This window comes from Lutra lutra, chromosome 8 (assembly GCF_902655055.1).
Source record: "Lutra lutra chromosome 8, mLutLut1.2, whole genome shotgun sequence".
Taxonomy (NCBI): domain Eukaryota; kingdom Metazoa; phylum Chordata; class Mammalia; order Carnivora; family Mustelidae; genus Lutra; species Lutra lutra.
In genome coordinates, this window is record NC_062285.1 from 59,134,293 (window position 1) to 59,261,648 (window position 127,356).

Consider the following 127,356-nt stretch of genomic DNA (forward strand, 5'->3'; position numbering starts at 1 on the left):
ATGCAGAAGGGATCTGGGGAGTGGGGGTTGCCCATGAGGACTGTCCGGTATGAGGATTGGCCCTAGATGTAGGGTCAGAGGACGGAGCAATTTGGCGCAATAAGAGGGAGATGCCCTTCCCTATCTCCTGAATCCAGCTGTCTCTGGTTTCCCCAGCCCATGCCAGCCCATGTCTCCTTCCTTCGCCTGGTGTTGATCCTGCCCCTCACGTGTTGCCTCCTCCTATAGGGTGTCCTGGGCCGGGTCTACGAGACGGTGGTGATGTTGATGCTCCTCACCCTACTCGTGCTGGGCATGGTATGGGTGGCATCGGCCATTGTGGACAACAACACGGCCAGCAGGGAGTCACTCTATGGTGAGAGGGCCGGCTTCCTCCCCTCCCTCCAGGCTGAGTGGCTCTGCACTTGGCTGATGCACTCCCCTGCCTGGAACAACTGTATCCCTCTCAGGTGGGGAAGGTTGGGACCGTGTTCCTTCGACTGAAGTTTCAAACTGATGGACATCAGGACAAGTCCAACCTGCTGAAATGATCCCTCAGGCCCACACAATGATTAAAAATATAAATGAGTCAGTTGCTGACATGTAAAAGTTGAGAGATTTTACATTAATATCCAGATTTGTGGCTTTGCCTGACAAGGTTGAGGATCCAGCCTCACTAGACCCTAGGGACTGGGCCTAATAGCAGTTATGTTCCTCCCCCGCCATCTTTTTTTTTTTTTTTTTAATTTATTTGACAGACAGAGATCACAAATAGAGAGGCAGGCAGAGAGAGAAGAAGGGAAGCAGGCTGCCTGCTGAGCAGAGAGCCTGATGCGGGGCTCTATCCCAGGACCCTGAGATCATGACCTGAGCCGAAGGCAGAGGCTTTAACCCACTGAGCCACCCAGGCACCCCTCCCATCTTATTTTTAAAAGATTTTATTTATTTATGTGAGAGAGAGAGAGAGCGAGCATGAATGGAAGGGGAAGGGCCTGAGGGAGAGGGAGAAGTAGTTTCCCCACTGAGCAGGGAGGCCGATACAGTCTTTGATCTCAGGACCCTGGGATCATGACCTGAGTCAAAGGCAAACACTTAACCGGCTGAGCCACCTGGCGCCCTTGTAGCTGTGTTCTTTAGATACGACTTAGGGCCTCCAGTTTGCTGCAGCCCCACTGCTCCCTCTTCTGCTGACACTAGGCCAGCTTTCCTCATTCACCATTACTTGCCTAACCCTTGTAGGCTTATGTGTGGTGTCCTTGCTAGTCGCTAAGGCCCAGCAGCCCCCCAGGAAGAAAAACTGACGTACTTCTTTTTTACCTTTAGACTTCTGGGAGTACTACCTCCCCTACCTCTACTCCTGTATCTCCTTTCTTGGGGTCCTGCTGCTCCTGGGTGAGTGTTGAGGGTCTTGGAGGGAATGGGCAAGGTCCGTGGATCAAAGTAACCAGGGTGGAAGGAGAGGGAATGGAAGGGTGGGTAGGGGAAGTGGTAGCGAGAAGGGTCTGGGAGGTAACTGGCTTCTGTCCCCACAGTGTGTACTCCACTAGGTCTCGCTCGCATGTTCTCGGTCACTGGGAAGCTACTGGTCAAGCCTCGGGTATGTAGTGCTCTTTGCCCTTTGATTCCTGCAAAGCTGGAGCCAGATAGTGAAGCTACCCTACAGTTGTGTAGTACACACCTTGTGGAAGGCCACAGCCTTTGCTGGCTCCTGTATCCTTCACCCCTTCCCGCCATCTGGGGCTGGTCACCAGACATGCAAGGCAGAGCAAAAGGCAGTTGGGAGGGCCTGGATCAAGCTTCTGGCCACAGGGTGGTGAATGAGACTGTGGAGCCTGGGATGAGCAGGGGTCTCCTTGGTGCCCTCAGGATTGGAGGCCTCTGACAGTTAGTCCCTCCCTTTCCCCTGTCCCCAGCTGCTAGAAGACCTAGAGGAGCAGCTGTACTGCTCAGCCTTTGAGGAGGCAGCTTTAACCCGCAGGATTTGCAGTGAGTCATGGTTCCCCCTGGCTGGGATAGGGGCTGTGGCTTGGGTGGAGGCTACAGGACTGGGAGGCCACCCCATCTTCTCTGTCCTCAGATCCCACCTCTTGCTGGCTGCATTTGGATATGGAGCTGCTGCACAGACAGGTCCTGGCTCTGCAGACACAGAGGGTCCTGCTGGGTATGTAGATTGGTAGGGATGAGGATACCTGTGTTTCCCCAGGGAGAGTAGCCCGTCAGTCTAGGCCCTCGCTAACAGCTTTCCATCCCCGTGCAGAGAAACGGCGGAAGGCCTCAGCCTGGCAGCGGAATCTGGGCTACCCTCTGGCCATGCTGTGCTTGCTGGTGCTGACGGTAGGTATTCCATTCCTGGTGGGGGTGAGGAATGGCAGGCTCTTGACTACTGTAGGTCTTCTCAGGGAGGAGGGAGGAGATGCAGGGACCCAGTTATCATCAGTAATAGTAGTTGCCTCTCCCTTATTGCCTCCTTTGTGTCCTGCCCTGTACTGAGCCCACTGATACCCATTTTGTAGATGAAGAAACAGGACTGAAGGAGTTTGCCTAAGGTCATAGATGGCCACTGAGTAGTTACACAGGTTTTCTATGGGGTGAAAATAAGGGTTGAAATCAGTCCATCCCTCCACTTGCCATGTTCTGGACTTGGAAATAAGTTTCATCGATCTGGGGGAGGAGGTACGTTTTTCTAGTCAAACTTCTTGCCACCCTCCCACCCGGAAAGGGTGTGTCTTACACTACCCTCCAAGGTGCTCTGCTGCTAACAATAACCTTGAAGAGGTCCCACACAGCTAGTGGGAAAGAAAATGTTGGACTAGAGTGTCTGTTCTTTATTTATTTATTTATTTATTTATTTATTTATTTATTTGACAGACAGAGATCACAAGTAGGCAGAGAGGCAGGCAGAGAGAGAGGAAGAGAGGCAGGCTCCCCGCTGAACAGAGAGCCCAATGTGGGGCTCAGTCCCAGGGTCCTAGGATCATGACCTGAGCCGAAGGCAGAGGCTTTAACCCACTGAGCCACCCAAGTGCCCCTAGAGTGTCTGTTCTTAACATTCAGCTCTCAGTATAGCTGTGGGCTGGGGCAGGAATGAGAGTCTGTGACCTTGCTTCCCACAGGGCCTCTCTGTGCTCATTGTGGCCATCCACATCCTGGAGCTGCTCATTGATGAGGCTGCCATGCCCCGGGGCATGCAGGTACTGGGGAGGGCTTAAGAAAGGCTGGGGTGGGAGACAAGCTGAGACTGGAGAGAAGGCTGGGTGCTGGGTGGTGCTCCTGGCAGGGAGTACTCCATAGTGGCGCCACTCTCTCTCAGGATGCCTCCCTGGGCCAGGTCTCCTTCTCCAAGCTGGGCTCCTTTGGTGCCGTCATTCAGGTTATACTCATCTTGTATCCTTCTGGAAACCCACCATTGCCTCTGTTCACTGAACCTGTCTCCTGGGATTGTGGTGGGGAGGTGTGGTGGGAATGATGGGGAAGGGGGCAAGTCTTTACCCACCTTACAGTTCAGGAAGAAGGAAAAAAAGACTTTATTTGAAAGGAAGGTTAGGGGAGAGGTCCATTCCCTTTGAGATGAGGCATTCATCCTTAGGGCCTGGCCAGTTCTTCCTTAACCTCGTGGCAGTTACCTGATGGTATCCTCAGTTGTGGGATTCTACAGCTCTCCATTCTTCCGGAGCCTGCGGCCCAGATGGCACGACACAGCCATGACACAGGTAGCTAGGCGGGAATAAAGGAAGCCTCTTGAGGGCGGGCATGGGTGCGAGTTACTGACAGCTCTGCTACCCTCACCTCCCCTTTCCTTACTCCCAACTAGATAATTGGGAACTGTGTCTGTCTCCTGGTCCTAAGCTCAGCGCTTCCTGTCTTTTCTCGAACCCTGGGTAAGTAGCAAGAGGAGGTAAGGGAATTGGCTTTTCTTGAGTACCTACTGGTGCTAAGCATACATTTTATATATATGCTCTCTCTAATTCCCACAACAACCTATGAGGAGATATTACCCCCATTATAGAGATGGAGAAATTGAGGCTCTGTAAAATGCCTGTGTTGAGCTTCAGAATAGTGTTGCTATAAAGCTCATATCTTCCCATTAGCTATATCCCACAGCTTCCCCTGTTTATTTCCATTTTTTTGGTGGAGAAGCACCATTTTCCCCCAAATCTTCCTGTGAACTGGATCCTCGATCAACATTCTCATCTTCTAAAGACAAAAAACAGGGAAGCTGATCAATTTACCTAGTTATACAGCTCAAGTCAGGCTAGAACCCTTGTCTCTTAAACACCAATCCAGTGCTTTTTCTACACACTGGGACATGAACAACACACTCAGTCCTTCTCCCACGTTCAGAGCTATCATCTAGAATTTCCTGGTAAAAATGTTCAAAAGTTCAAAAGTAATAGTTCCCCCTGGGGTAGTATGGGAGTTCTCCCTTCACCACATCATGAACCACATTTCCTAAATGATTTAGTATTTACATCAGTTTTGTTTGGTTCTTTTCTGTTCATACTGTCTCCACTGTACCATTGTATTTATGCCCTGGGTTTTCAGTAGGAAACTAGGCTTATGGGTCCACTTTAGATTGGATGCAGGTAAGAATATTTTTTAAGTGGGGGATGGCCCCAAAATTTGGACTTGTGATAACATTATTATGATGATTAAGGACTCAAGTGTTAGAATAGTGCCTGGCACATACTGTGCTTTGTATGTGTTGTTTCATTTAATTCTCACAGTCCCATTATTTTCCCTACTTTATAGTCAAAGAAACTGAGGCACAGAAATTTATGGAATCTGCTGCAGATCACACAATCAGTTAGGGGTGGAGTTTTATCTGAACCAAACCAGCCTGATCTGAGTCGAAACTCTTTAGCCTCTACACAGGGTGACCAGCTTTTAGGTTTCTGGCCCAGGAACAAGTGGCGGGCCCTGGTTGCTCTTCAGGACACATGGTGCCAGAGAGGGTCCCACTGGAGAAGATGCCGAACTCTGGAAGGGAAGTTGGAGCAAGCCTAGCTGCTGACACTTTCTTCAACAGCCATAACACCCTCTGAGAACAAGTTGGGAAGGAGGAATGAATTAATACATAGGAGAGGCCAGCCTGTCAATTGCAGTGTTGAGATGTGGCCACTAGGAGGCAGCAGAAAACGGGGCTCTGAGCCAAGTTGGAGCTGGGGAGCCCATTCCCATACAGGCCTTTGTACTTCAGGGCTCACTCGCTTTGACCTGCTGGGTGACTTTGGACGCTTCAACTGGCTGGGCAATTTCTACATCGTGTTCCTCTACAACGCAGGCTTCGCAGGCCTCACCACTCTCTGTCTGGTGAAGACCTTTACCGCAGCTGTGCGGGCAGAGCTGATCCGGGCCTTTGGTGAGAGAGAGTGGGGGCGCCGGCTAATGGGGTGGTTGTGAGGTGGGGCCCTCTGGAACTGGGGTCATCCAAGCAGGAGAGATGGCATGCTGTCTGCTTTGTTTGTTACATACCTCCTCATATACCCCTTCTGTGGCTTGGTTGTCTTATTCCCTGAGACTGGGCCTATGCCCTGCTTTTGACTGCCCACCCTCCCTCCTCTCCAGGGCTGGACAGATTGCCGTTGCCTGTCTCCGGTTTTCCCCGGGCATCTCGGAAGAGCCAGCACCAATGACTTCCAGCTGGGGGTGGGAGGGAGAAAACTGGACACTGCCATCTGCTGCCCAGGCCTGGAGGGGTGCCCAAGGGTGGGTGGACCTCAGAACCTGGAATCTGAGAGGGTGGTAGAGGGGAGCTGAGCTGTCTGCACTGTTGCATAATCTGAGCCAGAGTTTGGGACCAGGCCCCCCTGCTTTTCCAAATGTAACTGAGGGCCTCAGCATGGGGTGGGGCTGGGTGACTGAGTCTGGCTCCTGGTCCCAAATCTGTTTACACATCAATCTGCCTCACTGCTGTTCAGGGCCATGCCCGTAGCCATGTTTACATTATTTGATGTGCAATAGGGTGGGGTGGGGACAGGGGAGAAACTGAGCTGGGGGCAGACTTGGGAGGCAGCTTGTCTCCCTTGCCTCTGGCCCAGCAGAGCCTAAGCACTGTGCTATCCTTTAGGGGCTTTGGACCATCAGAGAGACAAGGGTGTAGGGAAGAAGAGACCACAACCATCAGCAATAAAGTTGATCCCAAGGTTTGCTTTGGTTTTTTAAAGGGCCTGTCTCTGTGTCTGTTGAACAACCTTATTCCCACCAATTCTGAGTCTACCAGCTGAGAAGAACAGAGAGATCCTGCCTACCATCCTTTCCCCTTTCTTCCATCTGCATTCTTAGTACCTTTTAGGGACTTGGGTCTAGTATTAGGTCATACAATTAGGCAGTGAGAACCTCCTCCTCCTTTAGCATTGCTTAAAGCTGGCTGGTCCCCTGACTCTTGTACTCACAGCTTGTTTCTGTGCTTTGGTTATTGGCAGTAAGTGGGCATGGCTGTAGGAATGGGATAACTTCTTCCCGTATGCACACAGCATCCTCAGCCCTTTCCTCCCTGACTTGGGTTGGACACAAGGTAAAAGAAGGCTGGCTGACATGGGTTTGTAGTTCCCAGAAAAGAACATAACTCCGTCTTTCCAGAGGCTGTCAGTGCCTAGAAGATTGTGTGAGCCCCCCTGCTGTGCTGGGGGGGGCAAGGACAAAGTTTCTGCTCAAGAGGATACAGATTTGTGTATTGTGCAACTTCTGGAGCGGTATCGTTCACCTTGTAGTCTTATAAACAGTTGCTATGACTATTTTCTTGGAAATGGCAGTTAGGTGTCTTGAGGAAGGAACACTTTTTTCTAATATACACAAAGTTGCTGTAAGTGCTAGCCATGGAGCTGGGGGGTGGGTATTGAACAGCAAAAAAGTGCAGATGCTACAGATACTTAGCTGAGCACCTACTATAGGCCAGGCACTTAGCTGTGGGGATTCATGATAAACAGTTTCATATTTAAGAATTGCTTTGTCTAGTAAGGGTGACATAATTCTGACACCACGATGGTTGGCAGTTCATTCCTGGTTCTCAGGGAAACAGCTGGGCAGTGTCAGGACATCAGGGAAGCCTTCTTAGAGAAAGTGATTTCTTTTTTTTAAGATTTTATTTATTTACTTGACAGCACAAGCCGGAGGAGCAGCAGGCAGAGAGAGGGAGAAGCAGGCCCGACTTGGAGTAGGGAGCCTAATCTATGGCTCGATCCCAGGACCCTGGGATCATGACCTGAGCCGAAGGCAGACATTTAACTGACTGAGCCCACCCAGGCCCCCTGAGAAAGTGATTTTTTTTTTCTAAAGATAGATAGATAGATTGATTGATTGATTTGACACAGAGAGAGAGACTGCAAGAGAGGGAACACAAGCAGGGGGAGTGGGAGAGGGAGAAGCAGGCCTCCCACTGAGCAGGGAGCCCGATGTGGGGCTCCATCCCAGGACCTGGGACTGTGACCCAAGCCAAAGGCAGAAGCCTCTGAACAATAGTGAATTGGTGGGTGAAGTATTGCAGGCTCCAGGCCTCTGAGAGGAGACCTGAGTGGTTGGAAGCAGAGCCCCAGGAGGTCCAGAGGGAGAAAGCTAGAGAGGTGCTTAGATGGAAGGTGAAGGGAAGAGCCCCTTAGCCTGTTAAGACTATGACCTTAAGGGGCGCCTGAGTGGCTCAGTGGGTTAAGCCTCTGCCTTCGGCTCAGATCATGATCTCAGGGTCCTGGGATCGAGCCCCGCATCGGGCTTTCTCCTGGGCAGGGAGCCTGCTTCCGCCTCTCTCTCTCTCTGCCTGCCTCTCTGCCTACTTCTGATCTCTCTGTCAAATAAATAATAAATCTTTAAAAAAAAAAAAAAAGACTATGACCTTAAGTATCCACTGCCCTCCAGAATCTTCCAGTTGACAGGTTATACATTTGAAAGGAAGTGGCCATTGGATGTCTAGCAAGGACAAGACGGGGGGCAGACGTTTGAAGTCCAGAACCAAATTATAACTACAGAGAGCTGTCCCTGATTCTGGGGGAAGCTCTCAGCAGAAGGCTGCAAAGTTACCAGAGAAAATGGTCCACTGGTACCCACCCCTTCCAGTTCTGGTTACTACTGCCAAAGAGAGTTGAAAGTGGGGGAGGCTTTGGGAGGACCACAGAGAAGAAAGTTTCTGGTTGTATGCCCAAAGGGATTGGCTATCCTTGGGTGGAAACTGGAACCCATACTTCCTGAAGGAGAGCAGAGGACAATGGCCTGCCAGGATAGGCTTTGGGAGAGTAAAGATCCAATTCAAGTATCAGAGGAGGGTGGTTTGTTGCCAAGCTTAGGCTTGGAAGTAGAAGGATGCTTATCCAGGCAGCTAAGGACTGAAAAGCTACTAGGATTTCTTAGACAGGTGCCTGCCTGGTTTCCATGATGGAACACGCTTCAGTCGTGAAATGGACCAGCGGTCACCGGCTAGAGCCCCCGCCCCGGTGGGAGGGGGCGGGACGGTCCTGGGAGAAGGGCGGGGGGCGGGGCCAGGGGCCACTTAAGGCGGAGCCGGGTTCTGGCAGCGCAGGAGCCGGGCAGCAGAGCCAGGCTGGGCTGGCACTCACCCACGACCCCCCTTCCCTGCTATGATGGCCCGTCAGTAGCAGGTTCCAGACCCTCTGGGAGCATGTAGGCTGAGCTAGCGGCAGCCAGGTGTGCAGAGCCACAATAGCTCCAGGGCACTCTGGGGGCAGCTCTGCCTGCTGCACTCTCTGGTGCCTGGGGAAATGCCCAACTGACCGGCGAGCTGGTGAGGACAAGAACGTCCCCTTTGGCCCGAGTCCTCTGCATCCATGGCGCTGCCGGCCAGGCTGGTGCCCCTGTGCTGCTTGGCACTTTTGGCGCTGCCCGCCCAGAGCTGCGGGCCCGGCCGGGGGCCGGTTGGCCGGCGCCGCTACGTGCGCAAGCAGCTGGTGCCATTGCTCTACAAGCAATTTGTGCCCAGCGTGCCCGAGCGGACCCTGGGCGCCAGTGGGCCTGCCGAGGGGAGAGTGGCAAGGGGCTCTGAGCGCTTCCGGGATCTGGTGCCCAACTACAACCCCGACATCATCTTCAAGGATGAGGAGAATAGTGGTGCAGACCGCCTGATGACCGAGGTAAGGAGGACCTCCCCACCTGCGCCAGGGCATTGCCAACTCCTGTGGCAGCCTGGGAGGGTAAGCTGGGCTTCATCTATAGACACCTTAATTCCAAAGATCTCCTCTCCCTACCTTTCCACCATCCCTCTCCCCCCCACCAAAAACAAAAAAATAAAAATAAAAACCCTAAACCTGTGCTCACTGGGCTCAGTGATAGGAGAGATTCCAACGGGGAGAAGCTGGAATGGGGAGGGGAGGAGGGACTAGTGAGAGTGAAGCTGGGAGAGACAGCGAGGGCGGGGAAAAGAGGATGGCGGCAGGCGAGACGGGAAATGGCTGAGGCGTGGACCGGGGGTCAGCTACCGAGCCAGGCAGGAAGGGCTGGGGTGAGCTGGGGGCCAGGAGCTGGCGAGGTAGCAGACAGAAAGCTCTACCCTTAGCCTGGCTCCTGACCTGATTGTGGAAAAGATCTGTGGGCTAAAGAGATTGAAGGAGGCTGGGAAAGAGGTGGCCAAGGGTTAGGTCACCAGGCCATGTACCTGAGAAGGGGCCGGGCAGGAATTGTCTTCAGCATGGGGGTGGGGGGGATCCTAGAACCAAGGCAAGACTATTCTAGAGTCTAAATGACTGTTTTGGGTGAAAAGTAGTTCTCAGTGGGAAAAACAGATGGGCCCACCTGAGAATCAAAGTGTTCCCACATCCCTCAAGTTCAGCTTAGCTCAGAGGTGTTCCTTGGAATTAAATTCAACTAGCATGTATTGAGCATCTACGGCAACTAGAACCCTGCTGACCTAGGATGAGGTGAGCAATGCCTTGGGAGTGAAGGACCACCTCTGGCCAGTGATCTCAAATGTCAGACCTGGAAGGAAACTTGGAAATCACATTCTTCCACCTCCTTGCTTCTATTTTGCGGCTGAGAGCTGGGCCCCAAGAGGAAAAGCGATTTAATCAAAGTCTTAAAACTAATTAGTGGCATGGCTGGGACTAGAATTCAGGACTCCTGATTCTAAGTCTATACACTTTCCATTACACCACCTAATTGTGTATGGAGTGGAGAGGTGGGGGGAGAGGGAGGGGTACGGATTTCCTCTGATTAATTGCCATAGTTTTCCAGGTTACTTTGTTAGGAAAACCTGTCCAGGGGAGAAAGAATTCCTTCTACTACTACTCAGAGATTGGGAAGGGGACACTCCTTCCCTCCTTGGCCATGGAATATTGTGGCCCTTTTCCCTGGCTGCCACCTGCAGCAGAGGGGCCAGAACAAGGGACAGGCCTTGGAGGGGCTCTGACAAGGCCTGGGAACCCCTCCGTCCTGCTTATCTCCCACACCCTGGCTGCAAAAGGCCTCCATTGAGTTGGCTCTGCACTGGGCTGCTGCCCCCGCAGGTCAAGGCCTCAGGGCCTCCTTAGGGGACAAAACGACAAAAAGTTGGATGAAGTTACCACTTTTCCTGTCTTCCCCTCCCCTGCTCTCCAACCCTGCGGAGGTGTAGAAAACGCGGGAAGGAGGGAAATGCCCCTCTGGCACTTAGAAAACCAAGTCTGAGGTGAGAGGTCGGAGCGGGTAGAAGAAAAGGAAACTGTCCTCTCTGCGCCTCCTCCCGCCGCGTCCGTGGTATGGTGCGCGCCAAGGTCTCCGGCTCCCAGACTAGAGCTGCCCAGATAACCGCGGTCTCACTCCCCCGGGTTCAGGCTACCAGCCCGCTGCTTTTCCTCCTCTCCACTCCCACCCTGCAGGGGGCCCCCCAGTTCCGCGCTAGGGCAGCTCCCATTAATCTCAGGTGCTACTACCACGCCTTTCTGGGCTGCATCTGGAACAGAGATGGAGAGACGGGGACTCAGGGCTGGTAGAGCCTGAGCTGGAATTGGGAGGGCTGGTAGCACTGGGGGAGGGGGCCCTGGCGGGCGGGAGCAGGCATGGGGGGCGCGGCTTTCTGCCCTTTCCTCTCCCGGAGCCGGGGCGGCTGAAAAGCGCCTTTGTGGATGGAGCTGCTGAGTCCGCTTCTCCCGGCGCGTCCCCGGCCTCGGCCCGGGATTCTCGCTCGGTTAAGTCATCCCGGAGAATGGCCATTGTACTTCGCGCAGCCCCCGCCATCCAAACCCTTTTTCCAGTAGCCTTGATCCCGCACGGCTACGCTTTGGGCACCTCTGTGGGGGGTACTCGCACCAAGAAGGGGTTAATGCTAGGGGCCGAAAGGAGGAGGAGGAGGAAGGAAGGAAGGAAGCGATGCCCGGTGCCAGGGAAGGCAACGAAACAAAAGATGAATCAGGCGGAGGGAGGGCAGCCGGGGCTTGGGGCGGGGGCCAGGCCCAAACAGGGGATCCTCTCGGGGAGCCAGGCATCTCAACCCTCCCTGACAGAGCTTCCACCCGCCCTCTCAACTCCTGCCCTCTCCCAGGTTGAGCCGAGATCCCATAACGAGTGAGGGGCAGGGGTTCAAAGTAGGGAAAGAGTTAGGTACCGGAGCCCTCTCAATCTCTGAGGTGACCCCACAGTTCTCCCACAATGCTCTGAAACGGGAGTGGGTATTGACGACGCCACCTCTTCAGGTTCTCACTTCTCCAGGACACTAAAAAGCTGGGAGGAAGTGGTGTGGGGCCAGGAAAACAAAGAAGAATCGACCCTCCCTTTCAGGTCCCTTTTGCCCCTGCGGTGGTCTTGGTAGTGAGGAGACTGACTCTTTGATTCCCCGCCAGCGCTGTAAGGAGCGGGTGAACGCGCTGGCCATTGCCGTGATGAATATGTGGCCCGGAGTGCGCCTGCGGGTGACCGAGGGCTGGGACGAGGACGGCCACCATGCTCAGGACTCTCTCCACTACGAAGGTCGTGCCTTGGACATCACCACGTCTGACCGCGACCGCAATAAGTATGGGTTGCTGGCGCGCCTGGCAGTGGAAGCCGGCTTCGACTGGGTCTACTACGAGTCCCGCAACCACGTCCACGTGTCGGTCAAAGCCGGTACAGTAGGGGGTGGGTGGTGAAGTCCGCCCCAAGGGGGCTCTTTCCGGGAAACTGAGGCTGCGTAGCTCTGGTGCGACCCTAGGGGAGACTAAGTGGCCGTTAGTGTTGTAAACCATCCTTGTATCTCTGCCCATGTTGGGGCCAGATCCGTGAGAAATTACATATCCCAGGACTGGCGAGGTCTGCTCTGGGCTTGACCCACATCTTTGAGAATCCGTACCAACATCCCGGAACCTCCGGTCTTGATTCAATCATCGCTGTGCTTGTTCCTTGCAGATAACTCCCTGGCCGTCAGGGCAGGCGGCTGCTTTCCGGGAAATGCCACCGTGCGCCTGCGGAGCGGCGAGCGGAAGGGGCTTCGAGAACTGCACCGCGGTGACTGGGTGTTGGCGGCAGATGCGGCAGGCCGGGTGGTGCCCACGCCTGTTCTGCTCTTCCTCGACCGGGACTTGCAGCGCCGGGCCTCCTTCGTGGCTGTGGAGACCGAGCGGCCCCCGCGCAAGCTGTTGCTCACGCCCTGGCACCTGGTGTTCGCTGCTCGAGGGCCCGCGCCCGCGCCGGGCGACTTTGCGCCGGTGTTCGCACGCCGGCTGCGCGCGGGGGACTCGGTGCTGGCGCCTGGCGGGGACGCGCTTCGGCCGGCGCGCGTGGCCCGCGTGGCGCGCGAGGAAGCCGTGGGCGTGTTCGCGCCACTCACAGCACACGGGACACTGCTGGTCAACGACGTCCTGGCCTCGTGCTACGCGGTTCTAGAGAGTCACCAGTGGGCACACCGCGCCTTCGCTCCTTTGCGCCTGCTGCACGCGCTGGGGGCGCTGCTTCCGGGCGGGGCAGTCCAGCCCACGGGCATGCACTGGTACTCTCGGTTCCTCTATCGCTTGGCGGAGGAGCTACTGGGCTGAATGCATCCGACGTAGAAACCTCGAGGCGCCTGCGGAAACCCGGCCGTGTGGGCTGAGATCTGGCGGTGTGGGCAGCAGAGGATGCTGACTCGGGAAGGCAGGGAGGAGGGGATAGGGAGAAAAATGGACGCGAGACCGGACTGCTTGGTTTAGGGGCAACCTCCATCGGAGCGGAGAGGAGATCCCCGGTCATAGGTAGCTGGGGTCGATGGTGGATACTCCTTGAAGAGGACTATTTCACCTCTTCTTCCCGAGTGCCTCAGCCCCAACCAATTATTTTATTTTATTTTCTATTTATAAATTGTAATATAATGATCTGCTTGCCCCGCCTGGCAAGGTGAGGGTCCAGGGCACGGCGTTAACACTGTTTGACACAGCCTGCCAATCTGATGTCTGACATTTTCCTACAGGTGGCCTAATAAAGGGAAGGCTTGCAGGAGCTTATTGGAAAATATCTCTGTTCAGAGGGGGATTCACCTCGAGAGGAGGGGAGAAGGGGACTAACTCTGAGTCAATACCTTACTTCCGACTCCTCCCTCCTTGCCCAGCAAGTCTTCCTGCCTGCTTCCTCCCATCGGAGGGGGCGTCCCAAGTGATCAGCAAAGAGAGCCCAGAGTCGTGTGCTTTTCTAGGCTGCTGGTCCCTTCTCCCACCCAGAGAGGACCAGCATTCTGTCCGCATGCTTGCATACCGAATGTTGGAGGGGCCAGGGTTGTTGAAGGAGCAAGAGGGTCTGCACATGTCCTTTCTCATTTACAGAGGCTCCAGTGAGGTCACAGGCTATTGCATTACTGATACTCAGAGAATTCTGGCCCATGATTGGTAGCCTGCAGTCTTGGTCCCTCCCTGAAGGCCCTGAATCAGGTGCCAGGGTCTGAATGGGGGTGATGTTTTATTCTGGGATGTCACTGGATCAACTGGTGATCCGTGGGAATCCCCAGTTAATTTATAACTGATAGTCCCCACACACTCTTGGTCAAGAGAAATAACGGGATCAGGGGGCTGGAACCTATCTCTCCTATCTCTGCTGGGGGCAGAGAACAGATTCAAGCCCTGGTGTGTGTGTTTAGGGGAAGATAGGGAGGCTCTCCAAGCAAGGAGCATATATGCATTACAATTGGAACCCTCTTTTTTAAAAAAAATTATCTTATTTATTTATTTGATAGACAGAGATCACAAGTAGGCAGAGAGGCAGGCAGAGAGAGAGGAGGAAGCAGGCTCCCCGCGGAGCAGAGAACCCGATGTGGGGCTCGATCCCAGGACCCTGGGATCACGACCCGAGCGGAAGGCAGAGGCTTTAACCCACTGAGCCACCCAGGCACCCCTGGAACCTTCTTCTTGATCGCCTGTCCTAGTTGTTGTTTCTACTGGCTTCCTCCACCTCACACCCCATCCCTCCTCTTTCCTCTCCTCTTCTCCTGGCTCTGCTTCCCCGGGCTGGGTATTCCGAGAACCTTCAGGTTCCAATGCAGCAGATAGGCAGGAACTCAGACAGTCAGGTGCTCCTGAGCCAGAATGGAAGCTCCGAGGGGGGTGCCTGGGTGGCTTAAGCCTCTGCCTTCCGCTCATGTCATGATCTCAGGGTCCTGGGATCGAGTACCGCATTGGGCTCTCTGCTCGGCGGGGAGCCTGCTTCCCCCCCTTCTCTCTCTGCCTGCCTCTCTGCCTACTTGTGATCTCTGTCTGTCAAATAAATAAATAAAATCTTAGGAAAAAAAAAAAGAGTGGAAGCTCAGAGGAAGTTGGACTTCAGTAGACGGGGAATGTCTGGGTTCAGGGAAGAGAAGTTTGGTGGTGAAACCAAGGAGCCAGTCCTGGTCTGTAGCAGCTGTGCGGTTTCAGTCCACAGGGTCCCTGCTATACACCGCCCTCTGGTGGCCGTCAAGATTAGTTCTTTTCCAGACCAAAGAAGAGAGAACTACAGACTGCAGGGATGAGTGGACTGGACCTGCGCAGAGGAGCCTTGTCTCAGGAGGCCTGAGATGGTGGGTGGGGCTTGGTAAGCTGCCAGGGCTGAACCACAGGTGTCAAGAGCTGGTAAGGAGCCCACACGCCTCTCCTTGTGAAAACCCGTCCGAGCCTGGCATTTTTGCATCCCTCCTACCTGGTTTAGCTTTATGGCTCCCAGAAACGGGAGGTATACTTGTAGCCAGATTCTGTGCATGTCCAAGTTGCCACCTCATCTCCCTCACCTTGTGACCCTTGAGTTCAGTGTCTAGAGACAAAACCATACTTAGGCTTCCAGGAAGTGCTTGATAAAGGCAACAGGAAGCGGAGTAAGTTTACCTTACCTTTAGTGTCCTCCCACCCACCATTTCCTTCTATCCCTACCAGGTACCTGCTGCCACCTCCCACCCCTCTTCTGATCTCACGGTCCAAGCTGTGGATCTTTCCCAGAGCATGGCCTGAAAGTCAGGCAGACCTGCAGATCTGATGCCACCCCAGAAGGACTGTTGACAAGATCAGTGTCTGTGCCTAGTGTGGACAAGGCGCTCGGTCAAGGTTTTCTACACTCTGCTCCCATTTCTCACTGCCTTTGCTGTTTTCCACTGCTCGTGTGCTTCTCTCCTCACCACTCCACTAGAAGCAGGATTTATCCATGGTTCCCAAATATTTGGGGGGGTGTTGCCCCCATAATTGTTTGATTTCATAACACTCCTTCAGAAGGTGCTGTGTGAAAGAGTTGGGCTTGCTTTAGAACTAAAGAATAATTAAAAGTGATCTTGTTTTGAGAATTTACAGAGTATTTTGTGATAATCTCAGCAAGACCTCTCTGTGTACTGGGAAACCAGACTTGAGAACCACTGGTTCAAGGTTCAGTTGACCTTTTTAACCCCTCAAAATCCAGACTCCACACCCCCCCACCCAGCCTCTCTTCAAGTCGGATTTACTGGACATCTACAGTGTAGCGCTGCATTAGGCATGAAAAACATACAAAATATTAAGAAAGAGCTCCCTCTGGGAGGAAAGGTATAAGATGTTTAACTACCAAAACAACATTGTTACTTAATCAGGGTGAACTGAATGAATGGAAAAATGTCATATTAGTACAGAGAAAGCCTTGTGGAAAAAGTAGGGCCTGGGGGCGCCTGGGTGGCTCAGTGGGTTAAGCCGCTGCCTTCGGCTCAGGTCATGATCCCAGGTCCTGGGTTCGAGCCCCACATCGGGCTTTCTGCTGAGCGGGGAGCCTGCTTCCTCCTCTTTCTGCCTGCCTCTCTGCTTACTTGTGATTTCTCTCTGTCAAATAAATAAATAAAATCTTAAAAAAAAAAAAAAAAAAGTAGGGCCTGGCTAGGACGTTGAGGCATGTAGGTGGAGGAGACCAGAGAGGGCATTCCAGGCAGAAGTAACGACATGAACAGGCATTTGGAATCTGGAATCTAGCAAGCTGGCTAAAGTGGGAGATCTGGGAGTGTAACTATATGTAGCTCATGTTTCTTGAGAATTTACTACATGTCAGACCCTGTGCTAGCTCTTTCCATGCATTCTCATTTCCTCCTTATGATAACCCTGTGGGACTGTATTACAGAAGAGGATACCGAGGCAAAGACAGGTTTAAGTCACTGGCTCAAGTGACCGCAGCTAGTAAGTGGGAGACCTGGAGCAGGAATAACAAGAAATAAGACTGCCTTGATGGAAAAGACCACATCTGAGAGGGAGGGCCTTAAGAAGTTTTTGACTCGGTGCATCTGGATGGCTCGGTCGGTTAAGCGTCTGATTCTTGGTTTTGGGGCTCAGGTCATGATCTCAGGGTTGTGGGATTGGGCCTCGTGTCAGGCTCTGAGCTCAGCAGGGAGTTTGCTGAAGATTCTCTCCCTCTCCCTCTGCCTCTCACTTGCTCTAAAATAAATAAACAAATAAAAAGTTTTGGACTCTCCTTCCCTTCACTGAGTCACTAGTAAGTCCTAGCTTTTTGACAGCTATTTCTCATTTTCATTGGCTCTTCTTTCTCCTGCCTGGATCACTGCCTTCCTTAACTAAAGTTATCTAGCCAATAAAGGAAATCCTGCAGATTAGAGGAGAGGGGAGACCACGTTTTGTTATGGATTAAATAGATGCCTCCCCCTCCAAATTCACACGGGCAAACCCTAATGCCTGTGTGACTTTTTTTTTTTTTAAAGATTTTATTTATTTGCAGAGATCACAAGTAGGCAGAGAGGCAGGCAGAGAGAGAAGGGGGGAAGCAGGCTCCCCGCTGAGCAGGGAACCTGATGTGGGGCTTGATATCAGGACCCTGAGACCATGACCCGAGCTGAAGCAGAGGCTTAACCCACTGAGCCACTCAGGTGCCCCTGTGTGACTGTTTTGGGAGGTGAGGCCTCTAAGGAAGTAATTAAGGTCAAATGAAGTCCTAAGAGTAGGGCCCTGATTTGTTAGGACTAGTGTCTTCCTAAGAAGAGACATCAGAAAGGTGCTTTCTCTCTTTGCATGCACCAAGGCAAGGCCATGCAAACGCGTTGTGAGAAGGCAGCCATGGGAAGGCCAGGAAGAGAGTTTTCACCAGAAACCAAATTGGCCAGAACTTTGATCTTGGACTTTTCCAGCCTCCAAAATAGTGAGAAAATAAATGCTTGATGTCTAAGCCACCCAGTTGATGGTATTGTGTTAAGACAGCCCTAGCGGACTAATCCAATCTTCCAGAGCTGTGTGAAGTAAAAAAAAAAAAATCCAGTGCCAAGATGGGGTCTTTACTTAGTGAATATAATGAACTCTGAAAAGTGAGCATTTCGGACCTAGAGCCTTTATCCCTGATGGTACCTGTGTGGTCTCTACTATTAGAGGAAGCCTTCTTTTCTGGCTGGAAGACTGAAGCAGCTGTCTATGGGAAGAAGGCTATGGCTGGTCAGGGTATTTCTCTGTGGGATTGTGTGGGTAGTTAGCACATTCTCCCTCTTACTGTCTCTGTATGTGAATTGGTTGATGTATGCACATGAACATCTCCCATTAGATGGGGGGGATATCTTCAGGCAGATCTTACTGAGTGCCTACCTTGGGGAGAGGATGGTAAGGCAGGCATGGCTCTCACAGTTCACCTGGCAAGACACAGTGGTCAGATGGTTATTGAATGTGGTGGAAGGTGAAGAGTGATGTTGAAGCTGAGACCTGAAAGATGGGTAAGAGTTGTTCAAGCAGAGGGAACGGCATCTTCAAAGGCCTGGAGTTGGGGAGCAAGAGTAAATTGAACATCAATTCAAGAGTATAGGAGCATCAGTAAGCTCAGTTTAGTGAAAGGGAGGCGTGATATACTTTAAAGATTTTCAGTTTTGTCCTGAAGGTGAAAAGCAACTGTAGGATTTGAAAGAGTTGGGAGTGGGAGTTGGGAATCAAACTTGCATTTTAAAAGAGAAACTGGCAATTGGATGGCCTTTTGGGGTCATCTTTAATCCCTAAGTCAGTTGTCCTCCTCTGTGCGTGTGAGCGTTGCAAGTTCTGACTGCAAGTAGAAAATGCTTCCATCCCCACATGGTATGTTATGGGAGCAGACGGTGGGGGACAGCGTAGGGATATTGGAGCAGGGCAGGATAAGATGGGGACAAGATTTGAAGGCGATACCTCCAGCCCTGGCTTTGCTTCTCTCCGAAACCTAAACCCAAATTGTCTTTTCAGCTTCTCTCCTGGGGACCACATCACCTAAGAACATAGTTATTTGACTTCACACCACGTGGTGTCCAAACAGAAGAAGTCCTTGGAACTGGGAACTCTTATTCTGCTCTTCTCTTTTGCTTTCCAGCCATTCTCTCGGCAGAGTTTGGCTTAGTTTGGAGCTGATGGCCCTAAGCTGAGACAGAGCTGCCACCCCGAGAGCCAGGCCTGGGCTGGACATTGCAGCTGCCCAGGAAACAGCTGGTTAAGCCCTCAGCAGCTGCAGCAGCTGGGATTCCACCCAACATTTGAGCTGGGATTAATCCCATTTCCTCCACACACATCCCTTCCCTGTTCTAGTCCCTGGCTAGTCTATAGTGTATCTTGGAGGTTTTGAGGCTAAATGTCACAAGTCTGTCCATGAACTAAGCTAGAGCCAAAGTCATCCATCTTCCTCTTAGAGGAAGCTGACCCAAAGCACCTTCGGACCAGCCCAGGAAGGAGGATGTGGGTCTCTGCCACATCCACCCTCCTTTCCCTCATTCTCTCTATTCTCTGATAAGTGGGTAGGATGGATTATTCTTTGACTTGTCTGCTTTTCAATAACCGTTAGAATTGTCTAAAGAAGAAGGGACTGCTTTGGTGGGATGAGGAGGTAGATTTCCTTTATCTTGGAAAAACTCTATACCAAGACCTAGAAACTTGGTGGGAGTGTTACAGGAGGATCAGACCTCATAAGGGTGGTTGTCACTTTTCACCGCACTTGCTTCTCCCTTAACTGTGATTCTACAGTTGCGAACAATAGGGCTGTATATTCTACTAGGTACTTTTGCACCAGCTGTGTGACCTTGAGGAAATCACTTTGTAAGAGAGGCCAGAGACCACAATGAGGTACTTCCAAGAAGTTGGAAAGAAGGAGGTGCCCTGAGATTTGAACAAGGTGAATTAACACACAAAAGAACAAGGCATTTCCTCCCAGGCTCAGACATTTGACTCCCTCCCATCAACAAATATTTATTAGGCCTCTGCAAGTACTAATAGACATTTTACTATGCTAAATATTTTAAAAATATTTTTCTAGAGAAACAGACAGTCATTTGAATAGATTAAATTAATTTAATTAGGTTTTAGCTTTGTGGAATGGCCTGATCAAGTTTGGATTTTAGAAAGATCGTTCTAGTTCCTGAGTGGAGAATAGACTAGAAGGGAGTTAGTGAGCCCAGGAAGGAAAGCAAAAGCAGGAAGGGTAGTGCAGTGGTGCAGATGAGAGATGATGCTGGTGAGATAAAGAGATGGCAGTGGAGATGGAGAGAAGAGACAGTTGTAGGCAATATTTATATTTGTGGAATTGGTAGGACCTAGTAGTTCATAGGATGAAGTAGGGAGCGAAGAGTAAGGTGGAGGAGAAAAAGACTGCGTGATATTACTGTATCTAAAATGAAAGAGAGGGACGCCTGGGTGGCTCAGTTGGTTAAGCAGCTGCCTTAGGCTCAGGTCATGGTCCCAGTGTCCTGGGATCGAGTCCCACATCAGCCACCTTGCTCAGCGGGAGCCTGCTTCTCCATCTGCCTCTGCCTGCCACTCTGTCTGCCTGTGCTCACTCTGACAAATAAATAAATAAAATCTTTAAAAAAATAAAATAAAATAAAATAAAATGAAAGAGAAGGGGACACCTGGGTGGCTCAGTCAGTTGAGTGTCTGACTCTTGATTTCGGCTCAGGTCATGATCTCAGAGTAATGACATGGAGCCTCTAGTCTGACTCCATGCTCAGCATGGAATCTGCTTAAGGTCCTCTCCTTCTGTCCCTCCCTTCCCCTGCTCACTCTCTCTCAAAATAAATAAATAAATCTTAAAAAAAATGAAATAGATGAGAAAGAATAATTGATCAGCTAATATCACTCTATTAATCCAAAATGGAATGTGTCAAAATGAGTAACTCAGTCAATAAGAATTATTACTATGTGCCCAGAATGATCTTGATGAGAGAGGTACCCAACATAGTCATTGGTGGGGTAGGAATGGTTTTTCAGGCCTCCAGACGACTTTCTGAAATACCCCACTGAGAGAGTCCTAATTTTCTATTCATCAGGCAGCAATCTGGTACCTCCCTAGAAAAGAGAGTACCCAGGGTGCCTGGGTGGCTCAGTGGGTTAAGCCTCTGCCTTCGACTTGGGTCATGATCTCAGGGTCCTGGAATCGAGTCCTACATGGGGCTCTCTGCTCGGCAGGGAACCTGCTTCTCCCTCTCTCTCTGCCTATTTGTGATCTGTCTCTCTCTGTGTCAAATAAATAAATAAAATCTTTAAAAAAAAGAAAGAAAGAAAGAAAGAAAGAAAAGAGAGTACCCTAGATAGAGGACACAGGCATTCTGGGCAGTGGATAGAGAATGCGATGGATACACTGGCATGGGAGGACCCAGATCAGGAACTTGGGAATTACTGCAAGGCTTCCCTGGAGTCAAATATTTGGAGGTGTCCTGAGCAAGTCCAGTTTGCAAATTGGCTAGACTGAGTGTTCTTCCCAGGATCATCTTTCTCGATGGTGTCGGGGAGGGAGCCAGCCCATCTGCCTTCCTCTGGGTATACCTCTCTAGCCAAACTGTGAATTCACTTTTAGATTAATAATGACAGTTATTATGATGGTGTTAATTCAGGGAGTACCAACTCTTTCTTAATAGAATACTTCGTAATACTCTGTTAAGAAATGTATATCACATATAGGATCGCATCTACTTCTCACAACCATTGTGCAAAGATAAGTATTTGATTCCAGAAGGACTTAAGCAGGTCACAGGGACCACTGGAGACCTGCGTTTTTGAGGCTATGCAGCCAGAAACAATGCCTCAAATCACTGAACCCAGCCAGTGGGGGCACTGTGGCAACCGCCACTGAACACTGGACACTGTAGCTTACAGCCCAATGCTGACACTGCCACGGATGCTGGAGGGTGTTGCTGACACCACTGCCATGGGCCATCCTGGACCTCTATCTTTCTGCCAGCAGCCAGAAAGAATGGCAGACATCTGCTACCGTGAGAAACTGAGGCTCAGAGTAGCGAAGTAAATCGCTTAAGATCTCATAGGGAATAAGCTAGGATTTGACACCAGGTTTGGTCGACTGCAAGATCCATGTTCTTTCCACTATGTTCTGCTTCTGTGAACTACTTTACTTCTCCAGGCTGTTGCTTCTCAGCCTATAGTCTGGAGAAAATTGTGATAACAGCTGATCACCAAGATCCTCTAGCTCTAATAGGTGTTAATTCAATTATTTTGCATATTGCTATTTATGGTCCCTGGATTGAGAAAGTTCCCCTAAGAGGATCTAAGTACTTCCCATTTTCCTGAAAGGGACTGGTATTTATCATCTCCATACTAGCAGAAGTCAAGTGTAGGTGCAGGAGTGAGAGGAGAACCAGACCTAGGGAACATGTAAGGAAGAGGCCTGCATGTATATCCTGGTTATTTTTCTGTGGAGTGCTAGAGACACATATCCTTCATTGGCCCATCAGCATGTGAATATCTGGGAGGAGCCCCAAAATCCACATGTCAAAAATAAATGCATTAATTCAGTACTCTCTCTCCTTACCCCTGCTAAAACATTCCTGTTCTTCCCATGTCTTCTGATCCTGTTCATAGAATTGCCATCTTCCTTCTCTTTGTCTGCTTTAATCAGATCTTTAATGTCACAACTTCTATCTGGAGTGCCCTCTCTATGAGTCTTTACTTTTGTTCTGATTGTTACCTGGTCCAGGCCATCATCTCCTTTCTGGGTATTGGACTCCTAATAGAACTTCCACCTCCAGCCCCAACCTCTCTTGGTCCTACATCCTCTACGTCATAAAGCCCAGCTTTCCTTGTGGTACTGCCTCTCCCCATCAGCCCACCAAGGTAATGGCAAAGATCCCATCGCTCACTGCAGTGCTACCGAAGCCTTGTACTGTATTCATGATGATGTCCATAGTGTCTGTCCACCCCTATAAATGTTACTATTCTTCTCAAATTCTGTTGGCTTTTCTTACTATCAGCTTTAGCTTCTGTGCAAGAATATTTGGGAAGTCACAGTTTTGACATTATAACTATTGTTTTTTCCACCACACATTAAAAATTACGTAACAGCGTTGCCTGGGTGGTTCAGTGGGTTAAAGCCTGTGCCCTCGGCTCAGGTCGTGATCCTGGGGTCCTGAGATGGAGCCCCGCATCAGGCTCTCTGCTCCTCTGGGAGCCTGCTTCCTCCTCTCTCTCTCTCTGCCTGCCTCTCTGCCTACTTGTGATCTCCGTCAAGTAAATGAATAAAACTTTTTTAAAAAAATTACATAACAAGACAAAATTTTAAAGTGTGTATGTTACATGAATCATCTTACATACACTAGTGGTGTATTTCAAGAATGCTGGATACTGAATAAAGGTCAAATTCTGGGGTGCCTGGGTGACTCAGTCTTTAAGCGTCTGCTTTCAGCTTGGGTCCTGATCCCAGGGTCCTGGGATCAAGCCCCACATCAGGCTCTCTGCTCAGCAGGAAGCCTGCTTCTCCCTCTCTTACTCCTCCTGCTTGTGTTCCCTCTCTCGGTGTCTTTCTCTTTGTCAGACAAATAAATAAAATATTTTAAAAATACAAAATAAACATAAAATTCTTTTTAAAAAATATTTTATTTACTTATTTGACAGAGACAGAATCACAAGTAGGCAGAGAGAGAGAGGGAAGCAGGCTCTCTGCTCAGCAGAGAGCCTGATGCGGGGCTCTATCCCAGGACCCTGAGATCATGACTTGAGCTGAAGGCAGAGGCTTAACCCACTGACCCACCCAGGCGCCCCAAAGATCAAATTCTTTTTAGTAAAGTCTACCCACAACGTGGGGCTTAAGCTCATGACCTCTGAGATCAGGAGCTGTATGCTCTACACACTGAGCCAGGCAGGCACCCCAAAACAAAAATTTTTTTTTTTTTTTTGGAGAAAGAGAAAGTGTGTGCAGGTAGGTGAGGGATGGGCAGAGGGAGAGAGAGAATCTTAAGCAGACTCCATGCCCAGCATGGAGTCGCATGTGGGGCTCCATCCCACAACCCTGAGATCATGACTTGAGCTGAAATCAAGAGTCAGATGCTTAACCAACTGAGCCACTGGGCACTCTCCCAAATCAAATTTTTAAACCTGGCATTCAAAGGCCTCCCTGATTTGATCCCAAGTCTAATTTCCAGGTTTAATTTCTACATAGCCCATACACAAAGAGCTGCAGGATCCACTCTGTATTTCCAGATACAGTATTCCCTTAACTTTTTGTTTTTTTCTCTAGGGCTTTCTCAAGCTTTAAGGCCTGGCTTAATTGTCAAGTACCATGTGAAATCTCTGATCTTTCCAGACAGAATCAAACCCCTTACTTCTGTGTTCCTTTCCTTTCCCTCCCTCCCTCCCTCCCTCCCTTCCTTTCTTCTCTTCCTCCTTCCTTTTCTTCCTTCTTTCCTTTCCTCCCTCTTCTCTTCCTTATTTTCTCTCTTTTTCTTGAGAACAGTTTCTTCCTCTATACTTTTCGCTATTCATACTGTGATGTGAGACTTAATATAATTTTGTGTCTAGTCTTTTACTTGATCATTTTCCCTCTATAACATTCAGAGGTACATCATTCAGAGTCTTGGGGAAAACAGACTGCACACTCAAATGCGGGAACTGAGAAAAATAAAACAGAAGAGCTGTTCACACTGTTCATAAAGTTGTGGGTAGGGTTAAAGAATATCTTCCAGAGTGGTGAAACGTTGAGTCTGGGATCATTGAGGAACACAATAAGTGGTAACCCCTAAACCTGAAGGGGCCAGGGAAGAAGGGTTACAAGAACCCAGAGAGAGAGCTGTAAGTAGCTGTAGTTGAAGGAAAGGGTCTGTGGCCTCTGGTAACCACAGAAGTGAGTCCAAGAGACATAACAGAAGAGTTGCCGGTTCAACCCACAGAGTCAGGAGAAATAATACATTGGTTTTTTTTTTTTTGTTTTGTTTTAATATTTATCTTTTATGGTGGGTTTCTTTTCTTTTTTTTTTTTAAGGATTTTATTTATTTGGCAGAGAGAGATCACAAGTAGGCAGAGAGGCAAGCAGAGAGAGAGAGAGAGAGAGAGAGGAGGAAGCAGGCTCCCCGCTGAGCAGAGAGCCCGATGCGGGACTCAATCCCAGGACCCTGAGATCATGACCTGAGTGGAAGGCAGAGGCTTAACCCACTGTGCCACCCAGGTGCCCCAATACATTGTTTTTTAAAACCACCAAGTTTTTGTCATCATTGCTGTTGTTTTTAAGTAATCTCTATGCCCAGCGTGGGGCTCAAACTCATGATCTTGATACCCAAAGTTGCATGCTCTGCAGACTGAGCCAGCCAGGTATCCCTGGAACCCATATATTTAATAAAGTTATTTATTTATTTTAGAGAGTGAGAGCACGAGAAGGGGGAGGGGTGGAAGGAGATAGAAAGGAAGAGAGAATCTCCAGCACACTCCCCACTAAGCGAAGAGCCTGACACAGGGCTCAATCCCAGGACCCCAAGATCTCGACCTGAGGTGAAACCAAGAGTTGGTCACTTAACCAATTGAGCCACCCAGCTGCCCCCAAACCCATACTTTTGATACAAACAGAGTAAAAATGTTTTCACTTTTCATAGAGATACTTAAAACAATTTTCTGGGAGTATTTAATCTTTATTTTATTTCAGTTGTTTGAGACATAGCAAGGTATATGACGTTGTCACTAGAAATTTTATTCCAAGCCCATTTACCTGCCATTAGGTTAGTTTACCTTCGGGATGCTGGGCTCAGTCGGTTGAGCATCTGCCTCTGGCTTAGGTCATGATCCCAGAGTTCTGGGATCGAGTCCCACGTCAGGCTTGGTGGGGAGCCTGCTTATCCCTCTGCCTGCCTCTTTCCCCTACTTGTGTGCATATGTACTCTCTCTCTCTCTCTGACAAAAAAAAAAAAAGTGGTTTACTTTCTTGAGTTGATCCTGTATTGGTGATCTTTGTATACCTATGGTCTCTACAAAGTAACCATTTATGCATTGATCTTTAAGGGGATTGATATTTAATAAACAAATATCTTGTTCCTGAGGTGTGCAGGTCTTATAGATTTGGCTCACTGAACATTTATTCCTAATCACCTCTCTTTTGCCTTCCTTTACTATAGAGGGTAGAAAAGAAAATGCTAAAATTACCAGGCTCCCTTGCAGCTAGAGATAGCCATTTAATAGTTTGGTTTAAGGAGATGGAGGTGAAAATCTGCTGTGAGATCTTCTCCTCTTGTATAAAAAGAAGAAGACACAAGAGGAGAAAACCCTTTGTTTTAGGCCTTTTGTTTTCCTCCTGATTGAAAACAAGAGAATTTGAGAATGATTTAATAAAGAGATTATTTACAAAGGTATAGGGAAACCACAGGGGTACAGTAGTATTGTTAGGGTGAGTATCAGAGAAGCTGTTACCAAAGCAGCCTGAAGGGGAGGAAGCAACTAGAAACAGCACAAGAGAAGTGTATGCGTTGGGGGTGTGTGTGTAGAGGGAGTGACTTGAGAGGTTCTAGGACCTTCAGTGGGGGTCACAGATACTCTCCCCACTCCATATGACCTTCTGTGAGGGCTTCCCTTAGGCTGAATTCTGCTGAGATCCAGGGGGCAAGGTGTGTCTCCTGGAAACAAATCTGGGTGAGAAAGAATAGAGACTTTTTTTAAAAAAAGATTTTATTTATTTGACAGAGAGAAACAGCCAGGAGGGAACACAAGCAAGGGGGAGGGAGAAGCAGGCTTCCCACCAAGCAGGGAGCCCGTTGCAGGGCCCGATCCCAAGACTCTGGGATCATGACCTGAGCCTCAGGCAGACGCTTAATACCTGAGCCACCCAGGTGCCTCAAGAATAGAGAGTTAATCTAGAAAGACAAACAGCATAAAAGGCATCTCACTTATCTTTATATGCACGCTGTATCACACATGGTGAGACTATCTGGTACAAAATAGGAGGTGAACAAATTTTTACTGAATTTCACTGAATCTAGTTCTTTGTTCTACCCTGCAGTGCCTTTAAGACCCAATCTGGAATCTCCACCAACCTCCACTCAGGCCAAATAATTCAACATAAAATTGCTGGTCTGCAAGGAACTTCCTTTACACAGTCAAGAAACTATTTAGGTCCCTTTCTAAGGCCAGAGTAAGTGGCTCTTAGAAACAACTCTTGTAGATCTGGACTTCCTAAAGCATTAGATAGTTCCACAAAGTGTGTCCTCCAGTACAATCTTTTTTTTAATTACTTTTTTTAAAGACTTTATTTATTTATTTGGCAGACAGAGATCACAAGTAGGCAGAGAGAGAGGAAGGGAAGCAGGTTCCTTGCTGAGCAGAGAGCCTGCTGCGGCTCTCGATCCCAGGACCCTGGGATCATGACCTGAGCTGAAGGCAGAAGCTTTAACCCACTGAGCCACCCAGGCGCCCCCCTCCAGTACAATCTAACTACTGCAAACACACTTCATCAGGCCCTTCCAGAAGAACTACCTTCTGTGTGCTATCTATATGGCCAAATCTCAGTTTCCACATCTGTAAGATAAGGGTGATAATAGCTACCCATCATTCAAGCCTCAGGTACAAATGTCACCTCCTCAGGATTTCTAGGATATCATATAAAATAAGAGGAATACTACACCCCATTACTTCCTAGCCCATTAACACCTTGTTTTCCCTCCCACTGCAGTTATTATTTTTCTATCGCAGCTTATTTATTGTTTATTTGTAGATTGTTGGTCTTGTCCAAAAGAATACTTGCTCCTTATGAGCAAATGACCCTGTCTGTGTTGTTTGCTGTTCTATTCCCAGCATCTAGAAAGGTGCATGGGATATGATGGCTGTTTGATAAATATTTGTTAATGAATGGATAAATAACACCAATTACCAACTTTAGGGCTGTTGTGAATATTAAATGAGATAACAATAAAATGCACCTGGCACCAAGTAGAGGTCCATAAACCTAGATGTTTTCTTTCTTCTTTTTCCCTCCCTCACCTCCTATATCCAATCCTTTAGCAAGTCAGATTGACCTCAGCCTCAAAATGCATCCAGAATTCTCCACTTAATTAATCTCTACCACTCTTGTCAAGCCTGCTTTAATTCTCACCTGGACTACAAGTAAGTCTCCCAACTGATCTTCTTCCCCTCTTGCTCCTGTTCGCCTCATTTCTTCACAGAGAGATTTATTTATTTATTTAAACCAGGGAAATCTTTTTTTTTTTTTTAGATTTTATTTATTATTTGTCAGAGAGAGAGAGAGAGCGCACAAGCAGGCAGAATGGCAGGCAGAGGCAGAAGCAGGCTCGCCGCTAAGCAAGAAGCCTGATGTGGGACTGGATCCCAGGACTCTGGGATCATGATCCGAGCGGAAGGCAGCGGCTTAACCGGCTGAGCCACCCAGGCCTCCCTCAACCAGGGAAATCTTTTTGAAACACAATTCAGATATTCAGATCATCATCTGCTTTCTGGGTACCCAAACTTCTTTACATGGCCGGGACCTTGCCATCCTCTTAGATTTCACCTGCTTTAGGTTGATGCACACACTCTCTCTCCCTCCCTTCTCCTGGAATTTAACAAATTTATTTTCATCGTAGCACCCATAGCACTAATGGTTTCTTCCGTCAGAATTTTGTTATCGCTGGCTCCTTATTGTCTTTCAGACCTCAGTTTAAATAGGGATTCCTTTGAGAGGAAGTATTACTAATCTAATGTGTCCATTTCTTATTATACTACCTTTTATAGCACTTAATACTATCTAATATTTCCTTGCTTATATGTTTGTTTCTTCAGACTAGGCTTTACGCATTGTGAGCAGAGAGACGTCTGTCATGTTCTTCGCTCTATCCCCAAAGCTAGAACAATGCCTGAAACATATAGTATATGCATAATAAATATTTGTCGAATAAATGAATGCATTGATTATTAGGATGACTACAAAACTTCAGACGACCTGACCACAAATCCTAACAATTTTCTCAAGAATAAGAATCGCATTTCCGAAGATCCTGGTAGACTATGGAAATTGACGATAAAAGATCTGGGGCCAAAGTCTAGGGGAAGCAGAGGTAATATATTGGAATTTGGGGCCCTTTTTTTCTCCTATCCAAGCACCTCAGAGACCTTGCAAAAGGGAAGCCTAGAATCTTCTGAGAAGAAATTCCAACCGAGCCACAACGGGTATTTTTCCATTTTTCGATTCTTAGCGGCCACTTCTGCTAGGTTGAAAATGCGCAAACACCTCTAGGACCCCGGGTTCCTTTCTGTTTCTTTATGAATGAACCGGCTCTAGTCTGCGCAGGCGCAGCTCCTGGTTCTCCGGCTCCACGTGAGGCCCACCCTTCCCTCCCGCTGGCGGCCCCGCCCTTATCCTTTCTAATGAACCAATGGCAAGCGGCCTGGGAGGCGGAGCCCCGAGCGGCGCGGCACTGTAGATCCCCCAGCGCCCGGCTCCCTCGCGTTAGTCTTGCTGTGTTGTGATCACGTGGCCAGCTCCGGGCGCGGCGCTTGTTTTGGTTTCCCTCTAGCTTGTCCCTGGCAGCTTCAGGGTGAGCGACTTTACTGTGCTGGTTGCTGCGCCTGCCTTACACTCAGATCTCCTCTTCTTAGGGCTCTTTCAGCCCGCGGTTCGGCAAGCCCCTCGGGGCCGGTTACTGCCATGCCGCTAGTTCGCTACAGGAAGGTGGTCATCCTCGGGTACCGCTCTGTAGGTGAGTCTCCGCCTTGGGGAGAGCACGAACGCACCGCGGCTTTGTGGCCAGAGGAGGCGCGCTGTCGCGGGAACACGACCCGGAGAGGAATGGTGGCATCGTTAGAACGGGGTTGTAGGACGAGGATTTGAAAGGATGGAGGAGGAAAGCCTGGGGTGGTGGTAGTGTGTGGAGGGCTGCAGGAAGTAGGAGCATGTAAGGGTTAATGTGGGCTTGGTTGCAGGAACACCAGAGTGGCCCCCAGTGTTACCCTGGAAGGGGTGGGGATGGGGTCAGGCTTTGATGGAGGAGGCGCGGTCTGTGTGGATGGCAAGTTTCAGGTGTCCGGGTGCGGGGCAGACCTGATCCTAGGGGAATCCCGGATCTTCCTAGGGGTGGGTGGGGAAAGGCAGCGGGAAAGGCTTCCTGCGGCGCTACTGAATGCATCCGGTGGCCAGGGTGCAGAGACCCAAGGCGAAAAGAGGGTGAGGGTAGGCTAAGGAAAAATATTGCATGTCACCCACAGGCTAGGGTGCTAATTTGGGGTCCTCTTTAGTCCTGGGCCACAGCCCGAAAGGACAGAGGATGTAAATGTGGACGGATGATTTGGATACAACTACCACTGCTTCCCACAGGGAAGACATCTTTGGCACATCAGTTTGTGGAGGGCGAGTTCCTGGAAGGCTATGATCCTACAGTGGAGAACAGTGAGTAGATTTCTCCCCTAGGGGTGGGGCAGGGAGGTCTTTGTTGCCCCAATTCCATAATTTGGGATTTTCCTGGTGCCAAGGGGCTGATTTAATTAGCCATTAAATCTAATCTCTTCTCCAGCAATCCTGTTCTATTAGTTGAGCTAGAGTGTGGATTTTGCAGGATACTGCATCCAGGATGGTGTAGACCAGACAATAAGAACCTTAACATTGTCTCTCCAGCTGCCTGGAGAGCTCCCTGGACCTCGTCCATCTCTATATCACCTCTAGGTTTAAGAACGGATTGGGGCACACATTGCTAGCCCTACAAGGCACCTCACAGTCAAGTTTTCTTTTCTTTTCAGCTTACAGCAAGATAGTGACTCTTGGCAAAGATGAGTTTCACCTACACCTGGTGGACACAGCAGGGCAGGTACCAGTTTGGGGCAGGGTAATTTAAATGCGGCAGTTCAATCTTGGGAGATGAGGTCTGCTTGCCTCTGTGGCTCATCTGTAAAGTGGTATTAAAAGAAAAGTGTTTTAGCAGCTGGTAGTGTTCAGTCCACATTGGAGCTACTCTGTAAATACTTGTTGAATAGAAATGACTGGAGTAGGGAGCGTCCCAGGGAGGGTCCCCAGGATGCAACCCACCGACCTTTGCTATCTGAGTGTTGTGTATCTAGGTGTTGATGTTTCTGTTTCTTGTCAGGATGAGTACAGCATTCTGCCCTATTCATTCATCATTGGGGTCCATGGTTATGTGCTTGTGTATTCTGTCACCTCTCTGCATAGGTAAGTGACCAAGGTTATGAGAGGGGGACTTGGGAGGGTCTGAGGGCTGTCCCAGAATAAGTTTATAGCTCCATTTCTTGTGTTTAAAGCTTCCAAGTCATTGAGAGTCTGTACCAAAAGCTACATGAAGGCCATGGCAAAACTCGGTAAGCGGCCCTGGGAGATAGAAACCTAGTATGGACATGAGGGGATGGAAGAGAGTGGAGGGTCCAAGTGAGGGAGGAGGCCAGGACAGATCCTGTCTGATCTTCTGGGGGAGTTGTCCAGCCACGATGTGAAGGAAGTTGGGTTCCATGGGGAGTGGGAGGGGATCCACTAGTAACTGTTATTTCTTCACAGGCTGCCGGTGGTGCTAGTGGGGAACAAGGCAGATCTCTCTCCAGACAGGTACAGAGATCTCTATAGCTCAAGGCAAAGGAAAGTGAGATGGTCTAGCAATCAGTCAGGCTGTAGTCCTGGCTCTGCCACGGACTTGAACAAATCATTTCACCTCTTTTCATTTCTAACTCGAAGGTTAAGATGAGATACCCCCTCTATTGCAAAAGCTATAATTTCATATTTCCAGTCTCAGTCCTAGGTTTCTGAGGTCTCCTTTATTTTTCTCCTTCCCCAACCCATCTCCCAGACCTTAGAAGACGGAGGGGTCAGAAGTCTAGATTCTATAATGATTTTGCAGAGAACCTGGGGACATTGCTATCTTCCATCTTCATGTTCCAAATTTGCTTCTAGGGAGGTCCAGGCAGTTGAAGGGAAGAAGCTGGCAGAGTCCTGGGGTGCGACGTTTATGGAGTCATCTGCTCGAGAGAACCAGGTGCTTGGCCTGAAGATTATGGGCAAAATCAGGGTAGCAGTGTTTTTCTTATGGCACTGCTTGGTGGTGAGGATGATGAGGGAGTGGGGTATACACCTCAGAGCTGGGTTGTATTGGCAATGAACTGATTTTTTTTTTTTTTGCCCTGAATCTCTGTCCCTTGCAGCTGACTCGAGGCATCTTCACCAAAGTCATCCAGGAGATTGCCCGGGTGGAGAATTCCTATGGGCAAGAGCGCCGCTGCCAGCTCATGTGAGCCCTCAACCATTGGGTTGCTGCCTTGATTCTGCCCCTGGCACTTGCCAGGCTCCAATGGGTGTAGGCCCTTAGGACTTCACGGGTATGGTTGCCAGCTGTGTCCCCAGTCCTCTGAGGTCACACAGTGTGGTACCCTCATGTTTGCACACTTTTCCAGGCTCCAGTGGCCTGGTTGTCAATGTTTACAATGGGCCAAGGATGTCTCATAGGCTCTGGCCTCTAGTCCTCTGTTTTTGCTAAATGAATTGTTACAACCTGCGGGGTTGCACTGTGAGTCCTAAGCATTGTTTATTTAGGACCCACTCTTCTGTGCAGGTTTTGGGTGTTGGCTGGTGAAGGGAGCTGGGGATTCCTGAAGTGGAGCAGGCTCCCTAGGGTGACCATGTATATATGCAAATAAACTGAGAAATCTTTTTGTCGTTGGCTTCTCTGTATGTGGGGAGAGCTCAGGGCCAATATCTCCTTTTCCAAGGAGTGGGGACTGTGACTTCTGGTGGGGAGTCAGGGCTAACACTTTCCTCCTACTTCATTCCTATTCCTTACTCCTCACTCATTCGGGAGGACCATTACCCTAAGACTTACTACTTAGCTTTTTTCACCTTTCTTTTCTGCTGGGTTCTGCTCTACAGGTACCAGTTGGCAGCCACTCCCATCCAAGATTGCAGACTCTTAGAATCCCCTTAACTACAGAAACACCACCCTCTAGTGGCCAGCTGCCACATGCTGACCTAGCTTCCCTCCTGGGGCCTTGGCATTGGCTGGCCCTCAGAGAGAGGCTAAGGTTTGGGGAGGAAGGAAGCCCCTCATCCTAGTGATGTAATAGAAAAGGAGCGTAGAGGCAGGGACTGAAGTGTTGGTGAAGATTTTAGCTTTCTAAGAGTTGAGTAAAGTAAGAAATAATGCTCCTGGTGTATATCCATCCTTCTGCTTCCCATATCCCCAGAGCCATTCTTTCTATCAATGTCCTTTGGTCTTTTCATACCTTGGGTGACCTTTTCACACCCTTCACACCTTTGGAATCATGCTACCTTTTTAGTTGTCAAAGGATATTGCTTCTAATTTTTTTTTAAAGATTATTTATTTGAGAGAGAGAGAGTGTGTGTGTATACAAGCCAGCATGCATGTGCCTGAGCCTGGGGAAGGAGGGGCAGAGGGAGAGAGAGAGAGACTCTCAAGGAGATTCCAGGGGCTCAATCTCACGACCCTGAGATTATGACCTGAGCCAAAATCAAGAGCCGATTGCTCAACTGAGCCCAGTCGCCCCTACTTCTACTCTTTCTTATTGACCTGCCATCTCAGTGGGAGGATGGACATCTCAGCTAGGAAGAATTGGTCCTCTCTGCCTCTACCCTTTCTGCTTATCCCCCACCCCCACCAGACATAGGGCCTAACTGGCCCAATACCTCCTCCAAGGACTTATTAGGGTTACTGGAATGGCATCCTTCACAGGGAGAACACAGACTTCTCTTGCCACCTGAGGGAAGTCTGAGGTACTCTGTTAATGCACTTAGCTGTGGAGAATGGGCAAAATCTTAGCTGTGATCTTGCTAGTGCCCAATTCTAGGCTAGTTGGGCTTACAGTTGGGGTGATTATCATGCTAGTTTTCAGAAGTTCTGCCAGCTGCTTTTGCATCTCTAATCTAGAATCTAAAAAAATAAGGGCTGCTGGAAGAAGCATTCTCCAAAGAGCAATCTCAGTAGTTTAGGATTCTCTATAAGGTTGTCACCACACTCTTTCCTTATGTTAAAATTAGGTCCTTTTGCACGTCTGACCTGGAATATTCATTATAGGTTATCTATTGCCCTGCTGCCATTTCTATGAGGTCCTGGATAGACTTAAAAATGTTTAAAGTTTTCTAAAAGTGTGTCAAGCAATCTCAAAGCCCTGATAAAAGTAATGAATAGTAGTTAATGGCTAGGTTGGAATGCTTTTCCACTTAGCTGTGTGACCCTGAGAGTCACTTAGCCTGGCTGAGCCTCAGTTTCTCATTTATGAAGTATAGTTACACCTTCATAGGGTTGAGAGAATTAGAGTGAGATGATATATGAAATGCTTAGCACAGTCTCTCATACATAATAAACCCTTAAGAAACGGTGGCTACGGGGCACCTGGGTGGCTCAGTGGGTTAAGCCGCTGCCTTCGGCTCAGGTCATGATCTCAGGGTCCTGGGATCGAGTCCCGCATCGGGCTCTCTGCTCAGCGAGAAGCCTGCTTCCCTCTCTCTCTCTCTCTGCCTTCCTCTCCGTCTACTTGTGATCTCTCTCTGTCAAATAAATAAATAAAATCTTTAAAAAAAACACAACAAAACGGTGGCTATAGTGTTACTGGAGGTCTTTTTGGTGAAGGTCAGCCTCCCTGCCTCCAGGTATAGAGAGGGACCTTACATTTCCCAGCTTTTTAGAAAAAGTGTTTGTTTAAAGATTTTAGTTTTTTAAAAGTTTTTTTAAAAAATAAATTTATTTGACAGAGCACAAGCAGGGTGAGAGGCAGGGGGAGAGAGAAGCAGACTCCCCAATGGGCAGGGAGCCCCCTGCAGGGCTCCATCCCAGAACCCTGGGATCACGACTTGAGCCAAAGGCAGACACCCAATTGACTGAGCCACCCAGGTGCCCCTAAAGATTTTATGTTATTTTTTTTAAAGATTTTATTTATTTAGTTGACAGAGAGGGACACAGTGAGAGAGGGAACACAAGCAGGAGGAGTGGGAGAGGGAGAAGCAGGCTTCCCACTGAGCAGGGAGCTGGATGCTATGCGAAGCTTCATCCCAGGACCCCGGGACCATGACCTGAGCCCAAGGCAGATACTTAACGCCTGAGCCACCCAGTCACCTCTAAAGATTTTATTTTTAAGTAATCTCTACACCCAATGTAGGACTTGAACTTATAACCCCGAGATAGGTCGTGTGCTCTACCGACTATGCCAGCCAGGTGCTCCCATTTCCCAACTAATATCTCCGTTAATTTATTCAATATAGCTGGGACATGTGTGGGGTCACTGTTGGGACTTTTTTGCTGAACTAGACCTGCATGGTCAGAGCAGGTTATATGATGCCACTGTGTGGCTAGCACAGGATATGCTTAGTTCTGATCCCTCCTATGAACCTGGCTGGTCTGTAGGGATTTAGGTTTTCTGCACTGTCCAATTTGGAAGCTACAATTCGCATAGTTTAATTTAGTATTAAAATTAAACAAAAAGTTCCTCAGTTGCACCACCTACATTTCAAAGTGCTCAACAGCTACATGTGGCTGAGCCAAATTAGTGTAGCTATACTGCATTTCCATCATTGCAGAAAATTCTGCTGGACAACACTGTAAACCCTTTCCCACAAAACCAGCCCTGTACATGATTTGCCTCTTTCTCCACATCCTTAAAAATTTTTTTTCTGATATATAAATATATACAATCTTAGGAAAAACATGGCCATTGGTTTGAATCATGGATGTCACCCGATGTGGTTCACTGGGAAATTTTACCTATTTAGCCTCAATCTCATCATCATAGACTTAATTCCACGTAGTTCATAACAAGGGTGAGAAATAACTAAGAATATATAAAGTATCTAGCATATAGTTAATTTGTCTCCTTCTGGTCATCCGTGGTTACAGCTAATGCAGAAAAGGCATTCCAATCCCTTCTCACCCAGACATATGGGGGTGTGTGTGTGGGGGGGGGGAAATGCGTGCAAGTAGTGTTTTGGGATCTTGTCTAGAGTAATAGCACTCTGGCCAGGTAGCAGCAAGGCTCCAAGGCTGCAAGGTACATCCCCTCTGTTTACTAAAAAAGGGGACACAGGGCCTGAAGGTCCCGAGAGAAAGACTGGGGTTGGGAATGGGAGCACCCAGGAAAGGAAGGAAACTCCACATTTATGTTTTGATGGGGGAGGTGTGTGTAGTGATTCTGGGGGCACTGGCTCTTCTTTCCTCACGAGGGGGTCTGAAAGGTAAAAAGAACGAACAGGGACTTGTCCCGCTTTCCTTCGGGCCCCCGGACGTGGCAAGAACCCACCCATTGCAGCGCCAGGCGCCGTGCCTCACTTTCTCCATTTGCGGACTCCAGTTCCCAGGATGCAGAGCAGCGGCCAATCTCCTGGCTCTTCTTCCATCCCCCTCCCGCGAAAGATTGCCCCAGGCCAAGGCAAGGGGGCAGGTGCTTTCAGGGACCGAGAACTGCAAGGGAACGGAACTAGAAAGTGTCCGGAGTCCTAGTTTCACCAGCCGGGCAGTGAAGGAGGCAGGTCCAGGGCCGGGGTGCAGAGGAGGGGGGCTTCTTTCCCACGTGTCTGCACGGTGGCCGGCCCGGCGCAGTCGGGGTTAACCCGAGGCGGAGGGATCCCACAGCGTGTGCGTAGAACTGCAGAGTCACAACCTTTCCTCCGAGAGGGCCGTATCCCTCCGCCGCTCCGCTCCAACACAAAATAGGGCCGCGTCTTCTCCTTTCTCCGCTTCTCGAGTGGGGTTCCCCAGGCAAAAGGCCCCCCCGGATCTCGCGCCGGAGGCTTCCTGAATCTCCACGACCGCTGCCGAGATCTTGGGCCAGGAAATAGCCCCTTCGCAGGAACCACCCTACCGGCCGAACAGGAGGCGGAGGGGGGGGAGGCGGAGCGGCGCCGCGCTGCACTACTTTCCTCTCCGGTTGCAAATGGCTGCCTCGTTCCCCACTTTCCGCTCAGTTTCCTGACCCCCGGGTGCCGGGAGCCGGGGTTGGGCCATGCACCTCTAGGCCCCCCGCGATCACAGCCAGCCGGGGGTCGAGGGGGTGCCGCCGATCAGAGCCGGCCAGGCCGGGGGCGGGGCAGCTCCCGAGGCCAGAGGGGAAGGGAGGCGAGCGCAGGGCCTGGAGCGGCCGGAGGGGAGCGGGCAGAGGGCTCGCACCGCCCGCCCCTTCCTCTTCCTCGCCCACCTACCCTCCTCCCTTCCCCGGGGGGGAGCAGAAGGTGGGGGGCTCGAAGCCTCAGAGGGCGAACGCTCGGGGTCGAGGAGCCCGGCGTTGGGTGTGTGTCAGGTTCAGTCCCGCGGCCCCGCCGGCTCCGCGTCGCCGTAGCTCGCGCGGCCCCGGGGCGCCGGCCCGGGCGGGGAGAGGGACTCGGCGCTCCAGCGAGGGTCTCACGTTCCATCCGGGCCCGGCGCGGGGCGGCGCGGCATTCCTTCCGGGCTGCTGGGGAGGCGCCTCGACGTTCCATCTGGAGAGCCTCGACGTTCCGCCCGAGCCCGGCGCGGGCGGCCGGGGCGCTGGCCCGGCCCTAGGACTGAGAGGCCGCCCGGCGACGCGGATGCGGAGCCTTCTCGCCCAAGATCAAAGCCACCGGTGCTCTCTTTGTGTCCGCTCGGGATTCGCCGCCCTGGGGCTGTCCATGGAAACCTAAACTGCTGGAACCCGAGGCAGAGAACCCCTCTTTGGCGTCTTGCTTTTTTGGGCGGGGGAGGAGGGTGGCCACTCCGACCTGGATTTACCGTTCTTGGCCCCCCTAAGCCCCCCCGTGCGGGGGGCGGCTGTGATCGCTCTGGCGGTTGGAGGTCGGGGAGCGGCCCGGGCTCTGGCCATGTTCTCGGATGAAGATTTCTGGATCGCCCTGTGAAGAGGTGAGTGAAGTCTGCCCGGCCAGGGCCCAGAAAGGGTTGGACTGGGGGCATAGCCAGATGGACTGTCTTGGCCTGAGCTGGCCTTTAGGTTGGAGAAAGGGGTGCCAGAGCTGAGGAGGGTTCCTTTGGCAAGGTCTGTCAAGGGAACCTGAGCCAGTCGCTGGGGCAGAACTGAGGCAGAACTGAGGCCTGGTGTCTGGGGTGTGCCTCTTTAAAGACTGGGGGTTCAGGGAACCACGGGAGTTTGGGAACCTGGCCAGATCGCCTTTCTGCCTGTTTATTTTTGTGTTGGGGGGAAGCTCTGCTAAACTAGGACCCAGGCCCTGATGCCAGCACCAATCCCAGTTGGCTGCTTCTCCCTCAGGGTTCCTTGTGGGCCTTGGGAACAGAACAACTTTAAGAGGGAGGATAGAGTGCCACTGCCAGGTTAGACTTACTGCCAGGTTGGACTTTAAGGTGGTTCTTGCCCATCCGGGCACCCAGAAGCAGGGTCTGAGAGACTCCAGGAACCCTAGATCTTTCACCAGGCCTTATTTCACTCTGCAGAGGGGAGAGTGTGTGGAAATTGACTAGTGTGAGGAAGGGGGTGGCTGGGGCAAGAAGGAGGCGGGGCTGGGGTCAGCTCTGGCCTTGCTGTTCAACTTTAAACTGCCCCTGCCTGGCAAAGTGACCCCAGCGAGGCCTAGTACTGTCTTAGCCTGCTTTGCCTCCCCTCCTCTGGGGATGGACATAATCTCTAGGGGATTATAGAGGAGGCCGTTGAGATTTGCTCCCTGCGAATGTGGGCTGCAAAAAATGGCTTTTGTCTCCCGCTTTCTCTGGGCCTGGTGTAGAGAGCTGTTGCCCGTAAGTCCCTGGCCAGTCCCACAGGCCCCTCCCAGATCTCTCCAACCCTTTTCAATCAGGGAATGTGAACTGGTCCTCTGATCCTGTCCCAAGCCTGCAGAATAGGGTGGCTTGTCCCTCTTTGGAGGAGAAATGACCTGATCAGAGCTGTTTCTGCTGAAGGCTGTGTTTCCAACCCTGGCAGGAGGTGTTGGGGAGAAGGGGTGTGTATGTGAGTGTATGAAGGGTGCAGCATGAGCCTCATGCCTCCGGGCCCTGGGCTGGGACAGCCCCTCTCACAGCTGTCATGCTGCCCAGCAGGGATTTGCCTGGTGTGTTTTGCTCCCCTCACTCCACTGCCTCTAACATACATATGCTAGATCCCTTCCAGCCTGGTCTTGGAAAGGAGAAAATAGGGATTTTGCTCTTGAAAGACTTCTGGGTGATAACCCTGAGGTGAGAGGTACTGTAGAGGTGATGGAATGAGGCTAGCTTTCACCCATGCTCTCTGCCCCTGCCTCCTCAGGAGCGTCCCTTCTGTTGTCTGTCCCCAGAGAACTTCCTTAGGAGGGACCTCTCCTTGTTAGCTGTGGCTAACCCCAGGATGACCCAAGACAGTCCAGAGGGTCCACAGGGCCAGTGTTGCCATTTGGATTCTTCCTGGAGGGCTGGCCCAAAATGGGGGTGGGGAGAGGTGTGGTTTGATTCTCAGGCTGGGAACCAGGAAGTCCTGAGTCCTACAGAAGAGCTGTTCACTCAAGGGCCTGTTTCAGCCTTTCACCTCTCCCAAGTCTCCATTTCCCCTTTGGCTGGGAAAATGGAGTTAAAGCTATGAGTCTGGGATGGAGGCGGGGGAAGAGTGGGTTGAGATGAACCCATTTCTCCTTCCTTACTGTTTTGGGCCTCTTAGGCCCAGGACTAAGGGAAGCCAGCACAGTTTTACTCCCTAGATCTGTGCTTGTCTGGGATCTCTAGTTCCCCAGAGGAAGGCTAGGTAGGCATTAACCCAATTTAGATCCAGGGGAAAAAACCTTTGGAGGGTGTGTGTGTGTGTGTGTGTGTGTGTGTTATGTGGTGGTTTCTGGCTGTGAAGGATGGGACAGGGGAACCTGTGGTCTTTATTTGTTTTGATCCATTCAGGGACCTGAGACTCAGCATTGGGGTGCAGGTGCTAGACTGCTGGGGTAGGTAAATGGAGCCCAGGCTTCTTGGAGGGACCTCTAGATTCTTTTTGGTACAGCTTGGAGGACATTCTACTCTTTGCTTCTTGGTCTGTCTTCCATGGCCCCATGAATGAGGCTCTGGCTTTGGAGGATATTGGTACTCTATCTTCCAAGGTTGGACTAAGGTGGTTTCTGTACCTCCCCGAGCAGTGCCAGCCTTACCAGCTTGAGAGGGCTGCGCTTGGGGGAGGGCAGAGGAATTTGTCCCTCTGGCCTTGTGTGAGGCAGTCCTCCTCCCACCTCCTATATTATCACTGTTGCTTTTTATTTCTTACTGTTTGTGACTCCTTTGGCCTTAATTTTGAGAGCAGAGCTGGTAGAGGATCTTTGGGGCATGTAGTGGTAAGGTACAGTAAGATGCACACATTTAGGCAACTTTGAAGTCTCTGGGTGTGGTCAGGCCTTGAAGGACTGAATAGCAAGAGGGGCCTGGCTGGTGCCCTGTCTTCCAACCCCTGCTTCCCAACAGTGGCTTCTAAGGGCTCCTTGAAATTCCAGAGCAACTTTTCTGTGGGCTGGCCAGATGACCACCCTCCTTTCCTTTCAGGGGTGGTTGTGTGGCAGGTTTGGGAAAGAGATGACCTGGGAATGGAGGTAACATTGTATCTTTCCCAATCTAGTAGATTCTGATAGTGGGGGGGGGGGGGTAAAATAAAATTTCTTTTCCTGTGATATGTCAAAGAAGGTGTGTTTCCAGTTTCTGGAAATGGAGTGTGAGCTCCGGGAAAGAGGATTGATAATTGTGGTTCTTGGGAAATTGATTTACCAATCCTGGCCACCTGTGAGGGTTTCCCATCTCATCTGTCCCCGTCACTCAACCCCAGTGACAAACCACTGGGGTGTTTGGTTTGGGAAGAGACACTTGTCCTTACTCAGGTTTGTGTGATCCTTCTAGTTAAATAAGAGGAGTGGAAAAGACGGGAGAGATAAATTTCTCAAACTTTTATTTAGAGTTATTTTAGGGATTTCCCCCTTCCTGTGCACTCCCCCCGCCCATCCTTTGGAACACTATGCTTTCTTTCTCTGCTTAAACCGTTACTCTTCCCATTAAGAGCTACAGGCACCTATCCCTTTCTTCCTTCTTCTGTAAGATGTCTTTTTTCCTCACCTCTGTAACTCTTCACTTCTCTCTTTTTTGTACTGTGCTTAGTTCCCTCTGCAGTTTAGGAAAATATGCCCAAAAAGTGGGTCTCAACCTTCTTAGGTATAACTTTAGTGTGTTAATTTGGATTGATATAGGCAGGCATATTGTAGAAGAGGGGACCGTTACCCCTCACCCCCATAGTGTGTGTGGAAACCCTGCTTGACGGAAGAGGAAGGAAGCTAGTCTGCTCTGCTGTGTCCTCCCTGGTTTAGAACTCCTCCAAGTGTCGGTGTGCTTCCTGAGACTACAACTCCCAGCATGCCTTAGCCTCAGGCCTGGCTACACATGCTCAGTAACTCTTAAGGCCCACTTCTGTTAACTACTAGGGACTTCTGAGGAGGAAGGGCAGTTGGCGTTGCTAAGGGCAACGACCTGAGGCCTTCAGGCTGGGTGAGATCCTGAGCTCAGTCACAGCAGGGGTCTGAGCTGGATTTGGATAGGCAGTCCAGGGGAAATTGGGGAGTTTCTTCTGTTGTGATTGGGATCTCCTGGTTGAAACCAGTGGAAGTGGGAGAGATCCATCCCTAGCTGGGCTTTAGTTTCAGAATGTATTCTCCATTACAAAGCCTCAGACTCTATCTCTGGGAGAGGGATTTTGACTGGACTAAGACTTTTCGGGTTATGGCTACCCTTGGATTGGCACTGACATACCTCTAGGATGGTAGCTGACTTGAGATCCGAGGAAAAACTCCAGGGAATAGGGCCCACCAGGAGCCAAGAACTCAGACATGAGGCAAAGGGTGGTACTAGATATAGATTGGATGTGCTTCTAGTTGGATGCTCTTACCCTGGGAATTCTTATGCAGGAGGTAGGAAGGGGGAGAGGGGAGTGGATCCCCTGAGAATCCAGAGTGGGAGACTAGGGTATGAGTTTATCCGGGAAGGAAGGAAGGCAGTGGGATAAGGATTAGGGAGAAAGACCTTCCTTGTCCTTAGAACAGGAATTTGTAGGTATGGCTTTTCTCGGCTTTCTGTAAAGTCCAGTTAGCAATAGCTGTTTTCCTTCTAGGATTCTGGGGAAAGTGTTTAGTTGGGAAGACTTACTAGACATGTAGATCTTTTATTTTTGGCTCTGACAGGTCTCCCCGAGAGGGCCCTGCCCAGTCGGAGAGAGGGATGGACAGCCAGAAGCCGCCTGGTGAGGATAAAGATTCAGAACCGGCAGGTGAGTAGGGCAAATTCTGCATTTGCTGGTAGCCTTCTGCCCTCCCCAGGCAACCTTAGGTTTCAGGAGCTAAGTCTGTGTAATAGATGGGTAATTGAAGGACTTTGTTCTTTGGAACAAAAGGCAAATTGCCATTACTATGATCCACCAAGGGTTTTGGTTACTCTCATGGGTCTGATGGGTGGACTAACATCACACAGAGGATGAGGCCGGATGTATGCTTATGCTTTTCTGTCTGTTCATTCAGCTGATGGACCTGCGGCCTCTGAGGAGTCAGGCACCACTGAGCCAGACCTTCCCAACCCGCATGTGGGGGAGGTCTCTGTGCCCAATTCTGGCGGTCCTAGGCTTCAGGATCCTCCCCAGGACTGCAGGTAACTAGTTTGGGGAAATGAGGATATAAGGGCACACAAAGATTTGATTTGAGGGTCTCAGCTTTTAAGGAGGAAGATTGAGGAAGATGAGTATTTGGGAATCAGGCATGCCAATTCACGGGGCTGTTAGGGTCACCTTTGGGCAGGGGCCTGCCATGGTGCTGACGCTTGTGTGTCCACAGTGGGGGTCCAGCGCGGCGTTGTGCTCTCTGTAACTGTGGGGAGCCCAGTCTACATGGGCAGCGGGAACTACGGCGCTTTGAGTTGCCATTTGACTGGCCCCAGTGTCCAGTGGTGTCCCCTGGGGGGAACCCAGGGCCCAACGAGGCAGCGCTGCCTAGTGAGGACCTGTCACAGATCGGTTTCCCTGAGGGCCTGACACCTGCCCACCTAGGAGAACCTGGAGGTAAGTGAGGGAAAGTGGGGTAGCTGACTTGGGTGGTAAATGGGGTAAGGGCTGGCTGGTCCTGAGCCAGTGATTACCTTTTTGCTAACTCTGTCGTTTCTTTTTACCCCTTTCCATTATAAAGGGTCCTGCTGGGCTCACCATTGGTGTGCTTCATGGTCGGCAGGCGTATGGGGGCAGGAGGGCCCAGAACTATGTGGTGTGGACAAGGCCATCTTCTCAGGGATCTCACAGGTGGGGCTGGGGCCAAGAGATTGCATAGGCAAAGGGCGGAGCGAGCAGGGCCAGTGGGCTTGTGAGAGGGTAGGGTGAGAAGGGCAGTGGGTAGATGGTGGCGGAGCTGGTGCCTGATCTGTTGCTCTGGAGAGAGCGGGGGGGGCCCTGACACTCTGTCTCCAACCTGGCAGCGCTGCTCCCACTGCGCCAGGTTCGGAGCCTCCATCCCTTGCCGCTCACCTGGGTGTCCACGGCTTTACCACTTCCCCTGTGCGACTGCCAGCGGTTCCTTCTTGTCCATGAAAACACTGCAGCTGCTATGCCCAGAGCACAGTGAGGGGGCTGCACATCTGGGTAAGAAGCCCTGCCCTCTGGCCATAGGGCGCATGAGGGGGCCATGTGTGTCCCCGGGGCTTTGTGCTCTGCAGAGCACCGTCTGTATGCCCCACTAGAATAGAGGGGGGGCTCTGTGAGCACAGGGACTTCTTGCCTGTCTTCCTTACGGTGGTGTTCCTGGTTCATTCTGTGTCTCCGGAATGCCTGATGGAGAGAGCGCTCTGCTGAGTCCTGCAAGGAACCGATAGCTGACCCATATCCTCTGTCTTCCCGCTCCAGAGGAGGCTCGCTGTGCAGTATGTGAGGGGCCCGGGGAATTGTGTGATCTGTTCTTCTGTACCAGTTGCGGGCATCACTATCACGGGGCCTGCCTGGACACTGCTCTTACTGCCCGCAAGCGTGCTGGCTGGCAGTGCCCTGAGTGCAAAGTGTGCCAAGCCTGCAGGTAAGACAAGGGGGCCGGGAGAGAACCCTCAGGTGAAGCAGGCGTTAGGGTTGAAAATAAGGGGAGGTGGGATCCTGTTGTGTGCCCCATGTTCCTGTAGGAAACCTGGGAATGACTCTAAGATGTTGGTCTGTGAGACATGCGACAAAGGATACCACACTTTCTGCCTAAAACCACCAATGGAGGAACTGCCTGCTCACTCTTGGAAGTGCAAGGTGACTGTTCCCCAAGTCGGCTGTCCTCCCCTAACTCTGCCTTCTACAACCTCCTTTTTCTGTGTTGTGCAGAGTCCTGCACTCTCTTCTGGGCTGCTCTCTGACCAGTGCCTGTTTCACCTGCTTGCTCCCCCTAGGCATGCCGGGTATGCCGGGCCTGTGGGGCTGGCTCAGCTGAGCTGAATCCCAACTCTGAGTGGTTTGAAAACTACTCACTGTGTCACCGCTGTCACAAAGCCCAGGGAGGACAGCTTGTTGGTTCTGTTGCTGAGCAGCATCGCCCCACCTGTAGCAGGTAAATGGACCGGAAGAGAGAGGGTTGGGGGGTTTAGAAGTACTGAGATCTGCAGGGGACATGTGACTTTGAGAGGAGAGCCCCAAGGTGGGCAGTAGGATCCACAGGATTCACACCTCGCTCCAGGGTGCTCTCTAGGGACTGAGAGTTGACAAGAGCTGTGGTGTCTGCTCCCCTGTACCCTCTGCAGGTTCTCACCCCCAGAGCCTGGCGATACCCCCACTGATGAGCCTGAAGCTCTGTACATCGCATGCCAAGGGCAGCCAAAGGGTGGGCACATGACTTCCATGCAACCCAAGGAACCGGGGCCCCTGCATTGTGAAGCCAAACCACTAGGTGAGTGGTGTTTGCAGGTCCCTGGAAGTGATTCCTGTCTGTTCTGTGGCAAGGGGTGGTGTCTGCTTTGCCTACTCTGTGCAGTGGAGCTGGGCTAGGTGGGAACATAGTGTGTTATGTCTGCAGGGAGAGCAGGGGCCCAACTTGAGCCCCAGTTGGAGGGCCCCCTAAACGAGGAGATGCCACTGCTGCCCCCACCTGAGGAGTCACCCCTGTCCCCTCCACCTGAGGAATCGCCCACATCCCCACCACCGGAGGCATCGCGCCTGTCCCCGCCACCGGAGGAATCACCCCTCTCTCCACCACCTGAGGAGTCTCCTCTGTCTCCTCCACCTGAATCATCACCTTTTTCTCCTCTGGAGGAGTCACCGTTCTCTCCACCAGAGGAGTCACCCCCGTCTCCTCCACTTGAGACACCCCTGTCTCCACCGCCTGAAGCGTCACCCCTGTCCCCACCATTTGAAGAGTCTCCCCTTTCTCCCCCACCTGAGGAGTTGCCCACTTCCCCACCACCTGAAGCATCTCGCCTCTCTCCACCTCCTGAGGAGTCACCCATGTCTCCTCCACCTGAAGAGTCACCTATGTCTCCACCGCCTGAGGCATCGCGTCTGTTCCCACCATTTGAAGAATCACCCCTGTCCCCGCCGCCGGAGGAGTCTCCCCTCTCCCCACCACCTGAGGCATCACGTCTGTCCCCACCACCCGAGGACTCGCCCATGTCCCCACCACCTGAAGACTCACCTATGTCCCCCCCGCCTGAGGTATCATGCCTGTCCTCCCTGCCTGAGGTGTCACGCCTGTCCCCACCGCCTGAGGAATCTCCCCTGTCCCCACCACCTGAGGAGTCTCCTACGTCCCCTCCACCCGAGGCTTCACGCCTATTCCCACCACCTGAGGACTCACCCACTTCCCCGCCTCCTAACGACTCGCCTGCTTCTCCACCCCCGGAGGACTTACTTGTGACCCTACCGCTAGAGGAGTCATCCCTGTTGCCACTGCCTGAGGAGCCACGACTCTGCCCCCGGCCTGAGGAGCCCCGCCTCTCCCCTCTGCCTGAGGAGCCCCACCTCTCCCCTCTGCCTGAGGAGCCGCACCTGTCCCCTCAGCCTGAGGAGCCGCACCTGTCCCCTGTACTTGAGGAACCATGCCTGTCCCCCGCGCCTGAGGAGCTGTGTCTATCCCCTTGGCTTGAGGAGCCGCGTCTGTCCCCCCGGCCTGAGAAGCCATGCCTGTCCCCTGCCCCTGAGGAGCTGCACCTGTCCCCCGGGCCTGAGGAGCCCTGTCTGTCCCCCCGGCCTGAGGAGCCATGCCTGTCCCCCCGGCCTGAGGAGCCACGCCTGTCCCCCCGGCCTGAGGAGCCACGCCTGTCCCCCCGGCCTGAGGAGCCACGCCTGTCCCCCCGGCCTGAGGAGCCATGCTTGTCCCCTGTGCCTGAGGAGCTGCGCCTGTCCCTTGGGTCTGAGGAGCCGTGCCTGTCCCCCAGGCCTGAGGAGCTGCGCCTGTCCCCCCGGCCTGAGGAGTTGCGCCTGTCCCCCCGGTGCAAGGAGTTGGGCCTGTCCCCTCAGACAAAGGAACCACGCCTGTCCCCTCGACCTGAGGAACCGCACCTGTCCCCTCGACCTGAAGAGCCCCCTGAGGAGCCAGGCCTATGTCCTGCACCTGAGGAATCGCCCTTGTTCCTCCCACCTGGGGAGCCACCTTTATCCCCCTTGCTTCAAGAGCCAACCCTGTCTGAGCCTGGGGAACCACCTCTGTCCCCCCTACCGGAGGAGTTGCAGGTGTCCGGGGAGCCATCCTTGTCACCTCAGCTGATGCCACCAGGTAAGGGGATGTTAGTAACCCCTTATCTGGGACAGTCTTAATTCTTTATGGCACATCTAATCTAAGAGCCTCTCTTTTTCTCTTTCTTTCCAGATCCTCTTCCTCCTCCGCTCTCACCCATTATCACAGCTGTGGCCCCGCCGGCTCTGTCTCCTTTGGGGGAGTTAGAGTACCCCTTTGGTGCCAAAGGGGACAGTGACCCTGAGTCGCCGTTGGCTGCCCCCATCCTTGAGACGCCCATCAGCCCCCCACCAGAAGCTAACTGCACTGACCCTGAGCCTGTACCCCCTATGATCCTCCCCCCATCTCCAGGCTCCCCAATGGGACCAGCCTCTCCCATCCTGATGGAGCCACTTCCCTCTCGGTGTTCTCCACTCCTGCAGCATTCCCCCCCTCCCCCAAATTCCCCTCCTTCCCAGTGCTCTCTTCCTGCTCTGCCACTGTCCATTCCCTCCCCACTGAGTCCCATGGAGAAGGCAGTGGAGGTCTCAGAGGAGGCTGAGCCACATGAGATGGAGACTGAGAAAGTCCCAGAGCCTGAGTGTCCAGCCTTGGAACCCAGCCCTACTAGTCCTCTCCCCTCCCCCATGGGGAACCTGTCCTGCCCTGCACCCAGCCCTGCCCCACCTCTGGATGACTTCTCTGGTCTGGGGGAAGACACAGTCCCCCTGGATGGGACTGGTTCACAGCCAGAGGCTGGACAGACCCCTGGCAGCTTGGCTAGTGAACTTAAGGGTTCCCCTGTGCTCCTGGACCCCGAGGAGCTGGCCCCTGTGACCCCTATGGAGGTCTATGGCCCAGAAGGCAAGCAGGCAGGGCAGGGTTCACCCTGTGAAGAGCAAGAGGAGCCACGTGTCCCAGTGGCCCCTACCCCACCCACTCTCATCAAATCCGACATTGTTAATGAGATTTCTAATCTGAGCCAGGGTGATGCCAGTGCCAGTTTTCCTGGCTCAGAGCCCCTACTAGGCTCTCCCGACCCCGAGGGGGGCGGCTCCTTGTCCATGGAGCTGGGGGTATCTACAGATGTTAGTCCAGCCCGAGATGAGGGCTCCCTGCGGCTCTGTACTGACTCGCTGCCAGAGACTGATGACTCGCTACTGTGTGATGCCGGGACAGCTATTGGCGGAGGCAAAGCCGAGGGGGACAAGGGGAGGCGGCGCAGCTCCCCAGCTCGTTCCCGCATCAAACAGGTGAGAGGCCGCTGGTTGTGGTCAGTGTGATGCCACTCTCGGGTGTGGTCCTGCGTCACTGTTAGCTTCCCACCTGGTTTATTGAATCGTAGACTCTCAGAGATCCTTTGGTTCATTCTCTAACTTCTATAAGAGGAATACTGATAGAGGGGGAGGTGAATTGTCCAGGTTTGTGGTTACCCAGTAGGAGAGTAAGGACTAGAAATTCAGGTCTCTCTAGCTACTGTTTTTCTCATTGTGCCATGTTGGCCACTCTTTCTCCTTGGGACAGGGGAATGGTTTGAGCCGGACCTACCTCCCTGTTGCTGACTGAGAGCTTGGCTTTTCCCCTGCCCAGACCGGGACTCCTGGGCCTTATCACCTATCATGCTCTGTCCATTCCTTTCCTCTCTCCCCGCCCCCCAAGCCCATGGAACCAACACCCTGTGGGATGACAAGCTCCTGACTTGCTGCTGTAATCATCCTCTTCCGTCACTCAGGGTCGCAGCAGTAGTTTCCCAGGTAGACGCCGGCCTCGTGGAGGAGCACACGGAGGACGTGGGAGAGGACGGGCCCGGCTAAAATCAACTACTTCTTCCATTGAGACTCTGGTAGTAAGGAGAGGTTTCCCATTTCCCAAACATGCTTCAGATGGCCCCTTCAGGATTAAACACCCTTTAAACACCCTGCCAGTCCCCTGCACGCTCACCTACCTACCTGCTAGCCTAGGGCCTGGCCAGCTCTGCCTGTGCTCCTTCTGTCCACCCGGCCCCCAGGCTTCTCTGAAATCTCTGCTGTCAGGCTGAGGCCCGGTTTGGGAGCTAGGGTGTTCTGCTTCTTAGTCCTGGCTCCTGGCCTTCATCTTAGCCAGAGGTTCACACCTCCTTCCCCCAACACCAAAGGGGAAAGCAGCTTAGCGGGGCCAGACCCAGCTGCCTTACTTGCCACAACTCTCTGCCTGTAAGGTTGCTGATATCGATAGCTCTCCCAGCAAAGAGGAGGAAGACGACGATGACGACACCATGCAAAATACTGTGGTTCTCTTCTCCAACACAGACAAGTTTGTCCTCATGCAGGTACCGTACCTGTCTGGTGTCCTGTCCTCAGCACTGAGACCTGGCCGACCCAGCAGTGGGTGTGCGTATTGCGGTGTGAGGATAAATGAGGAAAACCAAACCAAGGACCTGCTTCTCTGGGGATAGTGAACTAATGAGAAAACAGTGAATCAGGATCATGGTGCTCATTTGTTTGTCCATCCATCAAATTTCTCTTTAGTTTCTTCTCTGAGCTTGGCACTGAGCTAGGATAGCAAGGGGTATAGCAGTGAAAAAGGCAAGAAATGGTACCTGCCTTATTGAAGCTTATGGTTAAGGGAGGTTCACGTACATTCTCACCTGAGTTATCTCAGAGCTCATAGACTTTTGTCAGATATGCTACTCTCTCATCTTGACTAGTCTTTACCTTTCTTATCTTCCTTTTACTTCTCCTTCCTTCTACCCATGTCAGGATGTACCAATTCAAATGGTACATGGTCATGGGCAGATGAGCAAGGCATGCTAGGAAGGAATAGGTTGGTGATGGCTAAGTGTCTGATGATGGGGTGTGGGACTCCCTCCTTTCAGATTAATGTTGTAGTTGGTCTCTGGGACTGATTGAGATGAGGAGACTAGGTCATTGGGTTTTTTTGTGTGTTTCTCTAGGACATGTGCGTGGTATGTGGCAGCTTTGGCCGTGGGGCAGAGGGCCACCTTCTTGCCTGTTCCCAGTGTTCTCAGTGCTATCACCCTTACTGTGTCAACAGCAAGGTGAGTTCAAGGCCCAAGAGGCCTGGGCTAGGGAATGGAGTCAGTTACTTCTCGTCTTAGGCCACGGTTCTTATCACACTATCTTTTTTCTTTTTTTTTAAATTTGAGCAGAGTTGACACTTGGTCACACTATTTATTTTTATTTTATTTTATTTTACTTTATTAAGATTGTATTTATTTATTTTGACAGAGATCATAAGTAGGCAGAGAGACAGGCAGAGAGAGAGGAGGAAGCAGGCTCCCTGCTGAGCAGAGAGCCAGATGCAGGGCTCAATCCCAGGACCCTGAGATCATGACCTGAGCTGAATGTTGAGGCTTTAACCCACTGAGCCACCCAGGCGTCCTTTGGTCACACTTTTTTTTTTAAGATTTTATTTATTTATTTGACAGATCACAAGTAGGCAGAGGCAGGCGGTTGGGGGTGGGGGGGGAGCAGGCTCCCTGCTAAGCAGAGAGCCCGATGCGGGGCTTGATCCCAGAACCCTGGGATCATGACCTGAGCCGAAGGCAGAGGCTTTAAGCCGCTGAGCCACCCAGGTGCCCCGTGGTCACACTATTTAAGGTGGCTTTTGGTCATAGAAGTTACTTACCAGTTACTAGTGGTTATCAGACTCATCATGGGGCAAAGTACTCTGGAAATCATGGTGGTCTTTATTAAGTTTCTCAGTGGTAGACCATGATTTACTGGAATAATTTAATCTATTGTATAAGCTGTGAGAGCTTTACTAATAGGAAACGTGATATGGCCTGGAGATAAAGTATAAAATCAAAATCAGAAGCACGTGTGTACAAGGAGAAAGCACTGCTTTTGACCCAAGTGGGATCACTTGTTTTGGGGTTTTCATTGTTGTTAATTTAGAACTTGTTCACTGCTAACATTCATTAACTTTTAACAGTGGTAGGTTCTAAATGTTTAAGAAAAATTGGGGGAAATACAACCTGATTCTACCCACAGTCTTTCTGTCTTTCTGGAGAGTTGGCTAGTGAGAGATGGTCATGAGGCAATGGCTGGGTGAGGCTATTCTCTGATCAGTGGCGATCCCCAGGAGCCTAAGTTTAGAACCATTGCTTTTGGGGACGAGTGTGCTTGGCATGGCCTTCCTGTGCTGAGATGAGCCCTGAGGTCCTTCAGCCCTCCCATGGCAAGTCCCACCCGCCCCGAGCGGTCTGTCCTGTCTTGTGTGTCCTACTCTGAGGAGTTGCTATATCGTATACCAGATCACCAAGGTGATGCTGCTGAAGGGCTGGCGTTGTGTGGAGTGCATCGTGTGTGAGGTGTGTGGCCAAGCTTCGGACCCCTCACGCCTGCTGCTCTGTGATGACTGTGACATTAGCTACCACACATACTGCTTGGACCCGCCACTGCTCACCGTACCCAAGGGTGGCTGGAAGTGCAAGTGGTAAGGAGGCCTGGGCTCTTGAGGGGCCGGGGCTGGAGATGCTGGAGGGCTGGGATGTTGCTAACATGACAGAGCCTGGGTGTAGAAAGCCGGGGGCTGGTTGCTTCAGTGCCTTTGGTTGCCTTGGGCAGCTTAGGCGCTGAAGGTCTGTGTATCTGCTATCGCCAGGTGTGTGTCCTGTATGCAGTGTGGGGCCGCCTCCCCTGGCTTCCACTGTGAATGGCAGAACAGTTACACACATTGTGGGCCCTGCGCCAGCCTGGTGACCTGCCCTATCTGTCACGCCCCATATGTGGAAGAGGATCTGCTCATCCAGTGCCGCCACTGTGAACGGTGAGGGTGCCCCCTTGCCTCATAGAGGCCTTCTCCCTGTTCTCCTCCTTGCGCGGTCTACGTTTATTGCTTCCTGTCTCCTTTCCTACAGGTGGATGCATGCTGGCTGCGAGAGCCTCTTCACAGAAGACGATGTGGAGCAAGCCGCTGATGAGGGCTTTGACTGTGTCTCCTGCCAGCCCTATGTGGTAAAGCCTGCTGGTGAGTGCCAGGTGCTGGGGAGAGGGGCAAAGAGGTCAGGGCAGGGCTGCCTTGCTTTGGGGCAGGGCTTCAAGCGGCCTTGGTTTGCCTGTCTCTTCCACAGTGCCTGTTGCCCCCCCAGAGTTGGTGCCTATGAAGGTGAAAGAGCCAGGTGAGTCCCAGAAATCCTAAGTGCCAAGGCCAGAGGAGACCCAGACACTGTCTGGTCTGGCTCTCACCACCCCCAGCTTCATCTCCTCATTTTCAGAGGAGGAAACTAAGATCCTCAGAGGTTGAATGGCCTGCCCAGGATCAACCCAGTAGGTTAGTGGTTAACTTAGGACGAGAACCAAGGCTTCCATTTTCCTAGGCAGAGTTCATTCCACTAGGCAACATGGCCTTTGCACTGCCAGAATCTCTTTTCCAGAGAGCACAGAACACGACTTGTTTTTCTCCAGGAAGGAGGCTGGGGCCGTCTCCTCCTCCGTCATGATGTGGGCACTGCTCCTGGCATCCAGGGCCCCATGTGCTGCATTCTGCAGGCCCAGGCTTCTAGAGAATATACTGGTGAACTAGTGTTAGTCATGAGCAAAGTCAGGCTTCTGTAGTAGCCTGTGAACCCTTCTGGGTCACTGATGGGAGAACTTGGGCCACAGCTGGCACGCGTTGGTGGCCTGTCTCTCCAGCCCTCACACCCCAGTGTTGGTTTTGATTTGTCTTTAGCTGCTTTTGTCCCAGCTGGGGACTTAGGCTGGAACTGGGAGTTCTGGTTTCTCTGGGGCCTCCATCCAGGGGTGATGCGGTCTTCCCCTTTGTGCAGAGCCTCAGTACTTCCGCTTCGAGGGTGTGTGGCTGACAGAAACAGGCATGGCCGTGCTGCGTAACCTGACCATGTCCCCTCTGCACAAGCGGCGCCAACGGCGAGGACGGCTTGGCCTTCCAGGCGAGGCAGGGCTGGAGGGCTCTGAGCCCTCGGATGCCCTCGGCCCTGATGACAAGAAGGATGGGGACCTGGACACTGATGAGCTGCTGAAGGGTGAAGGTCAGGCTGGGGGATCCCAGGGAGTGGCTAAGGATCAGGAACATGCCTGGGAGAGTGGGATGTTGGGTGGGGCATCATTGCTACTTCTAGTCCCCCTCAAGCGACTGTTGGTCTTGCCAGGTGGCTCTGTGGCAAGGCCCGGGTTCTGTATTCTTGGATGACAGGATGACAAAGTTAAAAGGGTCCATTCCTCTGATCTTCCTCTCTCTCTCTCTCCCCCTCCGTGTCTCTTTCTCGTCCCCAACCATAGGTGGCGTGGAGCACATGGAATGCGAAATGAAGCTGGAAGGCCCCATCAGCCCTGATGTGGAGCCTGGCAGAGAGGAGACCGAGGAAAGCAAGAAACGCAAACGCAAACCCTATCGGCCTGGTGAGGCCCTGGGATGGGGAAGGTGCATGGGGAGAGAGAGCTTACCAGGTCTCCCGCAGCTTCTCAGTCTCTGCTCTGCCTCCTCACAGGCATCGGTGGTTTCATGGTGCGACAGCGGAAATCTCACACACGTGTGAAAAAGGGGCCTGCTGCACAGGCGGAGGTGTTGAGTGGGGATGGGCAGCCCGACGAGGGTGAGACGGGTGAGGGCTCCAGTGGGGTCTGGGAGAAGGTGGGGATCACAGGGACTAGGGAGCGCTGCCAGGGAAGCCCAGGGGGTGAGGGCTTACGAAGGGCCGAGAGGTTGGTGGGCTCAACTCCACTGGGGAGAGAGTAGGCAGAGAGCATCCCTCACCCAAGTGAGGAGCAACATGCCTCATAGCCCCTGAGAGGGATGACACCGCCCTTCTATTCCCAGTGATGCCTGTAGACTTGCCTGTTGAGGGCCCCGTGGACCAGAACTTAGCTGACGGGGATGAGAAGAAGAAGCAGCAGCGGCGAGGGCGCAAGAAGAGCAAACTGGAAGACATGTTTCCCGCTTATCTGCAGGTGGGTCTGAGGCTCCGTGGGGGGAGGGGAGCACCCGCCCTATAGACCGTGAAGAAGCTTATTTCCCTTACTTCTCCTGCAGGAAGCTTTCTTTGGGAAGGAGCTGCTGGACCTGAGCCGAAAGGCCCTTTTTGCAGTTGGGGTGGGCCGGCCAAGTTTTGGACTAGGAACCCCCAAAGCCAAGGGGGATGGAGGCTCAGATAGGAAGGAGCTCCCTACCTCACAGAAAGGTCAGTCATGTGGAGGCGAGGTGGTCTGAAGGGATCCCACTTCCCTGTGCTTGGGAGCTGGGAGGGAATCTGGTAGGGCACAGGCTTATCTCCTGAAATTGAGGGTGGGCCTAGGCCCTGGCATGTGGAGCTGGAGGCCCATTCTGGGCACCAGGTGTGGGGCATCTCTGACTGGAGTGGGGTCTGTTGCTCATAGGAGATGATGGCCCAGATGTTGCAGATGAAGAATCCCGAGGCCCTGAGGGCAAGGCTGATACACCAGGTGAGAGCTGTTAGGAGGACTGTGTCCTGTCTTGGTTTTGCCACTGAGCACCACCTGGGTTGGAGGCTGGCAGCTGTGTCCTGCCCTCTGTGGTTCAGGGTGGCCAGGCTGGGGCCTCTGCACTGTCCTTGGCTGATGGGTTCGTCCTGGCAATTGCAGGACCTGAGGATGGAGGCGTCAAGGCATCCCCAGTACCCAGTGACCCCGAGAAGCCAGGCACTCCGGGTGAAGGGATGCTCAGCTCTGACTTAGATAGAATTCCCACGGAAGGTGAGGCTATGTCCTACTCTGTTCATGGGTAAGGGTCTTCTGTAGGAGAAGGACAAGGTCCTACCTGTGGGACTGCCATCTGCACAACTTCTTTGGTGGGAGTCTTGGGCGCCTTCCCTGACCATGGCCTTTTGTAGCCCTGTGGTGTTCCCTCAAATTTTTAGTCTTCTTCAGTGGCATCCTTTATCAATCCCCCCACAGAATTGCCCAAGATGGAATCCAAGGACCTGCAGCAGCTCTTCAAGGATGTTCTGGGTTCTGAACGAGAGCAGCATTTGGGTTGTGGGACCCCTGGCCCAGACGGCAGCCGGACACCGCTGCAGAGACCCTTCCTTCAAGGTGATGTGGATGGGAGTGGTGTGAAGACTGGGTGGCCAGGTTTGGGCAAGCTTGCCCCAGGATGGGCCTCTTCCTCCCTTTCTCTGATCCTGTGCCTCTTGTAGGTGGACTCCCTTTGGGCAGTCTCCCCTCCAGCAGCCCAATGGACTCCTACCCGGGCCTCTGCCAGTCCCCATTCCTGGATTCTAGGTTGGTATCTGTGCTTAACCTCGGTAGGCAGTCCCTGTTGTCCCTTCCGTCCCACTGGGGCCATGCCTAGGGAGGAGACCTTGGACTCCTTCGTGCTACTGTAGCAACATTTCCCTCTGCTCCTTAGTTAGTGACCCTTCTGGGTGGGGGAGGGGCAGGGCAGTGGCCTGGGGGCTCTAGGCAGTTTGTCTGGGTGTGGGGCTTGGCATCCCTGCCCTCTGTGACTCTCTGCCCCTGCGCCCCAGGGAGCGCGGGGGCTTCTTTAGCCCGGAACCCGGTGAGCCAGACAGCCCCTGGACAGGCTCGGGGGGCACCACGCCCTCCACCCCCACCACCCCCACCACGGAGGGTGAGGGCGACGGGCTCTCCTATAACCAGCGGAGCCTTCAGCGCTGGGAGAAGGATGAGGAGTTGGGCCAGCTCTCCACCATCTCGCCTGTTCTCTATGCCAACATTAACTTTCCCAACCTCAAGCAGGATTACCCAGGTACACATGGGATAGGGGCAGGGGAAACCACCTGGTAATGTGGGCACAGGGGTCACCTGCCAGGTCTCATCTAATGAGATACTTCTGCCCTTCAGACTGGTCTAGCCGTTGCAAACAAATCATGAAGCTCTGGAGGAAAGTTCCAGCTGCTGACAAAGCCCCCTACCTGGTTAGACGGAAGGGAGCCTGGGTCAGGGTGGGAACTGGGGCTCGGGGGTGTCTTGGGGAAATTCACCTCAATTCTTGCAATTCCCCACTCCCAAAGTGACTGGGCCAGAAGGGATCCCCTTCTGGGTAGGGAGTGAGGGACATGAGGAATGGGTGCTGGGCATGAAACTGAGCCCTGGTAGGCCTAAGATTGTGTCCTATCTCCCTCAGCAAAAGGCCAAAGATAACCGGGCAGCTCACCGCATCAACAAGGTGCAAAAGGTGAGTGGGGGCTGGGCTGGGCCAGGCAGTGCCATGCACGTCCTGTAGCTGGGGACCTCTCAGAGGGTATGGGGGACATAGCACCTGCCCCAGCAGCCTGACTGCTCTGTGCCTGGTCTCCCCCTGTAGCAGGCTGAGAGCCAGATCAACAAGCAGACCAAGGTGGGCGACATGGCCCGTAAGACTGACCGACCGGCCCTACATCTCCGCATTCCCCCCCAGCCAGGGGCACTGGGCAGTCCGCCCCCTGCTGCTGCCCCCACCATTTTCATTGGCAGCCCCACAACCCCCGCCGGCTTGTCTACCTCTGCGGATGGGTTCCTGAAGCCGCCAGCGGGCACAGTGCCCGGCCCCGACTCGCCCGGTGAGCTCTTCCTCAAGCTCCCACCCCAGGTGCCCGCCCAAGTGCCTTCGCAGGACCCCTTTGGACTGGCCCCCGCCTACGCTCTGGATCCCCGCTTCCCCACGGCACCACCTACCTATCCTCCTTATCCTAGTCCGACTGGGGCCCCCGCGCAGCCCCTGACGCTGGGCGCCTCGTCTCGTCCTGGGACTGGCCAGCCAGGGGAATTCCACACTACCCCACCTGGCACCCCCCGACACCAGCCCTCCACACCTGACCCCTTTCTCAAGCCCCGCTGCCCCTCACTGGACAACCTGGCTGTGTCTGAGAGCCCAGGGATAGGGGGAGGCAAGGCTACTGAGCCCCTGCTGTCGCCCCCGCCTTTTGGGGAGTCTCGGAAGGCCCTAGAGGTGAAGAAGGAAGAGCTCGGGGCATCTTCTCCTAGCTATGGGCCCCCAAACCTAGGCTTTGTTGACTCACCTTCCTCAGGCCCCCACCTGGGCAGCCTGGAGTTAAAGGCACCTGATGTCTTCAAAGCCCCCCTAACCCCTCGGGCATCTCAGGTAGAGCCCCAGAGCCCGGGCTTGGGCCTAAGGCCCCAGGAGCCACCCCCTGCCCAGGCTTTGGCCCCTTCTTCCCCCAGCCACTCGGACATCTTTCGCCCTGGCCCCTACCCTGACCCTTATGCCCAGCCCCCATTGACCCCTCGGCCCCAACCCCCACCCTCTGAGAGCTGCTGTGGCCTGCCCCCTCGCTCATTGCCCTCAGACCCTTTCTCCCGAGTGCCCGCCAGTCCCCAGTCCCAGTCCAGCTCCCAGTCTCCATTAACACCCCGTCCTTTGTCTGCTGAGGCTTTTTGCCCATCCCCCGTTACCCCTCGCTTCCAGTCCCCTGATCCCTATTCCCGTCCACCCTCACGCCCTCAGTCCCGTGACCCATTTGCCCCCTTGCATAAGCCACCCCGACCCCAGCCCCCTGAAGTTGCCTTCAAGGCTGGTCCTCTAGCCCACACTCCTCTGGGGGCTGGGGGCTTCCCAGCAGCCCTGCCCTCAGGGCCGGCAGGTGAGCTTCATGCTAAGGTCCCAAGTGGGCAGCCGCCTAATTTCGCCCGGTCCCCTGGGACGGGTGCTTTTGTGGGCACTCCCTCTCCCATGCGTTTCACTTTCCCTCAGGCAGTAGGGGAGCCTTCCCTAAAGCCCCCTGTCCCTCAGCCTGGTCTCCCTCCACCCCATGGGATCAACAGCCATTTTGGGCCTGGCCCTACATTGGGCAAGCCTCAAAGCACAAACTACGCAGTAGCCACAGGGAACTTCCACCCATCGGGCAGCCCCCTGGGATCCAGCAGCGGGTCCACAGGAGAGGGCTTCGGGCTGTCCCCACTACGCCCCCCATCAGTCCTACCGCCACCTGCACCCGATGGATCCCTCCCCTACCTGTCCCATGGAGCCTCACAGCGGGCAGGCATCACCTCGCCAGTCGATAAGCGAGAAGACCCAGGGGCTGGAATGGGCAGCTCTTTGGCGGCACCCGAACTTCCAGGTACCCAGGACCCGGGCATGTCCAGCCTCAGCCAAACAGAACTGGAGAAGCAGCGGCAGGTGGGTGGATATCTGGGAGTGAACCCCCCACACCCCCATCCCTCTGCTGTCCCTATGGCAGCCCTGTGATTGGAGTAGAACGGACTGACCCCGCTTGTCTGTCCTCCGCACAGCGCCAGCGACTCCGGGAGCTGCTGATTCGGCAGCAGATCCAGCGCAACACCCTGCGGCAGGAGAAGGAGACAGCTGCGGCAGCTGCAGGAGTGGTAGGGCCCCCGGGCAGCTGGGGTGCTGAGCCCAGCAGCCCTGCCTTTGAGCAGCTGAGTCGCGGCCAGACCCCTTTCACCGGGACCCAGGTAGGTAGAGTGGCAAAGGGTTGGTGGAGGTTCCCAGATACTGAAGGTGGCCATCCTCATCTACCTTTGTCTCTCCTAGGACAAGAGTAACCTTGTGGGGCTCCCCCCAAGCAAATTGGGTGGCCCCATCCTGGGGCCAGGGGCTTTCCCCAGCGATGACCGACTTTCCCGGCCCCCTCCACCAGCCACCCCTTCTATGGATGTGAACAACCGGTGAGGCTCCAAGGGGGTTCCCTCGGGGTAAAGCAAGGGAACAGACTTCACCGCTGCAGTGTGCTGCCCCTGGTTTTCCCGTGGCTGACCCTCGTCCGGTGTCACTTACTCTTCTTCCCCGTTCCCTCTGACTGCGGCGACTCCATCCTTCCCCGCTGCCCGCAGCCCGTGTTCTAGCTCATCGTCCTGATTTCGTCGTACTGACTACTGCATGTTCTTCCAGGCAACTGGTGGGAGGCTCCCAAGCCTTCTATCAGCGAGCACCCTACCCTGGGTCCCTGCCCTTACAGCAGCAGCAGCAGCAGCAGCAACTGTGGCAGCAGCAGCAGCAGCAGCAGCAGCAGGCAACAGCAGCCACCTCCATGCGACTTGCCATGTCTACTCGCTTTCCATCAACTCCTGGGCCTGAACTTGGCCGCCAAGCCCTAGGTTCCTCCCTGGCAGGGATTCCCACCCGCCTGCCTGGCCCTGGGGAGCCAGTACCTGGTCCAGCCGGCCCGGCCCAGTTCATTGAGTTGCGGCACAATGTACAGAAAGGACTAGGACCCGGTGGGGCTCCGTTTCCTGGTCAGGGGCCCCCTCAGAGACCCCGTTTTTACCCAGTAAATGAGGACTCCCACCGAGTGGCTCCTGAAGGGCTTCGAGGCCTAGCGGTATCTGGCCTTCCCCCACAGAAACCCTCAGTTCCTCCGGTTCCTGAACTGAGCAACAGTCTCCACCCAATGCCCCACACCAAAGGTCCTTCCCTGCCCACTGGCTTGGAGCTGGTTAGCCGCCCCCCCTCAAGCACTGAGCTTGGCCGCCCTCCTCCTCTGGCCCTGGAAGCTGGGAAGTTACCCTGCGAGGATCCCGAGCTGGACGATGACTTTGATGCCCACAAGGCCCTAGAGGATGACGAGGAGCTTGCTCACCTGGGCCTGGGTGTGGACGTGGCCAAGGGAGATGATGAGCTGGGCACCCTGGAAAACCTAGAGACCAATGACCCCCACCTGGATGACCTGCTCAACGGGGATGAGTTTGATCTGCTGGCCTATACTGATCCTGAGCTGGACACGGGGGACAAGAAGGACATTTTCAATGAGCACCTAAGACTGGTGGAGTCAGCTAATGAGAAGGCTGAGCGGGAGGCCCTGCTACGAGGGGTGGAGCCCGTACCCTTGGGTCCTGAGGAGCGCCCTCCCCCTGCTACTGATGCCTGTGAGCCCCGTCTGGCATCAGGGCTTCCTGAGGTGAAGCCCAAGGTGGAGGAAGGTGGGCGCCACCCTTCCCCTTGCCAGTTCACCATTACCACCCCCAAGGTAGAGCCAGCACCTGCCACCACCTCCCTGGGCCTGGGGCTGAAGCCAGCACAGAGCGTGATGGGCATCCGGGACACCCGGATGAGCACAGGACCCTTTTCCAGCAGTGGGCACACAACTGAGAAGGGTCCCTTTGGGGCCACAGGAGGACCACCAGCTCACCTGCTGACCCCCAGCCCTCTGAGTGGCCCAGGAGGGTCCTCCCTGCTGGAAAAGTTTGAGCTAGAAAGTGAGGCTTTGACATTGCCCAGTGGCCCTGCAGCATCTGGGGATGAGCTGGACAAGATGGAGAGCTCACTCGTAGCCAGTGAGTTACCCCTGCTCATCGAGGACCTGCTGGAGCATGAGAAGAAGGAGCTGCAGAAGAAGCAGCAGCTTTCAGCGCAGCTGCAGCCTGCCCAGCAACAGCAGCAACAGCACTCCTTGCTGTCCACGCCAGGCCCTGCCCAGGCCATGTCTTTGCCACACGAGGGCTCTTCTCCCAGTTTGGCTGGGCCCCAGCAGCAGCTCGCCCTAGGACTTGGAGGTTCCCGACAGCCAGGCTTGGCCCAACCCTTGATGCCCAGCCAGCCACCAGCACATGCCCTACAGCAGCGCCTTGCCCCATCCATGGCCATGGTGTCTAGTCAAGGGCATGTGCTAAGTGGGCAGCATGGGGGGCAGGCAGGCTTGGTGCCCCAGCAGAGTTCCCAGCCAGTGCTGGCACAGAAGCCCATGGGTACCATGCCACCTTCCATGTGCATGAAACCTCAACAGCTGGCCATGCAGCAGCAGCTGGCTAACAGCTTCTTCCCGGATACAGGTAACTTCAACCAGGGCCACTGGCTTAGCTCCTCAGGGCTGATCACTGTTACCACCAAGTGGACACCGAAGCTGGAGACCTAAGATAATCCCCAGTTAAGGGAAGCGGGACACACAGAGCACGGGCTAAATGCCATGCTAACAGTGCAGGCAGAGGTGGTGTAGCTTTTGCGAAGGGAGGGACAGTGCTTGGCGTATAGCAGGCATTCAGATGTTGGAGTGAATGGAATGAGTGTGTGGAGCTTGATTAGTGAAGGCTTCGTAGCTGTGGCGAGACCAGGAGGTGAGGAGCTGGAGAGACATGGTGCAGGGCAGAGCAGTCTGGATAGGTACGAGCGCTTGCGTGAGGCTGATGGTGGGGAGCCAGTGGGTACGTTTGGAGACAGCAGTGGAGTGGCTAGGCTGGAGTGGACTCTATGTGGCGGGAGGTGAGTGGTCACTACCCTGATTTTGAGGATGTGAGAGGAGGCCCAGATTGTGGGAAATCTCAAATTACAATAGCATTTATTGAATTCCTGTTTGCTAAACAGTGTGCCAAGTACTTTGTGCCCATTATCTGACTGAGTCACAGCAAATTCATTAGATAGGTACTGCTGTTGTCTTCAGTTATAGAAAGGGATGCAGGCATGGAGGCTAAGTGTCTTGCCCAGATCGTACAGCTGACAGAGTGAGAGTTCTGAGTCCTCGCTTTCTGATCCTCTTAACTTTTTTATTGCCTCAAAATACGAGGAGGGGGAGTTTGGTTGATCCTTTAAAAAATGGAGAGGTGGTTTTGTGAGTAGTGGAGAAATACACATGTGCAGGATTTTAGGAAGATTTTGTTTTGGGAGGTTGCTTATTCCTCCTTTTTTACCCAGCGTCCTGAACAGGCACGAAAGTGGGCCGGAGGTGATGCATGTTGTGCCCAAAACAGCTCTGGCATCTAGGACTTTGGCACAGTGCCCATATCTTGGGTTTTGGGGCTGCAGTAGTTGCCTTTGAAGAATGTTTTCTAGGGCGTAGGGTGCATTCACAGTCTTGGTCATGTTTGATTCAGTAGTTCCATGAGGAAGGCAGAGTAGGGAATCATGAGCTCTGTCAGAGGAGGAAACTGAGGGTCAGAGAAATCAAGTGACATTGATGTGTTGACCCTACAGATATTTGCTGAGTATCTCTTCTTAGCACCGTGCAAGTGAAAACAGGGCTATGTGTCTTGTGAATAGTAAAGCTGAGTCACCCATGCTGCCTGGCACCTTAGTTGTCTTTCCATCACTTTTTTGCCATTCCTTTGTTCTGCTTGGTTCGGTGGAGGTCAAGGTGTTGGAAGGCATAGCAGACGTAGAGTGGAGTATTGAGTCCAGTGTCTAGCTTACTTGGCTCTCCTCTTCCCAGATCTGGACAAATTTGCAGCAGAAGATATAATTGATCCCATTGCAAAGGCCAAGATGGTGGCTTTGAAGGGCATCAAGAAGGTGATGGCTCAGGGCAGCATTGGAGTGGCACCTGGTATGAACAGGTAAGACTTGGGAGGTGGGGGGTGGTTGGCACTTTTCCTTTCAACAGTCCTTCCCCTTTCCTTCCTGGTCCCCCTCCCTACTTGTCCCATCTCTTTGTCTTTCAACTTTCCCCATGACCTACACATCCCCTCTGTTTTGGCGGACTCCAGGCAACAAGTGTCCCTACTAGCCCAGAGGCTCTCAGGGGGCCCTGGCAGTGATCTGCAGAACCATGTGGCAGCTGGGAGTGGCCAGGTAAGTGATCAGGGTGGGAGTAGGAACATGTATCTTCCACAATTGGGCCACTCTTCTTAGGGCGTGATTTGTGACAATGACCCTTCAGCGGTTTCTCTCACCACAGGAGCGGAGTGCTGGTGACCCCTCCCAGCCTCGTCCCAACCCACCCACTTTTGCCCAGGGAGTGATCAGTGAGTATGGGGATGGGGAGGAGTGTGCATGGGAGTGGCTTGGGGCAGATGTTGGAGGAGGAGGGACTCTGATCTCCCTTTTGTGGGTCCTGACATCCTGTTTCCCTTCCCAGATGAAGCTGACCAGCGGCAGTATGAGGAATGGCTGTTTCATACCCAGCAGCTCCTACAGATGCAGCTGAAGGTGCTAGAGGAGCAGATTGGTGTGCACCGCAAGTCCCGGAAGGCTCTGTGCGCCAAGCAGCGCACTGCCAAAAAGGCTGGCCGTGAGTTCCCGGAGGCTGATGCTGAGAAGCTCAAGCTGGTTACAGAGCAACAGAGCAAGATCCAGAAACAACTGGATCAGGTAGGGAAAGCAGACTTCAGCCTGGTAACCAGGAGCCCAGGAGAGGGAGGTCACGGGTGGGCAGGCTCCAGGCTGATCCCCGACTCTCCTGTGTTAGGTCCGGAAGCAGCAGAAGGAGCACACCAACCTCATGGCAGAATACCGGAGTAAACAGCAGCAGCAGCAGCAGCAGCAGCAGCAGCAGCAGCAGCACTCAGCCGTGCTGGCCCTGAGCCCTTCCCAGAGTCCCCGACTCCTCACCAAGCTCCCCAGCCAGCTGCTCCCGGGCCACGGGCTGCAGCCGCCACAGGGGCCTCCGGGAGGGCAAGCTGCAGGTCTTCGCCTGCCCCCAGGGGGCATGACACTCTCCGGACAGCCTGGTGGCCCTTTCCTCAACACCTCTCTGGCCCAGCAGCAGCAACAGCAACATTCTGGTGGGGCTGGGCCCCTGGCTGGCCCCTCAGGGGGCTTCTTCCCTGGCAACCTGGCTCTTCGAGGCCTAGGACCCGATTCGAGACTTCTCCAGGAAAGGCAGCTGCAGCTGCAGCAGCAACGCATGCAGCTAGCCCAGAAACTACAGCAGCAGCAGCAGCAGCACCTCCTAGGACAGGTGGCGGTCCAGCAGCAACAGCAGCAGAGCCTGGGCATACAAGCAAACCAAGCTCTGGGTCCCAAGCCCCAGGGGCTTCTGCCTCCCAGCAGCCATCCGGGCCTCTTGGTCCAGCAACTGTCCCCACAACCACCCCAGGGGCCCCAGGGCATGCTGGGCTCTGCCCAGGTGGCAGTGTTGCAGCAGCAACAGCAGCACCCTGGAGCCTTGGGCCCCCAGGGTCCTCACAGACAGGTGCTTCTGACCCAGTCCCGGGTGCTGAGTTCCCCCCAGCTGGCACAGCAGGGTCAGGGCCTTATGGGACACCGGCTGGTCACAGCCCAGCAGCAGCAACAACAGCACCAACAGCAGGGATCCATGGCGGGCCTTTCCCATCTGCAGCAGGGCCTGATGCCACATGGTGGGCAACCCAAACTCAGCACTCAGCCCATGGCCACCTTGCAGCAGCAGCAGCAGCAGCTCCAACAGCAGCAGCAGCAGCAGCTCCAACAGCAGCAGCAGCAGCAGCAACAGCTCCAACAGCAGCAGCAGCAGCAGCAACAGCTCCAACAGCAGCAGCAGCAGCAGCAGCAGCTCCAACAGCAGCAGCAGCAGCAGCTCCAACAGCAGCAGCAGCAGCAGCAACAGCTCCAACAGCAGCAGCAGCAGCAGCAGCAGCTCCAACAGCAGCAGCAGCAGCAGCTCCAACAGCAGCAGCAGCAGCTCCAACAGCAGCAGCAGCTCCAACAGCAGCAGCAGCAGCTCCAACAGCAGCAGCAGCTCCAACAGCAGCAGCAGCAGCAGCAGCAGCACCAGCAGCAGCTTCAACAGCAGCAGCACCAACAGCAGCAGCTCCAACAGCAGCAGCACCAACAGCAGCAGCAGCAGCAGCTCCAACAATTTCAGCAGCAGCAGCAGCAGCAGCAGCAGCAGCAGCAGCAGCAGATGGGCCTCTTGAACCAGAGTCGAACTTTACTGTCTCCGCCGCAGCCACCGCCACCGCAGCAGCAGGTGCCCCTCGGCCCCGGCATGCCCACCAAGCCTGCACAACACTTTTCTAGCCCCGGAGCCCTGGGCACTGCCGTCCTGATGGGCAAGGAGCAGAGCATGGTAGACACGGCTGTTCCTCCAGAGGCCACGGAGGGGCCGTCCACACATCCGGGGGCACCGCTAACCCTAGGGGCTGTTCCCGAGTCGGTGGCCACCGAACCTGGGGAGGTGAAGCCCTCGCTGTCCGGGGACTCGCAGCTCCTGCTTATCCCACCGCAGGCCCAGCCACAGCCTGGCCCTGCACAGTTGCAGCCACCCCTGAGGCTCCCGGGTCCACAGCAGCAGCAAGTTAACTTGCTCCATTCAGCAGGTGTGGGAAGCCATGGGCCAGCGGGCAGCGGCTCATCCTCGGAGGCCTCATCCATGCCCCATCTGCTGGCCCAGTCCTCTGTTCCTTTAGGGGAGCAGCCTGGGACCATGACCCAGAACCTTCTGGGCTCCCAACAGCCCCTTGGACTAGAGCGGCCCGTGCAAAATAACACAGGGCCACAGCCTGCCAAAGCAGGATCTGGCCTCCCGCTGGGGCCGGGCCTGCCCGGGCCTGGAGTTATGCCAACAATGGGGCAGCTTCGAGCGCAGCTCCAAGGGGTCCTGGCCAAAAACCCCCAGCTGCGGCACTTGAGCCCGCAGCAGCAGCAGCAGCTACAGGCACTCCTCGTGCAGCGGCAGCTGCAGCAGAGTCAGGCGGTGCGCCAGGCCCCACCCTACCAGGAGCCTGGGGCCCAGCCCTCTCCCCTCCAGGGCCTCCTGGGTCGCCAGCCTCAAATTGGGGGCTTCTCTGGATCCCAGACAGGCCCTCTCCAGGAGTTAGGGGCGGGGCTTCGACCTCAGGGCCCACCCCGGCTCCCTGCCCCACAAGGAGCCTTAGCCGCAGGACCGGTCCTCGGCCCTGTCCATCCCACACCTCCACCATCCAGCCCCCAAGAGCCAAAGAGACCTTCCTCACAGCCCCCCGGAGCCAGCCCTCTGGTCCCATCCCAGCTCCCCTCTGAGGCCCAGCTCCCCCCCACCCAGCCAGGGACCCCAAAACCCCAGGGGCCATCCTTGGAGCTGCCTCCTGGGAGGGTCTCACCTGCTGCTGCCCAGCTTGCGGATGCCTTCTTTGGCAAGGGGCTGGGACCTTGGGACCCCCCAGACAACCTAGTGGAAGCCCGGAAGCCAGATCAGAGCAGCCTGGTACCTGGGCATCTGGAGCAGGTGAATGGACAGGCAGTGACTGAGCCACCCCATCTCAGCATCAAGCAGGAGCCTCGGGAGGAGCCATGTGCCCTGGGAGCCCAGGCGGTGAAGAGGGAGGCCAACGGGGAGCCAGTAGGGGCACCAGGTACCAGCAACCACCTCCTGCTGGCAGGCCCCCGCTCAGAGGCTGGGCATCTGCTCTTGCAGAAGCTTCTACGCGCAAAGAATGTGCAACTCAGCACTGGGCGGGGGCCCGAGGGGCTGCGAGCTGAGATCAACGGGCACATTGACAGCAAGCTGGCTGGGCTGGAGCAGAAACTGCAGGGTACCCCCAGCAACAAAGAGGTGAGTGCTCTAGAGAGATTGGAGAAGATAGATTGGGGACTGCAACCCAGGGCACTGTGAGCAGATGTGGTTCACCCAGAAGAGGTGGGGGCTTGGAGGAAGACCGCAGCCTTCACTGTGGGTTTTTCTGGCCTAGGACACAGTAGCAAGGAAGCCTGTGACACCAAAGCCCAAGCGGGTGCAGAAGGCAAGCGACAGGTTGGTGAGCTCCCGAAAGAAGCTGCGGAAGGAGGACGGGGTCAGGGCCAGCGAGGCCTTGCTGAAACAGCTGAAACAGGTGACCCCCAGGAGCCAGCCCCCTGGTCCCATCCCAGGATGGGGGCACCCTGGCCCCCAGCTGTGCGGTGGCAGAGATGTACACACTGCGGGTTTCCAACCTTGTCATCTTGCCCCTCCTAGGAGCTGTCCCTGCTGCCCCTAACGGAGCCTACCATCACCGCCAATTTTAGCCTCTTTGCTCCCTTCGGCAGTGGCTGCCCGGTCAATGGGCAGTGCCAGCTGAGGGGGGCCTTTGGAAGTGGGGCACTGCCCACTGGCCCCGACTACTATTCCCAGCTGCTTACCAAGGTCAGAAAAACGGCAATACCTTTTGGGGCTGACGAGGTTCTTGGGGAGGTGGAGGTGGGAGTGGAAGATGAGGAAATTGCTGATGTCGTGTGGGGCCAGGAGATTACGTCATTCTCCCTCTGCCATCTTGCACACAACACCCCACCCCACCCCCAGAATAACCTGAGTAACCCGCCGACACCACCCTCGTCGCTGCCCCCCACCCCACCCCCATCGGTGCAGCAGAAGATGGTGAATGGCGTCACCCCATCTGAAGAGCTGGGGGAGCACCCCAAGGATGCTGCCTCTGCCCGGGATACTGAAGGGACGCTGAGGGGTAAGTCAGGAGCAGAGCAGGCCTCTCCTCCTCCTGTAGGATTTGGTGGCTGGGATCCAAGTTGGTCGGTTTGAGACGGGAAGGATTGTGTGTGTCCCTATGTGTGCACATGACAGGGTACCTGATCTAAGGAAGGGCCTGCCCTCTTCGGGGCAGATTCGTTGGAAGCCAGGGCTCCAGAGCACGAGCAACAGAGGAGGCGGGTGGCGGGAAGGCTTTTGTTCACGAGGCACAGCCTACAGTGCCTTAGTGGGTATAGAACTACAGTCAGCTGTGGATTTGAATTCTCTGGTGCCTGTATTCATCTAGCTGTATTAGCACCGCTAAGTAACATGACCGACTTGTGTGGGCCCCAGTTTCCTCACTGTAAATAGGTGTTAGAATATTCTTATGCAGGAGTTGTTAAAGTTGATAAACAAAACCCAGTGCCTGGCACATGGGAAAGTCTCGATAAATACAGCTCATCCACCCAGGGTTGTAGGTAGGTGGGTGGGTAGACAGCAGCGGTTATGAGAGCTAAGCTAGGTCTTGCAGTAGTTAGGCCTGAAACATGGGGCAGATTGTCCCGTCAGCTCTGGCCACCAGCCTGACTTTTCTTCTCCCCTCCTACCCTTCAGATGCTTCAGAGGTGAAGAGTCTAGACCTGCTGGCCGCCTTGCCTACACCTCCTCACAATCAGACTGAGGATGTCAGGTACAGGGGTGGGCCTGGAAATGGGGATAAGGAATGGGGGTGGGGGGCAGGTTGCCTATTTTTTCCTTTGGCCAGTGGCAGATTTCACATAAGGCTATGACATCTACTAATTTCTAAATCTGGGAGGGAATGTCTACAAGGCTATACCAACAAATGTCTACTTTTGGCCCATAGGATGGAAAGCGATGAGGACAGCGATTCTCCTGATAGCATTGTGCCGGCTTCGTCCCCTGAAAGCATCTTGGGGGAGGAGGCCCCCCGTTTCCCTCAGCTGGGCTCGGGCCGGTGGGAGCAGGAGGACCGGGCTCTCTCCCCTGTCATCCCCATCATTCCTCGGGCCAGTATCCCAGGTAGAGACTGCTCTGGGCATGGGCCAGGCAGGGCTGGGTTGTCTGAGGCTGGGAGAGAGAGGCAGCTGGAGTTTACATGGGTCCCTCTCACATTCCAGTCTTCCCAGATACCAAACCTTATGGGGCCCTGGACCTGGAGGCCCCTGGAAAGCTGCCTGCCACAACTTGGGAAAAGGGCAAAGGAAGTGAGGTGTCTGTCATGCTGACGGTCTCTGCTGCTGCGGCCAAGGTGTGTCCTGGGGGTTCCTTTGAGGCCAAAGGGATCCTGGTCAGAAGACAGTCCCTGGAGCTTGTGTGGATAAATTCAATTGCTCAGAACTATGTACTAGGACCTACTGTGTGTGAACGCCTGGGCTGAAGGCTGCAGGATTAGGGTAAATAAAGCATGAGAGGTCCCTGCCGTCCGAGAGCTCACAGTCCAGTGATAGATGCAAGTCAGCCAATCGGGGAGCACACAGAATGCGACGAATGCTGCAAGACAGCATGTCCCCAGTTACATTTGGTGGAACTCTTTGTTATTTTTTAATGTTGACAGGGTTTTGTGGTCAAAGAAAATTGGAAATCCCAGTTGAAACCACAAAACAAGTTTCTTTACTATAGGACTTCTCAGATTCTTTAGTTTGCTAATGTGTATTGTGAGTCTCCCAAGTGGTGAACATAGGGTGTGTTGTTCCTACACTTGGTGGGCATGGGGCCCTTGTCATGGAGTGCCCATTACTGACCGCAGCAGTCTGGGAGAGGTGCTGTGAAGGAAGCACGGGAGAAGGGCAGTACTGACGAGCCACTCGGGGAGCGGGGTTCTGGGTGTTGTGTTCCCCACCAGAGTGGTGGCAGTGCACGCCCCGTGCTGCTGACACGGTCCTCCTGGCCCCTTCCCTGCCCTGGCAGAACCTGAATGGTGTGATGGTGGCAGTGGCAGAGCTGCTGAGCATGAAGATCCCCAACTCCTATGAGGTGCTGTTCCCAGAGAGCCCTGCCCGGCCGGGCACTGAGCCGAAGAAGGGGGAAGCCGAGGGCCCTGGTGAGTGTGGCAGGAAGTCTCAGGACCTGCAGGGAGGGATGCTGCTGGGAGGTTTTGACCCCTTCCTTTCTGCAGGAGGGAAAGAAAAGGGTCTGGGAGGCAAGAGCCTGGAAGCTGGCCCTGACTGGCTAAAGCAGTTTGATGCAGTGCTGCCCGGCTATACCCTCAAAAGCCAGCTGGACATCTTGAGCCTCCTGAAACAGGTGGGTGTGGGGGAGAAAAGAGGGTGGGTGTGCGGCTAGGGCACAGAAGGCGGAGGGCTTTGGGGAGAGTGGACCCTAGGTGAGAGGAGCGAGGGGACTCGCAACGCAAGGGGCTGGCGCTGATGATACCGGGCATGTCCCCTCCCATAGGAGAGCCCTGCCCCGGAGCCAGCCGCCCAGCACAGCTACACCTGTAATGTCTCCAACCTGGATGTGCGACAGCTCTCTGCCCCACCTCCTGAAGAGCCCTCCCCGCCCCCATCCCCCTTGGCACCCTCTCCGGCCAGCCCCCCTGCGGAACCCCTGGTAGAACTCCCCGCTGAACCCTTGGCTGAGCCACCGGTCCCGTCGCCTCTGCCACTGGCCTCATCACCTGAATCGGCCCGACCCAAGCCCCGAGCCCGGCCCCCTGAAGAAGGGGAGGATTCCCGGCCACCTCGCCTCAAGAAGTGGAAGGGGGTGCGCTGGAAGCGGCTGCGGCTACTACTGACCATCCAGAAGGGCAGCGGGCGGCAGGAGGATGAGCGGGAAGTGGCGGAGTTTATGGAACAGCTCGGCACGGCCCTGCGGCCTGACAAGGTGCCTCGTGACATGAGGCGCTGCTGCTTCTGTCACGAGGAGGGTGATGGGGCCACTGATGGGCCCGCCCGCCTCCTGAACCTGGACCTGGACCTCTGGGTGCACCTCAACTGCGCCCTGTGGTCCACGGAGGTCTATGAGACCCAGGGTGGGGCGCTGATGAACGTGGAGGTGGCTCTGCACCGCGGGCTGCTGACCAAGTGCTCCCTGTGCCAGCGCACTGGTGCCACCAGCAGCTGCAATCGAATGCGTTGCCCCAATGTCTACCATTTTGCCTGCGCCATCCGCGCCAAATGCATGTTCTTCAAGGACAAGACCATGCTGTGTCCAATGCACAAGATCAAGGGGCCCTGTGAGCAGGAGCTGAGCTCTTTTGCTGTCTTCCGGCGGGTCTACATCGAGCGGGACGAAGTGAAGCAGATCGCCAGCATCATCCAGCGGGGAGAGCGGCTGCACATGTTCCGTGTGGGGGGCCTTGTGTTCCACGCCATTGGACAGCTGCTCCCGCATCAGATGGCCGACTTCCACAGTGCCACGGCCCTCTACCCCGTGGGCTATGAGGCCACACGCATCTATTGGAGCCTCCGCACCAACAACCGCCGCTGCTGCTACCGCTGCTCCATCGGCGAGAACAACGGGAGGCCAGAGTTCATCATCAAGGTCATGGAGCAGGGCCTGGAGGACCTGGTCTTCACTGACGCCTCCCCCCAGGGTGAGCACTGGGCCCTCAAAACGCTCCTGTGCAAGTGGAAGGGATCCATGGGGTCTTTGTGAGTGATCTTCCCCCATGGCTTCAGGCAGGCGGAGGTCTTCTAAGAGCCCCAGAGACAGTGTTCTAGCCTCTCTGAGTTGTCTTACGTTCCCTTGTGATTGGAGCTACTCTGCTTGTCTGCTTCACATATTCTAGCTCCTTTTCCTAGCCTCAGTGGAACTAAGGAATACCATTCTGAGACCACATCGTCTGGCTCCCTCACCCTGTTCCTAACCATGAGGGCCTTATGATTGCTTTGCCCTGCTCAGAATTCTTTTGCTTTGAGCTCTAGCGTTAATGATAGAAATAAGTGAGCAAGTGCTGTGCACCATACACTGAAGTAAATGACTGACCTAGGCTCTTTTTTGTTTCTGGCAGCCCTGTGAGGTGAGTACTTTCATATTGCCCAATGCATACATAAAGAACCAGAGCCTTAGAGAGATTTAGGTATTTGGCGTAAGGGCCCATAGCCAGTACCAGACCCTGAACCCAAGTCTTCCTAGCTCCAAAGCAGGCCTAGTGTTCTGGCTCTTGGTTAGGCATGGTGGCCTCTGCTGGGTCTCCTGGGCCCTAAGGTCATGTGTCTGTGTCCTAGAGCTCTCTCTGGTGCCCCTCCAGGGTAGGAAGCCTTCTGGCTTGTTGAGGGAGAGTGGAACTGGGAGGCCAGCGGGGAGTCCTGAAGAGCCACACAGCCTTGTCACAGAGAGGTGTGCAAGCTATAGAAAAGGACCATAGCTCCGGATCAAGGTTAGGCTGAGGTCAGTCAACAGAAGTTGCCTCTGAGGGCCACTCTCTTTCCTTGCCTCTTAGCGGTGTGGAATCGCATCATCGAGCCCGTGGCTGCCATGAGAAAAGAGGCCGACATGCTGCGGCTCTTCCCTGAGTACCTGAAAGGCGAGGAGCTCTTTGGGCTGACGGTGCACGCCGTGCTGCGCATAGCTGAATCAGTAAGGAGGGGGCCAGGCTCCATGTGGGCACTGGGGACACTGGCCATGCCCCCAAAATGCTCAGGCTAAGGCAAGCATGACCTGTGTCCACAGCTGCCTGGAGTGGAGAGCTGTCAAAACTATTTATTCCGCTATGGACGCCACCCCCTGATGGAGCTGCCACTCATGATCAATCCCACTGGTTGTGCCCGATCGGAGCCTAAGATCCTCACACACTACAAACGGTGAGCTTGTGGGGTGGGGGCTGTGGGATGTGGGAGTGGGGGTTGGCAGGGGCCCTCCGGCCAGTTATGAAGGTTTGGGGGTTCACTCTAGGCCTCCTGGCTAGAGGGTATGCAGGGATCACCTAGGTTATCCCTTTCCTCCTCCTCCACCCTGCTCAGGTGTTCTGGGTTGACCTGGGGTCTGGGACAGACTTACCTTGGGCACCCTGGGAATGACTTGGGGAGGTTCTGGGTAGACAGTGGTGAAATTCTATCAAGTAGATAAGGGAGCCAGTTCCCTCCTTCCTCTCTTATTTTGCTTCCAGGGGGCCTGTGATTCTCCCAAACCTGAGACACCCCATAAGGCTAGGGTCACCTTCCCTTCCCCAGGCTGAGTTGGTGTCAAAAATAATTAGAAATATAGTAGATAAATAATAAAACCTTACATTTGTATAGCACTTTATACTTTTTTTTTCAAAGCGTTTTCACATCCATTATCTCATTTGATCCTCACAACAACCTTATGAGGTAGGTAGGGCAGGTGGTATGACCCCCGTTTTACAGCGGAGAAAACAGACCCAGAAAGGTTAAGTGACTAGACAAAGGTCACACAGCTGGGACCAGAACCTTACCTCTCGACCTGTGGTTCACTGCTCTTTCTGTGTACCACGGTAGCCTGACTTTGGTCCCTGGGTAGAGGGAGGCAGACTCTTGGTATCAGGGTTTTCACAAAGGCCTTCTGTTGCTCCTTGGGCTAGCAAAGAGCGTCAGGCTCTACTATCCCAGTCATCCCTAGTCCTTGATGCTCTACAACAGTGGTTTTCAAACTGTCTGTGTTTCAGAAAGTTCTGGAACACATAAACCGAGTGAGCAGAACTTGGCTCTCCCCATGTACAACTCCCCCTTCCCCAAATTGGATTCAACCAGAAGCATTGTGTTTTCACCTAGTTTATGTATTGGAATTCCAATGACATTTTATTAAAGAAAAAAAACTGCTAAATCAAAAAGAATCGAAAATGTTTGAAAACCACTGCTCTGGGATGGGCAAGATTTTGTCTGGTGCCCTAGGGTGGTGAAGAGGCATCCCTGCCAGGCAGCAGTCATTCCCCTGCACTGAGCCGTCTGTACAGAGCCCAGCATTATGTCGGAGAAGGGGACAGTGTGAAGAGAGGAAAGGGTACCACCTTCTCTGCTGTGAATTCAGAGCGACTTTTAATTCAAATCCAGCCCAATGTGGTAGGCACAGCCCCCAATTTCAGGGCTTCTAATACGTGCAAGAGGTAGAACTCAGACGTTTGAGCAAACCATGAGCTTACATGCCAGGCCTGGGCTGCTTGGGGAAGACCTCCCAGAGGAGCGTGGCCTTGTGTAACGTTTGGCAGGAGGGTGGTATAAGGCAGGGAGATGGGAGAACGGGCTCAGTGTAGGGGAATTGGTGCCCCCCCCAACACCCTATCCCCCATCCTGGGCTCTCTGCACCACTTAGGGTGTCGGATGGGTCCTCACAACTAGCGGGTATCACACCAAAGCCAAGACCCACACGCCTCCGCTCCCATTTCCAAGACAGCACATGCCCCTAGCCGGCATGTTGCACATCCCAGGGAAGAGGCGGGTGGCATGTGCTTGGTCTGAGGGAGAGCTGTCTTGTCATGGCCTGTGTCACCTCCCAGGCCTCACACCCTGAACAGCACCAGCATGTCCAAGGCATATCAGAGCACCTTCACAGGCGAGACCAACACCCCATACAGCAAGCAGTTTGTGCACTCCAAGTCATCACAGTACCGGCGACTGCGCACCGAGTGGAAGAACAACGTGTACCTGGCCCGCTCCCGTATCCAGGGCCTGGGGCTCTATGCCGCCAAGGACCTAGAAAAGCACACAATGGTCATCGAGTATATTGGTACCATCATTCGCAATGAGGTGGCCAACCGGCGGGAGAAAATCTATGAGGAGCAGGTATGAGCTGGCTTATGGCCCCTGCTCTGCGAGGAGGGAGGGTGAATCGGGGGGGTTAGGTCAGGAGAGCAGGTAGAAAGCTGTGGGAGGCGGGGGAGGTGAGAGATGGGAAAAAGGTGGAATAAGAACTGAAGATAAGCCCACTGCCCAGGTCTGGTACCCGATCCCACCACCAGCACCGCTGCCATTCTCTGACATTCTTCCCACTTCTGCAACTTCTTCCCTTCTAGAATCGAGGCATCTACATGTTCCGAATAAACAACGAACATGTGATTGATGCTACGTTGACTGGAGGCCCTGCCAGGTGAGAGAGGAATGAGGCAGGAGGAATTTTAGGGGTCCCTGGGGGTGACACTCAGGGTGGGCCAAGAAGGAGCCAGAAGCATCCCAACTCAGTTGCCTGGCATCCCCGACTCTGGCCCACTGCTTAGGTACATTAACCATTCCTGTGCCCCTAACTGTGTGGCGGAAGTTGTGACGTTTGACAAGGAGGATAAAATCATCATCATCTCCAGCCGGCGAATCCCCAAAGGAGAGGAGGTGAGAGGAAGTGTCCTGTGTGAGTGACTAAGCAGCTCCCTCTTCTCTGCTATTCCCCAGAACCAAGTTCCATGGCCACTGCCGTCAGATCAGATCTCTGCCCAACCCCCACTCCCTCTGGGGGGCTGGCATCGATTCTACCCTCTTCTCTTTCCAGCTGACCTATGACTATCAGTTTGACTTTGAGGACGATCAGCACAAGATCCCCTGCCACTGTGGAGCCTGGAATTGTCGAAAATGGATGAACTAAGAAGCTTAGAGGCTACCAGGCAGGGGAGTCCCCCCACCCCCAACCTCTTCCCTGAAAGGGATGAGGGGGAAGAGAGGTAGCAGCCAGAGCCAGGACCCAGGGCTGGGGCTGCCGGCTAACCGGAGCCCCTGGAGCAGGAGGCTGGGGCAGAGGGCCCTAGGCCAAGCCCACCCTGGGGACCAGGGACAACCCTCTTCCCCGCCACCGGCCCCCAGGCTGGCATCTCTGCCCCCAGCTCCAGGAGGGGCCAGACAGAAGCAGCCATTGGGCATCTCAGGTTTGAGGGGGATATGGGCCGGGAACTACCCAGAAGCAACTGGGAGGCAGCAGGGAGGGGGGAGGAGGATGTGTGGCCGGGCCTCACAGCCCTGCTTCTCCCACCGACCTCTCCGGCCCAACTCAAGGCTGCAAAGAGACTTGACTAAGCTTGACAATCCCAAAGGCCGGGTCCCACACCTGGCCCTGCCTGCCGGGTCCTGCCCCCACCCTCACTCCCATCCCCTTCCCTCTCAATCTGTCTCTGTCTCCCTCTTCTCCTCTGTGTTTCTGTCTCTCTATGGGTTGTGTTTCCTTGTTTTCCACTCTGACAAATGCAACATGAACGGGAAAGAGGCGCCCAGCTGCCCAGGAGGGCAAGCCAGGCAAGCCGGGCAAGGAGACCCCGCACCCACACCTACCTCATTTAAGTGTTGGATTTTTTGCTGTTTTGAAATGTGAGACCCTCTCCAAGCCCCCTACTGCCCCGACCCTCTCTTCCGCCTCACTGCCCTCTTCTGAGTGGGTGGAAGGAGGGTAGGAAGAGGAAGAAAAACAACAACAAAAAATCCATCTTTGTTTTTAATTATGGGCATGGGATGGTGGTTGAGGCTAATGCTGATGAAGATTGGGGATAACTGGCCCCTAGTTGCTCTAGGACTTCCTTCTCCATCTGGACATGGGGGCAGGAGGGGTGTGCTAAACCTAGGACCAGGATATCGCCCTCCTGTTTTCCCAACCCCATCATGAGCCCATTTGCCCTCCAGCCCCTGGATGGGGTGGGTGGGTGGTCGGGTGAGGGCTATCCCTGAGTGGCATGCCCATACCCAGTGAGGCAGGGTGTGGCCCGGAGCTCCCACTTTCCCTCAGTCACCAAACTGCTGCTGGTCTGGTGGGAAGGGGTGGTGATGTGGGGGTGGGGAGCTTAGTGTCAGCGCGGGGAGGGTGGGGGGTATTTATCTATTTATACATGGGATTGTACATAGTCTTGTGGGGAATGGGGGAGCCGGCTGGAGGTGAGAACCCTCCCCTCTCCCCCCACCCCCGGGGAGAGCAAATGTAAAACTACTAATTTTTGTGCTTTATATATTCTATATAAATATATCTATTTTCTTTTTACAAAACCAGTTTATAAATGGTAGGGGGGTGTGGGGCGGACACATGGAGCTCCCCTTGTGGGGGGGCCCCCTCCATTACCCAACCTACCGCCCTTTTCCTCACCCCCTCCTCCCCACCCCCTGGCTGTGACTGCTGTAAGGTGGGGGTATAGAGGCTGGGCAGTTCTCACCCCCCTTGTATAGTTGGACTATGTTATAACGCACAAAAGTGAGCTGGCCCCAGCGGGAGCCAGAGGGTGATGGGTTCCCTGCCTCCCTTTCCTTCCCCTTTCTGCCCAAGCTTGTGCTGCAGTTGAACCTCTTCCTGGGGCTTAGGGGTAGGTTGGGGGTGGGTGAGGCCCCAGACCCCTCTTGAGTAGGGAGTGTGGGAATGAAGATGAAGCTTATATGCAGTTCTCTCCTAGGGGCTGTGGGCAAAGGGCATTTTGTAACTAATATTTTCAAGAATCAAATGTCTGGAGTGTAGGGGTGGGCTTGGTGGCGGTGGATGGGCGGGCCTGCTGGAGGGGGAGCAAGGTCGCTGTTGTGATTTTAGGTTTTGTTTTGTTTTGTTTTTGAATTTGGGGGGTTGCGGATTGATGAGGATAGGGAGATTTTTTTTTTTTTTAAAGCTGCTTCCTCAACTGTTTCAAGCTGCAAATGTTTAAGAGAATAACATCCCCCACCCCCACAAAAAACCACTGTCATTAAATCAGGCAGTGAGGAGACTGGGCTGCTGCCCCCAAAGCCATTGGATATTCCTTTTCCAAGAGCAAAAGGTCTAGGCTACAGGGAGAGGGAGATTGGCTCTTGTGAGTCAGGCTCTGGTTGGGGCTTGGGCCCTGGGATTGGGAAAAGGGGATGGGGCAGACTTTGTAAGCATATGCTAGGTATCCGATAGTCCTGTAGAATTTAGTGAAGAACCTTATACAGTTTTTAATTTTTATATAAACTAACTCAGACCCAAGCTACAAGGTTGGAATTTTGGTTGTTGGTTTTTTGTTTTGTTTTGTTTTGTTTTGTTTTTTTTTAAAGTACCCCGCCTGTATAATTGCATCTGAATTCCCTCCTCTTCCCGCCCCCCCCCGTGTTTGTATTTTGGGTTGGTTTACACTTGCACATATTCAGTTTTCAGTTTTTCCCTTTTACAGTCTTCTCCCCTCACCTTCAGGACCCTCCCCCTTTTTAAAAAATAAATCGCTGACAAGTGTGAATCCCGTGAAGACTTTATTTTGTGTTGTGTGTATCCTGTACAGCAAGATTGGTCCTTCGTAACAACGGATGAAATGATTCCCTTTTTTAAAGCGCCCTCTCTCCCTCCACCCCCAGCGCCCTGTCCTTGGCATGTTTTGTATCAGCGATCATTCTGAACTGTACATAATTTATGTTGCAAGAGGCAAAGGGCAAGTTTTGGATTTTGCTTCTTCCAAGTTTGTTTTTAAACGACAAATAAAAAAAGAACATTTTAAATACAAGCGGCTCCGTCCAGTCACCCTCGCCGGCAGCAGATCCGGAAAGTCCGAGAGCACCCACGGGAGGGCGGTTACACAGGCCAGGCCACGCCGGAAGAGTGATGTCCCCGCCTTCCGCCCTTGGCTTGCATGTATCTGACGTAGGCGGAAGTGGTGTCGCGGTACCGGACGTGGGGCGGGGCTCCTGCCCCGCTATCAGAGAGCTTCCTAAAGCGAGCGAACCCAGTCAGCGCCTCTTGAAATGGAGACGGTGAGGAGCACGGGAGGGCGGCGAGGGGCGCTGTGGAGCCCGAGACCCCCGTTAGGGGACAGGGAGGCCTGAGCAGGGACCGACGCTGCACGAGAAGCCGGTGTCCGTCCTATGCCGTGACCCTGCCCCTCTGCTCCTTCGCTGGGCGCATCTAGGACTGGGCCGCGCGATGCCTACCTCACGTCCGTGGTACTCTAAGCCCGAGCTGGCAGTGACTCTTTGGTCTCAGTTAGGAACCCGAGCCTACCTCAGCGATCTCGGACCTCCTTTCCTCTTAGCACCTCAAACCTTCAGAGGTTTGCCAGAGAGTGCAGGGCTGTGCTGTGATCCGGCTTTCCTGGGTAAGGCAGGGGGCTTCTGAGGGACTCCCGCTTGCAGGGTAGCACCTGGCCCCCGGTTGTCTTGAGTGTGAGCCCTGCAGTCCCTGGCAGGAGGGAGACGAGAAAGACTTTTTTACTGCTTCGAGGTGTCTAGCGAAGTTACATTGCCTTAATAAGACTGAAAAGTGGGTTTTCCCTGAAGGAGGGAATCTTTCAGTGTTAGAGGCCGCTGTGTCCCTGGACAAGTTTAGGTTATGCCCTGTTCTGCGATTCTAAGCAGGCGTGTTGGCACAGATCCTTCTTGGCCAGCAGGCACTACCAGTTGTGGCAGGTCCTTGTCATCCTCCCAGAGATGCTGCAGGTAGCCTTTCACATGTTTGGATCCAGTGTGACGATCAGGAGCCTTTTCTAATACTCTGGAGCCATATATCCTCCCTCAGGCAGAGTAACTCTTCCCGTGTCTTGGTTTTTATCATCTGTTACTGGCAGGTTCATCTTTCTTTGGGTCAGTCCTATGCCCTTAGTAATTCCTTTACCACACCCTTTCTCTGCTTGCAGAGAAGTCCTGTCCGTCAAGTCTTAAAGGAGAAAACAGACCGAAGTGGTGAAGTGATTTGCAGTTGGGCACCCAGGCAAGGGAGTCAACTCTTACAGACTAAGAAAATTTTGAACAGAAATAAAATGTCTGGGACACCTGGCTGGCTCAAGTCAGGAGAGCATGTGACTCTTGATCTCAGGGTCATGAGTGCTAGCTCCATGTTAGGCATAGAGTTTACATGAAAAATAATAAAAATAATAAAGACTAATAAAAGGTCTGAGTCCATTAAATGCAAAATAACTTATCAATTTTTATTTTACTTACTTGTCAACGTAGTATGGTTTACAGAACATTTTTACATAGCTTTTCTAATTTAGTCCTCACACTTTTTGTATTGATTAGGTTCTTGGGATAGAAATTGTCTTAAAAAGAAGAAAAGAAAACCCTTGCTTTGAAAATGCTCAGCCTGCCTGGAGTGGGGGTGAGGGCAAACCAATGACAGCTGTTACCGAAGGTAGACTGTAATGAATGCTATCATCAAGATGCAAACAAAGGACTGTGGAAACATAGAGGAGGGAGAAATTATTATGGACCTAGGAGAGGGCATTGCAGGTTGAGAGAACAGTGTGAGCACAGGCATAGAAATTGGGGTATGTAAAGATGAATTGGGGGTGAGCCAGTGGCTTGATGTTGCTCAAGCTTTGGATTTTGCTTGCAGTGGGAGAAAAGATTGGAAAAGTAGGCTGAGGTCAAGTTGAAGGTATAGCATGCCACACTAAGTTTGAACTTTGTTTTGTAATAAGGGGAGCCATGGATGCTCTGTGACCAAGGCAGGGAGTGTGCTTTAGGAATGTTCTTAGCAGCTTCTGCAGATGGATGGAGCCACTTCAGAAAGTAGTGACCTCCTAGGTGCTGGAGATAAAAGTCCCTTAACAAACCTGAGATGCTTAGTGAGAGAACTTGGAGGCAGCATGAAGGATGAAAAGGAGATAGATTTCGGACAGTGAGACTAGTTTAGAGAATGTTGCAGAAGTGAGAGGTAAAAGCCTAAGTTGAAACTGAAAGTGGAAAGGAGAGAAATGGATTTGAGACATTTCTAACATATCAGTTTAGTTGATAGACATTAAGGACAAGTTTAGGTCATGCCCTGCCCTGCAAGTCCAAGCAGACATATTGGCATAGCTCATTCTTGGAGGAATCAATACTACAGTTCTAGGCACTCAGAGGAGAGCAATGCAAAAAAACAGAGATGGGAACCCCAGTAAGAATAATAGGATGAAAGGACAGATGCTGTTTTGTATTGAAGTGTTTGAGGAGTTTTTGTGATATCTGTGGCATTCCAGCAAACAATCAGAAATGTGGATTGGGGGTAACTGGGTGGCACAGTCGGTTAAGCATCTGACTTTTGATTTCAGCTCAGGTCATGATCTTGGGGTCATAAGATTGAGCCCCACATCAGGCTCTGTGCTCAGTGCCAAGTCTGCTTGAGTTTTTCTCTCCCTCTCCCCCCAGCATGTGCGTGTTCTCTCTCTAAAATAAATAATTTTTTTTAAAAAATGTGGATCAGAAGTTCAGAAGAAACTGTGAGTCCATGTGTCAGATCTAGCCTGTGCCTCCATAATATTTTATACTCGTGTTATAGTGGTACTTTCCCAGGTTTCCTGTGTTATTAAAAGCAGAGAGAAGTTAATTATTCTCCAGTGTAGAGAAACAGGCAGAAAGGTAAAGTCATATTCAATAATGCCTTACTCTCTTATGTAGGTTTCTGTATCTCTAGCTGTACATCACTTTTTCTTCTATAACTTAATCTTAGGCCTCTCTCTTCACAGGCGTATGCATCATTATCATTATCAATTTGAGAGTTAAAGAGCAAAACAGTTGAGATTTATGTGCAGAACCCCATGCTAAGTGGTGTGGGTGATACAAAGAAATATAAAATAGTTTTAGCTTCTGGGAATTTAAAACCTGTTTGGATAGATAATGAACAAAAAAACTATAGCACAATGTAGTATGTATTATATGATGGGTATAATAAACAGCTACACAAGAGCTGTTTCTGTGTCTTTGTATAGCTCTTTGTGAGACTGCGTTATCCCATGTGTGTATCATTTCCACTGAACAGCCCTCTCTCCCACTTAAAAGTGATGAGGCTGTTGTTCCGATAGCCTTGCCAAAATGCCGGGCCAAGCTGATAGTCTTATGCAGTCCAGACAGAAGAGGGAGATTATTCCCCTTCCCTCCTGCCCCCACCCTGGCCCATGAGGGGAGGGAAATTTAGAGCTGTCCTGCCAACTTGACCCTGTTTACCACCAACCTACCAAGTTCAAGCCAAGGCCTTCAATTTCACGTTACTACATAGCTATGTAGGTGAAGTATGACTTTAAGTTAGTTTTGGTATGTTACCCAGAACAAATGGAGCCAAAACTGTTCATTCCAGTGGATTAAAATTATCATGACCCCTCTTGGGTTCCTAGATAACAAGAAAATTTCCAAATGTTCCCACTTGAGGGAGCCCAGAGATGGTTCTGAAGGTTTCTCTGTATTCAAAGTGCTCTGATGTCAGACTGTCATGGTCAAATCAACTTGGAAAACCAGCATCCTCTGGGTTGTAGGAGCCTTTGACTCATAAGGGTGGTAAGAGGAATCAGGTTCCCAGTTTCAAAACATTTATTGTCCTCTTCCACCCCTCAGTCAGTCAAGCTTTAACACTCTGTAACAGTCAGCTGCTGGGATCCTCCCCAGATGTGGTCCTGTCTCTCCCTCTTTCTCTTTTTTTAGAAGGGTGGGTGGTGGGGGAGAGAGAGAGAATCTTAAGCAGGTTCTATGCCCAGCATAGAGCCGGATGTGGGGCTTGATTTCATGACCCTGAGATCATGACCTGAGCTGAAATCAAGAGTTGGACGGTTAACTCACTAGGCCACCTAGGTGCCCCTGATGTGGTCCTCTCTTAATGGTAGAGGGGTATGTCTATGATTCTAGTGTCTAAGAGTAGGTTTAGTATTTGGAGGAAAGCAGTATTGTCTCTCTGGCTTCCATGTTTTTTTAAGTAGATCTGTGAGAACCTTGTGGATTCTCAGATTTTCTAGTCTCAGCTTTTAAGTCGAATGTTTCATTAGGCAGTGTGGTTAAGGGCATAGACTTTGGAACCATGCAGATATGTGTTCAAACTCGTATTGTACCCCTTACCAGCCATGTGATGTTGGGCAGGCTGTTTAATATTTCCTGAACCTCAGTTTTCTAATTAGTTTTTACCTCAGGGTTGTTATGATTAAATAAGGTAATATTTTAAGTGGGCCTCATAGTGCTTTAAATGACATCGTTAGTTCATTAGCCCTTCTCATCATGCTCGGCTAAAATGGATGGAGCCCAGGATAGGCTGAATCTTTGTTCCTCTTGTCTCTCCAGGTCACTTCTTCAGATAGCTCCCCAGCTATGGAAAATGAGCATCCTCAAGGTAAGTTTACTGAAGAAAGGAAACTGCTACGAAAGCAATAGCCCAATCCTAACTTGTCCTCAGCGATGCTTTTGAATTTCTCTCAGGATGCCCCCTGGGAAAAATCAAAACTGGGCCAGATAATGTGCCAAACCATACCAGTCAGGATTAGTAATTTGGCAGGATCACCCAGGAATAAATCTTGGGCAGGATGGGAATGATTAATATTTTCAATTATCGAACCACTGAATTTTTTTTTTTAAATAAAATCCAATTTCAGAAAACAAAAATCAAAATATTAAGGATCCCTGAAATATTCTTAACCCTAATGAGATTTTACTGGACTCAAGTCATTTTGTAGTGAGGGACTCATAATATGACCCCATTAAACCGGCTGAGGAATTCTCGGGAGCCATGAAGGCCTACATGAGATACTCTGACAATGAACGGTAACCAGTTTTTGGGTGGGAAAACTTCCCCTAATTTGGCTCTAATGTCATCAGGCTTTTGAAATGCATCCTCCTCCTTGCCCCCACATTTTTAAACAAACCTGTTTATAGTTTGCATTGATACCCTTGGTTCAAATAGAGCTCTGTTTTTCTGGCACCGAAGCAAATTTGGTTTGGTTCACAGATGAAGAAACAACCTGTAAGGAGGGTCTGAGGGGCACCCTCCACTTTTGCCTGAGGAGATGCAAAAGCAGAAGTAATGGGGCCTGTGCTTGGGGCACAGAGGGGGTTTGAGAGGATCCTTGTAAAAGACTAGTTAAAAGATGGCAAGTGGGGACAAGTGCAAGGAGAGAAGGAAGTTAGTCTGACTGGCTTTCTGTCCTGCACCATTGATTCAATGGAGATTGGCGGGAAGGAACTGGAAGACTAGGGGTGAGGGTGGGCCATGGGGCAAAGGAGGGAAAGGCAGACAACTAATGCATTTCATTTATAACAAGTAATAGAAATCAAAGACTTAAAGGAGATTAAAGACCAATCAGAATAATTTGGCAACTTTAATTCTTAGGAAGATCAAAGTTCCCTCCAAACCTAATTTGATGTTTTATTACTAAGAGCGAAGACCAGTATGGTACAGTAGTACTCCAGAGGAATTAAAGGAAGATCCTCAGGGCTGCTTTACCCACATTCATTTTATGAATGGATGCCTCCCCTACCTCAAAATGCTTTAAGGAGGTACTGCTACCATAACATGGTTCCTTATTAAGTTTGAAAAGTGCCTGAAAGTTTGGGCACCAGAAAGACACCCCAACAACATGTGTCTAAACTGCAACTTCAGGTTAATATGACTAAAGCAGTTACATTGTGAGAAGTGCTGAAGGTATGTGATGTCTTTCCCGGCACAGAGGTGGCCTTGGTTCTTCACCAGATGGTGTAGCCACCATCTGAGCCACCCATGAAGAAGTTTCCCTTCCACTGAGTTACGAGGACATTGGCTCCCTGCATGACTGCAAGCTGAGTGGCGTTGGGAGGGCATCCAGGGGGTGGAGGAGGAATGTTGCCAGCGGTAGCCCCAGCTCCAAATTTGGCACCTGCATCATACCCTCCTTCCACCAGCACGGCTGAACCAGGTGGATAGATTGGATCAACTGGGTAATAAGCCATAGGGATTGTGGAACCTAAAGGTCCAACAGCCACAGACTGGGCCATGGGAAGATACAGTGAGGCGCCAGGAAATGCAGCAGACATGGTGGGGACTGTGGCGGCCCCAGGATGCACGAAGCTTGGACGATAGAGCTCGGAGTAGGCAGGCGGAGCATCAGTATAGGGTGGAGCCTGAGGAAGATGCAAGGTCTGAGGGTACACGGGATTCCCAGGAGGCTGCACAGGGTAGGTTGGCTGCGTTGGATATTGACCTTTGCTGTTCATGGTGGCTGCTGGTCTGGTTCGGCTCAGCGTCGCGGATGGTTATTTTTTTTGTCCTCTTCCTGTTCGTAGTCACTTCCGTGTCAACCACTGAAATTTTTGAGGGAAAACTTCCATAGGCAATTCTGGGCTGGCTAACCATGTATCAGTGGTGCATGGTATTTTCTGATTAGCCCAGAAACAGTGCCACTAGGATTTTATCATCCAGTGAGCTCACTAAAGCCACTGAGTGTACATGAGAAATTATAGAAAGGCCTTGAAAGCCCTTAAAACTAATCTAGAAATAGAGGCACTAAACCCTAAAATCCAGGGCAGAGGAGAAGGCAGTTCTAGCACCTGCCCAAATAACTGGTTAGAATGGAAGGGTCCAGCTGTAGACTATCTAGAAAGAAGCAGAACTTACAGGTGCCTCCCTTAAAGGATTTTATCCAGGAACACCTCTGGGTCTTACCAGGACATGTTGATGGCATTAGGAGTACACACTTTCTCAGAGAATTGAAATATGGGCTGAGATCTTAGGACGTATTATTAAGGATCTATGAGTTCTCCACAAGAATTTTTAAATGTTCTGTTTTCATTTTGTTGGTATCCTAAAAGGTTAACATAGTCATATTTGAATTATCTGAGTGATATCTTCATAACTGAGTACTGCCGCATGATACTAGTGCCTATTTTATGTTTCTGAGTACATTTGCAGTAGCACTAAGGCAAGGTTCAAAACTCAAATTGTGAACCAAGCAGTGCTGTAGGTGCATACAACTACGACAACCTATAGATCTTGTCACATCTAAAAGGACGCAGCAACTTTCCAGGTCTTGGCAGTTATCACTGTTCAGAAATTCAGGCCTAAGATCTGATTTTGAAAGAAGCTCAAAATTTGGATTTTTATTTCAATCTCCAGATTTTTACAATTGAGAAACTGATTTAAATTATTTTTAAAATACTGAGAAAGCCAAATCAAATGTGTTTATAAGTCTGTGACCTAAATTGATGGTATTTAACTGTCAGTGTAGCATGTCTTAAACTGGCATCTAAAAGGCATGTTCTTGGGAACTCCTTAAACCAGCCCCTTGGGCAAGACAGGGGAGTTCCCGGATGTCCCCCAGATGGGGGACACTGGATGTGGGACACTGGAGTCCCACAGAGGCCAGCAGCACGGGGCCATAAGAGATTTCCTTTGAAAAACAATAGTGGGCTTCAGTCAAAGATGGTGGACTGAATACATGCATCTACTTTTGTTCCTTCACAAAAGCCTACTAAAACCACCACAAAAGAATTTTTTTCAAAAGAAACAAACCCACCAGAATAGAGAATAAGAGAGGAGACATTAGTAATTGGAAGCTGGAAAACAGATGCACGAGTGGTAAATCATTTAGCAGACCTGAGAAAACTGAATTACAAACTAGCAGCAGGGAAAGCCAAGAGAAGAATTGAAGATCTAAGAAGCAGTTAGATTCAGAGACTCCCTACTCCAGTGAGTGCAGCTAGGAAACTCCTCCTCCCAACTCTGGCAAAGACTGGATGTCTGAAGAGGAGGTCAGGCCCAGCTGAGGGCTGCAGTACTATACCAAACACAGGAGCATGAATGAACTACACTGGATGCTGAGATCCCAGTCCTTTCATCAATCTAATTTCCCGAATGCTGACAGAAAAGTCTTCACCCTCCAAGCACAAAATTGAGTAAATAATCTTCTGCAGAATCCCCTTGAAGGGAAAGCCCTAAAAATAAAAGTACTGAATGTTCCCCATCTATACAGCTCATAGTCAATAAGACTTATGTGTACATTTGAGCTGCCAGTCAACTTTAAAGCCTGCACTTTGGGGCATCTGGGTGGCTCAGTTGGTTAAACATCTGTCTCCAGCTCAGGTCGTGATCTCAGGGTCCTGGGATCCAGCCATTGGACTCCCTGTTCAGCGGGGAGCCTGTTTCTCCCTCTACCCCTCCTTGCTTGTGCCCTCTGCTCTCTCTCGTCTGTCCTCTGTCTCCAAAATAATTAAAGTCTTAAAGAGAGAGAGAGAGAGACTGCATTCTTAGAATATGGTTTGAATGCTCCTTTAAACCAAGGATAACCAGACTCTAAAAAATGCCTCTAAAATAAAAAGAAAAGTGATTCAAACTGCCCTCTTGAAGAACAAACAGAGGGAAAAAGCAACAGAAATCAATGCATAGAGAAGAAAACTTTAAAAAATTAATGTTAATATATACTCCGATAATCTATTTCCACCATGCAACAAATAGAGGATGTCTTGTTCTTTTTTTTTTTTTTTTTAAAGAATTTTCAGAAAACAAAGAAGAGCTCTTAGATGTTAATAGGAAATAGGAAAACTTTTAAACTAAGTAGGAGGTTTGGAAAATTAAGTGGAGGAAGACTCCCAAAAAATAGAACTAAAAATCAAAGAAGTGTGGTGCCTGGATGGCTCAGTTGGTTAAGCGTCTGCCTTTTGATTTCAGTTCAGGTCATGATCTCAGGGTCGTGAGATCGAGCCCCATGTTGGGCTCTGTGCTGGATGTGGAGACAGCTTAAGATTCTCTCTCTCACTCTCCCTCTGTCCCTTCTGCCCCCTCAAAAAACAAAGTGGGGTGCCTGATTGACTCAGTTGACTCTTGATCTTAGGGGCTGTGATTTCAAACCCATGTTGGGTGTAGAGATTACTAAAAAAGAATATCTTTCTAAAAAGCCCCCAAAATCAAAGAAGTAAAGGAAAGAAAAAGAAGTGTAAACTAGAAGAGATATTTTTAACAACAAAAACAACTCACCAAACAAAACAAAACAACCTTAAAGGGTCAGTCTAGGAAGTCTGATTTCTAAATAATAGGGGTTACAGAAAGAGGAAAAGGACAACACAAAGGGAAGGAACTGATCAAGGAAATAATTCAAGAACATTTCCTGGAACTGAAGGACATTAGTTTTCATACTGAAAAGATTCATTGAGTATTCAGCACAGCGGATGAAATTGACCCACCCAAAGCACAATCATCATGAGATTTCAAAAACAGTGGAAACAAAGAAGATCCTGAGCTTCCAGAAAGGAAACAAACAAACAAACAAACAAAAACATGTTACATAAAAGGAATTGGAATTGCCTCGGACTCTCAACACACCAGAAACTAGAAGGCAATGGGAGCAGTGCCTTCAACATTCTTCAGGAAAATAAATCCAAACCTAGAATTTATATCCAGCCAAATTATACATCAAAGATGAGGGTAAAATAAAGATATCTGCAGGCTGTGAGGTCTCAAAAATTTACCTCCCATGCACCCTTTCTCAGGAAGCTACAGGAAGGTGTATATCACCAAAACAAGGAAGTAATAAAAAAAGAAAAAGAGGGGTGCCCGGGTGGCTCAGTGGGTTAAAGCCTCTGCTTTCGGCTTGGGTTGTGATCCCAGGGTCCTGGGATCAAGCCCTGCATCGGGCTCTCTGCTCAGCAGGGAGCCTGCTTCCTCCTCCTCTCTCTCTCTGCCTGCCTCTCTGCCTACTTGTGATCTCTGTCTGTCAAATAAATAAATAAAATCTTTAAAAAAAAAAAAAAGGAAAGGAAAAGAAAGAAAGTTGAAAACATAAGAGAGTACAGGACACAGGAGTGCCAGTACAAGAGAGACATGAAAGGGGGCCCCTGGATGGTGATGAAGGAAGATCTCTGGAAGACAGCTGTGCACACCAGCAAACCAGCCCAGATTTGAGCAGGTCAGAAGATTCACGAGAGACTTCTTTGGGTGGTTTAAAGTGATAGACTAGTGCTTCTGAATTTCTTGAAAGGAGATTTAAATAACTGGTGAAGAGTTTGGGGTTGAATTAGTTATGAACACTTGAATTAGCTATGAATACTTGATTAGTTATAAAAACAAAAAGACAAGACAGTTATTAACTCCAGGGAAAACAATGTTGTGAAAGAAAGAAAAAAAAAGTCAGGAGTTTACCACTGGGCTTCACTCCGAAAAAGGAATTCCGTCAAAATTATTTTAATACTAATGTAGCCAACATAATTTCTGGAAGAATGGGGAGATGGGAAGTACATGTTTGTGTTGGGGTCCTAGTAGGAAGGAGAACTAAAAATTCTCATATTGCTTGAATGATAATAGATAATGCCCCAAAATGGAAGAATTAAAAAAAAGAAAAGGTTGTTATTTATAGACCTAGATATAAATACCAAAATCATTAATCTGGGTAGGGGTAGGACAGGGCAGTAGGTGACATGGATTGCAGTTTTTCTTAACAAAATCTCTAGAATTGTTTGGCTTTTTAAACAGTATAGTGTTAACGGTAAAAAATTAAACATTAAAAACACCTGGCATAGCATTTAAGGTCATGAACTTTGGAATCAGGTCTGTGTGTAAGTCTGGCCACTTACTAATGGTGCAACCTTGAGCAGTTTATCTGCTTCCCACCTGTTTTCTCATCTGAAAAATGAGGACAGTATTTGCTTTACAGATTTGTCATAAGGAATAAATGATGTGATATTTTTAAAGTACACATAGCATAGTACATAGCACCTTCAGGTTTATTATTTTCTGGGTTGCTTCTCCAGTTTAGAGCAAGCAATTAAAATCAGAGGAATAGACGGGTGAATACAGCCAGGCTCTCCCATTTGTCTAGAGTAAATGGGATGATTTTGATTGACAGGGTCATCCCAAGATGGACTCTCAGGGTGCTTGCAGCCAGGTTAATTAAGCACTGGGCTTCAACTGAGTGTTGATCTGAAACAGCCCAACTTGGACCATGACTTTCTCATCTGCAGATCTTAGAAGAACTTTAAGAAGCTTACTTGCATTTTAAGAAGCTTAATTAGGTCCTAATTGAGAAAAGACAACAAGTGAAAATGCACTTAAATATATGAAAGGGGAAATTTGAGTTAAAGATGAGAAAAAACCTTTAGGCTAGAAGAGGTTAATGAAAGCTATTAATAGATTTTCTGTTTTAGTAGCTGTCTTTTGCCTGAGGAGCCGATAGAGTCCTACCTGGATATGGGGGTTGGATGAAGTAGTTTCTAAGGGGTATATCTAGTTTTTCTGGGAACAGTAAGAACAAAACAGAACAGGGGCCTTATAAAAAAAAAAATCAGGCTATAAATATTTGAATAGCTACACTTTTATTTTCTGCCTCTGTTGATTGTGAGTTGTTGCATGAAAGGAAGTTTCTAACTATCCCACCCTATGCAGAGACCCCAGAATCCAACAATAGTGTGTATACTTCCTTCATGAAGTCTCATCGCTGCTATGACCTGATTCCCACAAGCTCCAAATTGGTTGTATTTGATACTTCCCTGCAGGTGGGTGAAATCCTCTTCTCCCATCCCCCTTCCTAGGAGCCTCTGGTTCAAAAACTCTAATCCTATGTCATCCTAAGGGTAATTTCCTCGTCCTTATATGGGTTTAGTTTCATGTTTTTCCCAACATACCCAACCCCCGTTCTTTTAAAGTCTTGCACCCTGTGAATATTCCTTTGTGATCATGACTCTTTTGGCTACAGGTGAAGAAAGCTTTCTTTGCTTTGGTGACTAATGGTGTACGGGCTGCACCTTTGTGGGATAGTAAGAAGCAAAGTTTTGTAGGTAGGCAAAATTTTCTGGAACACAGTATTATTGGCACCTTGTGCTGGGCAGGGGGAGAAGCTTTGAGCAGTGCTGAGGAATCTTGTCTTGGCTTCTAGGCATGCTGACCATCACCGATTTCATCAATATCCTGCATCGCTACTATAAATCAGCCTTGGTAAGACTGGTACCGAAGCCCAATGACCAAACCTTTTTTGCCTACCCAAAGTCCCTCATTCCTAGTTCCTTTCTTCCAAGCAAACCATGAGGGGTCCATGAAGTAGAGAGATCAAGTCTCAAGTTCTTTGCTTCTGCTTCCAGGTACAGATCTATGAGCTAGAAGAACACAAGATAGAAACTTGGAGAGGTATGTAGGGAACTGGGGGTGGTAAAAGGGGAAAGGCTGGAGAGTTTTCTGGGAAATTGTTTTCCATACTGGTATTTTGTGAACCTCCCTTTTCCCTTTAGAGGTATACCTACAGGACTCCTTCAAACCACTCGTCTGCATTTCTCCTAATGCCAGGTGAGTTCCAGCTACCCATTTGTCCAGAAGGGGAGGAGCCTTGCCACCAGTGAAGCTAAAGCCCTAGATACCTAAAGATCCAGGGGCGGAAGAGAAACAAGACTCTCTTCCCAAACACACACACATTCACACACTCTTAAGGTCTAGTTTGAACACTGCTCTCCTCTCCCAATCACCAGTTTTCCCTGTTTATAAACATACTCTTAGAAGCTATTTACTCACCTCAAGCTCAGCACTGTGGGACTTACCATTATGCCCAATTTCCCACAGCTTGTTTGATGCTGTCTCTTCATTAATTCGAAACAAGATCCACAGGCTGCCAGTTATTGACCCGGAATCAGGCAACACCTTATACATCCTCACCCACAAGCGCATCCTCAAGTTCCTCAAATTGTTTGTAAGTGTCCTCAGCCTGGTTTTTACTTCCTTTTTTTTTTTTTTCTCCCCAAAGAGAGACAGCAGGGGTGGAGGAGTCGGGGGGTGGTTGGCAGATGAAGAGAGAGAGAGAGAGAGAATCTTAAGCAGGCTCCACACCCAGTGCAGAGCCTGACATGGGGTGCTAGGATCATGACCTGAGCTGAAATCAGGAGTCATACACTTAAGCGACTGAGCCACTGGATGCCCCTGGTTTTTACTTCTTATATACTGGGTTGGAGGGGTAACCAAGTGTGGTGGTGGTGGGGTTCTTGAAGATGACCCTGATGGTTCTCTCCTCAGATCACTGAGTTCCCCAAGCCAGAGTTCATGTCTAAATCTCTGGAAGAGCTACAGATTGGCACCTATGCCAACATTGCTATGGTCCGCACCACCACCCCTGTCTACGTAGCTCTGGGGATCTTTGTACAACACCGAGTCTCAGCACTGCCAGTAGTAGATGAGAAAGGTGAGAGATTGTGCAAGAGACGGAAGGCTCCAGGGAAGTCAGGGTGGTTCTGGGAAAATCTCCTGTCCTTCAGCTCAGCCTGAAGGGTGATGCTATAGGCAGGGGGAGCCTGGGATACCAGATCCTCTTTGCTGAGCTGCCTCTGTCCCCCTAGGGCGTGTGGTGGACATCTACTCCAAGTTTGATGTTATCGTGAGTGATTGCGGAGGGGCTGGGAAGTAGGGAAAGGGGTGGGGTGTTGAATGTGGAGAGGGAGAAGAATTGAGTCTCTTCTGGGACATAAGGGTTTTAGAAGCTTCTAAGCTTTCAAATCCAGTTTGAAAAGGAATAAGTTGGGTGTGGCTTGTGGGCCTGGCTAACAACTGCCCTGAATCCCTCTGGTACGGTCGGGTGGGCTCAGGGTTTGGGGGCTTGACTCCCTTGCTTCCCTGCAAGCACCTTCCTCTCTCTCCCCAGAATCTGGCAGCAGAAAAGACCTACAACAACCTAGATGTGTCTGTGACCAAAGCCTTGCAGCATCGCTCCCATTACTTTGAGGGAGTCCTCAAGTGCTACCTGCATGAGACTCTGGAGACCATCATCAACAGATTGGTGGAAGCAGAGGTAGGGAGGCCAGTGACTCAGAAGGGGCTGGGGGTGCAGCTTGAGTGTGGGGTTTGGCAAGGTGGGTAAGGGTTGCAGGGTTCATCCTAACTGAGGCTGTCACTAAACCCCTTGTTGCTCCACGCAGGTTCACCGACTTGTCGTGGTTGATGAGAATGACGTGGTCAAAGGGATTGTATCTCTGTCTGACATCCTGCAGGCCCTGGTGCTCACAGGAGGAGAGAAGCCCTGAGCTGGGGAAGGGGTCAGGCAGCACCAGGGGATATGCCCCACTCACTGCCTGCCCCATGTTCTAGCAACCATGGATGAAACCTTGAGAATTGTGACTCTCTTCCCTGCTCGGGAGCTGGGGAGGGTGCGGGGCGGGGGGGAGGAAGGAGAATGGATTTTTAGCTATCCGTATCCTAACACAGCCTAGCCCATCCTAGCCCTTGCCCTCTTAGTTGGAGCCCCCTTTCTGGGTGAATGATGGGCTATGTGCCCCTCAGGCCAATTCTGATCTCTAAGAGATCCCCAGACCTCACCTCTCTCTCTGTCCCTGACTCCACCCTAAGATAATAGCACAACAAAACTCTTCCTAAAGATATTTTTATTCATCCTGTTTCATGCTGTATGGAGGAGGCTGAGTCCATTTAGTGACATTTCTTCCCATAATGGGAGGTGGGAGGATTGTAGGGAGGAGGGTCTTGGGTTCCTGTGCTATGTGCAAATGAAGGGAGATGGGGGTTATGTGGAGGAGGAGGGCAGAGCGATTAGCTGAGGCTATTGCTTTTCATGGCAAGCCTAATTAAAATGACAGGAACCTCTTCATGGTATCGCAGTGTCTGATTCTTGCACTTCATAGACACTACTGTTCCAACTGTTCTACTTTTTTTTTAAGATGTTTTAAAATTTATTTGACAGAGAGGGAAAGCAAAGCAAGGGGAATGGTGCACAGAGGGAGAGAGAGAAGCAGGCTCCCTGCCGAGCAGGGAGTCCAGCGTGGGGCTCCATCCCAGGACCCAGGATCATGACCTAAGCTGAAGGCAGACGCTTAACCAACTGAGCCACCCAGGTGCCCCACCGACCGTTCTACTTTATATGGCTTCTTCAACCCATTACTAGCAACAGGAATAATGGCACATACATATATACACACACATATGTATGTAAAACTGTGTCAGGCACCATTCTTAGTGCTTTACATCTATTAATTCATTTAAGCCTCAGAACAATAGTAGATATGATTCCAGTTTTACAGATTGAAAAAAAAAGAAAACTGAGGCAGAAAGGCTAAGTAACCATCCCAATGCCACACAGCTAGGAAAATGTAGAGCTAGGATTTGTACCCAAACAGTCCGGCCCCAGAGCTCCTGCTCTTTACCACTACACTAGACTTACTGCCTTTCCAACTTTCCATCCATAACTGTTTCCCACCCTATTCCCCCGCAATTCTCCATATTACCTTACTTTTCCCTCTGCCTGAACCATAGCTGAGACCCCAGGGAAATCTAACAGTGTTAGATCTGAGTAGAGAGACTGAGGGTCTCCTTTAGGCAGAGAGATGTGCTACTGTCATCAACTTTTCTTAGGGAAGGTTGGACTCTTTGTTTGAATTTTGCTGAGCTGGAATTGTCTTTGAACCTACAAAATGCCTTACCATTCTTCCAAGGTGAGAATGAAGTGGGGGGTGGAGAGCAGACTCCACTAGTGCTAAAACCATGTGAACCAAACAGTCAACACCAAATACCATAAAGACTGCTAGTCTCCTGGGCCTGAGCCAGATTTGGGGTACCGTCTCACCACTGACTTGCAGGTTTGAAACCATTTCCTGTCCAAGACCAGAAGCAATCTTGGAGGACTTCTAGCCCCTACCTACCTAAGAACTCTGATAAATCCTGGCATACCATACCGGTTCCTCCTAAGTAGGCTTCCTCATGGCTCATGGGGAAAAGTGTCAAGGCAGCTTGTCAGGGCTGCCTTCCTGGCTTTGGAGAAAGCCCCTGCTTCTGCATTCCCCTCTTCATAGCTCACAGCACATTCCCAGACTTGGGGGAGGGAGGCTTCCAAGTTATTAGAATTAGGGTATGCTTATGTATGTGGGGGTGACTGCACGGTGGAGAGGACAGATGTCTTCTTATGTCACATTCCATCACTGAGGGTTTGTCTAGGGAGGAGGCAAGGGCTTTAAAAAGCCCTAGGACTCTGGTGGGACCTGGGTAGAAGGAAGCACCTTCAAGCAAAAAGCCACCAGAGTGCAGCTGGTAGGTGTGAAAAGTGGGGGAGGGAGTGTGGTCAAATGGAGGGCACAGGGGCTGTTTGGGTTATCTCTCAGGGTTCATATTAGGGAGCAGGGAACCTGGGTTTGGTTGCTCTGGTTCTCATGAAGTCAGTCTCTGCCACAACAATCGTCCAGGCCCCATCCTCTTAGAAGGAAGGGTCTGTACCCGAAGGGCTGCATGATCTTTTGCCTCTCCCATTCTCCCCTAAAACCCAGCAGTCTCAAAATCTGAGAATGGAGCAGAAGGAAAGACAAGGGACAAAATTACAGAGCCTCATAGCCTATTCTTAACTATTCCTCTCAGAAGAGGCAAATTATCCCTTCTTCCTCAGGAACCATTGCCATACACACTCTTCTCCCACCTCCCTGCTCCCCTCCCCTCCACTGGAGCTGCTGCCATGGTTGCCAGGATGGTTGCTAAGTCTCTGCATGGAAGGGTTGGCGTGGGCTGTGCTGCCACTAACATTACCATGGTGAATCAGGGGACACCTGGTGTAGGCTTGGGGGGAGGGAGCATGTGGATGTAAGCAACACCCCCTGCCCCTGGCAGAATGAGTGTAAAAGGTGAGCATCTTGAGCACCACTTCAGGTGGGGGCTAAGTGAGCTAGGCATTGTGGTAGTGGTGATGATGGGCAGCTCTATGCTGGGAAGTGGGGGCCACTCGTTATCATTTCAGTTGCTAGGGTATTGGTTTTGCCAAGGGAGCACACCATTCCTCCTCCATCCCTTCTGAAAGGGTGCAAATGCATAAGCACCTTAGTCTGTCCTCCATAAGGCTGAGCAGAGCTGTGTGGGCACAGAACAGTATGACCCCCAAATCCTGGCTTCTGGATTGGGGGAGAGAGCCTGCTGTGGGAAGAGGGCTCCATACGTGCCCAAGGACAAATACCTAGAATAGGAACGTGGGACAGTTGATAGCCAAGACAGACTCCTGTGTCCTACCAGCAGCCCTGGGCTGCAACACCCAGAGGGCAAGGAGTTAAAGGTGTGGGGGGTCACCCTTGCTGAGCTTGGGGAGGCAGCTCTCCCCCAGAGTCACATAAAAGCTGCGTGAAAGCCACCGCCTCCTCCCTCCACCGCATGGAAGCTGGTTACTCATCTCTCTGCACCCGAACAGCCACTGCCGCTAAAAATAGACCCCCTGCACCCCAACCCCATGGAAACCAGCAGAGAATGGCAGGCAGAGACCTTGAGTTCCATTCCTGTCACCTCCCAGTTAGGGAAACTGAAGTCCGAGGCAGGAAGTCAGTGGCAGAACCCTGGTGGTGGGGCACCCCGACAAGCAGAAGAGTGAAGGGTTAAAAACGGCGGGGAGGTTGAAGAAATGGGGGTGGGGGGAGGGCAGCATCAGCTTGGCAAAAATAAGAAGTCCCCTGCCCACTCGCGCAGGTCCCATCAGGCTTGGGGGACATGAACAGTGGGAAGGGGCGCCCAATCCCGGGCCCCAGGGGGCGGCCGTGCACATGGGGGAGGCAGCAGCGCTGTGCCGTCCGCGCCGCACCGTGTCACATGCGCGCGCGCGCACACACACACAGACAGGCACACACGTGTGCCTGGGTATATATAGTCCCCAGTCTCTGGGCCCGTTGCTCTGCAGTGGGCGCCGGCTCCTCGGGCTGGGAGGGGGCTCTCGGGGCGGGTGGGAGGGTGGGGGGCCGGGGTGGGGTGGGGCAGGATGCTGGATGGCCAGCTCTTCTCCGAGGGGCCCGACAGCCCCCGGGAGCCCCAGGATGAGGAGTCTGGCAGCTGCCTCTGGGTGCAGAAATCCAAGCTGCTGGTGATCGAAGTGAAGACTATTTCCTGTCATTATAGTCGCCGCGCCCCTCCTCGACAGCCCATGGACTTCCAAGCCAGCCACTGGGCCCGAGGGCCCCAGAGCCGCACGTGAGTGAAGGAGAGGAGACGGGTGTTGGGAAGAGAGTGGTGGGGCGGGGAGTGGGGTCCGGACCTCCCCGCAGGCACCAGCTAGTGCTGCTGGTCCCCTTTCTCTTTCCCACGCCTCCCCCTACCCCATTCCGAGGCCTGGGGCCTGACTCTTCCCGCATTGTTTTGGGGGGCAGGAGTGGGTGTGAGAAAGGGCAGGAGGTGAGATGGGGCAGACGCTGTTAAAGTGTGCATGGAGGGATGGTGAGGAGTCCGCCTTCGACTTCAGCCCTAACATATACGCACGTGCACACGGGCACACACTCACACACACCCCTCCACTCGGCTGCCCCAAATGGTCTCCAGGGCTCCCAGCTCCCCGGGCCTCGGCTCCCTTCCCCCACAAACTGCTCACCTGGGTTCCTGCTCATTGTCCCAGGTGTGGGCCGCGCCCGGGATCCCCTGAGCCGCCGCCCCGCCGTCCCTGGGCCTCCAGGGTGCTGCAGGAGGCGACCAACTGGCGGGCGGGGCCCCCGGCCGAGGCCCGAGCCCGGGAGCAAGAAAAAAGGAAAGCGGCATCGCAGGAGCGGGAGGCCAAGGAGACCGAGCGAAAAAGGCGCAAGGCTGGTGGGGCCCGAAGGAGCCCCCCCGGTCGGCCCCGCCCGGAACCTCGGAACGCCCCTCGGGTGGCCCAGCCTGTAGGGCCCCCGGCTCCTTCACGACCCGAGCGCCTGGGGCCGGCGGGGCGACCGCCCCGTCCATCCGCGCAGCCGCAGAGCGACCCAGGGGCGGCGTGGGCGGGGCCCTGGGGAGGTAGGCGGCCAGGGCCCCCCAGCTACGAGGCTCACCTGCTGCTGAGAGGCGCAGCCGGGACAGCCCTGCGACGACGCTGGGACCGCCCGCCACCCTACGTGGCTCCACCTTCTTACGAAGGCCCCCACAGGACCTTGGGGTCAAAGAGAGGCCCCGAGCCCTCCCAGGCGCCAGCCTCAGCAACCTCTGCTCCGATTCCGTCCAGGACAGAGGGAGGGTGCGCAAAGAAGAGGCTGGATCCTCGGATCTACCGGGACGTCCTCGGGGCTTGGGGTCTCCGACAGGGGCGGGGCCTCTTGGGGGGATCCCCAGGCTGTGGAACAGCCGGGCCGAGGCTGGAGTCCTTGGGCAAGGGGGCAGCGGAGAAAAGCCTGGGGCTGGCCACTGCTGGCCTGAATAGTGGTAGCGACGGCCATTCCCAAGCCAAAGCTGCTGTTAGCCCAAGCACTGAGACGGCTCCTGCCGGCTTGGCCGCTGCGACTCCCAGCCCCCCGCGTCCCGCTCCCAGGTCCAAGCCCCATCTCAAGGGCTCCGGGGAAGGGAAAGAAAATAGGGAACAGAGCAGGCTCCCCAAATGCTGGATTCCCTCCCTTAAAAAGCAGCCGCCCCGACATAGCCAGACCCTCCCCAGACCCTGGGCTCCAGGAGGCACGGGATGGAGAGAGTCCCTAGGTCATAGAGAGGGGGCTGGACCTGAGACCTTGGAGGGTTGGAAGGGGACCCGCCGCGCCCACACCCTACCCCGCAGTTCCCGCGGCCCTGCTCGTGGAGAAGGCGTCTTTGTCATTGACGCCACGTGCGTGGTGATCCGGTCACAGTATGTCCCAACCCCTCGAACCCAGCATGTACAACTTTTGCCCGATGGGGTTCCGCGCGTCGTGGGGGATGCCCCTAATCAACCGAAGCCCAACAAGGAGGAGGGCGAGGGAGCCACGGCCTTTCCCTCCCCTTGCCAGAAACGGCTCTTGAGCAGTCGCCTTTCACACCAGCTCGGTGGAGGGCGCGGGCTCGAAGCTGAGGGCGGGAAGCCCGCGGACTCCTCCTTGGAGGAGCGCGCCTCCCGCATCTTGGGGCTCCCTGTTGGCGAAGTAAACCTTCAGGACGCTCCCCCGCAGCCGGGTAGCCCTGAGCGCTCGGCCTCAGGCCCAGCGGCCTCAGGAGGCACGGTCAGTGCCGAGGGCTCGGAGGAAGGGGCGGCGGTCCCGCGGCGCGCGAGCCGGGCCTGGCCGCGGACCCCAGGGCCCTACGCCGGGGCCCTGCGGGAAGCCGTATCCCGCATCCGCCGGCACACCGCCCCAGACTCGGACTCGGACGAAGCTACGGAGCTCAGCGTCCATAGCGGCTCTTCTGATGGAAGCGACACAGAAGCCTCGGGCGCCTCCTGGCGAAATGAGCAGCCCCGGCCCGGGGAAGGCGGGAAGACAGCAGAGCTGAGCGACAGCATCCGAGATATTCTAGATGTCATCAGCCGAACCGAGGAGGCCCTCTTCGGAACGAGGGACACTAAGGGGATCCCACAGGAAAATAGGGAGCGGCAGTGACAGGCCCTTCCTTGTATTTGTGTTCCCCACTTTTCCATCTTTGGGCCCACTGGTCCTCTTTCCTCACAGACTTCCTTCTACCCCTTCCCCAGAGTCGTTCCCATACTTGAAATAGAAGCCGCCCAAATGAAAGGAAAGGGAGCATATGCCAATTCACGATTTATTCCTTTCCTTCCCCTCCCCTCCCCTCCCCTCCCCTCCCCTCCCCTCCCCTCCCCTCCCCTCCCCTCTCCTCCCCTTCCCTTTCTTTTCTTTTCTTTTCTTTTCTTTTCTTTTCTTTCTTTCTTTCTTTCTTTCTTTCTTTCTTTCTTTCTTTCTTTCTTTCTTTCTTTCTTTCTTCTTTCCTTCTTTTTCAGGACAGGTGAGGATGAACAATAGACTTTAATACCTGCTCCATTCAGGGCACTGGGGTAAGGTCTTCAGCAGGGGCTCATGCACTGGGTTCAGAGCAGAGCAGAGTGGCTTGGCCAGGATCAGGTAGGGGGGCAGGGATGTTATAGTCCTAGGGCAACTTTAGGGCAGGATCTTGGGGCTTGGAGGGAGAAAGTGATGGAGAGGCTTCCCACTGAGGTGACCAGGTGAGGGAGAGGCCCTTGGCAGAAGAGGAAGGGATCCAGATACAACCAGCAAAACAGGAAGAGGACTCACTTTGGTGTCACCCGTCTTGGGATAAGTTCATCCCTGATGCTTTGGGTCCTCGGGGGTGGGTTCTATCTCACCCTCTCCTCCACAGGCCAAGAAAGAGAATTAGGAATAAATGAACAGAGTCTAAGTGTCCCTCAGATGGCTTCATTGTCACCTGCACTCATGCTCAATATTCAAGAGACTCTCCAGGATTTGCAGAAGATCTGAGCAAGTTTAAGGGCTTCTATCCCAGTCTCTTAGGTGTAGGTGAGGGCTCCTCAAGGCAGAGCAGGATGGTGGCCTTGTCACTGTCCCTGGCCTGTGGTGGTCCAAGCTGGGGAGGGAAGGCAGCCAGTGAATCAGCTTGGGACCTCTTTAGGCCTTCCCCCATTTCCTCCTCCCCAGTGTTCCTTAGTGATGCTTTGAATCGTTACCACGATTTCCCACCCCGGTGGTATCACTCATCTGAAAGAACCCTGAAACTTTCTTGCATCCCTGCCTATTCCAGAAACCTTGGCCAGTCATGGAAGGGGGAGGTTGGTCCCAAAAAGCCTGTAGGTATGGGGTGTGATACTCGCTGTAGCCACTACGGGGCGCGCGCAGGTCGCGGATTTCCCCGGTAGCTAATTCTCGAGGCCCCCCTACCCGGGCACTGCTAGTTAACCAGTTGATACCCAGTTTTTGCGCGCGGGTCCCCCACCTTTCCACCTCCAGCCGTGCTAGGTCGGGAGCAGGCCTCTGGAGCGCGCGGAGTCCCTCTTTGTACTCACCCACGCCAACCGGCTTGGGACCCAGACACTGAAGTCTTTCTTCTCTCCAATCTTGGACAGTTCTGTCTCTATTTACTAGCCATGTGAATTTGGCCAAATCACTTCACCTCCCTGAGCCTCAGTTTCCTCATCTGTCAAATGGGGGTTTATAAACACCTACCTCGCAGGGTTGTTGTGAGGATTTTACGCGATAATGTATGTAAAGCGCCTTGCACAGTGCCTGGCACACAGTAGGCGCTCAATAAATCTAAGCTTCCCTTTGTCCAACCTTGGCATCTTTTTCCTTTCACCGGCCCAGTCGCTCCCCTGTCCCTCCCCACAGGACTCTGCTGTTTCTTCCCGCCTGGTGGGGGGCTGGTGGGGGGGAACTCCTTTCTTTGATGGAAACTCCCAGCGCAACCCTATCACCCCCAGTCGGACTCTTCCTTCCTTGCCCCCCACCCCACCCCCGCTTGCTCTTCCCAGTGCCCCAACGCACTCCCCCCACCCCCCATTCCGGGCAAGGGCTGAGTCAGCCCGGGTAAATTTAGCTGCCAACTCGGCGGGCGCGGGGGCTTCGCCCAGACTCAGTCCCAGAGTCCTGGCCCGCCGCCTCTGCCCCCATCCCTACCGAGTCACTCCAACTCCCGCACAGCGTTCAGAGCCCCAGCCCCATTCTCAAGCCATTTATTATTTTGGTCTTCAGTTATCTCGATGTCACTCCCTACCGGTACAGGTCAGGACAGGGTAGGAGAGAACAGAACAGTTTGGGAGGTCCCTGGGCTGGACCCTGTGCTGGGGCAGGCTGACCTTGGTTCAGTGTGTATGTGTGTATGTAGGGATGTCTCTCTGGGCTTCTGAACCTGAGGGGACAGCACTGATGAAAATTACCTGGAGAGTTCATCTCAGAACCTGCCTGGGACCCACAATGTGGAGTTTCAATCAAGTTAGTTCTTGCTGGAGGAAGTAAAGGAAGTGAGGTTCACCTTGGGAAGAGGTCAAAGTTTGCTGAAGTCTGTCTACCTTTCACCTGCAAGTCTAACTACTACCAATTTTATTATTTATTTATTTATTTATTTAAGTATTTTATTTATTTGACAGAGAGAGATCACAAGCGGGCAGAGAGGCAAGCAGAGAGAGAGAGAGAGGAGGAAGCAGGCTCCCTGCAGAGGGGAAAGCCCGATGCGGGACTCGATCCCAGGACCCCGAGATCATGACCCGAGCCGAAGGCAGAGGCTTAACCACTGAGCCACCCAGGTGCCCCACTACTACCAATTTTAAATACTAAGCACTTACTGAGGACCTGAGAGGAAGCAGGCCCTGGGTTGGGCTCCAGGAAAGAGATGAGTGAAGATGAAAACACACCAATAATGACAGTAGTGAGCAGGAAGTGATAAGTATTATCAGGAGTCAAACAAGGGAGATTGCGTGGATTTTATGAGATCAGGAAGGGCTCCCTGAAGGAGGTGGCATCTGAGATAGAATTTGGGGAAAGGAGCTCCAAGTAGAGAGGAGAGCATAAACAGAGGTATGGATGTGGGGAAGCAGGGTATGTGTAGGAAATTACCAAACAGTCTGCTTAGACTGGAGTTGAGGGTACCTTCAGATAAAGACAGGTGTGAAAACTGAGGGCAGGCTGAGGCGAGCCTGGCTCCCTCAGGAGTGTGTGCCCTGGACTTTTGGGCTTGAGAAGAGAACGGACTTGAGCCCAGGAGGAAGACGAAGGAAGGCTAGGGCAGTGGTGAGAGCATCTGCCTGGATTTTGCTATAGCCCAGGGGCTCCAGGCTGGTAGAAGAGGTGAGCCCTGAGGGTAGCGGAGGGGCTGGCCCTGTGGAGGGAGACTCCGCCATACAACTAAAGCCTCTGTGAGGTTGAACAAGCAAGAGGTCAGTTTCGAAGAGTTCACCCACACTGCTATCATTATCGGAGAAATAGGGCAGCGTTGTGTTTAGAGCATGGACTCTGGGGTCTGGCAGCCTGGGTTTAGATCTTGCCTCTATCTCACACTAGCTGTGTGACCTTGGGCAAGTTACTCAATATCTCTGTGTCTTGGTGTCCTCAGTTATAGGATGGGGTTATGAATAGTGCTTTTATTCATAGGCTTCTTGGGACGATTAAATGATTCAGTATGAAAAGCACTTGAAAAGAACAATGCCTGATGCTTAATAAGGGATATACAAGGGTTAAGCTCTGGTTATTATTTCTCTAGAGCTATTTCATTAGTACTGGGGATATAAGAACAGAAGGGGAGAGGGAGAGAAGTAGAGGTTGGGGAAGAGCAGGAACAGGCAGCAGAGACCAGGTCAAGAGGAGAAAAGGGCTGGGGTGGAGACGCGGTCCCTTGAATGGTCGGATGGTGTACAGGGAGCATTTGGGTGGTTAGGGTGACAGGAAACATACCCTGCTTCCCCAGGACATCTTTCATCTTTGCCTAAGGGTAGAGTCAGCACTGGCTGCTAAAGATCTGGGGAGAAAGGGACAGAGAGAAGAGGAGGAGTGACTGTAGGTCTGGGGGCCTGCCCTTGGTGAGCCATATCTCAGACTGGCCCTACATGCCACTGTGGGTGGGAGGCTGGAGGCTCCCTGCTGTGAAAATGACTTCTAAATCTGGCTTCGTCTGCCAGCTGGCCAGCCTCTCAGAGACAGAGGCCACAACCACCCCCAACCTTGGGACAGCCTCACAGGTCAGGTGCAGTGACAGCAGACACAGGAGGACGCGGGCCACTTGGGGCAGCAGCTCTCAGGTTAGCATAGGCCACTACCCTGCCAACAGCCAGGTTCTTTCCATGGAAGCCCTTTTCTGTCCTGAATGGGGCCAGATTAATATGGCTTTAGAGGGCCTAAGGACCCCCTCTCCTTTCAGACTCTCATGAGAGGCCTGGGACTTCCCTCAATCAGCCACAAATGGATAACAAAGAACCAGGCCATAATTCCGGGACTTTAGGGGATCCAGGGTCAGGAGTGAGTATAGAGCGTGTGAGGAGGAGAGGACCAAGAGAGATGGCTGGACATGAGTACACAGGGAGTGGATAGAGTGTGTCTGTGGAGAAAAGGGAGCACTCCCTCAGTTATTCATCTGGTCAGTCCTTCATTAAGCTTGTATGCCAGGCCGTAGGGACACACCAGGGACTCAGACAAGGCTCTTATTTTCAGGGAGCTTCCAGTCTAGGGTGTGTGTGAGACAGGGCAAGGGATATGGGAGAGGAAACCCACAAAATCACTATAGTGTGGGCCGTACAACATAATATATGTTAATGAAGGCATTCCTGAGGATCTAGGCAAGCCTGTGAGAAGGATCAGTTCCCTGACAATGGGTGGCTTCTGGGAGTGGGAGATGAGTCACCGAGGTGCATCCTGACTGAGTGTAGGAAGGCTCAGTCTGGATACTGGCCCCTCGTCTCCATGTCTTCACATGGAGTGGGTTTCCTCCCTTGAAGCCCCTGATACTACAGAGCTTTTGATGAGTCCCTTTTAAAGAAGAATTGCTTCATCTATCTGTCTATCCATCCATGTGTGCCTCCATCCTTCTGTTCATCCCAGCATGCATCCACCCATCTATATATCCCACCTATCCATTTATCCATCCATCTCCCAACCCTCTGTCGTCCAGCCAGCCATTTATCTGTCCATTCGTTCACCCATGTATTTATCCACCATCTGCCATCTCTTTCTTCTCTTAATGATGACATCTGATGTCCCTAGCTCCGTGCCACAAAGAATGCCAAGAGGAACAAAACATGGAACCCATGTCCTCAGGAAGGTAGAAGACTAGTAAGAGGATAAGTAACTTACGCAGATAACCTTCTACGGGAAGGCCTGTATATGCTGTTAACCAAAGCCTTGCCAAGATGCTGCTTCAGGAAGGCCATCTTGCCAAGGGAAATTAGAAGAGCCTGATGGAGGGAGGGACATTCCAACCTTGGGTTTCAATGGGGAAAATGGGGAAGAGGTGCATTCCAGGGTGTGGGCAAAGGTAGAGAAGTGAGAAAGCACAAAGGCTTCACAGGGAACAGAGGCACTGGGGAATGCAGAGGTGCGGGGACTCGGGAACAGTGTGTGTGGGTTAAATCATGAAATGGCCTGGAAAGCAAGGATAAACGTTTAAGCTTTAGTGAAAGGAATCGAAGAGAGAAGGGGCAGAGAGCTGTTGAGCTGCGAATGTCCCAGTTGCCTCCTCAACACCTATATCATTGTTTTCTCTGCTGCCTGGTTATGACCTTCACTGGTCTTGTTACGTTGTGGAATCCCCCTCTGGACCATGAGTTGCTCAAGGCTAGTGCCTTTGGTTTTAGCTCCATATCCCCTACAGGCTTGACCTGGAACAGGCTTTCAGTAAATGCTGGCAGAAGGTAGGAACAAATTATAAAACCGTGTAACAGGGACACTGGCACAACAATTCAGCCTCAGATGTACAGAAGGAGAAGGGGTCTGCTGCCTCGTGTTCCCACGAGGGATTAACCCCGCTTCCTTTGCTGGAGTCTCTCCAGGAGCTCTTCCAAGAGGCACCACAAGGTGGCGCTGTTCCAACTGTAGCGCTGCGTTCTGCCAAGGTCCTTAAAATGTTCGCAGTTGGAGGAGTGCCCATTCAAGAACTGTCCCTGGATCGTCTAGACATTTCCTTCCAGCAAGTGCTGAGACAGAATAAAAAGGCTAAGTGCAGCTATGGAAAAGAAGAGCCGACAGACCCCCAACTCCAGTGTAAGAACTGGCCTCATCTATCCATCCATTCCCTGGACAGTGCCTACTACGCGTCAGGTATAGTGTTAGGGTCTTGGGAAACCAACAGGGACCAAGACATAGTTCCTGCCCTCAAAGAGCTCAACATCTAGTCCTAATCAAAACCCAAATCTTCCTTTGCTATCTTTCTCTCTTTTACACACACATACACACACAGAGATACACACATCTGTTCCCCAGACCAATGCCCTTGACCTGGGAAGCCATCTCCACATGAAATCTACTCTTTGGCACGCTCACCCTTCCAAATCCATGTTTCTCCCTAAGGTTACTGTATGGCCACGTTAGTGTGACCCTTAGATGTTCCCTCCTGGGCTGATTCCTTTTGTCTTTTCTGAGCTCCCTGACCAGCCCTTTCCTAGTCTCTCTCCCAACCTCCCCCATCACATCCACAGCCACGCTGCCAGCTCTGGAGGCTCTAGGGACCTCCTGAGAGTATGCCTGGTATGGATTAGGGCCTCCCAATATTTTACAGATCTGGAGGCTACAGGAACACAAAGGTGGAACCACAGAAGGGCCCTATGAGATCCTGGTGTCACCAGTCCAGAGATGAGGAGAAAACCAAAATCTCAGAAACATGTCCCTGTGTGGCCTGGGGGCTCTGCCAGCCAAACCTGTCCCAGGCTGCCCTCCTTTCCTATCCACTTTGGGGGGGCTGGACTTCTCCCTAGCTGCAACTCCATAGTCGTGGCTGTGGGAGACACTGGTTGGGAGGTGAAGCACTGTGGGACATTGTCTGCTTTCCCAAGATGCTCTAGGGCCCAACTTAGCCCTTGGTGGGTTTGGAAGAGAGGAGGGAGGGTTGGTGCTGAGAGTGGGAGCCAGGCCCATCGAGGTCCCGGGAGTGAATGCCGCATTGTTGGCCAGGCCAGAGTCACAGATAATTACCTCAATTAGTGACAATGGGAGAGTAATAAATACAGGCTTAGTGTCTCCTACCCCACCAGGGCTCCGAAGATTAATCCAGGCTGACGGGCGGGCCCTGAAAGGCGTGATGGACAATTCATTAAACTCCCCAAATGCCGCACAACCTGGGCGTGAAGGCTGAGTTAGCCCCCTGGGGGCTGCGCCTTTGTCCTGATTGTGTGTCTCCGCCGCAGCCGAGCCCAGCAGCCCCCAGAGAGTGGGGAGGTGAGTGGGGCTCCCCCAGCCGGGCCAGGCGGCGGGAGGATTAGGCCTCGGTCCGGCCCTGGTTGCCCTGGCACACCAGCCCGGTCGGGCTGGAATGTCCGTGGGGGGGAGCCGGCGGAGCGTAGGGGCGGGGCCGACAAGGTGGGGTAAGGGGGGCACACAAAACCGGGGGCAGGAGGAGTTAATTAGACGCCAGCCGAGGAGGGCGAGGGGCCACAATAGGGCCGAGGGGCCGCCAGGGACGGCCCCTTCACTTCCGAGGATTAATAGGGAGGAGGGAGAGGGGAGGGGTTCAGCCCTGGGGGAGGAGAGCTGGAAGCTTCCCAGGGTGGCACTGCCCCCTTTTGCCCAGCTTGGCACCTACTTGGCAAGTGGCTGGGGAGCAGGAGGCTCTGGCAGCCTGGGCAGGTGTCCCCTCAACATCCCAGAGAGTGGCTCTTTCTTCCTGGCCTGCCCTGGGAGATAGCTGGGCAGGGAGGCAAGAAAGCACCCTTCATTTCCCTAGGGAATAGTGGGAGCAAGACTGAGGGCCCTGGTTCTCCACATCCTGCCTGGCTCTGCCAACCTGCTCTGAGGCAGAACTGGGAGCCTGGAGCTTTACCCTTCCTGATGACGCTGCCAGGTTCAAGTCCAGAAGTCCATAGTGGGGCTTGGCGCTGATGTGAACATGTGGGAGCGGGGCTGCTGTGTGTGCACGAATGAGTGCAGACACACTCATGAGTGCTGGTGTGCTTATGCATGGGGCCTGGGGCTCAGCAAGCCCCTAGCGAGTGCCCGTTGAACGAATGAATGAACTTTGGCTTTGCTGAGAGTTAATGAGTACAAGTATGAGAAAGAGAAGGGGTGCTGAGCCGCCCCATGACCCAGGTTGGCCTTGGGTCCTCTCCTTCTGAGGTCCCCACTGTGGCTGGGGGAGCAATGGAACCCCACCTCCGAGCAGATGAGCCAGTGTCCAGGAAAAATGAAGAGGTGGTGGTTCCTTCGCTTTGAAAAGGGCAAAAAAAAAAAAAAAAAGTGCAGAAGCGTCTTGGAAGCCCCACTTCCTCCTGGGCCCCAGGAGCAGGGCAGCCCTGGCTCCTCCCTCGGAGCCACCCCACCCTATCCCCTCCCAGGGAATGACAAGGGAGCGAGTTGGCGGCAGTTCCCTGGGCATATTTATAACCTGCTGCTCGCTCACCCGCGTCTGCTTTTAGCCCAGACGGGGGAGGGGGCCGGGGGGTGGTCTGTCTCCTGCTGGGCGCCCCGGCTGGGTGTGGAAAGAGTGAGTAAGGGTGAGTGGTGGGCAGCTCTGTATGGATATTCCTGCTCACACCACAGCCAAACAGCTTATTTTCTCCTCATTTTGTTATTTTTCTCCCTCTGGCCTGGAGAGGACGACGGAGCCAGCCTGAGGTGGGGGGGGGGGGGCTAGACCCTGGGGTATTTGCAGCCCCACTGACGGGGTTTTTCCAGGGTGCGTGTGGTGGGGTGTGTGTGTGTGGTGCTGGCTCGCTGACCCCCTGGGGACTGTGCAGGCCTGCCATCTCGGTCCTCTCAGCTTTTCCGCTCCCCCCACCCCAGGATATTTCAGGACTGGTGGCTCTCTCACTTGCTGAGGCCAACCGTGCATCCGGGGTCCCTGGCAGCCTCGGGTCCCTCTGGATGTGTGGCACCTGGCACCTAAGATCAAAGGTGGGCGGAAGGATAACCAGAGCGGGTAGGGCAGAGCTGGGCATTGGGCCGATTCACGCCAGCACTAGCCTCTCTAGGCACAACCCTCCGTGAGGATGGCACAGATCGGAACATCAAAAGAATTCGCTTTGGGGCTCCTGGGTGGCTCAGTCAGTTAAGCAACTGCCTTTGGCTCAGGTCCTGATCCCAGGGTCCTGCAATCAAGCCCCTTCTTGGGCTCCCTGCTCAGCAGGAAGCCTGCTTCTCCCGCACTCGCTCGCGCTCTCTCTCTCTCTCTCTCTCTCTCTCGCGCGCGCGCGCGCTCTCAAATAAATAAATAAATAAATAATCTTAAAAAAAGAGAGAGAGAGAGAGAGAGAGAATTAGCTTCTATGTAATGTTTTGCAGATCCTATCCCCCTTTTGCTTGTCTCCCCAACCTTTTTCTTAGTGCATGGCCCTTCAAGGGCCAGGCCTTATTCTGCACTTCCTTACGCACCGTGAATTTCCAGCCCCTGGAAATGAAGGACCTCCACGCAGCAGACTTGGTTATGGGGGTCTGTCCTTAAACCTCAGGGGTGTGCAGAGGGTTTTCTACTCCACCGAGCCTTCACAGCACTCCCCTATTTTTTTAAAAGATTTTATTTATTTATTTGACAGAGAGAGAGAGAACACAAGTAGGCAGAGAGGCAGGCAGAGAGACAGGAGGAAGCAGGCTCCCTGCTGAGCAGAGAGCCCGATGCGGGACTCGATCCCAGGACTCCGAGATCATGACCTGAGCCGAAGGCAGCGGCTTAACCCACTGAGCCACCCAGGCGCCCCCAGCACTCCCCTATTATTCTAACAATATGCATTGATGTACTTGATTCCCTGGCCACTTTGGAAACTCCTCCAAGTGGGCTCTTAGGGCCCCGTATCCCCAGCATTTGGCACATGCCTGGCACAGAAGAGGCGTCAGCCAGTGTTCAAATGACCCAGCTTTTCATGGACATGATCTCCTCTGAACCTCATCGCCTTCCGGAGGGAGAAGACTTGTACTGACAACCCTCCCTGTTCAATAGACAAGGTAACAGGCTGAGAAAACAACATAATTGTTGAAAATCTAAGTAGAGCCAGACCAGGAATCATTGCTTCTCTTTACCCTTCTTCCAGCAGCTGCATGTCAGCTCTGCTCAGAGGCCCCAGCTTCTGGGCCTGAAAGCTGATACCAGTTCCAGCTCTTGGAGTTCGGAGTTAGGTGAGAGTGGTCGAGGACAGCTGCCAAGCCCTCAGCTCCCCAACCGCTGCTTCTCCCCAACTCTGGGCATTGTCCAACAGGGGCCCAAGCCCCCTCTCCTGCCTCTGACAGTCCATTAACTTCTTGCTTTGGGAGCTGGGGGACCTAATAATTCATTGGATTATAGACTGGACATTCTATGCAGGGGGTTCTTTACTGGAAACCCAAGGCTTATGAGGTGCCTTCTACTCTGGATCAATACGTTTTCAATCCCCCCCTCCCCCCCCCAAGTGCCCATCAGAGCTGAGCTGGTGCTGGCTTGGCAAATGGAGAAAGAGGGAAAGGGATGTCTTTTGCAGGCTTGAGCAGATCCTGGCTCCGCTCCCCTACCCCCACACATACCCCAAAGGCCAACAGGGGTCAGAGTTCACATATCCAGGGAGAGGTGGGAGGCAGCCACAACACCAAAAGAGTCCTGGGGAGAGGGGGAAATTCTCCAGTTGTCTGGGATCAGTTGCTGCACTGGGGGGGGGGTACTTCATAGCTCCCCCCTGCCCTTTAGGTCCTCCCCTGGGGAGAAGTGTTAAGATTAGGGATAGGCATTAGAGCTTAGGAAGGGGTTAGTGTTTGTCTGAAGTTAGGGTTAAGGCTAAGGTTAGACCTAGACCTAGGGTTGGGGAGAGGATTAGGGTTAGAGATAAGGTTTAGGTGTGGGTGCGCTTAGTACTCCTGCCCTCTCTGGTGAATGTACACATGGTGGTATCTGTATTACTGGTAAGAGTCCTCTTTCAGGCTTTTTTATGGGAATGGCTAACTTAATGGTTCCGTTATGGACCACACTTGGGTTTCCTTTTGGTTACATGGGTTTAAGCCCTAGCTTCTGTTTGGATTCTCGGCCCTCCTGCTCCCTTCTGCTCCCCGACCATCATCTCTGAGCTTTTGGGTTCAGAACTAGAGCCCATCATGTGACCTGGATCCTCTTGAGCCCAAGGTTGGGAGCTGGGGTCTAATAAGGTGTTTCCTTCTCTTGGGGAGGGAAGTACCCTCCCCACTGCCCCATGCCCTGACCACAGATGAAGCAGATAGGCTTCAGGGACCAAACACTATACAGCAGCACCCTTTCTGCTTGGATTTCTCTTTCTTTGGTTTCTTTTCACAACACGGTCATAGCTATCAATCAGTTGTGGCTATTTTCACAACTCCCGATAGGAAAGACAGGCTCAGAATTTGCTTGTTTGTTTGATCCCCATTTAGCGAGGGAAGAAACTGAGGCTGTTTGGACATGCCCAATATCACACAGCCAGTCGGTGTTTGAAAAGGAAGAAGAATCCTACAGAGTCTCTTGGCTCCTGACAAGGTTCTTCTGGAGACCTTGTCCCTCAATGGCCTCATTAAGGTCATCCAAGGGTCAGAATCCCAGGGTCCTCTTGCAGGGCTATGACAGTAGTCCCCCAACAAGGGATCCTATTTGTTTAAGAGAGGTAAGCCATGCCATGTTCTGGATTCAAGGAAAAGCCACCAAGTCATTGATAAAAATAGAGATTTTATTTTGCAGAGGAAGACACTACATTGGTGGGGGCGAGGAGCCACTAATAGCTATAATGGAAGGAAATACTGATTCCGGTAGGCAACAGCATCTTTGAGAAATTGGGGAGAGGGGAAGAGGGATCAAAAAAAGGCTGGAGAGCAAAAGGGGAGAAGAAGGGAGAGGGACTGAATTGGGGTGGGTGGAAGTGGTCTCTGCAAGCCAGGCTGGAACCCAGCATAATAAATAGTTTTATTTACAACAACCAAACTCGTGGCTTTGCATCCACGATTCAGTGCAAATTATTTACACACTGATGAGGAGGCAGGACAGGAAGGGGTAGGAGGTGGCCGAGGGAGGCATGGCTCACAGCTGTTCAATGGCTCTATGATAGAGGCTGGGAGAATTGGGGGTATTTCTGCTGGGCCCCCCAACCTCATTTTCCACATCACCACAGCTGCCCTCTCACCCTGGCCCCTCCTGGTTCAGCTGTAGGCGGGGAGGAGAAAGGCGCTGATGCCCAGGTGTGTGTTCAGGGTCTGGGCCCTTGGCAGGAGAATGGGAAGGGCACGATGGGCCCTGGAGAAAAACTGAGGTTAAAGGGGAGATGGAGAGAGGCAAGGAGGTCACTGGCCCGGTGGGGGAGGCCCAGCGGGGCCGTCAGAAGCTGACCCCCACAGGGGAGGAAACAGAATCCTTCTCTCTCCTCCTGGCCAAGCAGAGGGCAGTGCAACAAGGGGTCTCCCGGGAGAGGGAGGGAGGTAGGTCCGGGGCAGGTCCGTCAGGATGGCAAGAGGGTTCGTGCCCGCCCAGGCAAGTGGTTTCAGGAGTCCCCAGGTAGGAGGAGGTGGGGGAAATGATCGCGCACGTAGGAATCCCCGGGAGTGCGGCTGGAGGGACCGGGAGGGTGCGAAGGCGGGGGTTGGGGGGGTGGGGGGGTGTGTGTTCTGTTCGGAGGCGGAGGCGGGCGAGAGGACAGCGCTCTTGGGGACGAGTCCGCGCGGCGGTTCACAGACACTCGTGCAGTACGCGCGTGTGCGTGCAGTTGCGGCAGCTGACGTGGCAGCACCAGTGAAAGGTGCAGTTGCAGCGCTCCGTGACGCGCTGTGTGCGCGTGCGGTGGCCCCGGCCACAACAGAGCAGCTCGCAGCCGTCCAGCGCGGGCGACGAGCTGTTGCAGGCGCGCCCCGCCGTGCCCGCTGTCCCCAGGCGTCCGCTGTACGTGCAGAAATTGGGCGATTTCTCAAAGTAGACGAGGTCGTGAGGGGAGGGCGGCTTGTGCGCGGGGTCTTCGGGCTCCAGGCGCAGCAGCTCTGCCCGCGAGGCGCGGTTGCTGCCGCGGTTGCCGTAGAGTACGCGCGAGGCGCCATCGAATCTGTCGCGTAGCACGTCGCCCACCGCACGCAGCGTGGGCAGCCGCATCCAGCACGTGCGCACCGTGCACGAGCCCGACATCCCGTGGCACTTGCACTCCTGGCGCATCTCGGAGAACACGGTCTGGGAGGAAAGGGGAAGAAAGTGGGTCCCACGGCACTATCACAGCCAGAGCCACCATCCCAGATACTGCCCCCTCCCGGACCCTGCCAGGACCTCCGCAAGCGCGGAAGGGAGGAAGGGGAAGGGAGGCGTGAAATCGTCGCGCCGAGATTTGGACACCAGGCCCAACTCCACGCTCCACGCCGGACGTGGTCCCGGCCTCCAAGCCTTGTTTTTTTTTTTTTGTTTTTTTTTTGTTTTTCAATTATTAACCCGGAGGGGCTATAGGCAACACATTCCACGGGCTGCCTGACTTCTAACCTCTTCAGATCTACCTGCCCTGCGCCACTCTCTTCCATTCTCTGCCTTCCCTTCGAAACCTCTGCACCCTCTGGACGTCCTCTCCTGGTTCCCTGCCCTGACGCCTGGCGGTATCACCCACCGTTACTGCCCAGATTCGAGGTCAGCCCCTGCTCAGGGGCTCAGAGATCCCCGCCACTGCGCTTCCGGGCAGAACCCCTGAAGCCCGCTCACCGTGCGGCCCGCCTCGTTGTTGTGAAGGTTCATGAGGAAACGCAGGTCCCGCCCCTTCTCCCCGGAGTCCACAAACTCCCTGCCGAAGAGGCGGCCGAAGTCGATGTTGTCGCTGCAGCCCCCCCAGTGCCAATCGGGGCCCCCAGGACCCCTCCGCCGGTAGTCGCACGTGCAAGACTCGATGGAGCCCTCCGAGCAGGAGCGTGCCACTGAATGCGTAACCCCCGCGGAGGTGATGGCGAAGATAAACGCTGTTTCCCGGCAGCCTGTGAGGGAAGGGAACGGGGATGAGCGAGAAGGTAACGCGAGGGGAGTCGGGGGATGGGGGTGGGGGCGGGGGGCGGCTAGCCTTCTCAACGGAGGGTTCGGGACCCTTGAGGCCGGTGCCCCGACTCCGCCCTTGGAGTCCCGAGAGCCAGGCGGCCGGCTGCGCTGGGAAGCTGGGCTCCTAGAGAAAGCACGTGCGTGGGCACGCAACCCTGACCACGCTTGTGATCACGCGCTCCTGAGACTCTGAGACTCGGGGCGCGCTTGGCTCCTCAGTGGAAGTGGGGCAGCTCCAGAAAGAAAAACCGAGAAGGGGAGAGAGGACGAACTCTGCACTGTCAAGACCTCTCTCCGTAGCCCAGACTTTCGGCCCCGTGTCAGCGATGCGAGCCTTGCTGGACTTGGAGGCGAGACGCTCTGGCAGAGATCAGCTTCACAGGCGCCTTTCAGAGGGGCCGCGAAAGTGGGGGCCAGCCAGCGTCCACGACTTAGAACTCGCTTCTACTTGGGCGGTGGCGCAGGAAAGTTCAGCTTCGCGCGCGAGGTGCACCGCTGGGAAACGCCTGGCAGAAAGAGTCTGGCCCAGAGCTGGCGCTGGGCATGAAGCATTTGGCGGGTTGATCTTGTAACCCTGTGGGCGCCCGGGATATCTTCCCTACACTCGCCCGCCCCTGCCCTGTGGGTGACCCTGCGTTCCCCTGGTCCCGGAAGCGTCGCTTTCCTGGGTACCCACCTCGGTTGACGATCTTGCCGAAGAGGTGGGGCCCCGGAGCCGTGGGGCAATTCCAGCGGCGGTTGCGGAACTGCCACTTGCACTCCCGCACCGCGCTCTGCAGCCCTCCGCTCACGCTGTGCAGGATCCCCGGGTTCTGGCGGATCAGCCGCCGCTGTTTGCGGCTCAGCAGCTGAAGACTGGGCTCCAGCACCAGTTGTAGACTCTTGGAGTCGGTCAGCAGGTTCGTGGAGGAGGCTACGTTCACGATGCCCCTGGTGAGGTGCATGGTAGGAGCTCAAGCTCTGGAAGGGGACTTGCGCCCTAAGCAAAAAAGTCGTGTCTACCCTGTCCTCTTCCTGGGGCTATTTGCCTGGGAGATCCACAGGACATCAGCGATGAGGTAAAGACTCCGGGCTCCCTGGCTCACTAGTTTGAAAGGAATGGGCGTCCCTAGTTTTGCGCAGGACCGCTGGGGGCCCTGGCTCTGGGGACTGGACAGAGGAGGCATGGGAAACCTGAAGACCAGGTGTTCACCTTGGCTCTGAGGGACGGCTTCAGGGCAGCTTGGGGAGGGAATCCTGGCCTGGAGTCCATGCCCACCCAAGGCGTGCAATGCTTAGGAGTCCCACCCTTTTCATCTCTCTGAGCGCCGGCCTGGCCCTTCGCTGCCAGAGGCAGGGAAACCTGTGGTGTGGCTACCACCATGAGGCTGGTCTGGGGCTCACGGATGAAGGGCGGTGCTAGATGGGAGTGGGCTCCCTGCCTGGAGAACCGTGGGCCGCGGCGGGCGGACCATTCACCCACCTCATCAGAACTAGATTCTCTGGAGCAGCTGCGCTCCAGAGCGCCCCTCGGTGTCTCGGAGGCAAGTCAGTGCGGTGGAGGGAGCCTGTCTGCAGACGGATCCCAGAGCGTGGGAGATGACTGGGGCTGGGCCCTGGCTCTGCGCCCCAGGACAAGTGGCGACCCCGCACCAGCTCACTTACCACCATCGGCCACTGCTGTTGGCGGCCAGGGCTGCAGGCAGAGCGGCCAGCGCCAGCAACAGCGTAGCAGAAACCCAGCCGGGCAGCTGCGCCCAGTGCCCCATGGCCTGCCCGGCCTCGCCGCCTCTGTGCTGAAGTTGGGGCGGCTTTGGCTGCTGCCCGCGACGGTGGGACGGGACGCGGCGGTGGCGGCAGTGGCGAGAGTTCTCAGTCTGGCTCTAACAGCCCTGGGGGCGGGCGGCGGGCAGCATGGCTCGCGGTCCCAGCTGGTGGGCTGAGGCAGCCACGGCGGGCAGCACCGCCTCTTATAGTTGCGGCTCTGGCTGAAGTGACGATAGGAGGCTGCCCCGCCGGGCCACACTGTGGCACCAGGGCGCACCGGTCAGGGGCGCAGACAATGGGCAGCGAGCGGGGCCGTGGCTCCCGCCCGTCTGAGCCGAGAGCTGACGGGCTGGCCGTCGGGGCTCACCCCCGCCCCCTGCCCGGTGGCTCCCGCCTCCCTGCCTGCACTGGCCGCCGACCCCTCCCCTTGGGACGCCCTCCCACGCGCGCCCGCCTCACTCCTCTTCGCGTCCGGAGCCCGTCGGGGACCAGCGTCCGCCAGGGGGCGAGGCGATAGTGTGCTACGGGGAGAGTCTGCCCGCAGCCCAGTCGCTTCGCCACCGCCGGCCGTAGGGTCCCTCGACGTCAGCCCGGCCCCGCTGGCGTCCCCTCTCTCCCCACTCCTGAGTAGAGGAAGGAAAGGAAAGCTGTCGTTCTGGGCAGCGACTCCGGGGAGACGCCTCCTTCCCAGGAACGCCCCCCTCAGACCCCGGACTGACGGCTTGACAGGGAAGGATCAGCGGGAGCCTGAGGGTGCCGCTGGGGTCGTGAAATCCTAGGGGTGCGTGGGTTGGGGGTAAGTTCACTAAACAGAGCCTGCTGTGGAGAGAAACCGGGGACAGTGGCAGTTTGTTTGTGGGCTGGAAGGCATGCACAAGTGACTCTGTGTGTGTGTGTGTGTGTGTATGTGTGTGTGTGTGTGTGTGTGTGTTGTGTCTGTGTGTGTGTGTGTTTAAGTGGCACAATGCAAACGTGAATGCGTATGAGAATGTGTGAGTGTGTCGTGAGGGTGCACACCCATGTGTGTCCTCATGTAAGGAAACTCCTTGTTCCGAGGAGGGATGTTGGGGACCTTTTCAAGGAATCTTGGAATTTAGCTCAGGTCAGAAGGGATCAATCGATCGAGTCATCTTGTCGCAGCCACCACCTGGGACAGTGCATCATCTATTTGTGGGGAAGGAGGTGGCAGCCACTGTCAGGAAAGACCCAGATGATTGACTGAGGCATAGAGTGTCTGGAACTGTGTGTGGAGGTGGGTGGATGGGTGGATGAGTGTGTGTGCGTGGGGAGATTAAATATGCATATATGTGTCACTCTCGCCATGTATACCTTGTGTCATCCTATGGTGCGTCACCCTCAGCATGTGTCAACCTGTGCATGTCACTAGGGGAGGGGCCTGAGCCTGCAACCAAGGCAGCATCAAGATAGAAAATGCCCGGAGTGGCTGAGTCTCTGAGGATTAGGCTCAGAAAGGGCAGTGGAGTAGATGACAGGTGTGTGTAGGGGTGCAGGAGGGAGGGCTGGGAAGAGAAGAGCTGCTGGCTGAACTGAGCCCAGAATAGAGAACTTGTGCCTCCACATGACTGCTTCTTTTTGGATTTTTCTGTCAAATTTCCATCTTCCTCCAAAACCTCTGGTTCTTTCCACTCTTACTACATTGAGATACCCAAAATGCTTGTAAGGGTCTCCTCCATTATATGCTTTTCTCTTTTCTCCCTGGGACTCCAACTCAGTTCAAGGCTACCTTAGCCTCCTATTAAGGATGTGGCAGCTGTTCCCTCTGTGGGGCATATCGAGCACTGGTCATCATGCCCCAGCAGCACACACACATGGCCCCTGGAAGGAGGGAAGATCTCTTTTATGTCTCTCCCTTCTCTCACTTTACAGAGGAAAAAGTAGATTAAGAAATTGTTTAAGGTCCACACAGCTAATAAATGACCAAATGGAGACACTTGGCTGGATCAGTCGGTGGAGCATGCGACTCTTGACCTTGGGATTGTAAGTTGGAGCCCCACATAGGGTGTAGAGATAACTTAAAAGTAAAATCTTTAGAAAATGAATACATGGCAGGGGGAACTTGGGTGGCTCAGTTGGTTAAGCATCTTGATTTCTGCTCAGATCATGATCTCAGGGTCCTGAGATCGAGCCCTATGTGGGCTCCACGGGCTCCACATGCAGTGGGGAGTCTGCTTCTCCTCCTCTCCTTCTCCTTCTCCTTCTCCTTCTGCCCCTCTCCCTGTGTGCATGCTCTCTCTCTAAAATAAATAAATACATCTTTTTCTTAAAAAATGAATAAACGGTAGAGCTAGAATTAAACCCAGATCATTTTGACTCAAAACCCACGTTCTTTCCACCTTACAAGCTATTTCTGAGTGTGCAGCAATAATAAAGCTAGGGGCCTTTCTCCAAATTGACAGATAAATAAAAATGATCTTTAGGATTTTTCTGTCTCCCCTTTGGATCTTCTCTTTTTCATCTCCCCTGCCTTCAGGGTACTTTCTAAATGAGTATGTACCCAGGTCTGATCCTAAAAAAGTTCCAAGTCTCAGAATTTCCCCTTCAAGGTGGGGAACTCACTCTAAGGAGTACATGTCCGGTGAGTTTAAATAATCTTTCTGGGGCAAGCCCAGATGGAGCCTGAGGGAGGTTATTTTTGAGGGCAACATCCTTCCCAGTCCTATTGCCCCATCCACTGTACCTGGCCCCTCCAAGATTTCAACCCTGAAGGACAAGGTGTACTGGTCCAGCATCCTCCCCAGGTCCAAAAGCCAGTAATCTCTCCAGAGGGCACCCTGGAGAGGGTAAAAGATGGCTCAAGTAAATAGACCATGATGGGTAGCTTGTCCTTTGTCCCTTAGCAGTTTATTCCCACTGGGGCCTGGGGCATGTCTTTTTGGCCTATGGATTGATAAAACCCCCTAGAGGTTGGAGATGCACTGGAAGACAGGAAGTCCCATCTGTGGCCATTGGTGACAGAAAAGAAAGAAAGGAAGGAAGGAAGGAAGAGAGAAAGAAAGAAAAGAGCGAGCTAGTATCCTCTGTTCTACCATTCCACGCACCAGGAGTAGTGGGGAAGAGCAGGAGGGGAAGTCTCTAAGTCTGGGTCACACCGTGAGTGACCTGGCCCAAATTTCTATTTAGATCAAATCATCACTCTGTTGTCTTTCCTGCATCTTCAGTTTACCTCTGTACCAGATCATACCTATCAGCATGCCAAGTGCTGTAATATTTCCCATCTAAAACTGCCAAAGTTTCATTTGACTCCACATTACCTCCCAGGATTGCCCCATTTCTCTGCTCTCTTTTACAGCAAAGCTCAAAAGGGTTGCTTTAATAACTAGCACTAATTTCTTTTCTTTATTATCTCTTTCCACCCTGATCACATCTTTGAACCTGCTACACCTCCTTATCAAAATCATCCATGACCTCTGGAATGCTCTACAGTCCATTCTTAGTTTTCAGCCTAATCAACTTTCCAGGAACAGCCTGGAATCAAACCCTTCCTCCTTCTTTCTCACTTGGGTTCTAGAACACCATTCCTACCTCCCTAGCTGCTCACCATCTCAGTCTCCTTATCTGGTTCCACCCTGTATACCAATTTCTAAGCTTCAGAATGTCCCCCAATTCAATCTGGACTTTGTTCTCAATCTACACTCACTCTCTTGGTGAACTATCCAGTCTCACAATCTACACTCACTCTCTTGGTGAACTATTCAGTCTCACGCTCCCTAATTTATACATCTGGCCCTGAACTCTGGACTTGCACATCTAGCACAATAAGCATCTCAAAATGTACATGGTCAAAACTCGAATGCCTGGTTCTTCCCCCATCCTAACCTGCTCTTTCTTTGGTTGTCCCATTTCAGTAAATGGCACCTCCATCTTTTTGGTTTCTCAGGACAAGAACCTTAGAGTCATCCTTGATGCATCTGTTCTCTAGTACTTCATGTCAAGTTCATGGACAAATCCTGTCCTTCTGTATTTAAAATATGTGCAAACTTGGACCCATTCCTACCCTTGGGCAAAGCCACCATCCCCTCTCTCTTGTACTACTGCACTGGCCTCATGGCAGCGCTCCCTGCTCCTACCTTTGCCCTCCACACTCTCTTCTCCACATAGCAGCCAGAGCCATGCTTTCTAAAACCCAAGTCAGATCGCTTCATTGCTCTGCTCAGAATTTTCCAATGATTCCCTATCTCAGTCAAAGAAAAAAGGTGAGCTTTTTACAGTGACCTACGTGGCCATCTATGATCTGACCCTACTCCTTCCTTGTCCTCTAAATTCACTGCCTGCACTCTCTCCCCTGTGGGTTCCTCCTTTGGCCACACTGGCCTACTTGCTGATTCCCTGAACATACCAAGCAAGTTCCTGTCTTGGGATCCTTGCACCTGCTTTTCTGTGTCCTGGAAGACCCTTCCTCAGATAGCTCCATGGAATGGTTCCCTCACTTTCTTTGTCATTCCCCCTATATAAAATGGAATCCTCCTACCTGTCTCCTTTACCTTGCTCTATTTTTCTACCACTTTTGACCACGGAGAACTTTAAAGGCTCAAAGTAGAAAATCAGTAGCAAACCACCTCTCTGGAATGGGAACAGGAGCAAGATGTCGAAGGGGAAAGGGGCTTTACCATGTTGTTGGGAGTGTGAGGGGGAGTCAGGGAACCAGGGCTGAGAATCTGTGGGCAGAGGGGCCTACCTTCCTTTGAAGCACCAGCAGGCGGCACTGCCTCCTCGTGCTGGGAAGGTATCAGCCTCTGGTAGCGAAGGGGGCCAAGTTCTGTCTATGGTAATCCCACAGATTTGTTGGGGCTAACTGTTCAACTGTTGGGGGTTTCCCCAGGGAGTCCAGTGCAGTGGGGCTGCGGACTCTTTGGTGCCTCCGGGTGGTGGCCCACGGTGCTGCAGCAGAAGGCGTGAGAGGCGGAGGGTGGGCAGTGCAGCTGAGCTCACCGCCAGAGCGCATCCATCCCTCCCGGGCCTATAATTTGGGTTCCCCGAGCTTGGCCGCCCCTATCAGCGGCTCAGCAATAGATGAGTCAGCCGGGACCCCGGGCCAAGGCAAACATGAGGGGAGGAGGAGGCTTCCGAGCCTTTGCTCTGCTCTCTAGCCGCCTCAGTTGCTCTATTCCCCCAATCTCCCAGGGCCCCCACTCTTTTCTTTGACCCCCGCCCTGCAGGGCCCCAGTGTTCTTCCCAGATTGTTCTTGCTACATCCCCAGGGTGGGAAAGCAGCCTCCAATCTTCTCAATGAGGGGAAGGGGGACCAGCTTGCTCCCACTCCCTCCCCAAAGTAATGACAGCCCCTCACTTTCCCCCTCCTGTCATGGCCCCAACCCCTGTCAAGGTCTCTCTGGTTCCCGCCCCTCCCCTTTCCTGGAGCTGGCCGCGTGCTTGGGGTATTAGGCAATGGGTGTGTACCCACAGCCCTCTCCAGACCCCGCCTGCTCCACCACCCTCCAGCCGCCTGCGGGTCAGTGCTCAGGCCAGCCGGTCGGGCCAAGGGCACTGGGGGCCAGTTCAGGCCACCCAGTCTGCCTGCCTGTGGCCTCCTGTCCCAGAGCTGGGCTTTTGCATGGAGAGGGAACAGGAGTGTGGGTCCTTGGATTTGGGACAGACCAGCCTGGGGAGCCCTGGAGCCACAGAGAAGTTGGAGTCTAGGGTAATTGTTCTGACCTTGGGTCTTCCTTGACACCTGACTGTTCTATAGCCTGACAAGGGTAGAATCAGAAGTAACAATCAGAAACCTGAGAGAAATACAAAAAACCAGAGACCTGGAAAAATACAAATGCCCATGGGAGAAGAGAGGCGTAGGAAATCTCATCCCCTTCCTCTGGGGAACTGAGTGGAGTCCCAGGCTGACATGCAGGAAGGAGGACAAGGTCACTTAATCCAGGTGTAAGGATGAAAGCTACTGAGATAGAGCTTGCAGATTCTGGTGGCCTCAAAAGCCACACATGGTGTGGGTCGTGGCATCTGAACAGGAAGGAGAGGCAGGAGTTCTAGGGCTATTTCTCTTCCTCCCCTGCCCCCAGAGGTGAGAAAGCAAAGAAGAGCAACCAGAGCTGTCCAGTGTTAGGAACCATGGCACTTTTTTGCCCCCCAGCCCGCTGGAGACCTGGTGCATAAAGGTGGTCAATAAATAATATGACCACGGATGAAAGTCACTGATCTCGGGTTGCTCTGCCCCCTAGACAGCAGCGCCCCCTGCAGCACAGGGCAGGCCCTGCAGCAGCATAGGCCGGAGGCTGACTGCCCTCAGAAGAGCTGCAAGGCCACCACCAAGGAAGAGATGACTGTGGCTGTGGGTTTCGGGCCCCGTGGCTCTGCTTCCCCAGGGGGCCTGTCTCTGAGTCAACGTGCCAGCTTTGGGCGCGCGGGGCCAGTCGTGCCTTGGGCTGCGGTCTGGCAGGGGCGGGGGGCGGCTGGGAAGCCTGGGGCCCCTCTCTGGCAAAAATAGCCCGCAGTGGTTAGAGCTGGGAGGGTGAGTCAGGCAGGAGCGCAGTGGCGCCTAACCCCTTCACTGCCACTGGAGCTCCCTAAGGTGGTTTGCTCTGGTCTGTGCACCCCTAGATCAGACACTTTCCCTGGCTGTCCTCAGGCTGGGCTCAGTCTGGGATCCCAAGGCCCTCCTCGTTCCATGTGAAGCAAGTCTGAAAGCCTGGAGCAAGAATCTGGGCCACTCCTAGTGCAGAGCTGGGATCTCGGGATGGGGCAGGAGAACTCTCTGGGCAAGGATGCCTATAAGCCAAGGGAAGCATAGGAGAAAGCTGGAGATCTTTGGGGCTACCCGAGCCTCTGCTAGGACCGAACTCTGAGGCCAAGTCTGACCCCTCCCAAGGGGCAGGCGCAGAGCTCAGAGGTGGGTGGAGGCCAAGCCACCCAGAAGGGAACTTTTCCTGCTGGCTCTGAGTGCCCTGAGGCGCGCTCTGTCGCTGAGGGCTCTTCCCAACATTGTCCAGGGAGGGAAGCTGATTCCCTGCTCCGTGTTCATCTTGTCAGAGGCACTCACCAGCCATCCAGCTCTCGGTGGGGAAACTGAGGCAAAGAGAAATGACCACGTGGGACCAGGGTCCTGTCTCCCTAGTCTGGGTCACTGCACCGTCCTTGCAGACTTGGCTACCCAGAGCAGGTAAGAGGCACTCTGGTCACCACCCCCTTCAGTGGGGCCAAGCGTGAACCCAGGCGTCGGGGGAGAGGGTGTGTGTGTAGGCTGGGAGGAGGGGGAGCGCCTGCGCTCCCCGGGTCAAGGCGGGGGGTGCGAGGAGTGGGGTGGGGATGCCCGGGGCTTGGGGAGGGGCCGCAGCTCTGTCAGCCACAGCAGAGCTGCCTATGAGCTCGGCACGAGTTGAGTAGAGCCGGAGCCCCCAGTTCCTTGCTAGACCGCTCGCTAGCTTTCTCGATCACTCCCTCCCTTCCTCCCTCCCTTCCTCCCGGCGGCTGCGGCGGCGCTGGGGAAGCAGCGAAGAGGAGTGGCCCTGCCCTGGAAGAATGCGGCTCTGCCGAAGGGGCAGAACCCGACGCAGTCTCCCCACGGTTTGAGAAGCCCGAGCACAGGCGACCCAACCTTGCCGGTAGTCACCTCGAACCAGAGCAGCAGGTAATCGGAGCCGGGAAAGCAGGGAGGGCAGGGACATGCACACGGGGCGAGACAGGCACACGGATAGTCATATAGTCAGACAGACAGACAGACACGCATCCGCCCACTGGGGCATGGAGACACAGAGAGAGCCAGGGATATTGGCAGAGATAAAGACAGCAAATAAAGGAATATCCCCAGATCAGAATGGCATTGAACGAGGGAGTAAAGGGGTGGGGGAACGAGCCTGGGACCCGAGGGGACCAGACGGGCATTGCAGACGAAGGAAACACTAGTTAGGAAAGGTGGACGAGGAGGATGAGGACTCAGCCTGTGCCGCGGTCCTTTTCAGGCGGGAACCAGGTCTCCTTCCTGTCTGGCGCACCTGGAGACTCCCCTCTCTCCCGACTGTGGAAAAAGTGGGTAGAGCAGGATTGGGAACCCATTCCTCCACCCCTCTCACCAACGCTGCCTGCCCTCGACGGCAGCTGAAGGTGACCCTCCCCCACACCCGGCCATCTGTAGGTGGTGCAGAACCTCGTTCTAATCCCGCCCCCCCAATCCCGCCCCCTAGCCCTGAGAGCGTCGCTCTGTTGGGTGAGGGAAGCCAGTTGTGGGGCCCTCAAAGAGGGAGCGGTGGCAAGATGGTGGAGTGGTGTTTGTGAGTCAGTTATGTCTGAGTTTGCACTTGAGTGTGTCTGTGTGCCGGGCATTGTGTCTGGCTGGGTCCAGCTCCAGTGGCTCTTGACTAAGCCCCAGCTGCGACAACCAGACTCTTCCTCCAGGGTCCAGAGTCAGGGGTGATTCTTCTTGTTTTGCTTGGGGAGGGATGAGAAGGGTTCCTAGAGCGCACTGGTGAGTTAGGAATCCTTGGTTACCCCGGGGTCAGCCCACCCTATTCCGAAGCCCCCAAGTCTCCCTGTCCCGCAGGCCCTGATCGATCTGCCCACCGGGGCCTTCGGGCCCGGGCTTCGACATGCCGGAGGAGCCCCGGCCGCGGCCTCCGCCCTCGGGCTTCGCGGGTCTCCTGTTCCTGGCGTTGTGCAGTCGGTGAGCAGATCCCCCCTGTCGCCCTGGCCACGAAAAAAAGCCGGAGGCTGAAAGCACCGACCTAGGACGGGAGGAGTCGGAGGGGGCGCAAGGCCTGGACCACAGACCCCCGAAACGCCTTCTGCGTTCCCAGGGCCTTCAGCAATGAGATTCTGGGCCTGAAGCTGCCCGGCGAGCCGCCGCTGACCGCCAACACCGTGTGCTTGACGCTGTCGGGCCTGAGCAAGCGGCAGCTGGGCCTCTGCCTGCGCAGCCCCGACGTGACGGCATCCGCGCTTCAGGGCCTGCACATCGCGGTCCACGAGTGTCAGCACCAGCTGCGCGACCAGCGCTGGAACTGCTCCGCGCTCGAGGGCGGCGGCCGCCTGCCGCACCACAGCGCCATCCTCAAGCGCGGTGAGCGGGGCCGGCGGGTCTGCGCCGCTGGGGCCGGGGGTGGGGGCCAGGCCGAGGCGAGCGGAGGCGGGAAGGGACAGGTTCACGACTCCAGGAGGGGCCTCTCTCCGGGAATTCCCCCCCACACACACACACACCCGGGAGCCACAGAGTGGGCCTGGCCACCCGTCTGGGTCCCTGAGCCTCACTTCCACCTGCGTGCTGCCGGCAAGGCAGCTGGGTCGCTGTTCTCCTACCCTAGGGCCCCCCTTTCCTTTCTCCACCGGGCTCGATCTGGGTTGCACCTGCGAGCCAGAGATACCCCCAGCCCTGGAAGCTTCAAACATCCCCCCCATTCCCTCCCCCAATTTCCTCCCCCCTCCCTCTCCTTGGACAAGCCCAGGCTGGTGTCCCCAGAGCCTCAGCGGGGGTGGGGTGACGCCCCCAACCGTTTAAGGGTTAAACCTACTCCCCTAATTGCTGGGGTTCCCAGGAGCAGAGGCTGGGAACAAAGACCCTGATGGCTTTGAAGCCGGGGAGCAGCCCCCTCCTCTGTGCTGTGGGGGCCCCAGGTGGCTCTCACCTGAGCAGGTGAGGAACGGCTGGAGGGGCGAAGAACAGGTCACTGCTGGTCTGGTCTGGGAGGTATGGTCTGGAAGGCATCGTTGCCTCTTGCCAGGCCATGCCCGTGTTTCCTCCCTGGAGGAGTAAAGATCCATTCTGGGCTCAGCTAGAGGGTGGGGGCAGTACTTCAGGGACTATGGGGTTAATAGGCAGCTGCCATCTGCGGGGGAATTCCCAAGACATGTGCAAACAGCTTCACCCCTGGAGGGTTGAGGTTGGGGGGGATTGGGAGGCTGGGCCAAAAACCCTGCATCCTGGGGTGGGAGAGGCCCGGCCCCTAAGGAGGTGCTGTGTCTCATCCTCTCAGGGCTCAAGAAAGCCCCTACCTAAAAGGAAGTAAGGGACCCCCCCAAATGAGAAGCATGGGAAAAGCTTGTCATCTTGAGCCTCTGTGACCCCCAAAACATAACAAAGACGCCAACATTTTAAGAGGGCCTCAGGGAAAATCACCCCGCACCCATCTCCCCCCCCCCCAGCATTTTATAGAGTAATATAGCAGGTTAGAATAAACATAAAGGGCAGTCTTAAAGGGCAAATAGTAAACCAGAAACTGGAAAGGGGAAGGATAGTGCCATAGCTCCAATGCTTTGGGGTTTTGGGGTGGTGGAGCAAGGTTTGTTAAAGGGCTCTAAAGAAAAAAAAAAAAGAACCTGAAAGTTTCTGCTTCCACCCCACCACCCAAGCTCCCTGCTGGGCTGGGGAATTTTTAAAGCTTTCAGATGTAGAACTCAGTGATCACTTCTTCAAAGACCTCGGGGACTCCCTCTCAGTCACCTGCCAACCCCAGGGCTCTTGCCCTCCAGCTAGTTCTTTCATCTGTACCCGAAAACCCCAGACTTACAGAACCAGGATGGGGCTCAGAGATCAATCTCAGCCAGCCCCTCCCTTAATAAATGAGGAAACTGAGGCTCCGTGCTTCCGCTCCCTTCCTAGTCTGTGACTTTCTCCCAGATTATGCAGCTGGTAAATGACAGGGTCAGGATTCAGTTAGGAATTCCCGGAATTGAAGGGTGGCTGCTTATTTCCTTCCACCTCCCCACTCCAGCTGCCTGTCAACCTTATGCCTCCGTCACACCCTTTTCATCCCCAGGTTTTCGGGAGAGTGCTTTTTCCTTCTCCATGCTGGCGGCAGGGGTCATGCATGCGGTCGCCACGGCCTGCAGCCTGGGCAGGCTAGCGAGCTGCGGCTGCGGCTGGAAGGGCAGTGGTGAGCAGGACCGGCTGAGGGCCAAGCTGCTGCAGCTGCAGGCTCTGTCCCGGGGCAAGAGTTTCCCCCACTCCCTCCCCAGCCCTGGCCCTGGCTTAGGTCCCAGCCCCGGCCCCCAGGACACGTGGGAATGGGGTGGCTGTAACCAGGACATGGACTTTGGAGAGAAGTTCTCTCGGGATTTCTTGGATTCCAGGGAAGCTCCCCGGGACATCCAGGCAAGAATGCGAATCCACAACAACAGGGTGGGGCGACAGGTATGTGTGTGCAACTTGTCCTGAGTCTCCTTAGCTTTTGAGGCCTGACTAGAAAGGGAGAGGCACCGCAGGCAGAAAAGAGGACGGGCCGCGGTGGGGGATGGCCGCTCACCCATCTGGGTGACCTCAAGCAAGTCACTTAACCTCAGTTTTGCATCTGTAAAAAGAATCTAATGATACCCACCTTAACGATGTGATTAAGAGTGAGCTAGCAAATAGGGCACTGGGCAGAGTGCCTAGTCCTTGGCAGGTGCTCATTACAGGGTAGCTATTATCACAGCTGCCTTCCTACGGGAAGGGTGCTCATTTTTAGTGCTCGCTCTGGAAGGAGGACTGGATGGCGACTCAGGACAACTGGAGTTGAGTTCTGTTCACATCTGGCTGTCTAAGCTGAGTCTCTGTTCCCAGCTAGGGATTAAAATGGGCAAATCATTCTGCTCTGCCTTCAGTCGTCCAACCAGAAGATGAGGGAGTTGAGCTGTTAGCCAGCCCTGCAGTGCCCTTTCTCTTCTGATATTCCATGATCATTCTCGCCTCTATTTCTCCCTCCCTGTGCTCTCTGTTCCCTCCCCTCTGCCGTGCCCTGGTTTCCTGCCCCTTTGCTGCCCTCCCCTTCACTTCTCCCACCCCACCCCCACCTCCACCCTCCGCGCTCTAGGTGGTAACTGAAAACCTGAAGCGGAAATGCAAGTGTCACGGCACTTCGGGCAGCTGCCAGTTCAAGACCTGCTGGAGGGCGGCCCCAGAGTTCCGGGCGGTGGGGGCAGCGCTGAGGGAGCGGCTGGGTCGGGCCATCTTCATCGATACCCACAACCGCAACTCCGGAGCCTTCCAACCCCGCCTGCGTCCACGTCGCCTTTCGGGAGAGCTGGTTTACTTTGAGAAGTCTCCTGACTTCTGTGAGCGAGACCCTACTGTGGGCTCCCCCGGCACTCGGGGCCGGGCATGCAACAAGACCAGTCGTCTGCTGGACGGCTGCGGCAGCCTGTGCTGCGGCCGTGGGCACAATATGCTTCGGCAGACGCGAGTTGAGCGCTGTCATTGCCGCTTCCATTGGTGCTGCTACGTGCTGTGCGACGAGTGCAAGGTCACAGAGTGGGTCAACGTGTGTAAGTGAGGGACAGCTTCACCGCAGGGCTGGCAGAGGGCAGGAGTGCCTTTTCAGTCTTTTGCTCCGATTTCTGGCCAGGGTCAATATCAACTCCTAGAAGCTCAAAGCATCGGCCTGGAAGCAGCTCTGGGGGTGGTGGGGGTCAGGCAGAGTCTGTGACGTGCAGCCTTCTCCCCCACAGTAGGAGGGCCCGGGCGGGAAAGCTGTCACCCTCTTCTTCTGCTCCTGAAACAGCTGAAATGAACGAAGACTACATGCACTGTATTGCCTCCCTCTCCCCAATCCTGGAGTCAGTCCCTTTAGCTCTGGTTCTTACTCCTTCTGGCTGGGGTGTCCTTGTAGTTTGACCACTCCTCTCCTTTGAGGAATAGCCCCAGGCATTGTGTGGAGCCATAGACCTGTAACAGGGATACCACTCCTTCCTGTCTGCTGATCCCAAACTCCTCTACAGCAGCCTGGGTCCCTTCCTGTGAGGGAATAGGAGACAGTGGTAGAGAGGTTTTTCTTGGGGAAGGGACAGAGTGCTGGAGGAGGGCTCTCCCTCGAGTCCTCAGAGAGTTGTTTGTCTAGGCCCTTAGGAAAACTGTCTCCCCCATTCAGATGTTAAAGGAAACCCTCCAAAGGAAGAATTTTACCTAAGACTCTCTGAGCCTTTTATTTGTTCCTTAGCAGGAGGGATGGGAATGGATAATTTATTGTACTGAGACTTGTTCTTGGTTTCTGTCTGTAACTAAAATAAATTAAACTACTGGACCAGTGGCTTCAGGTGGGTCTATTTCTGCCCACACTTGTGATCCGAGTCCATCGCTTCTTTTCCAGGTGAATTCTACCCTCATACACCCAATGACTTTATTTACATGTATCCTGCCTAGTTCCACAAAGGATTTGAAATGGTCCTCAATGATTCAGTTGGCATCTCTCTCTGTGAAAAACCAGAGGGTACTTCGAGGTTGGGGGTGGGGCTGGATATCCAAACATAGGCCCAGTTTACTTTTTACGTGCTTCAACTCCAGACTTCACCTTGGTCCTTGCCCTAGAATGAGGGTTGGCATTTTTTCTTTTACCTGTAGAAGGCTTGATAGTGAGTAAACAGTTGACCCTTAAACAACATCCGGGGTTTGGGGGCGTCCCCACTACCTAAGCAGTCAAAATTCTGTATGTAACTTTTGAGTCTCCCAAAACGTAACTACTTATAGCCTACTGTTGACCTTACCAATAACAGAAACAGTCCATTAACAGATTAACACATACTTTGTATGCCACGTGTTTTATATACTGTGTACTTACGAGAAAATAAATTAAAGAAAAAAATGTTATTAAAAATCATAAGGAAGGGGCGCCTGGGTGGCTCAGTCAGTTGGGTGTCTGCCTTCACCTGGGGTCATCATCCCGGGGACCTGGGATCCAGCCTGGCATTGGGCCACCTGCTCAGTGGGAAACCTGCTTCTCCCTCCCTCACTTCCCCTGCTTGTGTTCCCTCTCTCGCCGTCAAATAAATAAATAAAATCTTTTTTTTTAAACATTTTTTTTAAAAGATTTTATTTGTCAGAGTGAGAGAGGGAGAGAGAGCGAGCACAGGCAGACAGAATGGCAAAGCAGAGGCAGAGGGAGAAGCAGGCTCTCTGAGGAGCAAGGAGCCCAATGTGGGACTCGATCCCAGGATGCTGGGATCATGACCTGAGCCGAAGGCAGCTGCTTAACCTACTGAGCCACCCAGGTGTCCCTAAATAAATAAAATCTTTTTAAAAAATTTAAAAAAATAAAAATCATAAGGAAGATGAAACACACTTACAGTAGTGTATGGTATTTAAAAATCTAGTATTAAGTGGACCTGCACAGTTCAAACCTGTGTCATTCAAGGGTCAGCTGTGTTAAGCTTGTGGGGTTTGTTGCAACTACTCAACTCTGCCATAATTACTCAACTCTGTTGTTGTGAATCAGAAGTAGCCATAGACCACACATAAACAAATGGGTGTGGCTGTGTCCAATAAGGCTTAATTCACAGAACCCGATTTCGGGTGAGATTTGGTTCTCTGGCTGTACTTTGTTGACCCCTGCTTACAGCATGGGGTTACCTCTGCTCTGGAGATTTCAAGTCCTGAGTGGATCTCAACATTAAGCCTGGACCCAAAAGAGCAGGTGCTTTTCTTTATGGTTCCAAATCAGAGAACTTGGGAGGGGGATATAAGACTAATGGGACACATATAAAAGAGATTCCAGAGCTCAGAAAGGGAGTGTATTGCTCTGGAAACCAGCAAAACCAGCATGCTTTCCTACTGAATTATTTGCATATGTATTTTGTCCTTCCTTATTCAGAGCTCTGCTGCATTTAATCTTAGCAAAATAATTCCTTTATCTTTTAGGAGATAACCAAAACTAGAGAAAACAGATTTTTAAACAATTATAGTCTATTCCTACCCCAGTATCTTTGAAAAGCATTATCATTCAATTCAGAAAAGGGACAGGCATCACACATTCAGAACTTTACAAGTGACTAAATGTTTATGGGTTTGCGAGATGCTGCCTCTAACAGGTCATCTCTTTGGCCGTGGGATGTAGAAATGGTTTTCTCTATTTCTCTAGGCAATAGGTATATCTGCTATCCAAATTACCCTCAAAATCAGGTGATTTTGCTACTCAGGTGGCAAGGGCATTTTGAGGAATGTTGGGTTAGGCCAGTATTTTATGGCATAATCTTATGTCCTGAATTT

At 53.0% G+C, this 127,356-nt stretch overlaps 9 protein-coding genes across 24 annotated transcripts in view; 7 read left to right on the plus strand and 2 right to left on the minus strand.

Moving 5' to 3' along the window:
* LMBR1L (limb development membrane protein 1 like) overlaps window positions 1–6,142 on the plus strand; it is a 13,686-nt gene extending 7,544 nt beyond the window's left edge. For 4 of the 5 annotated variants that reach the window (XM_047742293.1, XM_047742291.1, XM_047742295.1 and 1 more), the window contains 12 exons: window positions 229–355; window positions 1,303–1,371; window positions 1,512–1,576; window positions 1,893–1,965; window positions 2,057–2,140; window positions 2,237–2,313; window positions 3,093–3,170; window positions 3,290–3,363; window positions 3,599–3,689; window positions 3,791–3,857; window positions 5,177–5,338; window positions 5,545–6,142. In XM_047742293.1, coding sequence (XP_047598249.1) covers window positions 229–355; window positions 1,303–1,371; window positions 1,512–1,576; window positions 1,893–1,965; window positions 2,057–2,140; window positions 2,237–2,313; window positions 3,093–3,170; window positions 3,290–3,363; window positions 3,599–3,689; window positions 3,791–3,857; window positions 5,177–5,338; window positions 5,545–5,612 — 1,035 coding nt within the window. In that variant the 3' untranslated portion in view covers window positions 5,613–6,142. Of the gene's footprint in view, window positions 1–228; window positions 356–1,302; window positions 1,372–1,511; window positions 1,577–1,892; window positions 1,966–2,056; window positions 2,141–2,236; window positions 2,314–3,092; window positions 3,171–3,289; window positions 3,364–3,565; window positions 3,690–3,790; window positions 3,858–5,176; window positions 5,339–5,544 lie in introns of those variants that run through there. The other variant, XM_047742296.1, reaches the window with a different exon arrangement.
* A 1,655-nt stretch (window positions 6,143–7,797) lies between these two features.
* Window positions 7,798–14,023, plus strand: DHH (desert hedgehog signaling molecule). Of its 2 annotated transcripts, none has more exons than XM_047742823.1 (3): window positions 7,798–9,113; window positions 11,733–11,994; window positions 12,274–14,023. In XM_047742823.1, the coding sequence occupies exons 1-3, from the start codon at window positions 8,751–8,753 to the stop codon at window positions 12,897–12,899; spliced, it is 1,251 nt and encodes a 416-aa protein (XP_047598779.1). In that variant the 5' UTR covers window positions 7,798–8,750; the 3' UTR covers window positions 12,900–14,023. The 2 variants fall into 2 exon arrangements, with proteins under 2 accessions (XP_047598779.1, XP_047598780.1); XM_047742824.1 differs by having other exon boundaries at window positions 7,798–9,053.
* Window positions 14,024–28,945: 14,922 nt separating this feature from the next.
* Window positions 28,946–32,131, plus strand: RHEBL1 (RHEB like 1). 3 transcript variants are annotated; one of them, XM_047743525.1, is made up of 8 exons: window positions 28,946–29,198; window positions 29,813–29,884; window positions 30,232–30,299; window positions 30,576–30,658; window positions 30,748–30,804; window positions 30,998–31,045; window positions 31,388–31,502; window positions 31,636–32,131. In XM_047743525.1, exons 1-8 carry the CDS (start codon window positions 29,147–29,149, stop codon window positions 31,723–31,725), a joined length of 585 nt encoding a protein of 194 aa, XP_047599481.1. In that variant the 5' UTR covers window positions 28,946–29,146; the 3' UTR covers window positions 31,726–32,131. The 3 variants fall into 3 exon arrangements, with proteins under 3 accessions (XP_047599481.1, XP_047599484.1, XP_047599482.1); XM_047743528.1 differs by having other exon boundaries at window positions 31,388–31,469; XM_047743526.1 differs by having other exon boundaries at window positions 29,075–29,198; window positions 29,734–29,884.
* Window positions 32,132–36,157: 4,026 nt separating this feature from the next.
* On the plus strand, window positions 36,158–76,047 carry KMT2D (lysine methyltransferase 2D). Its single transcript, XM_047741731.1, has 56 exons — window positions 36,158–37,307; window positions 41,579–41,664; window positions 41,912–42,038; window positions 42,221–42,444; window positions 42,569–42,678; window positions 42,852–43,014; window positions 43,276–43,441; window positions 43,542–43,656; window positions 43,794–43,951; window positions 44,142–44,287; window positions 44,414–46,108; window positions 46,202–47,301; window positions 47,781–47,894; window positions 48,246–48,356; window positions 48,981–49,085; window positions 50,304–50,485; window positions 50,654–50,818; window positions 50,910–51,019; window positions 51,123–51,170; window positions 51,819–52,040; window positions 52,291–52,410; window positions 52,500–52,604; window positions 52,829–52,959; window positions 53,042–53,189; window positions 53,386–53,451; window positions 53,611–53,721; window positions 53,923–54,060; window positions 54,165–54,249; window positions 54,495–54,736; window positions 54,832–54,905; window positions 55,115–55,165; window positions 55,295–57,106; window positions 57,220–57,402; window positions 57,482–57,615; window positions 57,839–59,715; window positions 61,086–61,209; window positions 61,360–61,444; window positions 61,551–61,617; window positions 61,731–61,963; window positions 62,061–63,197; window positions 63,435–65,105; window positions 65,242–65,382; window positions 65,505–65,672; window positions 65,829–65,988; window positions 66,606–66,681; window positions 66,856–67,031; window positions 67,130–67,260; window positions 67,920–68,052; window positions 68,128–68,255; window positions 68,406–69,546; window positions 70,396–70,532; window positions 70,626–70,756; window positions 72,406–72,691; window positions 72,922–72,995; window positions 73,123–73,231; window positions 73,389–76,047. Exons 2-56 carry the CDS (start codon window positions 41,616–41,618, stop codon window positions 73,479–73,481), a joined length of 16,788 nt encoding a protein of 5,595 aa, XP_047597687.1. The 5' UTR covers window positions 36,158–37,307; window positions 41,579–41,615; the 3' UTR covers window positions 73,482–76,047.
* Window positions 76,048–76,391: 344 nt separating this feature from the next.
* PRKAG1 (protein kinase AMP-activated non-catalytic subunit gamma 1) lies at window positions 76,392–91,070 on the plus strand. Of its 5 annotated transcripts, none has more exons than XM_047741727.1 (13): window positions 76,487–76,555; window positions 76,711–76,896; window positions 80,819–80,867; window positions 87,876–87,985; window positions 88,186–88,267; window positions 88,366–88,424; window positions 88,568–88,613; window positions 88,715–88,769; window positions 89,040–89,166; window positions 89,487–89,652; window positions 89,807–89,844; window positions 90,109–90,255; window positions 90,383–91,070. In XM_047741727.1, the coding sequence occupies exons 3-13, from the start codon at window positions 80,846–80,848 to the stop codon at window positions 90,485–90,487; spliced, it is 957 nt and encodes a 318-aa protein (XP_047597683.1). In that variant the 5' UTR covers window positions 76,487–76,555; window positions 76,711–76,896; window positions 80,819–80,845; the 3' UTR covers window positions 90,488–91,070. The 5 variants fall into 5 exon arrangements, with proteins under 5 accessions (XP_047597679.1, XP_047597680.1, XP_047597683.1 ...); XM_047741726.1 differs by having other exon boundaries at window positions 76,506–76,555; window positions 76,789–76,896; XM_047741724.1 differs by lacking the exon at window positions 76,711–76,896 and having other exon boundaries at window positions 76,449–76,555.
* On the minus strand, window positions 81,833–82,793 carry LOC125107079 (DAZ-associated protein 2-like). Of its 2 annotated transcripts, XM_047741730.1 has the most exons (2): window positions 82,419–82,777; window positions 81,833–82,341 (listed from the first exon to the last, which is right to left on the minus strand). In XM_047741730.1, exons 1-2 carry the CDS (start codon window positions 82,718–82,720, stop codon window positions 82,020–82,022), a joined length of 624 nt encoding a protein of 207 aa, XP_047597686.1. In that variant the 5' UTR covers window positions 82,721–82,777; the 3' UTR covers window positions 81,833–82,019. The 2 variants fall into 2 exon arrangements, with proteins under 2 accessions (XP_047597686.1, XP_047597685.1); XM_047741729.1 differs by having other exon boundaries at window positions 82,093–82,793.
* A 1,382-nt stretch (window positions 91,071–92,452) lies between the features above and the next one.
* DDN (dendrin) lies at window positions 92,453–96,956 on the plus strand. Of its 2 annotated transcripts, XM_047741722.1 has the most exons (3): window positions 92,453–92,498; window positions 94,329–94,400; window positions 94,819–96,956. In XM_047741722.1, the coding sequence occupies exons 2-3, from the start codon at window positions 94,354–94,356 to the stop codon at window positions 96,731–96,733; spliced, it is 1,962 nt and encodes a 653-aa protein (XP_047597678.1). In that variant the 5' UTR covers window positions 92,453–92,498; window positions 94,329–94,353; the 3' UTR covers window positions 96,734–96,956. The 2 variants fall into 2 exon arrangements, with proteins under 2 accessions (XP_047597678.1, XP_047597677.1); XM_047741721.1 differs by lacking the exon at window positions 92,453–92,498 and having other exon boundaries at window positions 92,533–94,400.
* Window positions 96,957–108,402: 11,446 nt separating this feature from the next.
* Window positions 108,403–112,447, minus strand: WNT1 (Wnt family member 1). Its single transcript, XM_047742364.1, has 4 exons — window positions 112,344–112,447; window positions 111,376–111,629; window positions 110,376–110,641; window positions 108,403–109,862 (listed from the first exon to the last, which is right to left on the minus strand). The coding sequence occupies exons 1-4, from the start codon at window positions 112,445–112,447 to the stop codon at window positions 109,374–109,376; spliced, it is 1,113 nt and encodes a 370-aa protein (XP_047598320.1). The 3' UTR covers window positions 108,403–109,373.
* A 6,950-nt stretch (window positions 112,448–119,397) lies between these two features.
* WNT10B (Wnt family member 10B) lies at window positions 119,398–125,391 on the plus strand. 3 transcript variants are annotated; one of them, XM_047743550.1, is made up of 6 exons: window positions 119,398–119,574; window positions 119,906–120,042; window positions 120,952–121,071; window positions 121,205–121,467; window positions 123,161–123,534; window positions 124,193–125,391. In XM_047743550.1, exons 3-6 carry the CDS (start codon window positions 120,998–121,000, stop codon window positions 124,649–124,651), a joined length of 1,170 nt encoding a protein of 389 aa, XP_047599506.1. In that variant the 5' UTR covers window positions 119,398–119,574; window positions 119,906–120,042; window positions 120,952–120,997; the 3' UTR covers window positions 124,652–125,391. The 3 variants fall into 3 exon arrangements, with proteins under 3 accessions (XP_047599506.1, XP_047599505.1, XP_047599507.1); XM_047743549.1 differs by lacking the exon at window positions 119,398–119,574 and having other exon boundaries at window positions 119,761–120,042; XM_047743551.1 differs by lacking the exons at window positions 119,398–119,574; window positions 119,906–120,042 and adding an exon at window positions 120,415–120,440.
* Window positions 125,392–127,356: the final 1,965 nt, after the last annotated feature.

Bases quoted from the DNA above. Each gene is read 5' to 3' on its own strand.
- WNT10B (XM_047743550.1), top strand. From the start codon at position 120,998: ATGCCGGAGGAGCCCCGGCCGCGGCCTCCGCCCTCGGGCTTCGCGGGT. The intron at 121,072-121,204 runs GTGAGCAGATCC...CTGCGTTCCCAG, and splicing joins TTCCTGGCGTTGTGCAGTCG to GGCCTTCAGCAATGAGATTC. The intron at 121,468-123,160 runs GTGAGCGGGGCC...TTTCATCCCCAG, and splicing joins CAGCGCCATCCTCAAGCGCG to GTTTTCGGGAGAGTGCTTTT.
- RHEBL1 (XM_047743525.1), top strand. From the start codon at position 29,147: ATGCCGCTAGTTCGCTACAGGAAGGTGGTCATCCTCGGGTACCGCTCT. The intron at 30,300-30,575 runs GTACCAGTTTGG...GTTTCTTGTCAG, and splicing joins TGGTGGACACAGCAGGGCAG to GATGAGTACAGCATTCTGCC. The intron at 31,503-31,635 runs GTAGCAGTGTTT...TGTCCCTTGCAG, and splicing joins AGATTATGGGCAAAATCAGG to CTGACTCGAGGCATCTTCAC.
- LOC125107079 (XM_047741730.1), bottom strand. From the start codon at position 82,720: ATGAACAGCAAAGGTCAATATCCAACGCAGCCAACCTACCCTGTGCAG. The intron at 82,342-82,418 runs TTCAGCCGTGCT...GCAACATTCCTC, and splicing joins GATCCAATCTATCCACCTGG to CTCCACCCCCTGGATGCCCT.
- KMT2D (XM_047741731.1), top strand. From the start codon at position 41,616: ATGGACAGCCAGAAGCCGCCTGGTGAGGATAAAGATTCAGAACCGGCA. The intron at 50,486-50,653 runs GTAAGGAGGCCT...TGCTATCGCCAG, and splicing joins GGTGGCTGGAAGTGCAAGTG to GTGTGTGTCCTGTATGCAGT. The intron at 68,256-68,405 runs GTGGGTGTGGGG...CCCCTCCCATAG, and splicing joins TCTTGAGCCTCCTGAAACAG to GAGAGCCCTGCCCCGGAGCC.
- DHH (XM_047742823.1), top strand. From the start codon at position 8,751: ATGGCGCTGCCGGCCAGGCTGGTGCCCCTGTGCTGCTTGGCACTTTTG. The intron at 9,114-11,732 runs GTAAGCTGGGCT...ATTCCCCGCCAG, and splicing joins TCCTGTGGCAGCCTGGGAGG to CGCTGTAAGGAGCGGGTGAA. The intron at 11,995-12,273 runs GTACAGTAGGGG...TGTTCCTTGCAG, and splicing joins CCACGTGTCGGTCAAAGCCG to ATAACTCCCTGGCCGTCAGG.
- PRKAG1 (XM_047741723.1), top strand. From the start codon at position 76,407: ATGTCCCCGCCTTCCGCCCTTGGCTTGCATGTATCTGACGTAGGCGGA. The intron at 80,868-88,185 runs GTAAGTTTACTG...TTTTGGCTACAG, and splicing joins GGAAAATGAGCATCCTCAAG to GTGAAGAAAGCTTTCTTTGC. The intron at 89,167-89,486 runs GTAAGTGTCCTC...TTCTCTCCTCAG, and splicing joins TCAAGTTCCTCAAATTGTTT to ATCACTGAGTTCCCCAAGCC.
- WNT1 (XM_047742364.1), bottom strand. From the start codon at position 112,447: ATGGGGCACTGGGCGCAGCTGCCCGGCTGGGTTTCTGCTACGCTGTTG. The intron at 111,630-112,343 runs GTAAGTGAGCTG...GCACCTCACCAG, and splicing joins AACAGCAGTGGCCGATGGTG to GGGCATCGTGAACGTAGCCT. The intron at 110,642-111,375 runs GTGGGTACCCAG...CTTCCCTCACAG, and splicing joins CGGCAAGATCGTCAACCGAG to GCTGCCGGGAAACAGCGTTT.
- DDN (XM_047741721.1), top strand. From the start codon at position 94,192: ATGCTGGATGGCCAGCTCTTCTCCGAGGGGCCCGACAGCCCCCGGGAG. The intron at 94,401-94,818 runs GTGAGTGAAGGA...TCATTGTCCCAG, and splicing joins CGAGGGCCCCAGAGCCGCAC to GTGTGGGCCGCGCCCGGGAT.